Source organism: Anabrus simplex, chromosome 11 (genome assembly GCF_040414725.1).
Source record: "Anabrus simplex isolate iqAnaSimp1 chromosome 11, ASM4041472v1, whole genome shotgun sequence".
NCBI lineage: Eukaryota > Metazoa > Arthropoda > Insecta > Orthoptera > Tettigoniidae > Anabrus > Anabrus simplex.
This window is the reverse complement of record NC_090275.1, coordinates 122,895,814-123,039,992: the sequence shown is the minus strand read 5'-3', so window position 1 is coordinate 123,039,992 and position 144,179 is coordinate 122,895,814. Positions and strand designations below refer to the sequence as shown.

At 39.6% G+C, this 144,179-nt stretch overlaps 1 protein-coding gene across 2 annotated transcripts; it reads left to right on the top strand.

Moving 5' to 3' along the window:
* The first annotated feature begins 83,661 nt into the window (after positions 1-83,661).
* LOC136883518 (F-box/LRR-repeat protein fbxl-1) lies at positions 83,662-142,571 on the top strand. Of its 2 annotated transcripts, XM_068229751.1 has the most exons (5): positions 83,662-83,804; positions 83,890-84,142; positions 101,769-101,959; positions 116,574-117,412; positions 141,839-142,571. In XM_068229751.1, the coding sequence occupies exons 3-5, from the start codon at positions 101,771-101,773 to the stop codon at positions 142,143-142,145; spliced, it is 1,335 nt and encodes a 444-aa protein (XP_068085852.1). In that variant the 5' UTR covers positions 83,662-83,804; positions 83,890-84,142; positions 101,769-101,770; the 3' UTR covers positions 142,146-142,571. The 2 variants fall into 2 exon arrangements, with proteins under 2 accessions (XP_068085852.1, XP_067011983.1); XM_067155882.2 differs by having other exon boundaries at positions 83,665-84,142.
* The last annotated feature ends 1,608 nt before the right edge of the window (positions 142,572-144,179 follow it).

The following is a 144,179-nucleotide window of genomic DNA, read 5'->3' as shown; positions in this document are numbered from 1 at the left end:
TTTAGATCCGTGATACAGTTTAATGAGTTGACATGTAAACACTGTTTCACTGAATGTCTCCTAGCTAAATTCCCTTGTTCATCACCTAAACTACACATTTGAAGCTCTGGCAAAACACGACCTTGAGTCCACTCACGAGGCACCTTATGCCTGGTCTTCTTTACAACATTCGCAGCTACATTGACAAAAATGCCTTTGGTAGTGCATTTAATTCTTCTTCAGTAAAATTGTTTAGTTTCTTTTTGCATGCATAAAACTTTACGATTGCCTTTTCAACTGCGTTACACTTAGTATCAGATAGAAATTAAATGTTGTCTTTACTCTACAAATATTTCTTTCACATTGACGTCATATGTTGTTCACCTTCCGGCAAGCACCGCAACACAACCAATCAAAGAGCGTGTACACGTGTCGTAAACACTGTTTAATTGTTTATCCACTATGCTCCTTGTGAAGAGTTTTAAATGATGGACATCCTAATTCATGCATGTCGATAACTTCACTCTTGATGCTAGATACTTACGCAACCAATCCTTCTTTTCACAACCCTTAAAAAAACAAGATCTGATCTTGACAAATGAACGCTCATGATCATAGCCAGAAAGCGATAAGGTATTCCTTTTTCTTCCCACTATAGACTTAATTCTTTTTCTATCCATTGTGTCTGCTTTTTGTTTTCACCTGTTTGCAAAACAGAAAGGGAAAGTTGAGCTAATTACTAAACTGACGAGCTTTGCCGCCCACAATGCAGTGCAATCCAACACTACCGCCTCTTTGAAAAAATATTTCTTGCCGTTCACTTTGAAGCCTGGTACTGTTAACGGTCTTTTCATGATTGAATAAAGCGCACTATTCTCTATCACAGTATCTTAGAGACTAAAGAAAAATTCATACTTATACCATCTATAAAGGCTTGAGTTTACTAGAGAGTAAACTTGATAACGAACAAGTCTAATCCTGCATGTTAAAACGGAATTTCAAAATCGCCCGCGCTTATTACGTCATACATTGTCACTACACCAACGGGTACTAGGCCAGATGAGGAGGAGGCAAGGACATCTGGCCGTAAAACTGACCAAAGATGGCGACTATGTAGTTAGGCCCTCCAAAAATGGTGACAAGAAGGTCATCTGGCGGTTAAACGAGGTTAGGCCACACGTGCCCACTCTTGAGGAGAATCAAAACGGCGACGGGAAGGTTTTCCGACAGTAAAAGTGTACCATGTGCAGTTAGGATCCTCCAAAATGGCGACGGGAAGGCCATATGACCGTTAAACTAGACCCTATGTAGTCAGGCCCCTCCATGAGGTCAGTGGTGCTCTCTTATGCGAATTTCCCATTGCTCTACAACACAAGACTGCGTCGGCAAAATGCGCGAATCCCCATTGCCCTACTACACAAGATGGCTGTGGGAAGGACATCCTACCCTAAAAGTGAGGTTTAAGCCCCTCCACGAGGTTAGGCTTTCTCTATTAAGTGAATCCACATTGCCCTACTACTCAAGAAAGCGTCGCGAGACTCCACATTGCCCTACTAATCAAGATGGCGTCGGTAAGGGCATCTAGCCGTAAAAGTGAGGTTACGCCGCTGCATAAGGTTAGGCTTGATCTCTTACACGAATGCATATTTCCCTACTACTCACGATGGCGGCATCTAGCCGTAAATGTGAGGTTAGGCCCCTCAAAGATGGCGACTGTGAAGTTAGGCTAGCCCTCTATGCAAAATCCGCGTCGGGAAGGGCATCTGGCCGTAAACGTGAGATATACCCCTCCAGAATGGCGACTTTGAGGTTAGGCATGCTCTCTTATGCAAAATCCGCGAGTCGGCATTGCATTACAACTATACTAGTGCTCAATGACCTCGAGTCACAACTCGCATATGGACACTACTAGGGGTCAATGACCTCGTCGGAAAATGCTGACGTGAGCACCCATTGTTTTAGAACATACCTAGCCCTACTACTTACAAGCCGTAGTCATATATGTTTGGCAACGTCCAGTGGAGGCCAGGGCGAAAGCGCAGGAGCTATCTCTGTATGTTGATGTGTAGTGAAGTTGGTGTGATTATTTGTATTTTTCATGGAAATGTTCAAGTATATATAACAAGGTAGGTGACTGAATAACATGCGTAGAACCTATTACCAAAATACGTGAAGGCGTGCCTGAATTTGGGTTATTAATAACGCGTTTCGCATATTTGCGATGTCCAGAAAATGTTGGGTTCGTATGTGTTTGTGGCGATCATTACACTTACTGACTTGCCAGCTACAGCAAACACATTTGAATAGAACTGCACTGTTATTCTGTACAGAACTTTACATTGTCGTTTCCTACAATGCCGTCCATAGATAACAATATGTAGAAAGGCACTCGATGTATTTGTTTACTATATCCTGATTAAATTATGCTGCCATATGAAATCATAAAGAAGACGGGCAGTCTACATCGGCGTTGCCTAATGTGGCGAGGTCCAGCTGCTGCCCTCTAGGTTCTTGTGGCAGAGGATGACGTGTTTCCGCCACACCAGCCCCCACGGAGTCGAGGTAGTCACGGCTGAATGTAGTCCGGGAACCTAACTCTTCGGCCGGAGAGAGTTGTAGGTGCCAAATCGAACGATGGGGACGCTCCTTCAGGTGCCGGTGATGCTGCGGCTGTGTCATTGTGAAGAGTGTTTTCTGGGCTGATGCGATGATCCTCATTGCTATTTTGTCGACGTAAGGGTGCGTTATCAGCCAAGAGGAAAGCAGGATTTATGCGATCATTACTGACGCGGACAGGCTTGCCTCTTATCTGCACAGTCAGTGTTCTAACACTCGATGTGGGCCTGTGTGTGGCGACTGTAGCGCGCCGCGGACCGTGTCATCACGTAGGTAGACATGAGTACAAGTGTTCAAGTCCCTGAAGATGAAGGTGGGATGTCGATCATGCCGTGATGCTGGCAAAGGACGTAGTCGACTCACTTGTTGGCGGAGTCTGAATACGAAGCTTGAAGTGTCCTCAAGGCGGTTGTCTGTCGTGGCACAAAGCATTTCTCCTGGAAGTCGAATTAGTTCTCCATAGACTAGCTCTGCCGAGGAAGCACCAAGATCTTCTTTATGCGCACTTCGGATACCAAGTAAGACAATTGGTAAGGGTTGCAGCCAAGACATATCAGGATTACACATGATGGCTGCCTTGAGTTGACGGTGGAAACGTTCAACATTTCCACTGGCACAAGGATGCCAGCTGGTTGTTCGGGAGCGTGAGGTTCCGCTGAGAATTCCCAGGTTTTGGAACAACTGAGATTCAAACTGTCTCCCTTGGTCAGTCGTGATACGGTGTGGTGATCCAAAGCCAGAGATCCAGCATGCTACAAAAGCATCGGCGACGTCTTCGGCTGTAATGCGTTCCAGTGGCCAGACTTCTGGCTAGCGGGTGATTCGGTCTACTGCTGTCAGACAGTATCGGTAATTTCCATCAGGAGGGAGTGGGCCGATGTTGTCTAGATGGACGTGCTGGAAGCGAGCAGACGCTGGCCGTAAAGTTGCCAATTGGAGCGTTGTTATGGAGCGTGACCTTCGAGCGTTGACATGCCTGGCAGGCTGGTACACATATACGGCAGTCTTTTCGCATGTGGGGCCATACGAAGCGTTCTGATGCTAAACGGGAGGTCGCTCAGGTACCAGGATGACTTAGACCAAGAAAAGAGTCAAAAGCTTGTCTGCGAAAAGGTGCAGTGATAAATGGTCTGGGTCGACGCGTTGAAGTGTCTCAGAACAAAGTGATGTTGGTTCCTGGTATCCGGACTTGCTCCAACCGAAGTGCTGATTCGCGGTTCAACAGATCAAAGAGCTCTGCATCTCCTTCCTCCGATCGTGCCAAAGTGCTAAAGTCCGAGGTCCTACTGGCAATTCCGTTGATGCGAGATAGTGCATCTGCGACTACGTTGGAGGAGCATTCAATGTGTTGAATGTCCGTTGTGAACTGAGCGATGAACGATAACTGGTTCAGCTGCATGGATGGAATTTTGTCGCGACGTTGCTGGAAGGCGTAAGTCAGCGGCTTGTGGTCTGTATAAATTGTGAACTGCTGGGCTTCCAAAATGTATCTGAAGTGCTGCACTGCTTCATATACTGCAAGCAACTCTCGGTAGTTGCTTCAGAGACAGTTTCCTAGAGAAGAAGGCTAGAGGCTGCCAAACATCATCCACGTATTGTTGGAGGCTAGCTCCAATAGCGCTGTTGGATGCATCTGTGAAGAATCCCAATGGTGCTTGTGGATCGGGATGCGCTAGGAGGGCAGCTTGAGCGAGGCTTTCTTTACAGGTGGCAAAGATGTGTTCCATTTATGGTGTCTAGGGTACCTGTTGAGAGCCGCGTAAACTGGATACAGCTGCGTGGAGTGGAGCCTGGCACTGCGATGCTGAGGGAAGGAATCAGCTATAGAAATTGATCATTCCCAGGAAACGTCTGAGATCACGTGCAGTTTTCGGGAGAGGAAAATTCTGCACAGCTGTGATGCGTTCCGGCAGTGGTAGGGTCCCTGCGGCGGAGACTTCGTATCCGAGGAAGGTGACTTTCGGATATTAGTATCTCTTAGTAGCATTGATGAGGATGCTATACTCAGAGAGGTGGTGGAAGAGAACTCGCAGGTGGCGCCTGTGTTCTTCAGGACTCTTAGAGAAGACCAAGATGTCGTCGACGTACGCAAACGTGAAATCCAGACCTGATAGTACTTCGTCTATGAATCTTTGAAAGGCTTGACCAGCATTGCGTAGTCCGAAAGTCATGAAAGGAAACTCAGAGTCCGAAGGGCGTTATGATTGCGGTCTTTGGAATGTCACTTGGGTTCACGGGAATCTGGATGTAGGCTTTCAGTAGGTCGATAACGGTAAAAATAGTGCATCCGCGGAGTTGATGGCTGAAACCATGGAATTGTCAGGAATTGTCCGTGAGTTTAAGGCACGATAATCTCCGCAGGGCCGCCAGACTTCGTCCTTCTTCGGTACCAAATGGAGCGGTGACGACCAAGGACCCTCAAAGCGCCGTGGTGTACCTTCCAGAAGCATGGCATCAAACTCCTTAGCGGTCTGGAGACGATCCGGGAAGAGACGACGAGCTCGGTAGGAGACAGGTGGTCCTGGTGTAGAGCGGGTGAAATGTACCGTAGAATGGCGTACTTCTCTCAGGGCTCCAAATGGACGAGTGAGGTCAGGAAATTTCTTTAAAATTTCATGAAACGTAGTCGGTACATTGAGTGTCTTCACACTGGGCTGTAGAGAGTTAGCAGTTTGGACGTTCACTGATAAGCCTGTGATGCCGTCGACCAAGCGTTTGTTACGACAGTCTGGCAGAAGATGGTAACAGGCGAGGAAGTCTGATCCTATTATGGGAAGTGCGACGTCGGCAACAACAAATTTCCATGAAAGTTCTCTTCGGAGTCCGAGGTTCAGTTTCATGTGCAGAGTCCCGTATGTATGGATTGTGGAATTATTGGCAGCTGCGAGTTCATAACTTGTCCGATTGCGACGCCCCTTCAGGAATTTATGCGGGAAGCAACACAAATCCGACCCAGTATCGATCAAAAATTGATGTTTACTGCTCTTGTTCGTGATAAAGGGGCGGTTTCCATCTGTCGGGCAACCATTTACCGCCGTCACTGGTTGTCGTTGAAGTTTGACGGGAAACTACAAGGTTATTCTCATTTCTGTGCCTTTTCGCGGAAGCGGCGATGGTACCAGCAGACGCCTTGTGCACTGGCTGTCGGGGAAAACCTGCGGCTGTTGCTAGGACGGCTTGTCTGATCCCGGGAACGAGAGCGTACGCGGGAGGAAGTTTGCAGTGCTGCCATCTGGTGAGAGAGTTCATCTATCCTTTCGCGAGCTGGTTCACCTCACTAACTGGTGGTGTACTTACGGCGTGTACAGTAGCGGGAAATCACACGGGACGGCAACCTTATCTAGCGGCATCTCACTCTGTGTTTGTAAAATGGCCTGTACTTGTGACGGCAGGCGCTGTATCCATAACTGTCTTAAGAGGTTATCTTGTACTTGTGTGCTGCCCGCGAGAGACCTAAGGTGTCATAAGAACTAGGATGGCTTTCGGTCACCAAGCTCCTCCTCTATGAGCAGTTGACGAACGCATTGGTCTTTCGATTGGGGGAAAGACCCTGAACGAGTTCGGTACGCAGATAAGCGTATCCATTTTGCGCCGGAGGGTTGGTAATAATATCTTCAACTTCCGCGGCATAGTGACTGTCCATCTGGGAAACCATGTTCGCGTATTTTGTTACATCTTGCGTGATACCGGATACATTGAACTGCGCTTCTGCCTGAGCGAACCATAGCGCCGGCGTGTCTGGCCAGAAAACAGGTAATTTAACTCCAACACGATTTACCCCAGTACTAACCTCTGAGGGTGGTGATTGCAGCGTTTGCTCTTAAAGTTCCTGTTGTAGGAGGCAATGTTGGTCTTGTCATTGCTGTAGCTGTTGTTGCAACTGCCCTATAGTGACGGCGGTAAGTAGCGTGTGAATAGCACTGACTTTATGTAGAAAACTGTATCACACTATATTAATCACGTCGGGTCACTAAATGTGGGCATCTTTACTCTTACGGACTTGCCAGCTACAGTAAACACAACATTTGAATAGATCTGCACTTTTATTCTGTAATGAACTTTATATTGTCGTTTCCTACAATGCCGTCCGTAGATAACAATATGTAGAAAGGCACTCGATGTATTTGTTTACTATATCTTGTTTCAATTATGCTGTCATGGAAATCATAAAGAAGACGGGCAGTCTATATGCTTTCACTGGCGTTGCCTAGTGTGTCGAGGACCAGCTGCTGTCCTTTAGGTTCCTGTGGCGGAGGGATGACGTGGTCTCGCCACATGATGTAGCAACTATGACATCAGGCATCGTTGGTTGCGTTTGTGAACGGTCGGCTGTTGAGAAAGCTCTTGCATTATTGTAGTGATAAAGTTATTAAAACCTGCTGAAATTGTTTAGTTTTGTGTTTGTGTGATCCATTTAGTGCTATTTATATTTTGGCGTTTAGTGCTTGTTAGTAGAAATTGGGAGTAGTGACATTTATATGAATTTTATAACAAGTAATTCGGTATGTGTTCAGTAGATTACGTTTTCGAGGTTAAATAGGCTAGCTAGGTGTAGGGCTACTTTGTTTCGAATTTAGGTTTAGGAAATAATTTAGGTAATAATACTAACTTTAAAATTGTTTAAAAAATATATCTGTAGGTTCGTTGGAATAATACTTGCAGATTATCATAAGGAGTTGTAACTTCCACCGCAACTTTTCAATCAATCAATCAATCAATCAATCAATCAATCAATCAATCAATCAATCAATCAATCAATCAATCAATCACTACTGATCTGCATTTAGGGCAGTCGCCCAGGTGGCAGATTCCCTATATGTTGTTTTCCTAGACGTTTCTTAAATGATTGCAAAGAAATTGGAAATTTATGGAACATCTCCCTTGGTAAGTTATTCCAATCCCTAACTCCCCTTCCTATAAACGAATATTTGCCCCAATTTGTTCTCTTGAATTCCAACTTTATCTTCATATTGTGATCTTCCCTACTTTTAAAGACACCACCCAAACTTATTCGTCTACGGATGTCCTCTCACGCCATCTCTCCACTGACAGCTCAGAACATACCACTTAGTCGAACAGCTCGTCTCCTTTCTCCCAAGTCTTCCAAGCCCAAACCTTGCAACATTTTTATAACGCTACTCTTTTGTCGGAAATCGCCCAGAACAAATCGAGCTGCTCTTGTTTGGATTTGTTACAGTTCATCAATCATGTAATACTGGTGAGGGTCCTGTACACTGGAACCACACTCTAGTTGGGTTCTCACCAGAGACAAATATGCTCTCTCCTTTACATCCTTACTACAACCCCACTAAATACACTCCTAACCATTCGCAGAGATCTGTACCCTTTATTTACAATCATATTTATGCGATTACCCCAATGAAGATCTTTCCTTATATTAATACCTAAGTATTTACAATGATCCCCAAAGGGAACCTTCACCCCATCAATGCAGTAATTAAAACCGAGAGGACTTTTCCTATTTGTGAAACTCACAACCTGACTTTTATCCCCGTTTATCATGATACCATTGTCTACTGTCCATCTCACAACATTATCGAGGTCATTTTGCAGTTGCTCACAATCTTGTAACTTATTTATTACTCTGTACAGAATAACATCATCTGCGAAAAGCCTTATCTCTGATTCCACTTCTTTACACATATCATTGATATATGTATAATAAAACATAATGGCATTTCCGGTATTTCGTATAGATATCCGTTCAAACTATCACGAAGGTAATCTTTAATTAATTAAATAACACGAAACGCCTGTAAACTTCGATTTATTAAAAAGTAAAAGAGAATACATGGCAATTTCACTGGATAATTTCGGTACCCGCCTTTGCTGGCAGGACATAGTCTTCTGGTATAGGCTAGAGCAATTTTGTTACTTTCATATATATCTGTCTCTGTCTTATCCTTGGCTTTGACAATGTGAAAGTGACTGAGGTATGAGCGATGCTAGTAATGCAGTCCTTATGCAGCCAGTCCCTGCTATGAATGGTGTGAAAATGTTGCTCTTAGGGTCGGTTGGTGTATGCATTTCAGTGGGCTTGGCAGACTGATATGTAATAGCAATTCTGTCTCGGTGAGGAAAGCAACGGGAAACTACCTCACTCCTCATTTCCCTAGTACGCCTCTTCAGTGATGCCTAGGACACCTATGACAGCTGATGGCAGAGCTGTTGAGGATCCCACCAGCGGCATCGCTGACGGACTGAACATATCTACACAGTTACGGTACTTAACAGTTTTTGGATTGTTGACGATTGTTGCTACATGCACATTGTAGTTCTGTAAACAAATACAATATCAGCTGATTACTTTATTCCGATAAATTGTAGTCTAAGTTCCCTGCATACTTTGTACTTTCCACCTTCGTTTATTCATCGAGTAAAAGTTATTAATCAAATTCCTATATCCCAATAATATTGCAGTTCAAGCCCCTGGTGTAGTTTTGACAGAAATTATTGTAGACAACCTCTTACTTTTCAGCATTTAAGTACACGTCGCGCGTAGTAGGCAAAATAATAGTAACCCATTAGCGGTAAAATTCATATAACCACTGTGGCATACCAACAATCGAAGAAGTGACAATCAAACGACAGGCTGCCCAAAAACGCAACCCAGTTCTTCGATTGCTAGCACAACCACCAAAGAGATAAGAGGCGCCTCCCAGCGCGAAATCGCTCCAGCTATTGAGGGAAGACCTCGATAAAAGCACAAATACGGGATAGGGTTGCGATGGAACCTGGGCAAAACCAATGGGTCAATTGCCATAACGGAGTGTGGAAAGAGTTAAAGGATGGAGCAATTCACTATAATAACACTCACCGTCACACTTAAGGACCAAAATTTTATACTATTTAAGAAAAACAATAAGTAGGCTGGGTGTTCCAACATAAATATGTAAAACAAATTGATATCAATTAAATTTTAAAGAAAATTTAATGACAAGGCTCATTTTCAAGAGAACTACCACATCAAGTGTGGTCACCAAGCTAGAAACTCTACAACCTAAACCAATTAATAAGGTACAATAAGGTTTTCGGAAAGAAATTAACTCGAGTTGACATTTAAATTTGAACCTCATAACAAATTACTATCGACCTTGTTACCTTTGTCTTTTCCAAAGGGAGGATGTAATGAGTACTGATGTAATTTCATACCTTAGATGCACGTTCCTGAGTACGCGCACCCCTTCAATTTACCCATTTACACTTTACCAATTTGTTTTAAAACAATTAAAAGACAACAGGCCCAACTACCATAAATAATTACACGATTTGAGATACCTCAGCGAACACGGAAGCTTTTTTAAATGAAACAATCTATCCGCGTCCCCAAACAGAACGAGAATGTTGAAAGTAGCATAAGGTTAGAGAAACAATTTAAATAAGGTAAATGTCCACTTCAAAATAAATACAAGTTAACCAAGGAAAACAATCACAAGGTAACAATAATATTAAAGATATAAGCAGTCATCCCGTGACCCAGTTCACCACACAACAACCAGCAAATATTGTTACAACACTGACTCACACCGCAACAATGTGCACTAATCAGAGTCGTTATCAAGATAACAGAAGGCGGAAGCATACCACAACAATGCAATGAAATGAAGGCAGCTTCAGAATTTAAAGGAAGAAAATTTAATAATAATAATAATAATAATAATAATAATAATAACTGCAAATGAAGAAATTATGATAAAAAATGGAATAAAAATCAATTCAACACAAAGCACGCTTCAGTATTCACTTGGGTGTAAAATCTACAAACGTTACATTAATTTAAATATTCAGACGCCTTTAGTAGCCTAACTATACATACAGACTGCAAGGTTTGTAAATCCATTACCCTATTTCTTTTCTTTCCACCGGGAGAAATTTAAAATTAATAACCTCAAACACAGCAGGTAAATTTGTTACAGCTCCTATAAAGGAAAAGATCGTTTGAAACCACACTGTTCAAGTGACGTAGAAGTACATCCCTTCGATTGAAATTATTCACTCGCTTGAATATGACATAAATGGTTGGGCACGTTTAAATTCGCAGAACATTCTCATTTCAATCACAAAATTTACTTCATATACCTTCACATGGTAGGTAGGCGAAGGTATCTTCAGTCCAAAGAAAACATAATTAATGTTACATTGCGAGCAGACATATTGGATGCTTACACCCGCAAGCTTGAACGAAGTGACGCAGTACAATCTGGCCGAGATAGTTTATATGATATGTAAAGTTGGACTTACCACAATGTAAAAACTTCTCAACTTGCAACTGTGGTGGCATTATTTCCAGGTATTTCGGCATGCTTCGATGGCGAAGAGAACGGTCACATAATACTTAACTTTTAAAAGAAAAACATACATACACGGTCAAAGTTTTACCACCCACTGCTAAAGATTCAATAATTCTTGACCAAAATCACGCATTAGGGTGTTTTGAAGATACACACTGACCGCTTACTGGCCATTGTAACAGGAGGCTACAGCCAGGCTGTAGCACAATAACCAACGGTTCCAGCGGCCTACACCAGAGCGCGGTGCGAAAACAGTTGACAGTCAGTTGGCGAGCCAACCAATACAAATTTCATAACAACAAAGTTCCACCGAATATCCAATGGTGAGGAAAGAGCCCACCGTTATTTCACAATTTACTCCAATTAGGTCTTTAAATGCACAACAATTAGCTATCGCTGTGTTGAATTAAATAGCGCAAGATTAAATTATAGATTCCTTTCTCGTTTTCTTTTAAATTTCACACGAACTAATCTCAGGTGTAGCGGTAATTCCATATAGTCCCAATAATTATACCGCTATTATACCACATTTCAGCTGAGAATTGTAGTGAAGATACGGTATATTTAGATAATAATAATAATAATAATAATAATAATAATAATAATAATAATAATAATAATAATAATAATAATAATAATAATCGTATGGCCTCAGCTACCGTGTGCAGACATTTCAATTTGACGCCATCTGGCTGTCTGCTCGTCAATTTAGACGTTCCGTTTTACTCTAGGCCCCCACTAGATGGCAGACCGAGTAAACCGAAACTCTCTTGGGCGTCTATGGCTGAGATTTTAATGAATTTTGTCGGGTAAACACCAAATGTGTCACCAGAGATCTTTTACATGCCGACATCGTACGACATGGAGTGTCGAATGGACTTTTTTCCGCCCTTCAAAAATCCGACTACCTCTGCCGTATCTTGCCTGCTATATTCGTGTGTATCTTCCATGTGTATCCAGTAGAGCATAATACTAATAATAATCTGTCTAAGCATTTAGGTCTGTTGGTAATCTTTCAGTACAGTAGTTCTTGCAAATGTCAAAATTGCAATTTTCATTTCTGCTTGTGCTTAGTAGTGACATACGGTACCGGTATTGTAATGAGGATACGTCTGAAAGTAGTTTCAAATTATTGGAGTGTACTGTACAGTAGTATACGAGTAATATATTATAATTTAGGGTGCTTATTTTATTACTGTAAAATATTTGTGTAGTATAGTAGAGGTATCCGTAGAAATTCTCTTTCAAAAATTCTGTTGTTGTAATTAGGATAGGCTTAATTGCAGTTTAGAATTGTGTAATTCTTGTGTATTCCTTACGGTATTCAGCAATTAACAGCAGTTTTATCCTGTTAGGCTGTTGTATGATAAAAATAGTGTACGACTAAGTAGTATTGTAGTGTAGTCGTGTATTAATTACCTTAAAGTCGTGTGGTCTTTGAGTACTATCCCAGAAAATATTTCCACCCGTTCATTTTTTGCTCATTAGTTATTTTATTTTCCCTTTCATTTTCATTTTTCCGTAAAGAATGGGCAAGAAGTGCAAGTGTAGGAACTGTGGGTGTGGCCAGGCATTGGGGGGTATGAGGGAGGAGTTGGAAAGTTTGAGGGAGATAATTAGGATTCTCCGAGAAGACAGGAAGGAAGATAGGCCTCCCACAAACAATGTACAGGTTACAGTAGGTGTAAAAGAGGGTGGGGAATGAAAGGGGGAAATTGTAGAAGACAGGTGGTATAATGTTCTAAGGGGAAGGATTTTGCAGGCTAAGGGCTCTATTCGGGATCAGAATTCAAGACAGGTGTCTGCGAGAAATCGGTATGAGTCACTCCAGGTAGAACAACATAGGGAAGATGAGGAACAGGGAGCTGTTGCTGAGATGTGTGGAAGTAGGAGGAAGGGAAAATATAGGAAAGGGAAATGTGGATTAGATAGGAAAAGATAGATGGAACAGGGTCATGGGAAGGAGAAATGTGAGGAGGAAGTAGCTTCTGCAGCTATCATGAAAGATAGGACTGACCTAGAGGAGATGGATCAAATGAGGTGGGTAACGGTTGAGGCTCTGGTCATGAGATATTCCATCGTAAGAAATGTGGGGAAAGTGTATGGAGGAAAGGGAACCAGGGTAGAGTGTCATCCAGGAATTAGGTTGAGGCAGATATTGAGGAAAGTTAAGTAGGAGGGGAAGGAGAAAGTGGTAGTGTTTCACGTTGGTACCAACAACGTAAGGCAAGCTGGTGTAAGTACCAACGTAGTTGGAGATGCGTGGGATCTGGTAAATGCAGCACGGGTGAAGTTTAAGGAAGCGGAGATTGTTATCAGTGGAGTACTCTTTAGGAGGGATACTGACTGGAGAATGCTTGGGGATTTAAATAAGACTATGGAGTGGGTATGTGGGAAACTGGGAGTAAAATTTCTAGATCTTAATGGGTGGTAAGATATAGGGATCTGCGCTCAGATGGCCTTCACTTAAACCGCAGTGGTACGTATAAGTTAGGAAATTTGTTTGGAAGGGTAACAGGGAGGTACATGCAAGGAAATGGGGTGGCCTAGGGAGCGGTGATGAGGGAACAGGGAACTGGGAATTAAGTAAGGATGACATAAACATTTTATTGTTGAACTACAGAAGTATTTTAAAGAAAGGAATAGAATTAATTTAATAGATATATACACTAGAGTCCAAAAGTTAAGCATAATCACTAAACGAGGCCATACCGCCTAATAGGAATGTAACATGGATTGCTGAATAAACGGAAGCTGAATCACACACCATATGTCACACAACGTGTCCAAAAAATCATTGTCGGAAAGATTCCGATAACTAAGGTACACCTTTGACAACAACTTGACAATATCTTCCACAAAAAACATGCTGTTAGTAGGGTGTATGGTTACCCCTAACGGCCATACATGCTTCGCAGTGACGTGGCATGCTCTTTGTCAGATGGTCCAAGAGCTCTTGTTGCAGTTGATCCCGTTCCTCCGAAAGGGCAATTCGAAGGTCTTGGAGGGGCCTGGTAGAGGCTGACAGGATGCAATTGGCCTCCCCAACGCATCCCGGACATGTTCTATAGGATTCATATCCCCAGACCTCGCTGACTACTGCATGCGGTGAATGTTTTCCCCAGCCAGAAATTCATCTACCAGAGCAGCGCGGTGCGGTCAGGCATTGTCGTCCATTAAGAGGAAGTCTGAAAAAACCGCACCTCTTGAAAAGTCGATCATGTGGTCTCAGTATCTCCGCTCGTTAACAGTGTTCCTAAGACCATCCATGAAGACGTGAAGTTCCGTACGGACATTCAGTATAACGCCGCCCCACACCAACATACTGTTCCGTTCCAGCATGTTCCTGTGGTTGTATCGGCTACTCGGTTTTCTCCACATTAATATGCGACGGAAATCGTTCTACAAACTGAAGCGGGATTCATCTGTGAAGAGTACATGCCTCCATTCATTTTGGGTCCAGTTTCTTTGTTGACGGCTCCACAGTAAACGGGCCCGTCTCTCTGCTGGAGTGAGCGGGACGCACGCCGCCGGACGTCGGGCAAACAGCACTGCTGTTCTGAGCCTCCGATTCACAGTTCGCTGCGAAACGACAACCCCTGAGACGGCTGCAAGCTCCGCCGACAATTGTCTTGCAGGTGCACTCCGATTTCGTCGGGAGGTTAAGGCCAGATATCGGTCCTGCTGTGGGATGGTTACCCTTGGTCTACCTGATACTGGCCTACGACTAGCATCTCCTGTGCCTCGAAAACGTCTCCAAAGCCGGGAAATGACACTTTGTGGTACATTCAAGGATACGGCGACTTCGGTCTCTGTCTGGCCAGCTTCAAGGCGGCCGAGTATTCTACCCTGCAAAATGGAGTCCAAATGGCGTCGTTGTGCCATTATAATGTCACGTTCACCACGAGGCTACACTCCGCACACTATAACAGAGCAAACACGACTGAGAGAACATGGGGCACAGGCACTGGCTGTGCTTACCTTGCGGTTACGCCGCTAGTAAAAAAGGAAATACTCCTTTCCCATATAGAGCGAACACGTAAGGTTGGTAGGTTAAAATGTCGTGCGATTTGCGGTCTATTCCCTGTTGCCCTGCTTACTCGTAACTTATGCTTTTGGACACTAGTGTATTTACCAGATACTGTAATAGGAGCTGAATCATGTCTGAGAAAGGATATAATGGATGCAGAAATGTTCTCACAGAACTGGAGTGTGTATCGTAGAGATAGGATAGGAATGGTAGGACGGGGGTATTCATTCTGACGAAAGAAGAATCTGTAAGCTACGAAAAAGTTAAAGATGAGACACATGAAATTCTAGGTGTAAGGCTCATTTCTAAAGATAATAGGCAACTTGATACGCTTGGAGTGAACAGACCGATAAAGGGTAGCGCTGACACGGATTCAGAATTATTTGATAAGATAATCAGCTATGTGGGAAACGATAGGGAAAGGAATGTGATTGTAGCGGGAGATCTTAATTTACCAGATGTCAATTGGGAAGGAAATGCGAACGACAGAAAGCATGACCAGCAAATGGCGAATAAGTTAATATGGGAAGGACAGCTGATTCAGAAAATGATGGAACCAACAAGAGGGAAAGATATCCTTGATGTGGTGCTGGTAAAACCAGATGAGCTCTATAGAGAAACCGAAGTAAAATACGGTATTAGTGATCACGAAGCTGTTTTTGTCGTAGTTAAAAATAAATGTGATAGAAAGGGAAGCCTTAAAGGTAGGACTATTAGACAGTATCATATGGCTGATAAAGCAGACATGAGGCAGTTTTTATAAAGTATATATGAGCGGTGGAAAATGGTAAATAAAAATGTAAACAGACTCTGAGATGTGTTTAAAGTAATTGTTGAGGAATGTGAAAACAGGGTTGTACCTTTAAATGTGGTAATGAGTGGCAAAGACTCACCTTATTATAACAGGGAAATAAAGACTAAAAAGGAGGTTCAGATTGGAAAGAAACAGAATTAGAAATGGCTGTGGAAATAAGGAGAAATTGAAGGAACTTACTAGCAAATTGAATCTTACAAAGAGGGCAGCTAAGGATAACATGATGGCAAACATAATTGGCAGTCATACAAATTTTAGTGAAAAATGGAAGGGTGTATATAGGTATTTTAAGGCAGAAACAGGTTCCAAGGAGGACATTCCAGGAATAATTAATGAACAAGGGGAGTGCGTATGAGAGGATCTTCAATAGGCAGAAGTATTCAGTCAGTAGTAAGTAAAGATTGTTGGTTACAAGGTTAATGTCCAGATGAGGGGGAGACTAATGCTAAAGAAGTATTAAAATTTTCATATGATGACAATCACATTTACAATAAGATTCAATAGTTGAAAACTAGAAAAGCGGCCGGAATTAATAAGATTTTTGGGGATATACTAAGGACAATTGGTTGAAGGAGCTATACCAAATGAATGGAGAGAGGCTATAGCAGTCCCTGTGTATAAAGGAAAGTGTGATAGACATAAAGTTGAAAATTACAGGCCAGTAAGTTTGACATGCGTTCCATGTCAACTTTGGGAAGGCATTCTTTTTGATTAAATTAGACATGTTTGAGAAATTAATAACTGGTTCGATAAGAGGCAGTCTTGTGTGAGGGATCTGGTACACAATATGGACTTTCACTTCCTAATGTTGAACACATACTGATAAACATATTCTTCTTTATCCTATTGTTGTCACATATTATGCACATAACAATTAGTCCTATATTCTATACAAGTGTCAGAGCACCCATTGTCATGTTAAATAAAATATCTCCGGACTGTGCTTTCACTGGGGTGAGAGAGATGAGGATCCAAATGCAGAATACACCATGAAAACATGTATTGTTCTTGCTTCTTGTAAGGGGCTGTTCTTGGCTTGAATAATGAGTACGGGACTCCTTTCTTATAATTAAGAGAGGGATTCACACATTTTCAATGTCTAATAAATTCCTTGTCACTCGGTAAGAAAAGTTTCTGTTTTCCTTTTCCGATTTAGGTGACACTTGTAAATTTGATGCTAATTTTTCAAGGTTGTTGGGGTTTGGTAGTATGAGTGTACCACTCTCATGCAAAGAACAATAAGCAGCAGGAGAATGACAGTTCAATATGAAGGCAAGAATCAGTGTACTTTTGAGTAGCTCTTCTACCTTTTAGTACAAAGTTTGAATTGTTATACATGGTTAGACAAAACGTCTTTGCTTTCACTGCTTACCTCACGAAACTCTACGCGCTTGTCAAGCATTTGAAAAACAATACTTTGTACACACTAACACTACTAGCAGTGGCTCCTGTATTATTTAATAAATATTCATTTAGTTGAGACACTTGGAAATTTTACCATCAGCTAAACATTTTATTTCTTTGACTGACACCTGATAAATATAACATATACATTCGCATTCATATCCTGGTGAATTTTGAATGAATTACTTACATTTGGTACATCATCCCAATTTAATCTGTATATGCAAAGACATTAATTACAGATACTGATCTGCTATACTTAAGAAGGGATTTTAAATGATTAAAGTCAGCTATTAAGTCATCTTGAAGGTTTGATTCCTCCATCTCTGATTTCTTCTTGTTTTCCCTATTCTTAATTTCCAGTCTCCTATCTTTCAGGACCTTTCCTTTTAACAATTTTTGAAGACAAATATTTGGGCAAATTTGGGAAAATAGTTGGACATGCATTAGAAAGTACCTCATTAGATTTCCCCTTTTGAAAAACGGTCATCTGTGAAGTGTTTTATACACCCGACTGAATACTTCCCAGGTTCCCAAATATCCTGCTTAACGTAACAAATCCATTTTTGTTTAAATTCCTCATTTGAAGGAAACACAAATGAGGTAACATAACCATCCATTTTCAATCACTCAATCAATCAATCAATCAATCAATCAATCAATCAATACTGATCTGCAATTAGGGCAGTCACCCAGGTAGCAGATTCCCTATCTGTTTTTTCCTAGCCTTTTCTCAAATGATTACAAAGAAATTGGAAATGTATTCAACATCTCCCTTGGTAAGTTATTCCAATCCCTAACTCCCCTTCCTATAAATAAATATTTGCCCCAGTTTGTCCTCTTGAATTCCAACTTTATCTTCATATTGTGATCTTTTCTACTTTTAAAGACGCCACTCAAAATTATTCTTCTACTAATGTCATACCACGCCATCTCGCCGCTGACAGTTTGGAACATATCACTTAGTCGAGCAGCTCGTCTTCTTTCTGCAAATTCTTCCCAGCCCAAACTTTGCAACCTTTTTGGAACGCTACTCTTCTGTCGGAAATCACCCAGAACAAATCGAGCTGCTTTTCTTTGGATTCTTTCCAGTTCTTGAATCAGGTAATCCTGGTGAGGGTCCCATACACTGGAACCATACTCTAGTTTGGGTCTTACCAGAGACTTATATGGCCTCTCACTTACATCCTTACTACAACCCCTAAACACCCTCATAACCGTGTGCAGAGATCGGTACCCTTTATTTACAATCCCATTTATGTGATTACCCCAGTGAGGATCTTTCCTTATATTAACACCTAGATACTTACAATGATCCCCAAAAGGAACTTTCACCCCATCAACGCAGTAAATTTAAACTGAGAGGACTTTTCCTACTTATGAAACTTACAACCTGACTTTTAACCCCGTTTATCATCACACCATTGCCTGCTGTTCATCTCACAACATTGTCGAGGTCACGTTGCAGTAGCTCACAATCTTGTAACTTATTTATTACTATATACAGAATAACATCATCTGCAAAAAGCCTTACCTCTGACACCACTTCTTTACTCATATCATAGACAAAAGGGACCAATAATACTGCCTTGAGGAATTAGATGGATAGATGTTTATTTCAATAATTAATTCCAACGAGCCAAGGACTCACACAGAGGAATTGTACAATGAATAATACACTCAATTGAGGATCTGCAAACTCTGATACTCACAATAATATAATCAGGGGACTTAAACAGTAAAAGTAGAGATATGAATACAGAAAGTGTAAAAAATAAAATACTCTTCTATAGTCCCTTAATTATACTAAGATACTAAACTACTTAGTACTACAAGTGATGGACATGCAAAAGGATGATTGATAAAGTGGGGCGGGTGGTTGTTTTAAACATTACATATTTATATTTGACCTACGATGTATCTAATCCATAGATTTGCCTTTGCCTTTCCTTTGAAAGTTATTAAAGTAGGTGCAATTTTTACGTCACCCGGAAGTTTGTTGTATATTTGAATTGCTGAGAATTTACAACTGTTCTTCCCATATTTTGAAGAGTGGATGTGTTACAAGACCAAACCGTCTGCATATCTAGTTTGATACCTGTGGTTGTCTGAATTGGTTATTGAAGAAGTGTGAAATATTATGTTTCATTTTATTTTATATATTAGCTCTGTAATTATGCTGAGAGGTAGAATTTTCGTCTGAGTGTATAGGTCTTCCACTGGGGTGTATAATGGTAAGTTAAATATGTTTCTTATTGCCCTGTTTTGCATCACCATTAGTTCATCCAAGGAAGACTTTATACAATGCGACCAAATTACACATAAGTACTGCAAGCGGTTATGTACTAGTGAATAATAAATTTGTAGGAGGAGGTGTTAGGGATTAAATATTTAAGTCTTTTTAGTAACCCAGCAATTGGAGCGATTTTCTTAGTTATGTATTCAACATGAACATTCCAGGTCAGGTTCTCAACAATAATTAATCCAAGATATTTCACTTTGTTTACTTTTGTATTTCTGTATCATTTATGAGTAATTTGTCACTACTTCAGTGAAGGATTTTCTGTTTTGAAATGATTATGTATTTAGTTTCCTGCAGATTCATAGTCAATTTTTTATACTGGTATCAGTGTAAGAGAGTGAGTATGCCATGCTGCACGTTTTCTGAAACTGTGTCCTTACTTTTGCCCGTATGGAATATATTGGTGTCATCAGCGTAGCCATTTAGATTACATGAATAAATACCATTTATATAAATGAGAAATAAAACAGGACCTAGTATGGAAACTTGTGGGACACCATGGGTTAGGGTACATAATTATTACAGGGTCAGATCAAACTTTGCCTACTCTAATTCTCTGAGATCTACTTTCTAGAAATATAGCAACCCATTCAGTCACTCTTTTGTCTAGTCCAATTGCACTCATTTTTGCCAGTAGTCCCTATGATCTATTGGAATTAATAATTTTATCTTCTGTATTGAGTGTCATTTAAAATTTGACATGATGAGAAAAATAGTTCGTAGTGTGTGTAGTATTTTTCATATCTGGTAGTGTTTTTGATTATTCAATTGTTTTATTCGGAGATTGTGTCGCCAACCTTCTCACATCGAAACCGTGCTAAATTTATATTTATTCTGTGACTAAAACTGTGCTTTTTTTGTTTTTTGCTTGTGCTGAGTAATGGCGCGATGTGTTGTTGAGTGTAGAGTTGAGTTGAGACAGAATGTTTTAATAAATTTTTTCTAATCAATTATATTATTGAGAGTTGTGCCCGAATTTATTTCTGATAGGTTATGGGCCCAGAGCGTCAGTAAGTCGTGAGTAAAAATGGCATCAGTTGCGGATACACCGAAGATTGAGAGACTTGGGCCGAAAAACTATGTGGTATGGTGCAAGCGAGTGAAGGCTTTCCTAATAAGAAAGAAATGCTGGACTGCCATCGATCCTGGTTATGATGATGATGAAAATTTAACCGCAGACGAAGAGGACCTAAATTCCACTGCACTTAGTTACTTGACGGAGTTAGTAGAGGACTGTTACTTGAATGATGTAACCAGACATGAACGAGCAAAGCATGCCTGGAACAGACTTAAAGCAATCCATTTCAAGATTTCTCCTTTTCAATTTGTGAGTACCATGGACGAACTGGCAAGCTGCATCAAGAAACATGATGAACCTGTTTTGGAATATCTGAATCGAGTTGAGTAATTAGTGGAAAAACTGAGAAATCATGGATCCAACATCAATGATCAAGACTTGGCGGCCTACATGCTGAGAGGTTTGAAGCAGGAAAATTACAAACACATTGCCCATGTGATGGAGTTAAATGAAGAAAAACTATCGTCAGAAAATGCGAAGAGTAAATTGCTGCTGGAAGAAGATAGACTAGAGAGAGAGAAGGATGAACGTGAGAAGAAAAATCAAGAATTGAGAAGCTATGTTATGAAGAACAAAGGAAAATTCCATGGTTTTGAGAAGAAACACAATTTTTCTGGTGAAAAATTCAGCTCTTCTGATAGATCCTGTCACTGTTGTGGTCAACTTGGGCATTTTGCAAGAGAGTGTCCAAAAGTAAGAGAAGCCAAGTCAAGAGGAAATGTGATTTGTTACTCTTGCGGCAAGGAGGAACATCCTTCGTTTAAGTGTAGAAACTCTGAAGCTAGTACAAGTGACAATAGGGGCTCAGACGGGAATGCCCATAACAACAATAAGCCACAGAGAGAATTCAAGAATAAAGTTGCCACTTATGAAGAGAAGAAAGAACCAGAGACAGAAGAAAAGAAGATTGGAAATAGCACTGTGAAAGTGAAATATGCTGTGCGTTTGATGAGAGGACCTGAGGACAAAGAATGTAAACAGGACGAAAAGTCAAGTGATGCAAACACTTGGATTGTGGACAATGGTTGCAACCATCACATTACACCTCACCGTGAGTTGTTGAACAACTTTACAAGAAATGTGTCAGATTCAGTGCAGGTGGGAAAGAAAAGTGTCGTATGTGATGTGAAAGGCAGTGGGTCCATAGTACTGAAAATAAGTGATCAGTGTGGTGGATGGACTTTGAAACTAACCAAAGTGCTGTGGGTTCCCGATACATCTGATAATATTTTGTCAGTGAGGCAACTTGAAAAAACTAATGTGCGTTTTGAGATAGACAATGGAAAGCTGACTGCTTATGACAAAGTGAATGGAGATGAAGAATTGTTCAGTGCCTATGCAAGAGAAGAAGATGACATGTATATCATCAAATGTGATTGGTATGAACTAGAGAAATCTGACTGTCAAGATAGTGATGGTGAACAGGAATCTGCTTGCAAGATGGTAACAAGAGAAATATGGCATGGCCGTTTTGAGCATGCTGAAAATTTGCCTGACAGTGATTTGATTAGCAAACAGAAAGGTAGTGAGAAGTGTGAAGTGTGCATGAAAGGCAAAGCTAAAAGGGCTCCTTTCCCAGATAGACTAGTAAAATCACCAGCTCCCTTAGAACTTGTTTACTCTGATGTTTGTTATGTAAAGCCTGAAACCTTGGGAGGGGGGAAATATTTCCTAACCTTGACAGATGACTATTCCAGATACAGTGAAGTGAGTGTGTTAAAGCACAAAAGTGAGGCTTCTGAAAAAATAATTACATTCAAGAAAAGAGCTGAGAATATTCAAGATAAAAAACTGAAAAGTGTTCAAACAGATGGGGGAGGAGAATATTGTAATAATGACTTGAAACAGTTCTTTGTTGACAATGGTATTGTTCACAGGCTGTCTTTACCAGGCGAACACCAGCAAATGGGAGTGGCAGAGAGGCTGAATCAACAGCTTCTGACTTTAGTTCGGTGCATGTTATTAAATGCAGGCATGCCTTTGAATTTTTGGGGTGAGGCGATATATACTGCCTGTTACATTAAGAATAGGTGTAAAGCATCTGCTATTGAAAACAGTGTGCCTATGAGTTGTGGTTTAACAAAAAATTGTCTGATGAGGAAATTTGTAGAATGAGAGTATTTGGATATCGTGCCTGGGCATATGAGGATCATAACAAAGCTGAGAAATTAGAGTCTAGAGCAAAGGAATGTGTCTTTTTGGGCTATCCTGACAATAGAAGAGGTTATAGGCTGTGGGACTTGGAAAACAAGTGTGTTGTTTTGTCCAGAAATGTAGTATTTGAGGAAAGAGTGTTTCCCATGAAAACTAAGGAAGGATCTGCTATTGTGTTACCTGTTAAGTCATGTGAGAAACCATTGGTTGTAGATTTAAGTTTGTTTGACTCTGATAATGAATCTGACTTGGTACGCAGAACTGATGAGCAAGTAATAGATGAGCCAGAGATACGTCCTGAAATCAGTGTGAATAACATCAATACTGAAGTGCAGGGAGAACCCATAATTCCTGAACTACGTAGGTCACAGAGAATCAGAAACAGACAAGAGTGTGTGGATTGCATGGGATGTAATTTGCATGTTGTGTCTGCTGTAACTGACAGTTTACCAAAGAGTGCCAAGGAAGCTTTGACTGGTCCTGAATGTGAAAAATGGAAATCAGCAATGGAGAAGGAACTAAGTAATTTTGAGAAAAATAAGTGTTGGGAATTGGTAGAGAGACCAAAGGGAAAGAATATTATTGGGACAAAATGGGTGTTCAGAATCAAAGAAGGACTTGACTGTAATAAGAACATTTACAGGGCTAGGCTTGTAGCTTTAGGTTATAAGCAGGTAGAAGGTGTTGATTATAATGATACTTACAGTCCTGTTTTGAGGCGTCAGACTGTCAGAATCTTGATTGCTCTTACGGTTGTCAAAAGTTGGAATATTGAACATTATGATCTAGATGCGGCATTTCTAAAGAGTAACACTAAAGAGGAAGTGTTTGTGAAGCAACCAAGTGGTTTTGAAAGAAAACCCAACTGTGTCTACAAGTTAAAGAAAAGCATGTATGGTTTACACCAAACTACAAAGGACTGGAACATTTGTTTTGATGGTGTTTTGAAGTCAGTCGGTCTTAAAAGATCTGTTTGTGAACCATGTGTGTACTTTGGTAAAAAATATGCTAGTTGGAGTGTATGTTGATGATATGATAGCTGTTGGTATTGTTGAAGTTTTGGAGTGGTTTAAGTCAGAGTTGTGTCGCTATCTAGACTTCAAGGATCTGGGGCAAATTAAGAGTTTTTTATCAATGTCTATGACTGTAACCAAAGATGCGGTGTATGTTGATCAGTGCAAATACATTGATAATCTGATACACGAGTATAACCTAGAAAATGCCAAAGGATGTGTTGCTCCGTTGGATGTAGGAGACAAGAGGATTTCAGGAGAGGCTGATAGTTGTAATCAGACTTTGTATCAAAAGGCTGTAGGCAATCTACTTTATATAGCCAACAATACAAGACCGGACATATCGTTTGCGGTCTTCAAGTTGAGCCAGTACTCTCAAAACCCTAGCGTAAAAGATTGGCAAAGAATAAAGAAGGTGTTTAGATATCTGAAGAAAACAAGAGGTGTGAAATTATGCTACAGAGCTAGTGATGATTCAATGAGTGTTTATTGTGATGCTGATTATGCTAACTCTGAGGACAGGAAATCTATTTCTGGATATGTGTGCAAATTTGCTGGTTGTCCAGTTATATGGTCTAGTAAGAAACAACAGATTGTTGCTACTTCAACTGTGGATTCTGAGTTTGTATCAATGGTGATGTGCACAAAGGAAATGTTGTGGTTGCATAATTTTTTTCAATGAATTTGATGATTGTAATTACGTTAAAGTGCCAATTCTAATTCTTTGTGATAATCAAGGTGCTATACATGTGAGCTCAACTCATGTTGTGTCTGAAAAAACTAAACATATGGATGTTCGCTATTTATTTGTAAAGGACATTGTGGCCAAGGGATTGGTTAAGTTTGTGTATGTACCATCAGATGAAAACGTGGCAGACATTTTCACAAAGGCATTCTCAGGGGAGGGAACTTCTAAATTTAGGAACTTGTTAGGACTTGTTGATTAGTGTCCACATGTTTATCTATGTATGTTGCTTATTTTTTCTATTTGTGTTTGTGGTCAAATTTTTATGACGAGGGGAGGTATTGGAATTAATAATTTTATCTTCTGTATTGAGTGTCATTTAAAATTTGACATGATGAGAAAAATAGTTCGTAGTGTGTGTAGTATTTTTCATATCTGGTAGTGTTTTTGATTATTCAATTGTTTTATTCGGAGATTGTGTCGCCAACCTTCTCACATCGAAACCGTGCTAAATTTATATTTACTCTGTGACTAAAACTGTGCTTTTTTTGTTTTTTGCTTGTGCTGAGTAATGGCGCGATGTGTTGTTGAGTGTAGAGTTGAGTTGAGGCAGAATGTTTTAATAAATTTTTTCTAATCAATTATATTATTGAGAGTTATGCCCGAATTTATTTCTGATATGATCCACCCTATCAAATGCTTTGGACAGGTGAATCCAGGATATCTGCTATATCTTGCTGGAATCCTACAAGTTGAGCTTTAGTGGAATAACCTTTCCTAAACCTGAACTGCCTTCTATGGAACCAGTTATTTATTTTGAAAACATGTCTAATATAATCAGAAAGAATGCCTTCCCAAACTTTACATGCAACGCATGTCAAAGTGACTGGCCTGTAATTTTCAGCTTCATGTCTATCACCCTTTCCTTTACACACAGGGGCTACTATAGCGACTCTCCAGTCGTTTGGTATAGCTCCTTCATGCAAACAATAATCTATATAAGTACATGTAAGTACATATCTCAACCCATTGTCTTTAGTATATCCCGAGGAATCTTATCAATTCCATCTGTCCTTATCTGTGCCGTGACACCAGCTTTAAAAATCAGTTAACTTGATTAAAATGCTACGGCAATGTTTTTATAAATTAGTATAATTAATCCAAATATGTAAATATGTAATATGTAAATGTCAAAAGTGTCATTAAAGGAATTTGCAAGACGGGCCACAATCAATTGCCTTTTATTGGACTAGATGATGACCACATTCAATTTCTTCGTCATTTCTGTGAGTAGGTAAGCAATTGGGGTGATTTAAATTTGGTTCATGGTCACTTAACAACTGACACTTCAAAAGGTTTGGTACAAACCACAACTATACTGTAAAAATTACCCAATTTTCATTTGAAACTGTGAAACTAAATTATTTGTTGTTAGGGAAGATTCAGAGTGATAATCTGGAAAGAAGGTTTGGTCAGTAGTGACAGCTTAGTGGTTGTAATCTCAATGTTACTGCACTTCAAGGTCTAGAAAGCGAGGAGAAAATTAGAATGAAGTGCGTTCTGGGCTTGCACTCATCTAGGTATGGAAAAGTGCAGTTTGATTATAGCCAGTTAGAAATATCTGATTCCATCAATACAGATGATATTAGGCTTAATATGGCAGTGATAAATGAGTTTGACACACTTTTATCATGTGACATTTTTATGAGCATTTTGAGATGTCAGGGTTAATGTACATTTCTGGGTATGCAGTAAGGATAAGTTGTGACACTTGTTTAGGTTTCCATCACAAAAATGAAACAGATGATCCCTATTTTGAAGAACTTCAGAGCGCGACCCACATTTTAACTGGCTTAAAATATAATAAGCTTAGGAAAATGCATATGCATATTGTGTGGCTGGTTCAATCAATCAATCAATCAATCAATCAATACTGATCTGCATTTAGGGCAGTCGCCCAGGTGGCAGTTTCCCTATCTGTTGCTTTCCTAGTATTTTCCTAAATTATTTCAGAGATTTTGGAAATTTATTGAACGTCTCCCTTGGAAAGTTATTCCAATCCCTAACTCCTCTTCCTATAAATGAATATTTGCCCCATTTTGTCCTCTTGAATTCCAACTTTATCTTCATACTGTGATCTTTCCTACTTTTATAAAGCAACTCAAACTTATTCGTCTACTAATGTCATTCCACGCCATCTCCCCGCTGACAGCTCTGAACATACCACTTAGTCGAGCAGCTCTTCTTCTTTCTCTCAATTCTTCCCAACCCAAACTTTGCACCATTTTTGTAACGCTACTCTTTGGTCGGAAATCACCCAGAATAAATCGAGCTGCTTTTCTTTGGATTTTTTTTCCAGTTCTTGAATCAGGTAATCCTGGTGAGGGTCCCATACACTGGAACCATACTCTAGTTGGGATCTTACCAGCAGTGGCGTATCCTGGAATCTCCACTGAGGCATGCAACTAGTAACCATGCAGTTAACACAATGTATTAAGTAAATTTCAATTCTATTCACCCTAATTACATGTAGGTGAACACGAGCCAAACAGTTTTACTGTAAGTTTCTGGATTGAACGTGCGTACACAATTCTTGTTTTCTGTTTTAAATTTACGAGGGTCCGCCTCTGTGGTGTAGTGGTTAGTGTGATTATCTGCCACCCCCGGAGGCCCGGGTTCGATTCCCGACTCCGCCACGAAATTTGAAAAGTGGTACGAGGGCTGGAACGGGGTCCACTCAGCCTCTGGAGGTCAACTGAGTAGAGGGGGGTTCGAATCCCTCCTCAGCCATCTTGGAAGTGGTTTTCCGTGGTTTTCCACTCCTCCTCCAGGCAAATGCCGGAATGGTACATAACTTAAGGCCACAGCCGCTTCCTTCCCTCTTCCTTGTCTATCCCTTCCAATCTTCCCATCCCCCGCAAGGCCCCTGTTCAGCATAGCAAATGAGGCAGCCTGGGCGAGGTACTGGTCATCCTCCCCAGTTGTATCCCCCGACCCAGAGTCTGAAGTTCCAGTACACTGCCCTTGTCACTAGTTAGCCACAACTCAAGCACTGGAGGTAAGTCACCCCAGTGGCATTGGTCAGTTTCGTCACGTTGGGTTCTCGCTGGGGTAATCTGTGGGTCCCGTTCGCTGTAAAGATGATGACTTTCTCCAAGTTGCTAACAGATGGCAGAGGGTAGCACGGGTTTGGGGTGACAAATTCTAACCAAGTTTCAATTGCAGCGACATCGTTCGGAGGGTTTCAGAACTACGTCTACCACTGAATGCAATTTTAAGATTGAATGCCTTACATCCTTAACTCCTCCATTCGCTGTCTCTTTCTTCCTAGAGTGGTGTAGACGGCGAGACTACACCAGCACCACACGTAGTCAAGCAGCGGAACCAGTACAGTTGCGCGGACCTTTTGAACTTCTGAGAGATGAAATCGTTAATATTTGACTTGAAACAACCTAAAATCGTACATCAAGCAGTTCTTTGTGTTATCATAACGCATGGAATGAATGCCTTGCATTCAAGGAGAATACGCCCCTGCTTACCAGAGACTTATATGCCCTCTCCTTTACATCCTTACTACAACCCACAAACACCCTCATAACTATATGCAGAAATCTGTACCCTTTATTTACAATCCCATTTATGTGATTACCCCAATGAAGATCTTTCCTTATATTAACACCTAGATACTTACAATGATCCCCAAAAAGAACTTTCACCCCATCAACGCAGTAATTAAAACTGAGAGGTCTTTTCTTATTTGTGAATCTCAAAACCTGACTTTTAACCCAGTTTATCAACTTACCATTGCCTGCTGTCCATTTTACAACATTTTCGAGGTCACGTTGCAGTTGTTCACAATCTTGTAACTTATTTATCACTCTGTAGAGAATAACATCACCCGCAAAAAGCCTTACCTCCGATTCCACTCCTTTACTCATATCATTTCTATATATAAGAAAACATAAAGGTCCGATAATACTGCCTTGAGGAATTCCCCTCTTAATTATTACAGGGTCCGATAAAGCTTCACCTACTCTAATTCTCTGAGATCTATTTTCTAGAAATATTGCAACCCATTCAGTCACTCTTTTGTCTAGTCCAATTGCACTCATTTTTGCCAGCATTCTCCCATGATCCACCCTATCAAATGCTTTAGACAGGTCAATCGCGATACAGTCCATTTGACCTCCAGAATCCAAGATATCTGCTATATCTTGCTGGAATCCTACAAGTTGAGCTTCAGTGGAATAACCTTTCCTAAAAGTGAACTGCCTTCTATCGAACCAGTTATTAATTTCACAAACACGTCTAATATAATAAGAAAGAATGCTTTCCCAAAGCTTACATACAATGCATGTCAAACTTACTGGCCTGTAATTTTCAGCTTTATGTCTATCACCCATATCTTTATACACAGGGGCTACAATAGCAACTCTCCATTCATCTGGTATAGCTCCTCCGACCAAACAATAATCAAATAAGTATTTCAGATATGGTACTATATCCCAACCCATTGTCTTTAGTATCCCCAGAAATCTGATAAATTCCAGCCGATTTTCTAGTTTTCAACTTTTGTATCTTATTTAAAATGGCATTGTTATCATATGTAAATTTGATTACTTCTTTGGCCTTAGTCTCCTCCTCTATCTCGACATTATCCTTGTAACCAACAATCTTTACATACTGCTGACTGAATACTTCTGCCTTTTGAAGATCCTCACATACACACTCCCCTTGTTCATTAATTATTCCTGGAATGTCCTTCTTGGAACCTGTTTCTGATACCTAAACATACCCTTCCATTTTTCACTAAAATTTGTATGACTGCCAATTATGCTTGCCATCATCTTATCCTTAGCTGCCTTATTTGCTAGATTCAATTTTCTAGTAAGTTCCTTCAGTTTCTCCTTACTTTCACAGCCATTTCTAACTCTACTTCTTTCCAGTCTGCACCTCCTTCTTAGTCTCTTTATTTCTCTATTATAATAAGGTGGGTCTTTACCATTCCTTACCACCCTTAAAGGTACAAACCTGTTTTCGCATTCCTCAACAATTTCTTTAAACCCATCCCAGAGTCTGTTTACATTTTTATTTACGGTTTTCCACCGATCACAGTTACTTTTTAGAACTGCCTCATGCCTGCTTTATCAGCCATATGGTACTGCCTAATAGTCCTACTTTTAAGACCTTCCTTTCTATCACATTTATTTTTAACTACCACAAAACAGCTTCATGATCACTAATACCATCTATTACTTCAGTTTCCCTATAGAGCTCATCTGGTTTTATCAGCACCACATCCAGGATATTTTTCCCTCTGGTTGGTTCCATCACTTTCTGAATCAGCTGTCCTTCCCATATTAACTTATTTGCCATTTGTTGGTCATGCTTCCTGTCGTTCGCATTTCCCTCCCAATTGACATCTGGCAAATTCAGATCTCCCGCTGCAATCACATTTCTTTCCATGCCGTTTCCCAGATAGCTGACTAACCTATCAAATAATTCCGAATCCGCGTCAGTGCTACCCTTTCCCGATCTGTACACTCCAAATATATCAAGTTGCCTATTATCTTTAGAAATGAGTCTTACACCTAGAATTTCATGTGTCTCATCTTTAACTTTTTCGTAGCTTACAAATTCTTCTTTCACCAGAATGAACACTCCCCCTCCCACCCTTCCTATCCTATCTCTACGATACACACTCCAGTGCCGTGAGAAAATTTCTGGATCCATTATATCATTTCTCAGCCATGATTCAACTCCTATTACAATATCTGGTAAATATATATCTATTAAATTACTTAATTCTATTCCTTTCTTTACAATACTTCTAAAGTTCAACACTAACAATTTTATGTCATCCCTACTTGATTTCCAGTTCCCTGTTCCCTTATCACCGCTCCCTAGGCCATCCGGTTTCCCTGAATGTACCTCCCTATTACCCTTCCAAACAAATTTCCAAACTTATACCTACCACTGCGGTTTAAATGAAGGCCATCTGAGCGCAGATCCCTATCTTCTACCCGCCCATTAGGATCTAGAAATTTCACTCCCAGTTTCCCACATACCCACTCCATAGTCTCATTTAAATCCCCAATCACCCTCCAGTCAGTATCCCTTCTACACAGTATTCCACTAATTCCACTAACCTAATATGGAATGCCGTAATGCGTTTTCAAGCAACGCTAAAGCTAAAACAGTAAAGCATAAATGAATGATCAATTCCGTTCACAGCAGTCCATTTCACATCTTGATTATATGTCTCATTTCAGTCTTTAAATAATAACCTGTTAAATAATTCTTCAATCATGTATCTAGAATTGCTTTAGAAACTTTGAAGTTAATATTTTAGTAACACTTTCTTTCTAGACGTAATTTATTTATCCATTTTTCATATATATATTTCCATTGATATTTGAATTTAGCGCGAATTTCCAGGTCACGCCGCTATGAGCGCCACTTGCGAATTGTATCCCATTTTAACAAGTCTAAATCCGGAAGTGCCGTGTATTGTCTCTACCGTATTTGCAGATAAGTATTAGGTACAGCGTTGCCAAGCGTACCTTTTTGCTTTAACTGTAGGTGTCTCCCTAAGTTGGCACCTTGTGCACCGCGCTGTTACATCGTCCGCAAGGTGGAAACAAACGAGAAACGACAGTCAGTTCGCTTTGAACAGTGGTGGTGTGCGGTTCTACTTCCCTAATTGTGTCGTGTGCGACTAGTGCAGTATTCCATAGTGGAAGCATTACGGTATATGTATGGCTCTCTTCGATAGTGGGGGTGGCGGTACTAACCGTTCACCGGACATGGACATTTCTAGTAATATTGATCATGAAGAAACAGTGCGGTCAACCAATAATAGTGACATCACACCAGCTCTCGGTGGTGAAAACACTTCATCCAATATACAATCTGACAAGATTGTTATAACTAATCCGATTTGCTACTATTCAGGGTACCGCGGTCCGTACGTAATCTATGTTGAGTCAGCTGATGATAAAAACACTGGAAAACATGGCGCTTGGTAGGCTCTTCTACGATAGTAAAATTGTAGGCATAATATCTATCAAACCGAAAGGTGCAAAGCGCTTTCAAATTCTATTTGACTCAGCTGACAATGCCAACATTTTTCTCAAACACCCCATTTTGACTTCTCATAAACTTAAAACTTTCATTCCTGAATCCAGCTTGTATCGCATTGGATTAATTCGGGGAGTCGATAAGAAATTAACTGAGGAGGACATTATCAAGCACATTGAATCCCCGGTTCCTATAGTTAAAGCCCAACGGCTCAACCGACGTGTATCAGTTGATGCGCAAGCTAACTTTGTTCCTACGGGAACGATAAAATTAACCAGCAAATGCCAAACTTTACCTGAATTTGTTAATATTTTATCATGTAATACTAGAGGTTCAGGCATTCATTTTTCGCCCTATTATCTGCGGGATGTGTCAACGATATGGGCATACAGCCAAAAACTGCAGAACAAAATACCCGAGATGCGGTAACTGCTCTGAGACTCATGAAACTCACACATGTTCTGATTTAATGCGTAAATGCCTACATTGTGGGCTGAATCACAGTGTAGGATCCGATAGATGTGAAGTTCATCAGCAACAAATCGCAATCAAGCGCATGATGTGTGTGGACAATATTTCCTTCCAGGAAGTACAAGTAAAACTCCATCCGAGAGGATTTTCTCCCCTTAACGTCCCACATCTATTTCCACAGCTTAGTACAAGCAATTCGACGTCTCCACGTGAGACTCCTCGTACACGGAAATTCACTGAAGTGATTCAAAGACCAATTCGACCAGCTCCCTTGCCAGGCTTTGAAAGAGCAGGCTATCACGCGAAATTACGCAATCCTATCTTGGAGCATGCTCCACGGGTATCTATTTCACAGTCTCAACAGCCAAAGGTGCAAGTGGAACTGTCAACTAGCACAGCTTCCCCTATATAAGGTCCTCAGACTTCATCTGATCGCCCTATACTCCCGCGATTAACAAAGAATGTTCATGCAGAAATACTGCAAGACTTCAAGCGATTATCAGACGTTCTGGGTGAACAACCTCAATGGGCTCATTTATTAAAAATCCTCTCTAACAAGGTTAGTCAGTTTTCGTAGAGGAGGATGCGCATACGTCAATGGAACAGTAGGAGTATTACTCCAAAAAAGCATGAATTCATACTTCTCATCCAAGAATATCACACCCATATTATTATATTACAAGAGTCATGGTTAAAACCTGACTCCACCTTTTCCGTCCAGGGTTATAATATTGAATGACTCGATGATTGTGGATACGGTGGGGTACTCACTCTAATTGCATCGCAAATACCATATACTAACGTCTTACTACCTTACACGATTCCTAACACATACTCCTTGGCTGTTAGAGTGCAACATTTCCTTATCGTGAACCTCTACTGCCCACCTTCCATACAAGGCAACGCCTGTCAATGGCATCACTATTTTTCACAGTTTTCAGCCCAAGACAGTTAATAATAGCATGTGTTCTCAACGAACATCACACTGGCTGGGATGTGTCGATACCACAACAAAAGGACGTCATATTCTTAATGCAGTCTTAAATAACCAATTGTTTCTTTTAAGTGATGGCTCCCCTACGCGGTTATCTCCTCCCGGGCACCCTAATAGTGGAGAAGATCTATCAATTTGTTCCGAAAATATCGTCCATAAATCAATGTGGTACACGTACAAAGACACTCATCTAAGTGAACACCTTTCTATACTTATTGACATTATAACACAACTTCATCCGCAGAACATAGTTTTAAAACTTCAGCGTAGTACACGGAATCTGCAAGATTTTGATTTTGGCCTCTTTCTTGATTATATTTTAAATCGCATTAGATTCGCATCACAAACATCTTCTGCCTATACTTCCTTATATCAGCATATTCAAAACTACCTAGATATACATCAGCCTTTTCATTATCGCAAATATAGCAATACTACTAGACGACTTAACATTCACTGGTGGAATAAGCAATGCGCCGCTATGGTGAAACGAAGACGCAGCCTGCTCAGAAGTTTAAATCAAATTTTCACACCTGCCAATTATTTGCAATATAAAAAGTACACTGCCCACCTGAGAAAAGTATTCAACGAAAGACGATGAGAATCTTGGAAATGTTTTATTAACTCCATCAATAGAAACACCTGTATTAAGGATATTTGGGCTGCAATAAAAAAATAACTCATAAGGGGTGCAATAATCTCGGCCATCCATACTTCGAAAGCATCTCCCAATTTTATGACACATTAACTCCGGATTTTGTTGTTCAAGAATTTCAGCAGTATACTACAGTGCCTCTTCCAGATAAATTTCTCACACTCTCCCAACCTATATCTTACCCAGAATTTTTTAACATATTCCAAAAGAAACCTACTTCTGCTCCTCGACGGGACGACATTACCTATAAAATGCTCTCCCATCTTCCTTACCACGCACATGCAATAATCATAGCGTACTAAACTCAGATGTTCCTCCTTCTGCATTTACGCTTGTGCCCATACCGAAAACAAAACTTTCGACTACCAATCTCATCGAATATAGAGGAATCTGTTTAGGGTCATGTTTAAGGAAGGTCTTCCTCAGTATTCTGTTGGAAAGGCTTTTGTGGTGTCTCGCTTATCACAATTTGCTACCCGTCTAGCAATATGCCTTTATAAAAGGGAGAAGAACAGCGGATCCCATTAATATAATTTTAACGGACTTGCTGCTAGCAAAACAACGCAAACATGGAACAATTGCTGCTTTCCTTGATATCAAAGCTGCCTATGACAACGTGCCCATACACATGTTACTGTCGAAACTTCATAAGTTACACCTCCCTACGAATTTTATTAAAATGCTCCAATATCTTTTATATTTTCGACGAATGGAAATCACATGCCAAACCTCTACTTCTAATGTATGATACGCGTCTATTGGGTTGCCTCAGGGCGACATTTTAAGTGGCCTATTATTTGCTCTATACTTAAAGGATTTAGAAGGTATCGTAAAACGCGATGCAAGAATATTACTTTATGCGGATGATGTAGTCATTTATTCTTCTCATGAAAGTCTGGAAGTCTGCAGAACTAATATCAATCGAGCATTAACTACTGCTAAAGCATGGTTATAAACGAGCATGGTTTGGAACTTTCCTCTACTAAAAATGTGGCTATGGTTTTCACACATAAAAACAAGTATAGTACAGACTCTTTCAGAATTGCAAATATTACAATTCCGATAGTCCGGGTGCACAAATATCTTGGTATATATTTAGATAATAAACTGTCCTGGAAAACCCATTTTGAACACCTTTCGAAAAAGACTCAAAAATTTAACAATATATTGAAATTAACCATTCGACGAAACTGGGGTGCTGATCCCGTAACGGCTTTATTACTTTATCGGCATACAATACGCTCGAATTGGACATTTGGAGGACGTAGAAAATGCTTTGTTACGCGTACTCCCGCAATATGAACATGTAATTGTCATGGGCGACTTTAACACAGACACCGGAAACAACAATGCCGAATGTCGGCAGCTTTTAAACATGACTACATCTTGCGATATGAGCATTTTGCAAACACTCCCTACTCACCACACCGCCACGTCACACACGACAATCGACTTAATGATTGTCAAGAATACAGACAAAGTACTACAACACGGACAGACATCTGTACCAGGAATTTCAGCTATGACCTAATATATATATCCTACTCCTTAAAGACCCGAAAGACAAAACCAAGGACTATTACATTCAGAGATCTCTCTAAAATTGACTACAGTATGCTCACTGAAGACGCACTAGATGTTCCATGGCACCATATACTAACAGTTGACGACATTGACGTTAAAGTAAACATATTTAACGAATATCTGACAGCGCTCTATGATCGACACGCCCCGCCGAAAACAGTACGGGTAACGCGAGCCCCAGCACCGTGGCTAAACTTAGAGCTAAAGGAGTTAATGGCAAGACGAGATGCCGCACATAGAAAGTTTAAGCGACAACCGACACAAGACAATTTTGACGCATTTAAACGGCTACGAAATAAAACATCGCAGTCAGTACGCAACGCTAGAATTAGACATGCACATACCCTGCTAAATAAAAATACTAGACCTGCTATGGCTTGGAAAGAACTAAGACACGTGGGAATAGGTAAACAAAGAGACGACCATCCTATTGACGTATCCCTCGACTCCCTCAATACATATTTTACCACTCCCGGACATACCATTGACAGAGAAAGGAAACATAGAACACTATACAGCAATTACAACTCCCCTGCACCTGACAGAGAAAAATTCTACTTTTCACATGTGACACCCTCGCAAGTTAAACAAGCCATATTTAGAATAAAATCGAAGTCCAAAGGGATAGACAACATAGAAATAGAACTTATTAAGACAATAATTGACATAATTTTACCTACTATAACTCACATATTTAACCACTCACTAATGACTGGCACGTATCCCTCCTTATGGAAATCTGCCGTTGTCGTCCCGCTCGCTAAAAAATCACCGCCTGAAGACGTAACTGACTATAGACCTGTGAGCATATTATCGGTCCTTTCAAAAGCCCTAGAATTCATTGTACACCAACAAGTCTCCAACTACTTGCAAATACACGATATTCTTGACGAACACCAGTCTGGTTTTCGACGTAACCACAGCACTACTACTGCACTACTTAAGGTTACAGACGACATTCGCAATGCGATGGACAAAAGACAAGTTACCATACTAGCTCTTCTTGATTTCTCTAAAGCTTTCGACCCTGTTGGCATAGACATACTACTTTCCAAACTATTTAAACTCCAGTTCTCGACAAACAGTCTTCAGTGGATGAATTCATACCTCCGTGGTCGTCTGCAGTGTGTAAGAAACAACAACAATGAATATTCATCCTGGCGATCCGTAGAGGTTGGTGTTCCACAGGGGTCTGTCCTAGGACCGCTTCTATTTTCTGTCTATATAAATGATATTACGTCGTCGGTAAACAGCTGCAGACACCACATGTACGCTGACGATATACAATTATACTTGCACTGTGAACCGGAAAGACTAACCGACGAAATTAAAAATTTCAATAGACACAAGAAATCTGTAACTGGACTGACATGCATGGACTTAGATTAAATAACGTAAAATCTCAAGCTCACATCCTCGGCTTTGTTCAAAAACTATAAGCAAATTCACTTTACCAAAACTTTACCTACAAAATTCACCCATTAATTTCAGTGAATCTGTCAAAGATCTCGGCGTTATGATAGACGAACATCTTTCTTGGAAGCAGCAGGTTACCAGCATCTCCAGGAAAGTATTTGCGACACTCAACTCACTTAGAAGATTCCGCAACATATTTTCTCGAATATTAAAAGAACGCCTTATTTGCACTCTGGTATTGCCTCACTTCGACCACTATGACGCCGTGTACAACGACCTGACTACTACTCTTAACGACAAACTACAACGCGCGCAAAACGCCTGTGTTCGCTATATATGTGACCTACGTTACTTTGACCATGTTACACCTGCCTACGATGAACTCGGTTGGCTAAAACTCAAACAGCGCCGTAATCTTCATGCTTTATGCCTTCTTCGTCGAATACTCTCCTCATGCTCACCTCCCTACTTGTACAGTCAATTTCACCACCTCTCATCCAATCACAGTTTTGGAACACGGTCAAAATCTGATACACTCTTATCTATTCCACCTCACCGCACCACACGATACACAAACTCATTTGTTATTTCTTCGGCACGACAATGGAATGCACTGCCCGTCTCTGTCAGAGGAGCTTCGCCTGCTAGTTTTAGGCAACTTTGTCACCGCTACCTACTAAGTAATGCTATGGAAATATTGTAGATTTTGCCTCCCTCAAACTAGAGACTTTATATAATCCCACTGTTATTACCAAGGATAATAGAAATTAGCTAATCATGTCATAATTGTGTAAATAATCATCATCATCATCATCATCATTATCTTCATCATTCTCCTATTTTTTTCCTTTTTTAATCATAATATTGTATTGTTTAGTAGTTGCAAGATGTTTCAATTGTAAGTGTACTTATTTCAATTTTGCACATGTAAAAACTGTCTTTTCTGGTTAGATGGAAGAGAGGGCCTAATGGCCTTAATCTTGCCAGACAAAATAAATCTATTGTATTGTATTGTATTGTAATTTAGATTATGGATCCTTTCATTTTGATTGCTTCCTCCACTCTTATTCACAAGCTCAACGTAATTTAACATCGAGCACTCCGATTATGTATAGGCGCTTTACCCTCTTCCCCAACTAATGCGTTACTTGTTGAAACATGTGACATGCCTCTCCACTATCGCCGTTTGCATTTAGCCTCTAAATGTTTATTTCCCCTACCCAAACTACAATTACTGGAGAAATATCGGCAACGTTCTCAACAGCAATCACGAACTCTTGCTTTGTTAGACGCATTCAACTTGACGCGACAATATCATACTAGCATTCAACAAAATATTTCGCTTCCATACAATACAATGCCATACAATATTATGCACTACAAATCTAATATTGTAGTGTCTCAGCACATTTCCTTTAAAACAGCACCATGCAACTTTCTGAAATACCTAAACTAACACTTAAAATGGCGATAAATGAACTCAATCCTACTCTCATAATATATACAGACATATCCAAACAAAATGTAGGCACGGGGGCCGCATATTCATTCATTCATTCATTCATTCATTCATTCATTCATTTCAATTAATTCTAACGAGCGTGCAGGCTCATACATAGGAATTGTACAGGACATTACATACTGGCGGGCACTTACACATCAAAATATAGTTTGTGAATATAAGATAATTAGTAAATGGTTGAACATATAAACACATACAATATATAAAATATGTACATCATCAATATGAGGATTACAGAGAATTATTTCTGAATGTATTTACATGTACGTAACATGAAAGTTGCAAAGGTACAAGAATGGATTATGGAATATTTTCATTTACATAAGAGTTGCTGAAGTACAAGAATAGATTTCAGATTATTTACAATTACATAACACAAAAGTTGCAGACGTACAGGAATTGATTACATTCCGCAGTTACGCGTCTGTGAGCAATACATACGTCCAAACTATGCCTCAATATTTACTGCTGAGGCTTTCGCTATACGACAAGCTTTGCTATACCTAAAAAATAACCACAGTAGTATAATAAGCGGGTTCGGGCGCCTCCTCCCGCGGGAAATTTGAATTCTGGCGGGAAATTTGAATTTTGGCGCGAGATTTGAATTTGTAAACAAAGCCACGTGCTTTTTGACAGCTGACATCGACAACAACGCATCGCTAACCTCACTGCTGCCATCTTGACGGGCCTAAACCTCAGTAGTGCCAACTTAACCTAACTAGCGCGAGGTAAACAAAGCCACATGTTTTTTGACAGCCACGTGCTTTTTGACAGCTGTCATCGACAACAACGCATCGCTAACCTCAGTACCGCCATCTTGATGGGCCTAAACCTCAGTTGTACCAACTTAACCTAACCAGCGCGAGGTAAACAAAGCCACGTGTTTTTTGACAGCCACGTGCTTTTTGACAGACAACAACGCATCGCTAACCTCAGTACTGCCATCTTGACGGGCCTAAACCTCAGTAGTACCAACTTAACCTAACTAGCGTGTGGTAAACAAAGCCACGTGCTTTTTTGACAGCTGTCATCCGCCATCTTTAAACTACAGAGCACTGTGCTGCCTTCTTTATCGTAGTAGATGTAAAATTCGTCACCTGTCATCGGCAGTGCTGCCATCTTGGCGGGCCTAAACCTTAGTGCTACCAACTTAACCTCACTAGCTCGAGATAAACAAATCCACGTGCAGCTGTCATCCGCCATCTTTAATCTATAGATCACAGTGCTGCCCTATTTAGCTACTTACCTTTGAAATGTGGTGGCGGATAATTTGAAAAATGCTTTTTGACAGCAGCCATCTTGCATCGCAAACCTCAGGGCTGCCCTCTTTAGCTAGATACCTGTGGTGGCAGACAATTCCACGTGACAGCAGCCATCTTTGAGCACAGTGCTGCCCCTCTTTCTGGTGGCGGGAAATTCCACGTGCTCTTGTTTGGAAACAAATTCACGTGCTATTTTCTGACAGCTGTCATCCGCCATCTTGCATCACAAACCTCAGTGCTACACTCTTTAGCTAGATACCTTTGAAATGTGGTGGCGGCAAATTCTACATGCTCTTGTTTGGAAACAAACCTATGTGCTTTTCTGACAGCTATCATCCGCCATCTTTAATCCAGAGAGAACCGTGCTGCCCTCTTTAGCTACTTACCTTTGAAATGTGGTGGCGGCAAATTCCACGTCCCCTTGTTTAGAAACAAACCCATGTGCTTACTTGACAGCTATCATCCGCCATCTTTAATCCAGAGAGAACAGTGCTGCACTCTTTAGTTGAAATGTGGTGGCGGCAAATTCCACGTGCTCTTGTTTGGAAACAAACCTATGCGCTTTTTTGACAGCTATCATCCGCCATCTTTAATCCAGAGAGCACCGTGCTGCCCTCTTTAGCTACTAACCTATGAAATGTGGTGGCGGCAAATTCTACGTGCTCTTGCCTGGAAACAAATTCTACTCGCTCTTCAGCTGTCATCCACCATCTTTAATCCAGAGAGAACAGTGCTGCACTCTTTAGTTGAAATGTGGTGGCGGCAAATTCCACGTGCCCTTGTTTGGAAACAAACCCATGTGCTTTTCTGACAGCTGTCATCCACCATCTTTAATCCAGAGAGAACAGTGCTGCACTCTTTAGTTGAAATGTGGCGGTGGCAAATTCCACGTGCTCTTGTCTGGAAACAAACCTATGCGCTTTTCTGACAGCTGTCATCCGCCATCTTTAATCCAGAGAGAACAGTGCCGCACTCTTTAGTTGAAATGTGAAGACGGCAAATTCCACGAGCTCTTGTTTGGAAACAAATTCTACTCGCTCTTCAGCTGTCATCCGCCATCTTTAATCGAGAGAGCACCGTGCTGCCATCTTTGTGGTAGCGGATAATTTGAAAAATTCTTTTCGACAAGCAGCCATCTTTAATCCAGAGAGAACAGTGCTGCCCTATTTAGCTACTTACCTTTGAGGCGGTTAATTTGAAAAATTCTATTTAACAAGCTGCCATCTTTAATGAAAAGAGCATCGTGGTGCTATCTTGCGAGTAAATTTTACGTCACAGCTGTCATCCACCATCTTGCATTAATAACCTTAGTGCTGCCCTCTTTAGCTACTTACCTTTGAAAAAAATCTATTTGACAAGCTGTCACCCGCCATCTTGCATCGCAAACCTCAGTGCTGCACTCTATGTGGTGGCGGATAATTTGAAAAATTCTTTTCGACAAGCAGCCATCTTTAATCCAGAGAGAACAGTGCTGCCCTCTTTAGCTACTTACCTTTGAGGCGGTTAATTTGCAAAATTCTATTTAACAAGCTGCCATCTTTAATGAAAAGAGCATCGTGGTGCTATCTTGCGAGTAAATTTTACGTCACAGCTGTCATCCACCATCTTGTATTGCTAACCTTAGTGCTGCCCTCTTTAGCTACTTACCTTTGAAAAAAAATCTATTTGACAAGCTGTCACCCGCCATCTTGCATCGCAAACCTCAGTGCTGTACTCTATGTGGTGGCGGATAATTTGAAAAATCTTTTTGACAAGCAGCCATCTTTAATCAACAGAGCACCGTGCTGCCATCTTCAGCTACGGCCATCTTAGATCGCTTACCTCGCTGCTGCACTCTTTAGTTGAAATGTGGAGGCGGTAAATTCGAACAAGTTTAATCACGCATCGGGAAAGCTAGAGTAAGCACGTGCTGCAGTGATGACGTCATCATGCATGTTTAGACTTGTCCGTTTTCTTAAGAGTAAGTCGGTGTAAAGGAATGTGGTAGCGGCAAATTCGAACAAGTTTAAACATGCATCGGGAAAGCTAGAGTAAGCAGTGGCGAAAATCAATGTAGCAAGAGCTAAAAATATTTTTTCCCCTGAAACAATCTCTGGTTTGAAAAGTATGGAGGTAGTAGTATAAAACAGGGATTCGGCCGCCTCCTCCCTCGGGAAATTTGAATTCTGGCGGGAAATTTGAATTTTGCCGCGAAATTTGAATTTTGGCGCGAGATTTGAATTTGTAAACAAAGCCACGTGCTTTTTGACAGCTGTCATCGACAACAACGCATCGCTAACCTCACTGCTGCCATCTTGACAGGCCTAAACCTCAGTAGTGCCAACTTAACCTAACTAGCGCGAGGTAAACAAAGCCACGTGTTTTTGACAGCCACGTGCCTTTTGACATGGCAACAACACATCGCTAACCTCAGTACTGCCATCATGACGGGCCTAAACCTCAGTAGTACCAACTTAACCTAACTAGCGTGAGATAAACAAAGCCACGTGTTTTTTGACAGCCACGTGCTTTTTGACAGACAACACCGCATCGCTAACCTCAGTACTGCCATCTTGATGGGCCTAAACCTTAGTGGTACCAACTTAACCTAACTAGCGCGTGGTAAACAAAGCCACGTGCTTTTTTGACAGTTGTCATCCGCCATCTTTAAACTACAGAGCACTGTGCTGCCCTCTTTATCGTAGTAGATGTAAAATTCGTCACCTGTCATCGGCAGTGCTGCCATCTTGGCGGGCCTAAACCTTAGTGCTACCAACTTAACCTCACTAGCGTGAGATAAACAAATCTACGTGCAGCTGTCATCCGCCATCTTTAATCCATAGAGCACCGTGCTGCCCTCTTTAGCTACTTACCTTTGAAATGTGGTACGTCACAGCTGTCATCCGCCATCTTGCAAAGCAAACCTCAGTGCTGCACTCTTTAGTTTGAAATGTGGTGGCGGCAAATTCCACGTGCTCTTGTTTCGAAACAAAGCCACGTGCAGCTGTCATCCGCCATCTTTAATCCAGAGAGCACCGTGCTGCCCTCTTTAGCTACTTACCTTTGAAATGTGGTACGTCACAGCTGTCATCCGCCATCTTGCATCGCAAACATCAGTGCTGCACTCCTTAGCTAGATATCTTTGAAATGTAGTGGCGGCAAATTCCACGTGCTCTTGTTTGGAAACAAAGCCACGTGCAGCTGTCAACCACCATCTTTAATCCAGAGAGCACCGTGCTGCCCTCTATGTGGTGCTGGTAAATTCTGCACGCTTTACAAACCCATGTGCTTTTCTGACAGCTGTCAACCGCCAGAGAGCACAGTGCCGCCCTCTTTGTGCGGGTGACAAATTCCACGTGCTTTTTGACAGCTGTCATCCGCCATCTTGCATCACAAACCTCAGTGCTGTACTCTTTAGCTGGATACCTTTGAAATGTGGTGGCGGCAAATTCCAGGTGCTCTTGTTTAGTAAACAAAGCCACGTGCTTTTTTGACAGCTGTCGTCCGCCATCTTTAATCAATAGAGCACTGTGCTGCGGGTAATTTCGTCAGCTGTCATTCGCCATCTTTAATCCACAGAGCACCGTGCTGCTCTCTGTAGTAGCGGGTAATTTGAAAAGTTCTGTTAGCTGTCATCCGCCATCTTTAATCAAGAGAGCACCGTGTTGCCATCTTTAGCTAGATACCTTTGAACTGTGGTGGCGGCAAATTCCACGTGCTCTTGTTTAGTAAACAAACTCACGCGCTTTTTGTCAGCTGTCATCCGCCATCTTACATCGCAAACCTCAGTGCTACACTCTTTAGTTGAAAAATGGTGGCGGATAATTTAAAAAGAAAAATTCTACAGCAGCCATCTCTCGAAGCTAATTGCACAAGATGGTGGCTATACATGACTCCTTAAAGGTGCTTATGCGAGATGATCGCTATACATAGTTTCTTATGAAACGCCCTTGGGATGCTTGCGCAATATGGCGGTAATACAAGGCTCCTTATGAGACACCCTAGGGATGCTTGCGCAAGATGGTGGTTGCTCTTATGAGGCGGCTTAAGGATCCTTGCACAAGATGGCTAGAGACGCCCCCCACCCCTAAGGATGCTTGCGCAAGATGGCGGACGCAAGATGGCGGACGCAAGATGGCGGTTACACATAGCTCCTTATGAGACAGCCAGTACTCGATACAACATGTGATCAGAACATTGATTGATGTGTTCAGAACACAAAATAAGTGATGAAGACTAGAATCGAACACTGTACTCGATGTCGTTAACTTCAACATGTGATTAAAACATTGGTTGGTGTGTTCAGAACACTACATAAGTAGAATCGAACGCTGTACAACATGTTAGGGGATACCTTTGTTCTAAGAAGATCAGATTGAAACATAACAAGACTAGAATTGAACACTGCATTCGATGTCGTTAACCTTAACATGTGAACAGAACATTGATTGATGTGTTCAGATCACTAAACAAGTAGAACCGAACACTGTACAACATGTTAGGGGATACCTTTGTTCTAAGAAAATTACATTGAAACATAACAAGACTAGAATCGAACACTGCACTCGATGTCGTTAACCTTAACATGTGATCAGAACATTGATTGATGTGTTCAGATCACCAAACAAGTAGAACCGAACACTGTACATCATGTTAGGGGATACCTTTGTTCTAAGAAGATCAGATTGAAACATAACAAGACTAGAATTGAACACAGCACTCGATGTCGTTAAGCTTAAAATGTGATCAGAACATTGATTGATGTGTTCAGATCACTAAACAAGTAGAACCGAACACTGTACAATATGTTAGGGGATACCTTTGTTCTAAGAAGATCAGATTGAAACATAACAAGACTAGAATTGAACACTGCACTCGATGCAACATGTGATCAGAACATTGATTGATGTGTTCAGATCACTAAACAAGTAGAACCGAACACTGTACAACATGTTAGGGGATACCTTTGTTCTAAGAAAATTAGATTGAAACATAACAAGACTAGAATCGAACACTGCACTCGATGTCGTTAACCTTAACATGTGATCCAATACAACATGTTAGGGGATAACTTTGTTCTAAGAAAATTAGATTGAAGCATAGCAAGACTAGAATCGAACACTGTAAGAACATTGTTTGATGTGTTCAGAGCAAAAGTACAACTTCAATGATTTACCTAGTGTAAAACACACACTGTGCACATATCGCATAGCTATCTCGCCTATCACTTGCCTAGTATGAAAATCAAAAACACACTGTGCACATATCGCATAGCTAACTCGGCAACACTTCAAATGATTTGCTTAGTACGAAAATAAAAAAATCTATACCGCGTAGCTAACTCGTTCATCGCACTGCTAAGACGCTTAGTAATTGCAAATACACTGATATATGTCATACGAAAATCAAGAAAGCACACTGCGTAGCCAACTCGCTCGCGTCACTCGCTTAGTAATTGCAACACGACTAGAACACTGATACACACACGGATAAGAATGTTGCGAGATACTACATACTTACATGTTGTTTTTTTTAAATATTGTCGGTGAAAGATCATAAATTATATGTACACATGTTGTCTCCTCCAAGTTGTAAGACGAAATAGACGCAGTACTGCGAGTTTCCGCTCTAGCTGGCGAACGGAAGTAGCATGATATCTCAGCAAAAAAAAAATACGCGTGAGCTTGCATACATGCAAGTCAGACACAATGATTGATACCGCGATTCAAATCCTGGCAACTTATGCCGTCGGGAAGGGCATCCGGCGATCATCTAGCTGTAAATCCCCGATTCTCATGTTAGAAAGAGCAACTGGTTGTAAAACATTCTTAATCCCAGTTCTTTGACGTCAGGAAGGGCAACCGGTCGAAAACAATAGTGTATGATGTAAGAGGCTAGATACTGCTAGTTTTGCGTCAGGAAGGGCAACTAGTCTTTAAACAAATTCTTCTGATTTAAAATCTTAGTTTTGCGTCAGGAAGGGCATCCGGCTGTAAAACAGTAGTTCATGATACAGCGATTTAAAATCTAAGAAGTGCATCTAGCTGTAAATCCCTGATTCTCGTGTTAGAAGTTATAAAACAGATTCTTAATCAGAGTTCTTTGACGTCAGGAAGGGCAACCGGTCGAAAACAATTGTGTATGATGTAAGAGTCTAGATACTGCCAGATTTGCGTCAGGAAGGGCAACTAGTCTTAAGACAAATTCTTGCGATTTAAAATCTTAGTTTTGCGTCAGGAAGGGCATCCGGCTGTAAAACAATAGTTCGTGATACAGCGATTTAAAATCTAAGAAGTGCATCTAGCTGTAAAACCTCGATTCTCGTGTTAAAAAGAGCATCTAGTTGTAAAAGAGATTCTTAATCCAAGTTCTTTTACGTCAGGAAGGGCAACCGGTCGAAAACAATTGTGTATGATGTAAGAGGCTAGATACTGCCAGTTTTGCGTCAGGAAGGGCAACTAGTCTTAAGACAAATTCTTGCGATTTAAAATCTTAGTTTTGCGTCAGGAAGGGCATCCGGTTGTAAAACAATAGTTCACGATACAGCGATTTAAAATCTAAGAAGTGCATCTAGCTGTAAAACCCCGATTCTCGTGTTAAAAAAAAGCATCTAGTTGTAAAACATTCTTAATCCTAGTTCTTTGACGTCAGGAAGGGCAACCGGTCGAAAACAATAGTGTATGATGTAAGAGGTTAGATAGTGCTAGTTCTGCGTCAGGAAGGGCAACTAGTCTCAAAACAAATTCTTGCGATTTAAAATCTTAGTTTTGAGTCAGGAAGGGCATCCGGCTGTAAAACAATAGTTCACGATACAGCGATTTAAAATCTAAGAAGTGCATCTAGCTGTAAATCCCCGATTCTCGTGTTACAAGTTGTAAAAGAGATTCTTAAACCAAGTTCTTTGACGTCAGGAGGGGCAACCGGTCGAAAACAATAGTGTATGAAGTAAGAGGCTAGATACTGCCAGTTTTGCGGCAGGAAGGGCAACTAGTCTTAAAACAAATTCTTGCGATTTAAAATCTTAGTTTTGCGTCAGGAAAGGCATAGTATATGATGTAAGAGGCTAGATACTGCCAGTTTTGCGTCAGGAAGGGCAACTAGTCTTAAAACAAATTCTTGCTTTTTAAAATCTTAGTTTTGCGTCAGGAAGGGCATCCGGTTATAAAACAATAATTCACGATACAGCGATTTAAAATCTAAGAAGTGCATCTAGCTGTAAAACCCCGATTCTCGTGTTAAAAAAAGCATCTAGTTGTAAAACATTCTTAATCCTAGTTCTTTGACGTCAGGAAGGGCAACCGGTCGAAAACAATAGTGTATGATGTAAGAGGTTAGATAGTGCTAATTCTGCGTCAGGAAGGGCAACTAGTCTCAAAACAAATTCTTGCGATTTAAAATCTTAGTTTTGAGTCAGGAAGGGCACCCGGCTGTAAAACAATAGTTCACGATACAGCGATTTAAAATCTAAGAAGTGCATCTAGCTGTAAATCCCCGATTCTCGTGTTACAAGTTGTAAAAGAGATTCTTAATCCAAGTTCTTTGACGTCAGGAAGGGCAACCGGTCGAAAACAATAGTGTATGAAGTAAGAGGCTAGATACTGCCAGTTTTGCGTCAGGAAGGGCAACTAGTCTTAAAACAAATTCTTGCGATTTAAAATCTTAGTTTTGCGTCAGGAAGGGCATAGTGTATGATGTATGAGGCTAGATACTGCCAGTTTTGCGTCAGGAAGGGCAACTAGTCTTAAAACAAATTCTTGCGATTTAAAATCTTAGTTTTGCGTAAGGAAGGGCATCCGGTTGTAAAACAATAGTTCACGATACAGCGATTAAAATCAAAGAAGTGCATCTAGCTGTAAATCCCCGATTCTCGTGTTAGAAGTTGTAGAAGAGATTCTTGATCCAAGTTCTTTGACGTCAGGAAAGGCAACCGGTCGAAAACAATAGCGTATGATGTAAGAGGCTAGATACTGCCAGTTTTGCATCAGGAAGGCAACTAGTCTTAAAACAAATTCTTGCGATTTAAAATCTTAGTTTTGCGTCAGGAAGGGCATCCGGTTGTAAAACAATAGTTCACGATACAGCGATTTAAAATCTAAGAAGTGCATCTAGCTGTAAAACCCCGATTCTCGTGTAAAAAAAAGCATCTAGTTGTAAAACATTCTTAATCCTAGTTCTTTGACGTCAGGAAGGGCAACCGGTCGAAAACAATAGTGTATGATGTAAGAGGTTAGATAGTGCTAGTTCTGCGTCAGGAAGGGCAACTAGTCTCAAAACAAATTCTTGCGATTTAAAATCTTAGTTTTGAGTCAGGAAGGGCATCCGGCTGTAAAACAATAGTTCACGATACAGCGATTTAAAATCTAAGAAGTGCATCTAGCTGTAAATCCCCGATTCTCGTGTTACAAGTTGTAAAAGAGATTCTTAAACCAAGTTCTTTGACGTCAGGAGGGGCAACCGGTCGAAAACAATAGTGTATGAAGTAAGAGGCTAGATACTGCCAGTTTTGCGTCAGGAAGGGCAACTAGTCTTAAAACAAATTCTTGCGATTTAAAATCTTAGTTTTGCGTCAGGAAGGGCATAGTGTATGATGTAAGAGGCTAGATACTGCCAGTTTTGCGTCAGGAAGGGCAACTAGTCTTAAAACAAATTCTTGCTTTTTAAAATCTTAGTTTTGCGTCAGGAAGGGCATCCGGTTATAAAACAATAGTTCACGATACAGCGATTTAAAATCTAAGAAGTGCATCTAGCTGTAAAACCCCGATTCTCGTGTTAAAAAAAAAGCATCTAGTTGTAAAACATTCTTAATCCTAGTTCTTTGACGTCAGAAAGGGCAACCGGTCGAAAACAATAGTGTATGATGTAAGAGGTTAGATAGTGCTAGTTCTGCGTCAGGAAGGGCAACTAGTCTCAAAACAAATTCTTGCGATTTAATATCTTAGTTTTGAGTCAGGAAGGGCATCCGGCTGTAAAACAATAGTTCACAATACAGCGATTTAAAATCTAAGAAGTGCATCTAGCTGTAAATCCCCGATTCTCGTGTTACAAGTTGTAAAAGAGATTCTTAATCCAAGTTATTTGACGTCAGGAAGGGCAACCCGTCGAAAACAATAGTGTATGAAGTAAGAGGCTAGATACTGCCAGTTTTGCGTCAGGAAGGGCAACTAGTCTCAAAACAAATTCTTGCGATTTAAAATCTTAGTTTTGCGTCAGGAAGGGCATAGTGTATGATGTATGAGGCTAGATACTGCCAGTTTTGCGTCAGGAAGTGCAACTAGTCTTAAAACAAATTCTTGCGATTTAAAATCTTAGTTTTGCGTAAGGAAGGGCATCCCGTTGTAAAACAATAGTTCACGATACAGCGATTTAAAATCTAAGAAGTGCATCTAGCTGTAAAACCTCGATTCTCGTGTTAAAAAGTGAATCTAGTTGTAAAAGAGATTCTTAATCCAAGTTCCTTGACGTCAGGAAGGGCAACCGGTCGAAAACAATAGTGTATGATGTAAGAGGCTAGATACTGCCGGTTTTGCGTCAGGAAGGGCAACTAGTCTTAAGACAAATTCTTGCGATTTAAAATCTTAGTTTTGCGTCAGGAAGGGCATCCGGCTGTAAAACAATAGTTCGTGATACAGCGATTTAAAATCTAAGAAGTGCATCTAGCTGTAAAACCTCGATTCTCGTGTTAAAAAGAGCATCTAGTTGTAAAAGAGATTCTTAATCCAAGTTCTTTTACGTCAGGAAGGGCAACCGGTCGAAAACAATTGTGTATGATGTAAGAGGCTAGATACTGCCAGTTTTGCGTCAGGAAGGGCAACTAGTCTTAAGACAAATTCTTGCGATTTAAAATCTTAGTTTTGCGTCAGGAAGGGCATCCGGCTGTAAAACAATAGTTCGTGATACAGCGATTTAAAATCTAAGAAGTGCATCTAGCTGTAAAACCTCGATTCTCGTGTTAAAAAGAGCATCTAGTTGTAAAAGAGATTCTTAATCCAAGTTCTTTTACGTCAGGAAGGGCAACCGGTCGAAAACAATTGTGTATGATGTAACAGGCTAGATACTGCCAGTTTTGCGTCAGGAAGGGCAACTAGTCTTAAGACAAATTCTTGCGATTTAAAATCTTAGTTTTGCGTCAGGAAGGGCATCCGGCTGTAAAACAATAGTTCGTGATACAGCGATTTAAAATCTAAGAAGTGCATCTAGCTGTAAAACCCCGATTCTCGTGTTAAAAAAAAGCATCTAGTTGTAAAACATTCTTAATCCTAGTTCTTTGACGTCAGGAAGGGCAACCGGTCGAAAACAATAGTGTATGATGTAAGAGGTTAGATAGTGCTAGTTCTGCGTCAGGAAGGGCAACTAGTCTCAAAACAAATTCTTGCGATTTAAAATCTTAGTTTTGAGTCAGGAAGGGCATCCGGCTGTAAAACAATAGTTCACGATACAGCGATTTAAAATCTAAGAAGTGCATCTAGCTGTAAATCCCCGATTCTCGTGTTACAAGTTGTAAAGGAGATTCTTAAACCAAGTTCTTTGACGTCAGGAGGGGCAACCGGTCGAAAACAATAGTGTATGAAGTAAGAGGCTAGATACTGCCAGTTTTGCGGCAGGAAGGGCAACTAGTCTTAAAACAAATTCTTGCGATTTAAAATCTTAGTTTTGCGTCAGGAAAGGCATAGTATATGATGTAAGAGGCTAGATACTGCCAGTTTTGCGTCAGGAAGGGCAACTAGTCTTAAAACAAATTCTTGCTTTTTAAAATCTTAGTTTTGCGTCAGGAAGGGCATCCGGTTATAAAACAATAATTCACGATACAGCGATTTAAAATCTAAGAAGTGCATCTAGCTGTAAAACCCCGATTCTCGTGTTAAAAAAAGCATCTAGTTGTAAAACATTCTTAATCCTAGTTCTTTGACGTCAGGAAGGGCAACCGGTCGAAAACAATAGTGTATGATGTAAGAGGTTAGATAGTGCTAATTCTGCGTCAGGAAGGGCAACTAGTCTTAAAACAAATTCTTGCGATTTAAAATCTTAGTTTTGCGTAAGGAAGGGCATCCGGTTGTAAAACAATAGTTCACGATACAGCGATTTAAAATCAAAAAAGTGCATCTAGCTGTAAATCCCCGATTCTCGTGTTAGAAGTTGTAGAAGAGATTCTTGATCCAAGTTCTTTGACGTCAGGAAAGGCAACCGGTCGAAAACAATAGCGTATGATGTAAGAGGCTAGATACTGCCAGTTTTGCATCAGGAAGGCAACTAGTCTTAAAACAAATTCTTGCGATTTAAAATCTTAGTTTTGCGTCAGGAAGGGCATCCGGTTGTAAAACAATAGTTCACGATACAGCGATTTAAAATCTAAGAAGTGCATCTAGCTGTAAAACCCCGATTCTCGTGTTAAAAAAAAGCATTTAGTTGTAAAACATTCTTAATCCTAGTTCTTTGACGTCAGGAAGGGCAACCGGTCGAAAACAATAGTGTATGATGTAAGAGGTTAGATAGTGCTAGTTCTGCGTCAGGAAGGGCAACTAGTCTCAAAACAAATTCTTGCGATTTAAAATCTTAGTTTTGAGTCAGGAAGGGCATCCGGCTGTAAAACAATAGTTCACGATACAGCGATTTAAAATCTAAGAAGTGCATCTAGCTGTAAATCCCCGATTCTCGTGTTACAAGTTGTAAAAGAGATTCTTAATCCAAGTTATTTGACGTCAGGAAGGGCAACCCGTCGAAAACAATAGTGTATGAAGTAAGAGGCTAGATACTGCCAGTTTTGCGTCAGGAAGGGCAACTAGTCTTAAAACAAATTCTTGCGATTTAAAATCTTAGTTTTGCGTCAGGAAGGGCATAGTGTATGATGTATGAGGCTAGATACTGCCAGTTTTGCGTCAGGAAGTGCAACTAGTCTTAAAACAAATTCTTGCGATTTAAAATCTTAGTTTTGCGTAAGGAAGGGCATCCCGTTGTAAAACAATAGTTCACGATACAGCGATTTAAAATCTAAGAAGTGCATCTAGCTGTAAAACCTCGATTCTCGTGTTAAAAAGTGCATCTAGTTGTAAAAGAGATTCTTAATCCAAGTTCTTTGACGTCAGGAAGGGCAACCGGTCGAAAACAATAGTGTATGATGTAAGAGGCTAGATACTGCCGGTTTTGCGTCAGGAAGGGCAACTAGTCTTAAGACAAATTCTTGCGATTTAAAATCTTAGTTTTGCGTCAGGAAGGGCATCCGGCTGTAAAACAATAGTTCGTGATACAGCGATTTAAAATCTAAGAAGTGCATCTAGCTGTAAAACCTCGATTCTCGTGTTAAAAAGAGCATCTAGTTGTAAAAGAGATTCTTAATCCAAGTTCTTTTACGTCAGGAAGTGCAACCGGTCGAAAACAATTGTGTATGATGTAAGAGGCTAGATACTGCCAGTTTTGCGTCAGGAAGGGCAACTAGTCTTAAGACAAATTCTTGCGATTTAAAATCTTAGTTTTGCGTCAGGAAGGGCATCCGGCTGTAAAACAATAGTTCGTGATACAGCGATTTAAAATCTAAGAAGTGCATCTAGCTGTAAAACCTCGATTCTCGTGTTAAAAAGAGCATCTAGTTGTAAAAGAGATTCTTAATCCAAGTTCTTTTACGTCAGGAAGGGCAACCGGTCGAAAACAATTGTGTATGATGTAAGAGGCTAGATACTGCCAGTTTTGCGTCAGGAAGGGCAACTAGTCTTAAGACAAATTCTTGCGATTTAAAATCTTAGTTTTGCGTCAGGAAGGGCATCCGGCTGTAAAACAATAGTTCGTGATACAGCGATTTAAAATCTAAGAAGTGCATCTAGCTGTAAAACCCCGATTCTCGTGTTAAAAAAAAGCATCTAGTTGTAAAACATTCTTAATCCTAGTTCTTTGACGTCAGGAAGGGCAACCGGTCAAAAACAATAGTGTATGATGTAAGAGGTTAGATAGTGCTAGTTCTGCGTCAGGAAGGGCAACTAGTCTCAAAACAAATTCTTGCGATTTAAAATCTTAGTTTTGAGTCAGGAAGGGCATCCGGCTGTAAAACAATAGTTCACGATACAGCGATTTAAAATCTAAGAAGTGCATCTAGCTGTAAATCCCCGATTCTCGTGTTACAAGTTGTAAAAGAGATTCTTAAACCAAGTTCTTTGACGTCAGGAGGGGCAACCGGTCGAAAACAATAGTGTATGAAGTAAGAGGCTAGATACTGCCAGTTTTGCGGCAGGAAGGGCAACTAGTCTTAAAACAAATTCTTGCGATTTAAAATCTTAGTTTTGCGTCAGGAAAGGCATAGTATATGATGTAAGAGGCTAGATACTGCCAGTTTTGCGTCAGGAAGGGCAACTAGTCTTAAAACAAATTCTTGCTTTTTAAAATCTTAGTTTTGCGTCAGGAAGGGCATCCGGTTATAAAACAATAATTCACGATACAGCGATTTAAAATCTAAGAAGTGCATCTAGCTGTAAAACCCCGATTCTCGTGTTAAAAAAAGCATCTAGTTGTAAAACATTCTTAATCCTAGTTCTTTGACGTCAGGAAGGGCAACCGGTCGAAAACAATAGTGTATGATGTAAGAGGTTAGATAGTGCTAATTCTGCGTCAGGAAGGGCAACTAGTCTTAAAACAAATTCTTGCGATTTAAAATCTTAGTTTTGCGTAAGGAAGGGCATCCGGTTGTAAAACAATAGTTCACGATACAGCGATTTAAAATCAAAGAAGTGCATCTATCTGTAAATCCCCGATTCTCGTGTTAGAAGTTGTAGAAGGGATTCTTGATCCAAGTTCTTTGACGTCAGGAAAGGCAACCGGTCGAAAACAATAGCGTATGATGTAAGAGGCTAGATACTGCCAGTTTTGCATCAGGAAGGCAACTAGTCTTAAAACAAATTCTTGCGATTTAAAATCTTAGTTTTGCGTCAGGAAGGGCATCCGGTTGTAAAACAATAGTTCACGATACAGCGATTTAAAATCTAAGAAGTGCATCTAGCTGTAAAACCCCGATTCTCGTGTTAAAAAAAAGCATCTAGTTGTAAAACATTCTTAATCCTAGTTCTTTGACGTCAGGAAGGGCAACCGGTCGAAAACAATAGTGTATGATGTAAGAGGTTAGATAGTGCTAGTTCTGCGTCAGGAAGGGCAACTAGTCTCAAAACAAATTCTTGCGATTTAAAATCTTAGTTTTGAGTCAGGAAGGGCATCCGGCTGTAAAACAATAGTTCACGATACAGCGATTTAAAATCTAAGAAGTGCATCTAGCTGTAAATCCCCGATTCTCGTGTTACAAGTTGTAAAAGAGATTCTTAAACCAAGTTCTTTGACGTCAGGAGGGGCAACCGGTCGAAAACAATAGTGTATGAAGTAAGAGGCTAGATACTGCCAGTTTTGCGTCAGGAAGGGCAACTAGTCTTAAAACAAATTCTTGCGATTTGAAATCTTAGTTTTGCGTCAGGAAGGGCATAGTGTATGATGTAAGAGGCTAGATACTGCCAGTTTTGCGTCAGGAAGGGCAACTAGTCTTAAAACAAATTCTTGCTTTTTAAAATCTTAGTTTTGCGTCAGGAAGGGCATCCGGTTATAAAACAATAGTTCACGATACAGCGATTTAAAATCTAAGAAGTGCATCTAGCTGTAAAACCCCGATTCTCGTGTTAAAAAAAAGCATCTAGTTGTAAAACATTCTTAATCCTAGTTCTTTGACGTCAGAAAGGGCAACCGGTCGAAAACTATAGTGTATGATGTAAGAGGTTAGATAGTGCTAGTTCTGCGTCAGGAAGGGCAACTAGTCTCAAAACAAATTCTTGCGATTGAAAATCTTAGTTTTGAGTCAGTAAGGGCATCCGGCTGTAAAACAATAGTTCACGATACAGCGATTTAAAATCTAAGAAGTGCATCTAGCTGTTAATCCCCGATTCTCGTGTTACAAGTTGTAAAAGAGATTCTTAATCCAAGTTATTTGACGTCAGGAAGGGCAACCGGTCGAAAACAATAGTGTATGAAGTAAGAGGCTAGATACTGCCAGTTTTGCGTCAGGAAGGGCAACTAGTCTTAAAACAAATTCTTGCGATTTAAAATCTTAGTTTTGCGTAAGGAAGGGCATCCCGTTGTAAAACAATAGTTCACGATACAGCGATTTAAAATCTAAGAAGTGCATCTAGCTGTAAAACCTCGATTCTCGTGTTAAAAAGTGCATCTAGTTGTAAAAGAGATTCTTAATCCAAGTTCTTTGACGTCAGGAAGGGCAACCGGTCGAAAACAATAGTGTATGATGTAAGAGGCTAGATACTGCCGGTTTTGCGTCAGGAAGGGCAACTAGTCTTAAAACAAATTCTTGCGATTTAAAATCTTAGTTTTGCGTCAGGAAGGGCATCCGGTTATAAAACAATAGTTCACGATACAGCGATTTAAAATCTAAGAAGTCCATCTAGCTGGAAATCCCCGATTCTCGTGTTAGAAGTTGTAAAAGAGATTCTTAATCCAAGTTCTTTGACGTCAGGAAGGGCAACCGGTCGAAAACAATAGCGTATGATGTAAGAGGCTAGATACTGCCAGTTTTGCATCAGGAAGGCAACTAGTCTTAAAACAAATTCTTGCGATTTAAAATCTTAATTTTGCGTCAGGAAAGGCATCTGGCTGTAAAACAATAGTTCACGATACAGCGATTTAAAATCAAAGAAGTGCATCTAGCTGTAAATCCCCGATTCTCGCGTTAGAAGTTGTAGAAGAGATTCTTGATCCAAGTTCTTTGACGTCAGGAAAGGCAACCGGTCGAAAACAATAGCGTATGATGTAAGAGGCTAGATACTGCCAGTTTTGCATCAGGAAGGCAACTAGTCTTAAAACAAATTCTTGCTTTTTAAAATCTTAGTTTTGCGTCAGCAAGGGCATCCGGTTGTAAAACAATAGTTCACGATACAACGATTTAAAATCTAAGAAGTGCATCTAGCTGTAAAACCTCGATTCTCGTGTTAAAAAGTGCATCTAGTTGTAAAAGAGATTCTTAATCCAAGTTCTTTGACGTCAGGAAGGGCAACCGGTCGAAAACAATAGTGTATGATGTAAGAGGCTAGATACTGCCAGTTTTGCGTCAGGAAGGGCAACTAGTCTTAAAACAAATTCTTGCGATTTAAAATCTTAGTTTTGCGTCAGGAAGGGCATAGTGTATGATGTAAGAGGTCAGATACTGCCAGTTTTGCGTCAGGAAGGGCAACTAGTCTTAAAACAAATTCTTGCGATTTAAAATCTTAGTTTTGCGTAAGGAAGGGCATCCGGTTGTAAAACAATACTTCACGATACAGCGATTTAAAATCTAAGAAGTCCATCTAGCTGGAAATCCCCGATTCTCGTGTTAGAAGTTGTAAAAGAGATTCTTAATCCAAGTTCTTTGACGTCAGGAAGGGCAACCGGTCGAAAACAATAGCGTATGATGTAAGAGGCTAGATACTGCCAGTTTTGCATCAGGAAGGCAACTAGTCCTAAAACAAATTCTTGCGATTTAAAATCTTAATTTTGCGTCAGGAAAGGCATCTGGCTGTAAAACAATAGTTCACGATACAGCGATTTAAAATCTAAGAAGTGCATCTAGCTGTAAAACCCGATTCTCGTGTTAGAAGTTGTAAAAGAGATTCTTAATCCAAGTTCTTTGACGTCAGGAAGGGCAACCGGTCGAAAACAATAGCGTACGATGTAAGAGGCTAGATACTGCCAGTTTTGCATCAGGAAGGGCAACTAGTCTTAAAACAAATTCTTGCGATTTAAAATCTTAGTTTTGCGTCAGGAAGGGTATCCGGCTGTAAAACAATAGTTCGTGATACAGCGATTTAAAATCTAAGAAGTGCATCTAGCTGTAAAACCCCGATTCTCGTGTTGAAAAGAGCATCTAGTTGTAAAAGAGATTCTTAATCCAAGTTCTTTGACGTCAGGAAGGGCAACCGGTCGAAAACAATAACGTATGATGTAAGAGGCTAGATACTGCTTTTTAAAATCCTAGAATGCCATCCTGTTGTGAAACGGATTCTTGTGATTTAAAATATCGCGTCAGGAAGGGCAACCGTTCGTAAAACAAATTCTTGCGATTTAAACTCCTGCGTCAGGAGGAGGCACTCGGCTTTAAAACATATTTTTAATCCCGACCCTGCTACGTTAGGAACCACATCCAGCTGTAAAAACAGGAGCTTCAAACATTTACAGTTTTAAGCTTTAGGAACGGGTTATGGGTTACATTTTTTGTTCTACTGCATAGAACACTATCTTTGAAGTTGTATCGGCGCAGTCATTCAGAGCGAAGTATGGAATGCATGTGTTGGCTGAAATTGTACTCTCGGCTTCCGGCTGTAGTAACCTTGAACGAAGACACTGCATGCTGATGAGCGACTTGTAAGTCACGTAGCCCGTGTAAGCTCCTAACATAAATTATCATGATTGTACGGAGAGGTTAAAACACACAGTGCTAGCATATAGCCCCCCTCCTATCGAAAGAGCCTGCACGGCGCCGGCATGTAGGCTACTCCTGTTGAAGGAGCCCGTACAAGGTTTAACACCCCTCTATCAACAGCCCTTACTTAATACTAGCTTTTTTTGCACACCCTCGAAACTGCCTAAGAATGTAATATACTACCGTAGGGAGAGGGTAAAACTCGGTGCCAGCACATAGCCTACTCCTACCGAAGAAGCCTGCACACAGCTTAACGCCTCCATCCGACAAATGAATCACCCTCAACACTCTTGTCCTCACAATCAGTTTCGGGGAAGCCTGCACAAGGTTTAACGTCCCCATCAACAGCCCTTACTTAATGCTGGCTCTTTGCACGCCCTCGAAACTACCTGAGAATGTAATATGCAACAGTAGGATCACCCCCATCCGACAAATGAATCACCCTCAACACGGGCTTTACAGCTAGATGCACTTCTTAGATTTTAAATCGCTGTATCACGAACTATTGTTGTACAGCTGGATGCCCTTCCTGACGCAAAACTAAGATTTTAAATCGCAATAATTTGTTTTAAGACTAGTTGCCCTTCCTGACGCAAAACTGGCAGTATCTAGCCTCTTACATCATACACTATTGTTTTCGACCGGTTGCCCTTCCTGACGTCAAAGAACTTGGATTAAGAATCTCTTTTACAACTTCTAACACGAGAATCGGTGATTTACAGCTAGATGCACTTCTTAGATTTTAAATCGCTGTACCACGAACTATTGTTTTACAGCCGGGTGCCCTTCCTGACGCAAAACAAAGATTTTAAATCGCAAGAATTTGTTTTAAGACTAGTTGCCCTTTCTGACGCAAAACTAGCACTATCTAACCTCTTACATCATACACTATTGTTTTGGACCGGTTGCCCTTCCTGACGTCAAAGAACTAGGATAAAGGATGTTTTACAACTAGATGCTTTTTTAACACGAGAATCGAGGTTCTACAGCTAGATGCACTTCTTAGATTTTAAATCGCTGTATCGTGAACTATTGTTTTACAACCGGATGCCCTTCCTGACGCAAAACTAAGATTTTAAATCGCAATAATTTGTTTTAAGACTAGTTGCCCTTCCTGACGCAAAACTAGCAGTATCTAACCTCTTACATTATACACTATTGTTTACGACCGGATGCCCTTATTGACGTCAAAGAACTCGGATTAAGAATCTGTTTTACAACTTCTAACACGAGAATCGGGGTTTTACAGCTAGATGCTCTTCTTAGATTTTATATCACTGTACCACGAACTATTGTTTTACAGCCGGATGCCCTTCCTGACGCAAAACTAAGATTTTAAATCGCAAGAATTTGTTTTAAGACTAGTTGCCCTTCCTGACGCAAAACTGGCAGTATCTAGCCTCTTACATCATACACTATTGTTTTCAACCGGTTGCCCTTCCTGACGTCAAAGAACTGGGATTAAGAATGTTTTACAACAAGTTGCTCTTTCTAACATGAGAATCGGGGATTTACATCTAGATGCTCGCCGGATGCTCTTCCCGACGGCATAACTTGCCAGGATTTGAATCGCGGTATCCATCATTGTGTCTGACTTGCATGTATGCAAGCTCACGCGTTTTTTTTTTTTTTTTTTTTTTTTTTTTTTTTTTTTTTTTTTTTTTTTTTTTTTTTTTTTTTTTGCTGAGATATCATGCTACTTCCGTTCGCCAGCTAGAGCGGAAACTCGCAGTACTGCGTCTATTTCGTCTTACAACTTGGAGGAGACAACATGTGTACGTATAATTTATGATCTTTCACCCCCTATATTTTTTTAAATATAACATGTAAGTATGTAGTATCTCGCAACATTCTTATCCGTGTGTGTATCAGTGTTCTAGGCGTGTTGCAATTACTAAGCGAGTGACCCGAGCGAGTTGGCTACGCAGGGTGCTTTCTTGATTTTCGTATGACATATATCAGTGTATTTGCAATTACTAAGCGTCTTAGCAGTGCGATGAACGAGTTAGCTACGCGGTATAGATTGTTTTATTCTCGTACTAAGCAAATCATTTGAAGTGTTGCCGAGTTAGCTATGCGATATGTGCACAGTGTGTTTTTGTTTTTCTTACTAGGCAAGTGATAGGCGAGATAGCTATGCGATATGTGCACAGTGTGTGTTTTACACTAGGTAAATCATTGAAGTTGTACTTTTGCTCTGAACACATCAAACAATGTTCTTACAGTGTTCGATTCTAGTCTTGCTATGCTTCAATCTAATTTTCTTAGAACAGAGTTATCCCCTAACATGTAGTATTATATCACATGTTAAGGTTAACGACATCGAGTGCAGTGTTCGATTCTAGTCTTGTTATGTTTCAATCTAATTTTCTTAGAACAAAGGTATCCCCTAACATGTTGTACAGTGTTCGGTTCTACTTGTTTAGTGATCTGAACACATCAATCAATGTTCTGATCACATGTTGCATCGAGTGCAGTGTTCAATTCTAGTCTTCTTATGTTTCAATCTGATCTTCTTAGAACAAAGGTATCCCCTAACATGTTGTACAGTAAGATGTACAATATTATAGGTTAGGATCCACCTTTCAATACTCCGTAATAAGATGGTAAAAAGTAGTTACAACCTGTTTAATGGGACCGGTTTCAACACATTTTAAGTGTCATCATCAGCCAATTTGCGAAGATTTTAAAACAACTAGCACATTGAATACAGGCAAAAAATTAACATTGTATCATAACGTAGCAATTCAGTAAATGTTCAAAACACAATAATCACAGTCAAGAGAGTAAACAGAACATCACTATCTTGCGCCGAAAACAAATATAGCTGAAGTACATAAGCAGGTCAAATATTCACTTATGTAAAGTCGTTGCTAGGCAGGTCTTGTAGGCATTTGTTTCTCCGGCCGAAGAGCAAAAGGTGACGTGAATGAAGTCCTAGGAAAACAGTGTAGGATTTAATTTCGTCAAATTTCAAAGTGGATATATAGGTTTTTTAAAATAATTTAAAACGTTAAAAAAGAATAAAGCCAAATAAAAAATATATTTAAAAAATAGGAAGAAATAATGAAAGAAATACGAGGTTCAACTCGAAACAACTTGCCGTAGTAATTGATAAAGAAATGATAAATAGAGAAAGGGGGGACGTTAATTAGAGGGTGGTGATGGTGGTGGTGGTGGTGGTGGTGGTGGTTATTGTTATTAGAGGAAATACAATTGGGCAACAATCCTTAATATAATACTAATTCGAAGAAAAAAGAAAAAGAACCGACACTTCGAAAAATGAAGATATCGGTTAAAGGAAGACAAGGGCCACGAAGGGCGTGAAAATGAAAGACTCCCTAGCCCTCGCAAACCTAATAGCATCGGGGTCGGAAAAGAACAAGAATTGACCAAGGGAGGTCGGACAGGATAGATGAAAGTGAGGACCCTGGCACAAGTAAGTGGAAGCAATGCCAGGACTCAGCTAAGGGCCCCGTGGTCGCCAACCCACGCTCTGAAGTTCAGAGCCCCTGGGGAATGGAGGATGGGAAGGAAAGAAAAAATGGAAGGGATCCGATACTTCGAAAAATGAAGATATCAGCCAAAGGAAGACAAGGGCCACGAAGGGCGTGAAAATGAAAGACTCCCTAGCCCTCGGAAAACTAATAGCGTCGGGGTCGGAAAGGAACAAGAGTTGACCAAGGGAGGTCGGACAGGATAGATGAAAGTGAGGAGCCTGGCACAAGTAAGTGGAAGCAATGCCAGGACTCAGCTAAGGGCCCCCGTGGTCGTCAACCTACGTTCCGAAGTTGAGAGCCCCTGGGGGATAGAGGGTGGGAAGGAAAGAAAAATGGAAGGGATCCGATACTTCGAAAAATGAAGATATAAGCCAAAAGAAGACAAGGGCCAACGAAGGGCGTGAAAATGAAAGACTCACTAGCCCTTCGGAAACCTAAAAGCGTCGGGGTCGGAAAGGAACAAGAGTTGACCAAGGGAGGTCGGACAGGATAGATGAAAGTGAGGAGCCTGGCACAAGTAAGTGGAAGCAATGCCAGGACTCAGCTAAGGACCCCCGTGGTCGCCAACCCACGTTCCGAAGTTCAGAACCTCTGGGGGATGGAGGGTGGGAAGGAAAGAAAAATGGAAGGGATCCGATACTTCGAAAAATGAAGATATCAGCCAAAAGAAGACAAGGGCCACGAAGGGCGTGAAAATGAAAGACTCCCTAGCCCTCGGAAACCTAAAAGCGTCGGGGTTGGAAAGGAACAAGAGTTGACCAAGGGAGGTCGGACAGGATAGATGAAAGTGAAGAGCCTGGCACAAGTAAGTGGAAGCAATGCCAGGACTCGCCTAAGGGCCCCGTGGTCGCCAACCCACGCTCCGAAGTTCAGAGCCCCTTGGGTGAGAAGGGGGAGAACTGAGGAGGATCAAGGGGGGTGTTGCGGAAGGGGAAAGTGGCATGAGAGGGTATTGTGTAAACTGTGAAAGATTGATTCCTTATTTGTTGACTTCAGGTTATTTAAAAAGGAGATGAGAAAATCGAAAAGGGGATTGGGTTTCTCAGAAATATCATTCAGATTAAGATTTGGATTGAAAAACTGGTCTATCCTGTCCGACCTCCCTTGGTCAATTCTTGTTCTTTTCCGACCCCGATGCTATTAGGTTTGCGAGGGCTAGGGAGTCTTTCATTTTCACGCCCTTCGTGGCCCTTGTCTTCCTTTAACCGATATCTTCATTTTTCGAAGTGTCGGTTCTTTTTCTTTTTTCTTCGAATTAGTATTATATTAAGGATTGTTGCCCAATTGTATTTCCTCTAATAACAATAACCACCACCACCACCACCACCACCACCATCACCACCCTCTAATTAACGTCCCCCCCTTTCTCTATTTATCATTTCTTTATCAATTACTACGGCAAGTTGTTTCGAGTTGAACCTCGTATTTCTTTCATTATTTCTTCCTATTTTTTAAATATATTTTTTATTTGGCTTTATTCTTTTTTAACGTTTTAAATTATTTTAAAAAACCTATATATCCACTTTGAAATTTGACGAAATTAAATCCTACACTGTTTTCCTAGGACTTCATTCACGTCACCTTTTGCTCTTCGGCCGGAGAAACAAATGCCTACAAGACCTGCCTAGCAACGACTTTACATAAGTGAATATTTGACCTGCTTATGTACTTCAGCTATATTTGTTTTCGGCGCAAGATAGTGATGTTCTGTTTACTCTCTTGACTGTGATTATTGTGTTTTGAACATTTACTGAATTGCTACGTTATGATACAATGTTAATTTTTTGCCTGTATTCAATGTGCTAGTTGTTTTAAAATCTTCGCAAATTGGCTGATGATGACACTTAAAATGTGTTGAAACCGGTCCCATTAAACAGGTTGTAACTACTTTTTACCATCTTATTACGGAGTATTGAAAGGTGGATCCTAACCTATAATATTGTACATCTTATTTCTCTATTCAATACGGAACAATAATGAAGTTTTTAACTTTAAATGTTGTACAGTGTTCGGTTCTACTTGTTTAGTGATCTGAACACATCAATCAATGTTCTGATCACATGTTAAGGTTAACGACATCGAGTGCTGTGTTCAATTCTAGTCTTGTTATGTTTCAATCTGATCTTCTTAGAACAAAGGTATCCCCTAACATGTTGTACAGTGTTCGGTTCTACTTGTTTAGTGATCTGAACACATCAATCAATGTTCTGTTCACATGTTAAGGTTAACGACATCGAGTGCAGTGTTCGATTCTAGTCTTGTTATGTTTCAATCTAATTTTCTTAGAACAAAGTTATCCCCTAACATGTTGTACAGTGTTCGGTTCTACTTGTTTAGTGATCTGAACACATCAATCAATGTTCTGTTCACATGTTAAGGTTAACGACATCGAGTGCAGTGTTCAATTCTAGTCTTGTTATGTTTCAATCTGATCTTCTTAGAACAAAGGTATCCCCTAACATGTTGTACAGCGTTCGATTCTACTTATGTAGTGTTCTGAACACACCAACCAATGTTTTAATCACATGTTGAAGTTAACGACATCGAGTACAGTGTTCGATTCTAGTCTTCATCACTTATTTTGTGTTCTGAGCACATCAATCAATGTTCTGATCACATGTTGTATCGAGTACTGGCTGTCTCATAAGGAGCTATGTATAACCGCCATCTTGCGTCCGCCATCTTGCGCAAGCATCCTTAGGGGTGGGGGGCGTCTCTAGCCATCTTGTGCAAGGATCCTTAAGCCGCCTCATAAGAGCAACCACCATCTTGCGCAAGCATCCCTAGGGTGTCTCATAAGGAGCCTTGTATTACCGCCATATTGCGCAAGCATCCCAAGGGCGTTTCATAAGAAACTATGTATAGCGATCATCTCGCATAAGCACCTTTAAGGAGTCATGTATAGCCACCATCTTGTGCAATTAGCTTCGAGAGATGGCTGCTGTAGAATTTTTCTTTTTAAATTATCCGCCACCATTTTTCAACTAAAGAGTGTAGCACTGAGGTTTGCGATGTAAGATGGCGGATGACAGCTGACAAAAAGCGCGTGAGTTTGTTTACTAAACAAGAGCACGTGGAATTTGCCGCCACCACAGTTCAAAGGTATCTAGCTAAAGATGGCAACACGGTGCTCTCTTGATTAAAGATGGCGGATGACAGCTAACAGAACTTTTCAAATTACCCGCTACTACAGAGAGCAGCACGGTGCTCTGTGGATTAAAGATGGCGGATGACAGCTGACGAAATTACCCGCAGCACAGTGCTCTATTGATTAAAGATGGCGGACGACAGCTGTCAAAAAAGCACGTGGCTTTATTTACTAAACAAGAGCACGTGGAATTTGCCGCCACCACATTTCAAAGGTATCTAGCTAAAGAGTACAGCACTGAGGTTTGTGATGCAAGATGGCGGATGACAGCTGTCAAAAAGCACGTGGAATTTGTCACCGGCACAAAGAGGGCAGCACGTTGCTCTCTGGCGGTTGACAGCTGTCAGAAAAGCACATGGGTTTGTAAAGCGTGTAGAATTTACCACCACCACATAGAGGGCAGCACGGTGCTCTCTAGATTAAAGATGGCGGATGATAGCTGCACGTGGCTTTGTTTCCAAACAGGAGCATAAAGAATTTTTCAAATTGCCGCCACTACATTTCAAAGGTATCTAGCTAAAGAGTGCAGCACTGAGGTTTGCGATGCAAGATGGCGGATGACAGCTGTGACGTACCACATTTCAAAGGTAAGTAGCTAAAGAGGGCAGCACGGTGCTCTCTGGATTAAAGATGGTGGTTGACAGCTGCACGTGGCTTTGTTTCCAAACAAGAGCACGTGGAATTTGCCGCCACTATATTTCAAAGGTATCTAGCTAGAGAGTGCAGCACTGATGTTTGCGATGCAAGATGGCGGATGACAGCTGTGACGTACCACATTTCAAAGGTAAGTAGCTAAAGAGGGCAGCACGGTGCTCTCTGGATTAAAGATGGCGGATGACAGCTGCACGTGGCTTTGTTTCGAAACAAGAGCACGTGGAATTTGCCGCCACCACATTTCAAACTAAAGAGTGCAGCACTGAGGTTTGCTTTGCAAGATGGCGGATGACAGCTGTGACGTACCACATTTCAAAGGTAAGTAGCTAAAGAGGGCAGCACGGTGCTCTATGGATTAAAGATGGCGGATGACAGCTGCACGTAGATTTGTTTATCTCACGCTAGTGAGGTTAAGTTGGTAGCACTAAGGTTTAGGCCCGCCAAGATGGCAGCACTGCCGATGACAGGTGACGAATTTTACATCTACTACGATAAAGAGGGCAGCACAGTGCTCTGTAGTTTAAAGATGGCGGATGACAGCTGTCAAAAAAGCACGTGGCTTTGTTTACCACGCGCTAGTTAGGTTAAGTTGGTACCACTAAGGTTTAGGCCCATCAAGATGGCAGTACTGAGGTTAGCGATGCGGTGTTGTCTGTCAAAAAGCACGTGGCTGTCAAAAAACACGTGGCTTTGTTTATCTCACGCTAGTTAGGTTAAGTTGGTACTACTGTGGTTTAGGCCCGTCAAGATGGCAGTACTGAGGTTAGCGATGCGTTGTTGTCTGTCAAAAAGCACGTGGCTGTCAAAAACACGTGGCTTTGTTTACCTCGCGCTAATTAGGTTAAGTTGGTACTACTGAGGTTTAGGCCCGTCAAGATGGCAGCAGTGAGGTTAGCGATGCGTTGTTGTCGATGACAGCTGTCAAAAAGCACGTGGCTTTGTTTACAAATTCAAATCTCGCGCCAAAATTCAAATTTCGCGGCAAAATTAAAATTTCCCGTCAGAATTTAAATTTCCCGCGGGAGGAGGTGGCCGAATCCCTGTATTATACTACTACCTCCATACTTTTCAAACCAGAGATTGTTTCAGGGGGAAAAAATATTTTTAGCTCTTGCTACATTCATTTTCGCCAAATTTGTTGGGCAAATTATTTTCCTCGTTGGTTTCCTAATTTAATATTTCTGAGTTTGAAGATGCCTCTCAAATGATCGCCGGTCACGGTAGTATTGTTTACAAAAAAGTCCGGTGACAAATTTTGGGATCGCCCGATTCTTATGACGTAACTCGGATCAAAACTTGGGAACAGAGGCTTACTTCGATCAGCTTGAAGCCGTATCTCATGCGTAATACTTCCTCTGTATAATGTTTAGAACATTCACTGGAAACTTGTGAAACGAAGTTCCACTACCTTTAATTTCTCGTGAATAAACCATGACTGGAACTGCGAATGCTTAACATCAGACGAATACATAATACATTCACAACCAACTCAGATAATGAACACGTTTAAAGGCGCAAACCTGGTAGACAGGAGGCAAGAAAGCGATCCTTTCCGCATTGAACTTCAGTGTATCCACTTCCATAGCGTTTTACGGGCCTTGCATTATAACGTAGGCAACGGTCAATACAATGCAGGTCTTAAAGAAACTTAAATAAAAGGTAGACGTAGGCAACGGCCGCGAGGAAACAAACGACAGTCGCTACGCGTGAGTGGCCCCCGGGCTGGACCGTTGCCTACGAGATACACAAGGCCTGGAAAAACAGCACTCTAAACTTGACCTCGAGATACTTCCGACAAGCGCCGCTAGAGTTCTCTTTACTATTCTGTCTCGCCCGCTCATTGCAACACGTTGGTTTGCGAAAAACTATAAAATTTAATTAAAACTAGTAATTTCAGAGGACACCAAACAGATATAAGATAAAAAATAGACTAAGAGCAATTGTATGACTTATTTTCTAGAACGTAGGCCTTTGTCTCGCACTATGTTAAGACGAAATAAGTAATTCTCGAAAACTTCGTGATCAATTAAGACAAATACATATCAGCAGCATTAATGTTAAAATGATCACAAGGAACGATTCATTTAATCTCATAGAATATTATCTATAATGTATGACGTGCCGATACATAAGATTAGCTTACCTGAGATGCAGGAAGTTATCACAATTTCAGCACTTTGCGGTTCAGGGGTTTCCTTCTGAAATTCTTGACCGCATCATCTTGATCGAAAATTTCCTTCGCCTGATTGTCCAGAATTGGTTTTAGAAACTTTGTCAGTATTAATTTACCTAGTCTTTCCTGATCACAACAACTAGTACAGTTAAAGCGTTGCAAGAACTTTGGCACAACATAGACAATTAGTTTCTTTACGAGATTTGTTTTTCCCAAGTAACATAAAGCAGAACATGTGAACTTTAAAATGTTTCTTAGGAAATACACGAACTTTCTTGATGGATACCGTAGGGCACCCCGATCTTGCATTCTTATTAAGTGTGCTAGAGGACTATCACTGGTGGCTGATGATAGTCCTTGTAGGCAGGTTTCACAGTGTGTCTGCTCCTCAACCACTCTCACTCTCAAGATATATCATTATCTGAATCAGAAATTCTACTAAATTTTGATGGTACGTCATTTCTGGGAGGTGGATCCTTCCTGCGCTTGTTACTTTTCTGTTTATGAACAGGGTACACACTAAAAACAGAAGGAACTTTGTTGGGAAGAATTCGCTTGATTGATGTGATTACACTAAAATCTGACGTATTAAAATGCAAGCTACACACTCGAGAAGAATTGTTAGGCACCCAAAGAGATCCTACTTTATCACCTTGCCTGGAAATAGCTTGCCTCCACTTCTCTCTTAAACCGCGCTCCAAAGGGAAATTATGAAACGTCACATCTTCTTGTTTTTTAGCAGTATCGGAAGTACAAAGAGGTACACAACAGTTCACCATCTTCTCAACCTCACATACACACACCGACAGGAAAAATACTGACAGTAAATTGCACAAAATCAACACAACATCACTATTAGTACGCACATCACAATGTTAAAAGTCCGCCAAGAACAGAACGGAAACCTGACATCTAGCGGCCAAGCCGTGAACACGGTCGGGCCGCTTTTACAGCGGCAAATTGCTTCCTATTTCCCGGCCTTGTGTATCTCGTAGGCAACGGCTGGACTAATGATGGTAGGCTATAGCACATATTCTCTTTGGGCTAGAGGTGTGACGGTCCAGAAATAATGTGTCACTGCTCCAACTGCTCCAGTGACACGTTGCCGGTCCAACCACAGATGGAGCTGAGGTGCATGGCTCAGCGGTGACACGCTACCGGTCCAGTGACAACCGGTACAAGCACAAATGGAGCTGAGGAATATAGCATTGTAGGCTTACGTAGTCAGCGGACGATTTGCTCTGTTCTTCGATTATGTCATGATCACGCCTGTCTTATCTGATTAGATAATGGCACACTGGTGGTAGGTTGAAACTATAGAAAATATTTTTTATCTTCAATGAATAAATTCATACATAATAATGTTATTTGTTTTACGTCCCAATAAGTACTTTTACGGTTTTCGGAGACGCCGAGGTGCCGGAATTTTGTTCTACAGGAGTTCTTTAACTTGCCAGTAAATCTACTAATAATAATGTTATTTGCCTTACGTCCCACTAACTACTATTACGATTTTCGGAGACACCGCGATGCCGAAATTTAGTCCCGCATGAGTTCCTTTACGTGCCTCTAAATCTACCGATACGAGGCTGACGTATTTGAGCACCTTCAAATACCACCCGACTGCCAAGCTACTTCGCCCGGCACAATTTTATTTCAAGAAGTAAATTACAAGTAGACTTTGTGGAAAAAGTAACGATACCGGTATTTTTTAAATGTAATCGTTACAAGTAATCCGATTACTTTTACCCAGTTACTTCCCAACTAGGAAAATGATAACATTTTGCGTGTAATTCTTCCCTAAGATTCTGACATGTGAATGACCTGTAATGTTGTTTAGAAATCGCCGATGATCATTTTGAAATATCTGACGTTTTAAAAAGTATTCAGTGTTGTGAATTTAAAATGTTCATTGATCATATTCGCCAGATTAAATGATTAGTTATAGTATTAAAAGTGCCGTTTAACTATATTTTAACTAAGTTAATAAAAACAGTCATTAATAATAATCGCAATAATATATTATTATTATTATTATTATTGTTATTATTATTATTAGAAACGTTTTAATGCTGAAGTAGATTACTGTGGATTTCTTTCGTTCACACGAAATATTGAACACCATACCGGTCCTGTTCTTGTCACAACCTCCCGAACGGTACGGGACGACGACGGCTGTGTCACTGAACCGTTTGCGAATAGCAGTAACAACACTTCCCGGTACAGCAAAAGAAATCTGTGAGTCGCAACGCAAGACCGTCACAGTTTGGTCACAGTAGCAGACAGCAGTGGACCGGTAGCAGCAAACTGCGAGTCGCAGCGCAAGACTGTCACAGTCTGGTCACAGTCTGGTCACAGTAGCAGACAGCAGTGGACCGGTAGCAGCAAGCTGCGAGTCGCAGCGCAAGACTGTCACAGTAGCAGTGGACCGGTAGCAGCAAACTGCGAGTCGCATCGCAACACTGTCACAGTAGCAGTGGACCGGTAGAGAAGAGGATCCTGGAGCAGGTTGTCACTGCTCCATTTGGAGAATAGGTGACGCGTACCGTTACGCCAGTCAGGGTTGCCACCGCTAGTACTTTAGTACTAGATCTAGTACTTCATGGGCATTTTTAGTACGTTAGTTCATTTCATGGAAATCTAGTACCTTTTACGGAGGTAGTATAGACGCTCTTCTACTGCAGTAGAACAAGAAAGAAATTGATAAGAAGTTTCAGTTTTCATGTTGAATTCTGTGAACAAGTTTTTAAGAAGGTAGATTTTAGTGATCTTATTTTATGAAATCGTTCCATGTCGAACGAGACAATTGCAAAAGAGATGGCAGTTTCATCAGTATAATTCCATTAGCTATATATCTCCCTAATGTAATTACAGAAAGTGCTTATGAAGTTAGATTAGATGGTCGATAGCAAAGTCCACAGAAACTTAAAAGCTTTTCAGTCTGCCGAACATACATGCTCAATATAAATATTACACTATAACATACCTGCAAAAAAAATACACTATTAAACAACAGGCCCTATTTATATTGAACGTGTGTGTTCGACAGACTGAACGGCTTTTAAGTTACGTTTAACTGAGTCGACACTGGAAAGTGTGGCTTCCTTCTTAACAAACAAGTCCACAGAATCGCTGAAAGAGAAGTAAGAATTTATGGAATTTTGGAACTCTTTAATCGAACTGAAAAATCCTGTAGGCGACTACATCTTTTCAAATTTGACGAATTTTGTGAAGGCATTGCTCTGTTTAATAGATTCTCCTGCTGAAACAGAACAGGTTTTTCCTTGCTTTTTCTGTTAATAAGGCCGGATTGAGAAACAAACTACTATTCTGTAGCGGGTGTGAATGGGCTCCTTCTAAAGCACTCTTGTCTGCACAAAATGTTCACATTTCAAAACAGTTTATTATTTTGGCAATATTTTCCAAGGATTAAGAGAAGACCAAATTGTGAAATCGTTGCCTACGCTATAAATAATACAAGGCCTTGAAATGCACTCGTGGAAACGGGTTGCTTCCTAGTTCACCATTAAGTCGCTGGGATCGCGTTCTTGCCCCCTTGCATTCGCATGGCCGTATATGTCAATAAGTAAATTATATCCTAAATAAAAATAAGTGAATGTTTTTGCGAGTATTGACAGTACTTTATTTATAGAGCGGTGCTACATTGGCTTGGATATGTCATTGAAGTTTTAAAACTTTCCTTTTGAGGGGCTTCTTATCAAGTTTCAAACATTCTCTCTTCTACTTGAGTGGCTCAAAGCAATGTTGTCTAACAGAGGTCTCAGAAATTTTCATAGTAGAAAAAGAGGTGGTTTGTCGCCTTTACACTTTCCACACTTAATTTCACTGTTGAATATGTCTTTCGAAAAAATAAACGTAGGGGAGAGTCCTACAGTACCGGCCACCTTAACTTTTTCCCTTATAAAAAATAAAATGCTCTACGGTATGAGATTTTCCTACAATAATCTTGTACTTTACTAAATGCTTTTTCAATGTAAGGGTGTGATTTCCCTAAAATCTTACCGAAAGTTAATAATATTTGAAAATACAACAAAGCTTAATTTCCATGGACTACAAAAACCTTCTTCCAGTACCGGCCAGTTAGTATTTTCTAAGATATATATGTCTAATACATTACTAATATCAAACAAACACAGAAAGAACTCGACAACACATAATTATTGGAATTGGCATCCACTAAATTCAAGTTTGGTTTATTTTTTGCAATAATTACAAATAAAATACAAAATATTTCCGTGGTCTACACATCCAACATGCGCCCAGTCTTTGCATTTGGTACATTGCACCCATTCTTCATCCAATGACTCACGACAAATAATGCATGATGTGTCTTCTTCCATTTCCTTAGTATTTACATAATAATCACAATAAAACTGCTTTCCTGCAGTTTTGTTTTCTTTGTTGAATTGGTGAGGTACTTTTGAATGCTCGGCCAAATCGAATGCTAATTGTACATTTTTTCCTGCCCAGGGACATGAAGATTTTCTAGATCCTTCATATAAGTAACCAACTGATTTTACATATCGTAATAAAAGGACTTTTTAATCTTCCCATCTGAGGAGTTAGATCCACAGTCACACCCACTCTAAGTGCTCTCAGACGATCTCCTAACGTACTTCTTGGCGCATAAAAAGCCTCAGCAGTTTGCCTTGCAGTCATTTTGTTATAAATAATTTAGTTCAGTGCCATCTTCATCCCGTCCTCGATCCACTTTTATTTTATTTTACCCCCTTTCTCTGCCATTTCACTCTGGAAAGTGATAAGAAGTGGATATAATTTTATTTATTTAAAAGTCCTATTGGCCGGTACTGGAAGACATATGGTTGGCCGGTACTGTACGACATTCACGTGAAGGAACTTCTTCAGCTGGATATTGTTTAAGAGACGATGTCGTGAAACTCTTACCAGCTATAGCGTCCTCAAGGAATGTATATAATATAAAAGTAAAAACAAAATCAACAGCTTACTTGGAAATGGACTACCTGGGGCTTGAAAATAACTTTTCGCGCGCGATCGTAAGCCGGCCAATGTACAACACTCACAACTCACACAAGACTTAACGCTAAACGAAACCCCCAAAGTATGACACGCGGGAATGTAGCTGCCACATGTAAGTTACTGCCATATAACACCTAAAACGAGAAACAGCAATGGCCGGTACTGCCAGCCGGCCGGTACTGTAGGACTCTCCCCTACACCTTTTAGTAACTCTCTTCGGGGCAAGTACTGCGTAGCGGAGGTGACAAATTCCGTCGTTCACTGCAGAAGTGCCACAGACGATGATTTTCGGTATCTGAGGGCTCCTCTATCTTGAAAACGAATAAGACACAATGTTGGAGTTTGAGTAGCTGGAGAAGAGATATGTTCTAAACAGCCTTCACGGTCTGTTTTTTCTTTTGCCACACGAACCATAATGTCACTTTATTCCGCTTAGGGTCTTAAGTAGCTGAAAAAGAGCTCATTGTCATAGCTCGTTAGGTTCCTCGTCAATGCATAATGCAAATGTATACTTATGAGTTATTTTACGCTGGCCACAGTGGATTGGGTAGTCGAGATCTATGCCTGATATATTTCTCTCATGAATCTTTTGAAGTTTCTTAATATATGACAGGAAATCATTTATTAACCAACTGAGGAGTTCATCTTCAGTACTAAAAGGTGTTTTTTTGTTAGTGGCTTTACGTCGCACCGACACAGATAGGTATTATGGCGACGATGGGATAGGAAAGGCCCAGGAGTTGGAAGGAAGCGACCGTGGGAAACCACGGTAAAACATCTTCAGGGCTGCCGACAGTGGGATTCGAACCCACTATCTCCCGGATCCAAGCTCACAGCCGCGCGCCCCTAACCGTACGACCAACTCGCCCGATTAAATGATGCTCGTTTGTTCTCATTCCCATGTGAGGTGTTGCAGACGTCATGCGCTTCGAACAACTTCATAAAATTCTTCATAAAGCAAATGGCTTATTTTAAACTGCATTTAATTTTCTCGGGATAAACCACCTCCATACTTTTCAAACCAGAGACTGTTTCGGGGGAAAATAGAATTCTTTTAGTTCTTGCTAGGCCTACATTAATTTTCGCCAAATTATTTTCCTCGTTGGTTTCCTAATTTAATATTTCTGAGTTTGAAGATGCCTCTCAAATGATCGCCAGTCACGGTAGCATTGTTTACAAAAAAGTCCAGCGACAAATTTTTGGATCGCCCGATTCTTATGAAGTAACTCGGATCAAAACTTAGGAATAGAGGCCTACTTCGGTGAGCTTGGATTCGTATCTCATGCGCAATACTTTCTCTGTATAATGTTTCAAACATTGAACACTCACTGGAAACTTGTGAAACGAAATTCCACCACCTTTAATTTCTCGTGAATAAACCATGACTGGAACTGCGAATGCTTAACATCAGACAAATACATAATACATTCACAACCAACTCAGTTAATGAACACGTTTAAAGGCACGAATCTTGTAGACAGGGGGAAAGAAAGCGATCCTAGCGGCCCGGCATTGAACTTCAGTGTAACCACTTCCATAGCGTTTTACGGGCTCTATTTCAAGGCCTTGTATTATAACGTAGGCAACGTGTGAAATGCATGTTAATATACTCTAAAAGACAGCCAACTTTTGGGTAGTGTATGAAGACAAAATATGTGTATGTAAAAGTTGAATAGAAATGCTTGAGAATATTCATAGTGTTCACATTCTAAACATAAATAAATGACTCTTATCTCCTAGTCAGCTTGGAACTGGAAGTGTTAGGATCAAAGAGGATAGAATAGAATAGAGATGAAACTTAATGATAAATTTCGATACCAAGCCACTCGCCGCTAGTAGTTTCAGTCTCTCATCAGAGATAGCGCCACAGTGCGCATTTTGTGCACTATCCTACGGCTATTATCAACAGATAGCATGCAGCTCTCTCTGTATGAATGATGTACTGATGATGGCTTCCTCCCGGGTAAAATATACCGGAGGTAAACTAGTCCCCCATTCGGATCTCCGGGTGGGGACTACACGAGAGGGAGCGATCATCAGGAAGATGGATACTGACATTCTGCGAGTCGGAGCGTGGAATGTTAGAAGCTTGAATCGTTGTGGTAGGTTAGAGATCTGAAAAGGGAGATGGATAGGCTAAAGTTAGATGTAGTTGGTATAAGTGAAGTACGTTGGCAAGAAGAACAAGATTTTTGGTCAGGCGACTACCGAATTATCAACACAAAATCAAACAGGGGAAATGCAGGAGTTGGTTCAATAATGAATAAGAAAATAGGGCATCGGGTAAGCTAGTACTACCAGCATAGTGAAAGAATTATTGTCGTCAAGATAGACACCAAACCCATGCCCCCACAATAGTGCAGGTCTATATGCCTACTAGTTCAGCGGATGATGAAGAAATCGAACGAATATATGAGGAGATAGAAGATTTAATACAATATGTAAAAGGTGACGAGAATCTAATTGTGATGGGAGACTGGAATGCAGTGGTAGGCCAAGGAAGAGAAGGTAGTACAGTAGAAGAATTTGGATAGGGACAAAGGAACCAAAGAGGAAGTCGGCTGGTTGAATTCTGCACTGATCATAATATAGTCCTTGCCAATACTTGGTTCAAACACCACAAACGACGGCTGTATACGTGGACGAGACCTGGAGGCACTGGAAGGTATCAAAAAGACTTCATTATGATAAGGCAGAGATTCAGAAACCAGGTGTTGGATTGCAAAACTTTACCAGGAGCTGACGTGGACTCTGACCACAACTTGTTGGTCATGAAATGCCATCTGAAGTTGAAAAAATTGAAGAAAGATAAGAATGCAAAAAGATGGGATCTAGACAAGTTGAAAGAAAAGAGCACGAGGGATTGTTTCAAGGAACATGTTGCACAAAGACTAAATGAAAAGACTGAAGGAAACACTATAGAGGAAGAGTGGAAAGTCATGAAAAATGAAGTCAGTAGGGCTGCTGAAGAAATGTTAGGAAGGAAGAAAAGATCAACTAAGAATCAGTGGATAACTCAGGAGATACTAGACCTGATTGATGAACGACGAAAATACAAGAATGCTAGAAATGAAGAGGGCAGAAAGGAATACAGGCGATTAAAGAATCAAGTGGATAGAAAGTGCAAGGTAGCTAAGGAAGAATGGCTAAAGGAGAAGTGCAAGGATGTCGAAGGTTGAATGGTCCTGGGAAGGTAGATGCTGCATACAGGAAAATCAAGGAAACCTTTGGAGAAAGGAAATCTAGGTGTATGAATATTAAGAGCTCGGATGGAAAGCCACTTCTAGGGAAAGAAGACAAAGCAGAAAGATGGCAGGAGCATATCCAACAGCTGTATCAAGGTAAAGATGTAGATAATTTGGTCCTGGAACATGAAGAGGCTATTGATGCTGATGAAATGGGAGACCCAATTTTGAGGTCAGAGTTTGACAGAGCTGTGAGTGACCTAAATAGGAACAAGGCACCTGGAATTGATGACATTCCCTCTGAATTACTGATTGCCTTAGGAGAAACCAGCATGGCAAGGTTATTTCATTTAGTGTGCAAGATGTATGAGACAGAAGAAGTCCCATCCGATTTTCGGCAGAATGTTGTTATACCTATTCCCAAGAAAGCCGGCGCTGGCAGGTGTGAAAACTACCGCACCATTAGTGCCTTCGTATTATTTACAGAAGAATGGAAAAAGAAGTTGAAGCTGAGTTGGGAGAAGATCAATTTGGCTTCAGAAGAAATGTAGGAACACGTGAAGCAATCCTGACTTTACGTCTGATCTTAGAGGATCGAATCAAGGACAAGGCCACGTACATGGCATTCGTAGATCTAGAAAAGGCATTCGATAATGCTGATTGGACTTCTGAAGGTGATAGGGATCAGATACCGAGAACGAAGAATTATCTACAATCTGTATAAAAATCAATCTGCAGTGATAAGAATCGAGGGCTTTCATAAAGAAGCAGCAATCCAGAGAGAAGTGAGGCAATGCTGCAGTTTGTCCCCTCTCCTTTTCAATGTTTACATAGAACAGGCAGTAAAGGAAATCAAAGAGAAATTTGGAAAGGGAATCACAGTCCAAGGAGAGGAAATCAAAACCTTGAGATTTGCCGATGATATTGTGATTTTTTCTGAGACTGCAGAAGATCTCGAGAAGTTGCTGAATGGTATGGATGACGTCTTGGGTAAGGAGTACAATATGAAAATAAATAAGTCCAAAACAAAAGTAATGGAGTGCAGTCGAAGGAAGGCAGGTGATGCAGGAAATATTAGATTAGGAAATGAAGTCTTAAAGGAAGTAGATGAATATTGTTACTTGGGTAGTAAAATAACTAACGATGGCAGAAGTAAGGAGGACATAAAATACAGACTAGCACAAGCAAGGAAGAGCTTTCTTAAGAAAAGAAATTTGCTCACTTCAAACATTGATATCGGAATTAGAAAGATGTTTTTGAAGACTTTCGTGTGGAGCGTGGCAATGTATTGAAGTGAAACATGGACGATAACTAGCTCAGAAAGAAAGAGAATAGAAGCTTTTGAAATGTGGTGTTACAGAAGAATGCTGAAGGTGAGATGGATAGATCGATCACAAATGAAGAGATACTGAATCGAATTGCTGAGAGGAGATCGATTTGGCTAAATTTGACGAGAAGAAGAGATAGAATGATAGGACACATCTGAAGACACCCAGGACTTGTTCAGTTGGTTTTTGAAGGAATTGTAGGTGGTAAGAACGGTAGGGGTAGACCAAGATATGAATATGACAAGCAGATTAGAGCAGATGTAGGATGCAATAGTTACGTAGAAATGAAAAGGTTAGCACAGGATAGGTTGGCATGGAGGGCTGCATCAAACCAGTCTATGGACTGATGACTCAAACAACAACAACAGCGCAGAGAAGCGACATCCGGCGCAGTGACGCACATCCGGGTATGCTTACAGCTCCTCCCCCCTCCTTTCCCCTGCCCCTCACCCTAACCCTTCCATCTCCTGCCCCTCGCCCCCCCATTTCCAGCGATAATAATGCAGTTCTACTACTTCCATGCCCAATACATTGTAATTCATATACTTTTATTTCCAAGTACTTACTATGTTGTAAATAATGATCTGATACCCCTAGTTCGTATGGCATACCATGTTACTGAGAACATAACCACACACCTCAAAGCAGCTTTAACTTCAAATGGATGATTGACACATTAACACAAAGCTGATATTATAACAAATAAGAAATCCCTTCGAAAGCAAGACAGCAGAGCACACCATATGTGAGAGAATGGGGTATCACATCAATATCCAAGTACCACATGAAAATAAAAATAACAGAATTAAATGCACTGAGACAGGAAAAATATAGTGCTACATTAATAGAACCATTCAGCTTTCAGCCCCTGATGTGTACTCAAACAGGAAGTACAGGATTTCAGGAGGACTGACGAAGATATATTTCAAATAAACAAGCACAAGGAACAAAGATTTACATCACAAGCACATGAGCACTTGGAATTCAATTCAAACAACACAAATACTGTAGCATCATGGGAACTATCGATTAAAATCTATATAAGTTCGAACAAGGTTAATCGATTGGGTAGTCGAATTCGATGCAATCCAGCAATATTATTTCCACAATGCTTGACGTTAAATGACGAATTAATTTGTTAGAAGGGCCCACTGATTGAGGTTAGACTTGAAATACTTTAAATACTTCACTTCGAGACAAACTGCCTTTAATTATTAACATCGCTCATATCATGCTTACTTGCGTGCCATCTACAGAACGTGTATATAACTATTTACACGTTATGAATGACCTCCAGCCCCATCTAAAAAAAGAGACTGAAACTACCTGAAACTACAGATTGGAACCATAAGCGCTATTAGACTTTCACCTCCCTGGTTAGGATGGTGGGTGGGCGAGTTCGCGCTGGTTCCCCAAGGATCATGTAAGAGAAATAGATCCGTCACTCCTATATAATAAAGTTCACTGAGAAAACACGTCATGGAAGCTATAGTGGCGCCTGTATCTCCGCCAACATAAGGAAATAAATACCACGATAATACCTCGTAATAAACTTGATAATGACAGTTGTTACTTTGTTAAAATTTTAATTGTGATAGAGATAATGATTGCATTTCGGTAGGAAAGTTGTATCTAAAGCTTCTCTCGTGTCTTTTTTTGGAAAAGTAAATTGCAATTATCGTATTTGTTTGTTGGCCATACTGTTATAACGCTAGCTTGTATCGTTGTTTCACCGTTCGCATTTTAATGTAAATTTACATCTATTAAATAATAAATGCAACATTGATTACTGAAAATATTAATGCAATTCATATAAAACCCCAAAACGCCCATACGTGCCTAAATCATGATCTAACATAACCTCATTCTTTCGCCCGTTCGTTGAACCCTTCCCACGACTTTTATGTATGGGAACAAAGACTTTAATATTACTTATCTAGACTTACAGAGCCCGCTGGTGCTATGCGAAAAATTGAATTTCTTCGCGCATCGCCATGTTGCAGGCGTTCAGTTTTGAATGCATGGTTAACACGTGGTGATGTTTACAGTTTCTTGTGTGTTTTTCATGGTGATTCCTATCGGTTAGCGGATCTGTGGTTGTGTTATGTGATAAAGTGATAATTTATAGTATTGGCAACTATTTTAGTTATAAGTGTGAGCTTACATTGATCGGCGATATTAAAGGAGAGTACCGGTAGGCCTAAGTTAAGCCGTAAGTGGGGAGTGGAGAACTATTCACGATAGTGAACTCATGTGCAGCTTTCAATTGCACAGTCGGTATTAGAAAGAAACTGGTATTACTTTTCACAAGTGAGTAGAAATTGAAATGTTATAAAATTACCATAGTCGAGAATGGGACACAGACTGGTGGATTCAGGGATGTATAGACGTGTCATTCTCAATATTTAGGCTTCTTTTTTCTTGGCGTTTTTCATTTCATTAGGGACAGTTCTTAAGAACTATTCAGCTATTGTGAAAAAGCGCACATTTTGTTCTTACAGACTGTGTACCCGTATTAAAATTTCGATAAACACGAGCCTAGAATCCGAAAAATAAAGCTTTGTAAACCCATATATTTTTAGGTCAAATTATGTCTTCAGATTATTAAAAATTATCAAAAAATGATGTATTGATACCATTATCCATGTTTCCACATCTCCTTTATAATAAAGGAATTGTTAAATATGCTGTTCTAGAGAAGTTTAACTAGGCTGATTCCTACTTTGCACTAGAAAACACTACTAGATCTACCTGTTTAACCGTTATATTCATATATGCTTAATATTCAAGCTCCTTTATCTTCTTCCGTATGTGAATCATAATGGTCCTGTAATAGAAAAGTTAGAACACATTTTCAATTTTAATTTATGCTCAGAAAATCTCCTTTCAGTTCGAGTTGATAAAATCAGTAGGCCTAATATTGGTATTCAAGATGAGTATAGTATGAGAGGGAATTTTGCATCCTAAATGATATATTTTTCCTCTCTTAAATTTAACCAACTGGTAAAAATATATTTAATTCAGAGAAACTTAAACTAAGCTAGGTATTCTTTCATTGTTAGATACATTTAGAATTATGAAGTAGAGTAGCACTAGTGTAATGAGTTTTTCAGGAAGAATATTTTCAAAATGTGTAATAATTTAGTGAAATGTGAATGATTGCTGGCTCCACCACTCTGTTCTGAAATATATCACATGTGGTTCCATTTATGAAGCAGAAGAATATTTTGTGATAAATCAATGGGAGAATGTTCTGTCATTGTACCAGGAATGGTTGAGAAAAATAGGAGGAGATAGAAATATATCCATTTCTTTGATTTCGAATACATGGCTAATATTTTTAGACATATTGCTTACAGTTTTCCATTGAATAAGCCTGGACTTCTGTCGAAATGGCTTGTTGCTGTTAAAAGAGACAAATTTATTCCAACTTACTCCAATTCACTTCACAGAAACAAGTTTTTGGCAATCTGAAGGGAACAAAATTCTGAAGGATGATGCAGTGCCAACACTGTTTGAATTTCCAAATCATCTAGAAAAGGTACTTGTAGGTCAAGTAATTTGGATTAGATATTGTATTACTTCATTTTATTTAAATTTTTTGATCAATGATAGGGCTTTGCTTACGGTAGACCCAGTAGGCCTATATATTTTTATTTTTTCAGACTCCCCGTAGGATTTTTAAAAGGAAGTTACATTTTGGAGGGACAAATCAACAGAATAACACCATAGATCCCAGTCCATGTAGGAGTTCAGTCAGTGCTGTTACACAGTGCATTTCATCTGAGCACAATTATTTTAGTGCAGAAAGCCCCACAAAACATAAAAAAATCTCAGTATATCTCAGTAGCTTTTAGACAGCTATTTTCCAAACCATGTAGAAATCATAATTGAAGGTATACTCATCCTGATATATTATTTCATATCCTGGAAATAATAAAAAGGAAAAGTTTCATTCAGATGGGAATTAGTAAAGTAAGTAAAGTTACTTGTGGTGAACACTGGGCATAGATTTATTTATTTTTACAGATGTCTGCAGTCATGTTCCTTTTCAACAATCTGTTCATAGTACTGAATAATACCTGCTGTCATTACTCACCAGAAAGAAAAGATCTGCCATGTAACTTTCATAGAAAACATTCTATTTCACAGGTTTTCTTTTTGCCGATATTACAGGTTCTTGCTTTTTATACAACTGTTTGTAAATACTGTAAATATTGAAAGAATTGATGGATTATTGATGTTCTCCAGTCTCCTAAGTCACAGGTAAAAGATTGTTTTTCTCCTCATGATCTGTAAATAATACTGAAGTTGTAAACTGCTGTGATTTGAAAATGTCTTGATATTTTCATGATACCTTAATTGCCGAGTCTAGGATTTAATTACATGTGTCTATTCCGAATATGCCAACAAATCAGTTAAAAACATGGTCGTTATAGTAGGCCTAATGTGAGGTACATATTATTTCTTGAAGAATATTCATTTAATGTACTGGTATACAATGGTTTTTTTTTTGTTTTTGGAGAGGTTCTCTAAATTGAAGACATGTGTATATCTACGTAGGTATATATTTACTATCATTACTATTGTATTTTGAAGTCCTCTTATCCAGTTTTCTAAATGTTGTTTTATTACGTCTGTTATTTATAGGCCAGCTACCCAAATGATTTGTGGAGATTTGTTCAATAACAATGCAAATGTGTTTAGTTTGTATGCATAAGTATCACTTCCGTGTTATTACCGTCTTGATTCTTGTATATTTATTGCGTGTATTCACGTTAGTCGGTGTAGGCTGTGCCATTTATTGTTAATGAATTAGGACCTGGGAATAGCTAAGTTTCCCTGATGCTTGGAATGCAACATTTCCGTACGGATGTTCTGTTTTCTAAAGCGGCACCTTTTTTAACATTTTATTTTGGATGTATCTAATGAACGTCTTTTCTTACCGTGTTATCCTGTATTCATGCGTAATTGAAGTTAATGCATGAATTCCATACTACGATCTCCTCGGCGAATCGTGGAGTGCCCGCAACATGGCGATAGGCGCATGGACAGCTCTTCCCCAGTCACACGCTACTGCGCAGCCAACGGTGTAGGGCCTTGTATGGGAATGGAAAACAGGACAAGGAAAGGAAGAGGTAAAACACAGCATAATGCACGCAGTTTATATTTTGAATTTATTTATTCCAAACAGCAGGTAAGAAGCACAATCACACGCACGTTTACTCGCAACGGCTAGGTAGTTCGATGTGAAGTACGATCATGACCATAATATTATTTCTTCACACTAAGAACGCGTACAATTATAATTTCACTCCATACTCTCAAAAAACTGGATCAAAAATCTCGTTCAATGTTAAAGAATCTCAACAACTTTTCGTCTAACAAGCACTATTACTTACCGTACGACCAAGTTCCTTTCGCGCGCAACGATAACGGTGTTGTGTTTTGAATTTGCTGTACCGTGCAACTGAATATGTAATGCCAACTACTGCCTTCTAAATTAACCCTCTAAAAGAGAATTTTAGTTTTCACTAGTTGGTGGAGATTGAGTGGCCCATCTCGGAACTGCATCGGACGCTCCCTATGAAGTGTCACCCCCCTGAGTTCCCGGTGGCGAGTGGACGTGTGACTATCGGCATGCCGTATTACTCAGTGTAGTGTGCGAGTAGGTTCGGAGTTGGTAACGTATTTCGCCTTGCTTAGCTTCCTTGGGAGCGGTACGGGAGTTTGTGAGTATTATATGTATTCAAGTCGAGTGGGGGACAGAGTATGGAGGAGGAGTCTGTTGAAGTTGATAGTCGTGAGTACTCTATGGATAATACACTTGTGTTAAATGACCCAACCCCATCTGATAGTAACCGTGCTCCCTCTACTAAGGTTGATGTGTATTCTATTAAACCTGAAAAGCAGACATACGATGATACACATACGGGCCCCTATCTAGTATTTGTGGAGGCCATTAATGAAAGTAAGAAATTGGGCAGCATACATCCCATGGCTTTGGGAAAAAAAATTATGGCCGTAAATTTGAGGGTGTTACTCAAATTGCTAGGCGAGGTCGCCAGAGGATTCAAATTGAGTTTCAGACAAGAACAAAAGCTAATCACTTTCTCATCAACCCCATCTTAAAGGAAAAACATCTTAAAGCGTTTATTCCTTCCGCGCCACTATATAAGATAGGCGTTATTCGAGGGGTTGATAAAGATTTGTCAGTAGATGAAATTTGTAAGGTTGCTGAATCGACCGCCCCTGTCGTAGGAGCTCAGAGAATGAAACGACGCTCCGTTCAGGATGAAGGGGCAATTATATTCCAACTGGCACCATTAAACTCACGTTTCGCAGCCAGACTCTACCTGCCTTCGTTTCCATTTATCGAGTTCGTACCCAGGTTGACCCATTTGTCTTTCAACCGACGATCTGTCGGCGATGTCAAAGATATGGCCATACCAGAAAAAACTGTAGGGCTCAAATCCCTCGATGTGCCAATTGCGCACACGATCATGAAACTACAGAATGTAAGAATCCTACCAGACTTTGTCTCAATTGTTCCGCGGAGCATTCAGTAGGATCTCTTCAGTGCCCAGAACATAAACGACAACAGGACATGAAAAAAAAGCAGGCTTTGGAAGTTTCTCCTTTATCCTCAGAGTCCTTTTTTACCCCAGTAGCCAATAGATTCAACCCCCTTTTGACCCTACAACAATTTCCTTCACTCCAGAAATCTGCGCCGGTTCTGCAGAATCAGCAGCCCAGAAAACGTAAATTTACGGCGGTTGTCTCATCATCCACCCCGAGTCCAGATAGGTCGCCATGTTATGATGTCCAGGGATATCGCGAACTCCTCAAAATACCTCCCACGGCTACACCTGCAATATCTACCAGAGCCTCTGTATCCGGGACGAACATTTCGGTTCCTTCCAAGCAAGTTGTGTCGCCTCAGACCGCAAAGCCAGAAAAATCCCGGGCTTCGAACCCGGTTTCGAAATTAATTCCAGTTATTTCAGACAAACTAGGTGCGTATGCTAAGGCAGCTGAGCACGATGCCACATGGTCAAAAAGGCTCCTTACTCTGCAGGAGGACGTTATGGCTCTTTTACACAACTTAGAATCTTATGTTTCTTCACAGAATAGGTCTCCCAGGAATGCAAGTAGTAATGTAACCAAATAACACGAACTCCCTCCGATAATTGCTTTCTATATACCTCATATCCTATTCATTCACAATTTCGCGGTACCCAATAGCCTACATTGACGTGTTAGATACTCGATATCTAGCCCGTAGTTGCCTTATTCATTTCTTTTCTGTCAACCACCCAGTCCAGTAGTTCAGATAAGTTACCTTTATTTCTTCCCTAGGTGTTGACCCGGTCTGTTTGTGATTGGTAGAAAGTCGCCAAGTAACAGTCGCTTTGGCGTGAAGATTAGTCCCCTTTTGTCCTTGTGTTTTTCCTGTGTAGTCGTTTTGTCATTTCATTCCTTAATTTCCCCCTTTTTTGCACTTTATACTTTATGTGTCCGCCTCCTCCATACTTGTTTATAGGTTACGTGGCTGGGTGTACCGCTCTCAAGCGAAGCCCATTCAATTATCAAGACAAGACAAGACAAGGATGAAACTGCAACATTGCTGCACCCCATTATAGTTATCAAAAGCGATAACTTGTGATAATTACGATTTTCTCATTTAATAAAGATGTATATTTGATAAGTATACTTTTTTCTATACTGCCTTTATAAATAATCCTACTCCATTGTAAAACAGTGATTTTTCCGTAATCTAGTACCTTTTCACGGAAAAATTTAGTACGAAAACTTTTTTCTCAGTGGCAACCCTGACGCCAGTATAGGCTCTTGGGCAGATCTCCGTGTGAAATAAATGTCATTGTATTCGGGCCTAGTACGCCGCCTGGATCGGAGCCACTTCACCTCGGTTCCATGTTACTTTTATTATTACAAGTATTCGAGACATTATCTACGACTCTATCTTCAGTGCACCTTCTGGACAGTTTTATCTTTTCGCTACTAGTATGTTTTCTAAGAAAGTGATATTAGTCTTTTCCATTTGAGTACAGTGACTGGGTGTAACTAGCGTGCTTTCTGATTTTTCTAGAACAAGCTGGAATATTCCATGTTCGTCGACCTTTACTGAGCATAGTAAGACATGAGTAAGCTATATTTCCATTGCAATAAGCTCAACACTCCCTTAACACAGTTACGTAGTGACTGGACATAGCGCTTAACGAAGTCCAAAAACGTTCAAAGAAGGAAGAAGTTTCCGATCTGTCAAATCGTGTACGAGCGGTCACATGTTATCTCCACAGACAGTGTGTCACCATAGTTGCCGGGTACTAGGATTGAAGAAGGTAAGTTGTGCAACAGCTTTTAAAACTTTTTGATCGCAAGCAGTGTTCTTTTATGAATAATTCGATTTCTTACCATTTGAAGGGAGCAGCAATATCTGTAGCTTGGAAATAATTTGAATTTTTTTCTCTTTCGTTGCCGATAATGCTTCATGATAGGATTTCAGAGGTCCTGGGTTCTAATTCGATCGTTATCAATGTACGGTGCTGTAGTTTATACCCTGAGTATGGTGTGTCAGAGCTTCCTAAAAGTTCATGATTCCTGCGATAACATATTAACTTGTTCGTGGAGGCCTATATTAGTTAACCTCCTGTCAGGCAGGGTGTATCAAAATGAACACAGAACGTGTTCACTTACTTTAAAATGTATTTGAACATAGCAATTAAAAGAGAGAAAATGTCACTTATTGAATGACCTCACTGCTGTCAGATCATGATAGCAGTCAGTGGATTTTACCAGCCAGAACAGAAATCTTACAAATAGTAGACAACACAAGAGTGAAGAAAGATCAGAAGTTTGTCATTGTGAGATAGCAACTGGGGGATTTTACTACAGTCAGAGGAGGAACTTTAAATGTGCATCAAACCGATTGGCTTTTGGAACTTTTTGCAAGAATATTTCATCATTCTTTTCTTCACTGTACAGATAGGACACCCTCCTGATTCTGCTTCCGATTCCATCATCTCCATTTCCATGAGGTGGTCAAACTTCTGCAAGCCAATTTAGGCATATTTAATGCATGGGATATTTCTTTCATTGTTGCGAAAGGAAAACCCTTGTGCGTTGATTCAAATCGTATTGATCATAGCGAAGAATACAACTGTATTAGGCCATCGGTGCACATGTTTTGCAACATCATAAGATGCACACAACTTGTCAGCAGTTTCTACTCCACTGTTATAAAATGTGGCAATGGAAGGTTTCTGTTTATCTCCCATATCGGTATACATGTCCCTTTTGATAACAAAGTACAGCCTTTTGAAGCCAAAAAGTGAACTGTTGACATCTCGTCCTTTACTGAACTTGGACGATTGTCCCGTATATTCTTTTTAACGATCCCTACAAAGAAAGACTCTTTCTTCATAACTCTTCTATCATTTTAATGTTGCTAAACCAGCTGTCGTTACACTGTGACCTGATTGACAAATTGGTTCATGGAGTCTCGGAACAACACACAAAGTTTTGTTGCTCATTCGGAATAACGCTTCAGGTTGCAACCCTGTGTATATGTCAAATTATATGTATAAAACACCTGGAAATCCACGAGGGCATAGATCTAAATGCCTCATTTGTTTGGCTTGCCTGGTATGTACTACCGAAAACTACATCTTTCATGGATTTCTTCCAGATTTTCGTTTACTCTAACTTTTTGTCCCAAAGTATTGGTATATGAATTTCAACAGTTTTGTACAAAGAGCAGAAAATTGCAAATTGCTGTAATCTTGTCAAATTTTGTGCTTTCTTCGCGAGTCTCAGTGTTCAGTTTATAAACGTAATTGTCAAGAATCCGTATTGACTTTAAGTCAATTGTAATTGATATTACCGTAAAGACACAAATGTTTTTTAAAAACTTTTTAAAATGTTTTCCACGTTATTTTAAAGAACGTGTCCATTGTCCTTTTTAGATATAGATTATCTTTATAGCTGAAGTTGTCCTGTATAGAGGGAGGAGCATCTATCAAGTAAGTGGTGGTCTAATTATGTATTTGTTTTTGATATAGACAAAACAATAATAAATGTATTGAAAAGGTGAAAAATCTCTCAATTACAGTTGACTCTCAGGGTTATCAGACCAGAGGCACCGCATGATGAATTTGAAACTTTTCATCTTCATTACAAGTTGGAATTGTTCAATACCATCCCCATTACTTTCCTCACAGATTTTCCAGGCTTTGCCTATTACTGTTGTTAATTCCAGCTAACAGCAAGAGACCAATGAAGGCATTTAGTTCAATAATATATGTTGGTTTTGTTTCCCCTGTCATGCTCTCGATATACTGATTTGTGTACTGAACGTATCACCTATTAGACATCTCCAGGACTCCAAAGGCATTCTTGCTACTTTTGCAGCACCTGTTGCTCTAAGCAATTTTCAAATAATATTGTGTCCCCTGAAACATACTCCTGTGATGGAGGAACTTGACTCCATCTTTATCTCTACTATAACTACCATATCACTTCCCTCAGGCACTTCTTCACCTTCACTGACTCTTCCTGGAGTATTTCTACTACATCATCATTTTGTGGGTCCGGCTCCATGGCTAAATGGTTAGCGTGCTGGCCTTGATCACAGGGGTCCCGGGTTCGGTTCCCGGCAGGGTCGGGAATTTTAACCATCATTGGTTAATTTCGCTGGTACGGGCTGGGTGTGTGTGTCGTCTTCATCGTTTCATCCTCATCACGACACTCGGGTCACCTACGGACGTCAAATCAAAAGACCTGCACCTGGTGAGCCGAACATGTCCTCGGACACTCCCGGCACTAAAAGCCATCGCCATTTCATTTTTCATCATTATCTATATCTTGTCCTTCATCAAAATCCTCTTCCATTTCCTTATTCTCCTCTTCAAACAACAGTTTTCGAATTTCTTCAACATGATGTGGGCCAAGAGGATTATAAATCTTACTGCAGACTGCCATGATCAAGTAACTCTCACTTTAAATGTGAAAAGACATAGAAACTGACTCATTTGGGTGCAGTGTATCTAATTGATATTTGTATGTAAAGGAAGATAAAGACATTCTAAAGCTGTGTTGTGTTACTCACCGTATCATGTAGATAACCAAATAAATGTATTGTTGCAATGAAACTAGAATGTTAGCAGATATCTTTACAACAGAGCAGTCAGTATATTCTGCAGCTCATGACATTGAAGAGGGGTGAGAGACAGGAAGCTCTTAGCGAGAAGGAACCGTTGCTCCAGATTGTTGACAAACAGTGTACAGAGAATTTCGACCTGTATCAATGTGATCAGTTGTACCCGATGGAAGGCTCTAACTTATTACTCTGATTATTTCACGATAACCCAATGAACTTGCGCGCGCGCGCGCACACACACACATCTAAGCGGCCACGAATGGGCCACACAATGGCTGTGGAAAGTCATAGTTTGCTGGCAGAAATATATGAACATGCTCCATCGATTGGAACCTGTGAGACATGGTTTTGACAATTTAAACGTGGTGATTTCAATGTGAAAGACAGTGCACACTCTGATAGACCACAAGAGCGGTGAACTCTTGAAGCCCAGCAAAACCGTTAATGCACAAAGCTATCGCAAACAAGTGATTAATTTAAACCACGCATTGATTGAAAGACTGCCGGAATGGGCCATTAGACATGGCAAGGTGATTTCGTTATACGACAATGCGTTGTCACACACAGCAAAACCAGTGAAAGACTCCTTGAAATTGCTTGGATGGGAATCCTTCCACACCCGCCATACTACCCCGACCTAGCACAATCTATCACCTCTTCGCATCGATGGGGCACACGCTTGCAGAGCAGCACTTCAGCAATTTTGAGGAAATTGGAAAATGGCTCGACGAATGGTTTGCCGCAAAAGACAAGGAGTTTTTCTGGCATGGTACTCGTAACTTGCCTGAAAGATGGGCGAAGTGTGTAGAAGCCGATGGTCAGTATTTTGAATAAACAAAAAATGAATTTCCCTTGAAAATTACGTGTTTTCTTTACCACAAAAACTACCAAAAATGTATGCATAAAACTGGTATTTACAAGTCTCTCTTCCTTACGGCGTAGCAGGTGGTCCAGCCCGTTACTATCACCCGGGGACGGCTAATCCTTACTTTCACTTCATACAGCAGCTGTGTGTAGATCGCTGGATTTGAGCACAGGGCTATGGGCTACACACACTGACTATTCCTTGGTTTGACTCCAGGGACAGTCCAGTAATTCACACAGTCATATGCAGTGAACAACTGAACAGCTTAACTGTATTCAACAGCAGGATGATACAACAACGAATATTAACACAGGTCTAATTACCCCCACACTCAAGATAGTCACTTCCCTCGCTGACTCGGCGATCCTCAGTCCACAGAAATACACAAAAACACAGTACTCTCATGATATAGATGTTGATTCCCATAGGGAATCTAAAATATTTGTCCCGAATGAGTAAATTTATAATGCCAGTATAAATGGTCCATTATTGGACATTATAGATTTTCCAGCTAACTCATTCCTGATGGCCAAGCAAGCATCAATTTTTGGTAATAAGACAAAGAGCTTCATAGTGCATTGGCACTGCCGGTGACTCTAAGTAGCCTACGCAGTGGCCTCCACGGTATGCACTAGCCATGCGTCTTGGTAGGTGTGCTAGGTACCAACTGATGAGCCCAACCTACCACACGGGGGCGAAACGCTGGCAACCAGGAATGAGTTAGCTGGAAAATTTATAATGTCCAATAACGGACCATTTATATTGGTTTTACAGTACTCTCAGGTAGTACAGAGTCTTCCGTTCCGCACGTTGTCTGCAGTCCAGCTTGATACTCCGACATACCAACAACAGTTCCTCGTTCAGACCTCGGTGGGACACTAGCGATAACCCTCAGCCCAGCCATTGACCTCAATACACGGAATCCAACACGGATTGATTGTCCACGGCTAGCCTCCCTTTTTATAGCTCGGGTGGTTTGAACCAGAATATTCGCGAGTTGGCTAGAGGCAGAATATTGTCGTTGAATCTCCAAGAAAGTCACAGGTAAGCCAGCTGACGAGAACAATAAATGGAAATGCCAGCCATGCCCTCCAGGCTGGCTGACTCATTGGGCCTTTCCAAGAGGTTCCAAAAGGTGCTATCATAGGGCTGGCACGTATGCCAAGGTTTAAGTCACGGGAACTACTTTTACGTTTTGAAAATGTACCAACACCGAACATGTAATAAATACATTTGAAAGTACGTTACATGTTGCCCGCACGAGGGGTGTGGGTGCATCATTCTGGCCATGATCATGCTCCCTGACGACAGCGGTGCGTAATGGAAGTAACCAAAGTCAAGCAGAGTCCGTGCGATGGCTGTCGATTGTATCTTTGATCCGGTGTGTGGACTCGTATTGTACTCCAGTTTACTAATTCTAAAATTGAAATACGCCTTCCTTTCCATTATTTAATCTTGGTAACATTTATTTGCCACTTCTGTTATTTCTGTGAATTATACTAGACGTGTCGAGAAACAAGCCTCAACTTACCGTTAATTATTCCATTCCTGCTCTACTAATTAAATTGATTAATTTGGTTTTCAAGGATTGTGATCCCAAGGTTTATTTCTTATATTTTCAAGGGTCGACCCAAGTTATTTTATCTTTTCTTTTAATGTGATGATAATTTTCTTCTTTTCTTTTAATCATCGAATTGTAAGTTCGAAAGTTATTACTGTCCTTTGAGAATTGAAGTCCAGATCCATTAAAGTTGGTTTAAATTTTGTAATCTGTCTTTCCTTTATAGTTAGTATATTCTCTTGGGTTTTGATTCACATAGCCTCTGGCACCGAGTGTCCGTTTTTCATGCCTTTTCTTCTTTGGACATCGTGGTAAGTATTTCATTTCCGTTGTTTTCTTGTAAGGTCCAGTGTTGACAACTACTACCGATTGGGAAGTTTGGAGACAACAAGGTAGAGTTGGTTGTTATACTGTCGTGTTGTAACACCATTCTTTTTCCCTGCATGTTTTTATGTTTTGGCTTTTTTACTAGAAATTTCATGCATAATGCATATTTTGAAAAACCAAACCAAACCCCATGGCACTATAGCCCTTGAAGGGCCTTGGCCTACCAAGCGACCGCTGCTCAGCCCAAAGGCTTGCAGATTACGAGGTGTCGTGTGGTCAGCACGACGAATCCCCTCGGCCGTTATTCTTGGCTTTCTAGACCGGGGCCGCTACCTCACCGTCAGATAGCTCCTCAATTCTAATCACATAGGCTGAGTGGACCTCGAACCAGCCCTCAGGTCCAGGTAAAAATCCCTGACCTGGCCGGGAATCGAACCCGGGTCCTCCAGGTAAGAGGCAAGCACGCTACTCCTACACCACGGGGCCGGCTGTGCATATTTTGAAGATTTTGAATTTAATAGCGAATATTTGTATGTTTATATTGCATAATACAACTTTTCTTCTGACTTTGGCGCGTTATCTTGCATGATACTATCATTTATAAATATTGGTTTGCAGAATTTGGAACCATTTTTCCACGTTATATGTCTATTATTGAGAGACAGAGAGAAAGAGAGTGTATTCCCGGCATCCTTCATTTAAGTATTCACATGTCACTTCTTGTGACGTAGAAATATTCTTTTCTATGTTAAAGAATGTGCTGTCACATAAAAGGTGAGTCTTAAATGAAGACTATCTAAAGACATTAGTTATGTAAAATGTTTCAAAAGGAAATGAGTATGTAACCATGTTAATAATAACGTTATTTGCTTTACGTCGCACTAACTACTTTTACGGTTTTTGGAGACGCCAAGGTACCGGTATTTTGTCCTGCAGGAGTTCTTTTATGTGACAGTAAATGTACCAACACGAGGCTGACGTATTTGAGCACTTTCAAATACCACTGGACTGAGCAGAATTGAACCTGCCAAGTTGGGGTCAGAAGACCGGTGCCTCAACCGTCTGAGCCACTCAGCCTGGCTGTAAGCATGTTGAACTGAATTTTGATAGTGCTTGGAAATCTGGGCTGTAATAATGAGTAAAGCCTCTCTGAGAAAAGCATCAATAATAAGTCTTTACCACTTTACCAAGCAGTTGCTCCCATAACATTGTTTGTCTCTTTGCCAGCATTTCCCTACAGTCAAGTTATTGTCAATCCATGATTCATCCAAAAGAAAACCCCAACATTTATTTGCCCTCTTCCCTGAAATTCAATATTGTAACGAGATACATTGCACGCTAGTGAACAATGTCGCCACGCTTTTATTCTGAACTCTCTTTCACATGAAGCCTTTAAAAACAGGAAGATAAGTTAGTCGCCATACTAGGGATGATGATAGGAGACGACTTTCCTCGCAGTGTAGAATTTGGAAATTGTATCTTGAACAACATGCTCGTCGAATTCTTTGACCTAATGGAAGAAAGAAATCATACTTATTACTGATTAAATATTCTACATGAAACCTTGAGGTGTATTGGTACGAAAGTCTGTGGAGATTTATTTGGTTGAAGTGTACTGAAGAGTCGAGACACTTGCACGCATGTAAACATTCGACTTTATAACTGACTTGTTCTATTTCTCACAACACTTCACTGCTGTGAAAAACATACTAACTTGTTTTTTGGGTCCTTGCGTCAGTACATTTCAGTAAAAAAAAACTTTTCAGTACCTCTCAGGAATGTGCTACTTACTGTAATACAGACTATGCAAGTTGAGTGACTCGGTGGGAGGATTGAGGGCACTGGCCTTAAGCAGTGCTGTTTTGAGTTGCACCAAGAGTGGAACAGAGAGCTGTTGTACACAGGGAGGTCGGAAACAATGTGAACTGGGTATATCTCGCACCGTTGTCGTTTTATCAGCTGCTGATAGAATTCATAAAATTACTTATGAGTATGACAAACACTCTAATGCTTATATACTCAGCTCACATTCTTTCTGACGACCCTGTGTATTGAATGATAAAAATTTCACTTGGTCCGTATTGAACTGAGATTACAATAAAAATATATTGTGGTTCCACCTATTCAGTACAAGAAAACTTATTAATCACAATCACAATTGGGACCGGTTTCAACCTCTACTCAGGCTCATCTTCAGCCTTTCTATCAAAAGGTGCAAGGTAAAAATTCACTGGCAAATAACAAGAGTGCATAGAAAACATAAACTAAGGATTGACGTAGAAAGAAAGCTCAACAAGATTTTCGCGAATAAAAACAAACATTCCTCCCCATAATCATATCAACAAGGACTCGTCAACTGATCATAAACATATCTTGGAACTTAGAAAGAAAATTAATGATAACGACCTTATCACCACCAAATCTGATAAAGGCAACACAACTGTCATAATAGATAGATCTGAATATGTCGCAAAAACAAAAGACTTCTTTAACAATATGTTTTCAATAGTTAAAAAGGAACCCCACACAGATATTTCAACGTTTACTTAAACAAACTTTAAAAAATACTTCTTATCTCTTCACCGATCAAGAAAAAACAAAACTTTTAAACATGAGCCCAGGTCTGCCCATGACTAAAGCCAAGATTCATAAAGCCAATATTCCCATTCGCCCAATAATCAATTACAGACCCAGTCCTTTGTATAATATATCGAAGTTCATCCAAAGATTTTTAAGAAAAAACTACAAATTTTTATCTAACAGATCCATTAAAAACACCACAGGTTTAATAGAAAAACTAAAGAATTTCAACATCCAACCAAATCATTCTCTACATTCTTTTGACATCATCAATATATACCCCAGTATTCAAACTTCAAAATTATTCCCCATCATTGAAAATAACTTAAATAAATAGTCACCTAAGTAAACTAGAAATTCAGGACATCATTTCTATTTTAAAATTGGCCATTAATAATGGCCTTTTCACCTTTGACAACACTCTATATCAACAAGATGGCTCAGCAATGGGCTCACTGCCCTCAGGTGTCTTGGCAGAGATCTACCTAGACTTCTTAGAATACCCAAGAATTGATGATGATGATGATGATGATAATTTTACCAATATCCTCTTTTGGGCCAGATATGTTGCTGATACACTCGTTATTATGAACAAAGGAATTAACGGAACAAAAATGAGAGTGATGGTTTGTATTAAAGGAATTAACACCGCTGCCTCTACACTTCTACTTCTCAACAACATTGACTCGCATATTAAATTTACTATCGAATCCGAAACTAACAAAGCTATAAATTTTCTAGATTCAACTATCAACAGACATCCTTCCTCTTTATCCTACAAAATTTTTAGAAAATCAACACAAACAGTAACTAATATCCGACAAGATTCTACGCACCCACAAGCACATAAACATGCATCTTACAATAGCTTAATTTTTCGTGCCTTTAATATACCAATGTCTAAGAATGATTTAAAAAATGAATTGAACACTATCTGTGCTATTGCTAAATCTAACGGCTATAACAATTTCTTCATAGATCGAATAATTAATAAATTCAAACACCGTCCCAAGACCACCTTAACAAAAGAAAAACTTAACGCCTCGGCATTTTCCACCTTTACTTTTAACAAAGATATTTATAAAGTTACCAACATCTTCAAAAAACTTAATGTTAAAATATCTTTCAAAACCAACAACAGGAGTATTGACCTTTTACATAACTCTACCTCGGTCAACAAATCTAGTGTTTTTTCAAAATCAGGAGTTTATAGATTTAAATGCAACAACTGCGATTCCTTGTATATAGGCGAAACCAGACGTAACTTTAATATTAGATATTTAGAACATGTTAACACTTTAAAATATAACAGATTCTCTGCTGTAGGACAGCATATACATGATTCTAAACACATTTTCACTAACATGATACAAGACATACAAATAATTGAAATAATAAATAAAGCCCCTCTTCTTTCCACAACTGAAAATTGTTTCATCCATGTCAACCAATACTTCAATTTAAATGACATTTCACAAAAACCAAATATTCTTTTCGACTTTCTCATTATCATTTTAAAAAACGTTTCTTCTTTAAACCAAAATACAATTTTCCACACTTTACATAGTTCCTCTCCATGTCTTTTGCCCCAATTACCTCAACCACCTGACCCAACTTAGATCCACTCCCCTTTCCTCCTTTCTCTCATCCCCTTTTCACATCTACTATCTTCTTTTCTCCCCCCCTCGTTTTTCTTACTCATTTCTAAATCGTATTCCACACTGCATTTCATACACTCCTATATTTATACTATATTTTATCACGGCATTTTACTCCTATCCACCTCATAAATTGATTTTTACTTTCTATAAATGTCTTTATTTCTGCATTGAACTGAGAATTATTCTCAAATATGGTTCAGAACGACTTGACCTTCAGATTGACCACTTTGCCACCATATGAACTCTTTGAGCATTTATTTAATGATATCTTCAGTCGTCTTCTGTGATAATCAATTGTTTCCAATTCTGCACTTATTTCTCTTCTCACTGGGGCTTAACTTCAACTTTTCTATGTAAAAACAATAACAACCAGCTATTTGTTTCTTAATCTATAAAACATATGACTACTAGATCCAACATCAGAATAATTATTTATCTCCAAATCAAGATTTATAAGACCTTTGAATACCCTGTGCATCCTTTTTACGTGATATTGAACTTTCGTCTTGTGAAAAAGTTGGTTTTCTACGTCTGTTATTTGCTAGTGAATTTCTTACCTTTCACCTTTTGAAAAATTTAAAAGACCTTTGAATACCTAGTGCATCTTTCTTATACGATTTTGAACTTTCGTCAGTTGAAAAGTTTTGTTTTCTACGTCTGTTATTTGCCAGTGAATTTTTACCTTGCATGTTTTGAACGACAGGCTGAAGATGACCCTGAGTAGAGGTCGAAACTGGTCCCAATTGTGATTAACTTATAATGTAACCTTGCATTAATAAGTTTTCTTGTATTGAATAGGTGGAACCACAATGTATTTTTATTTTAATTGTGACCCTGTATATGTCTTCATTGCCAATTCTGGGCATCGTCCAGTCTGCCCATAGAAAGGTGATTACACTTGCAACAAAATATCATCCCTAGTGAAGAGCCACTGCCACTATTGCACCCGCCCCCTCCCTATATGGCACCGGCATGGAATCTACAGGGTCGCACACGGGTCAAGAAGTATGAAATAAATAGGCGCTGAACTAAAGTAAACTTAAAGGCGTACAGGGGAGGAGAAGCGGGGCATACATAACCAAAATGAGAACACATTCGAATTAAGATATTTAACTCACAAACCGGTTTATTGAACCTTAATGATGATGGGAAATGACGCATTAAATAACACTAATGAATTACATTAAAATTTACAAATGTTTGTTGTAGTTTGTTTGTTGAACATCTGTCCGTTATACGTGATAGAAACGAGTACTTTTATCGCGAAGCGATGTATCGTGACATATAGCGAATGGAAATTTTATCACAACACTGAGGCTATATTATCACTAACACATAAAACTAACATGCGTCCGACAACATGTCTGAGCAATCCCTATTCTAATGAAGACCTAGATTTCCCAATGAAATGACGTAAAAGAAAAGAAAATACACACATATGATACAACACCTGGGTTCGAACCGACCCTCGCTATTCTGGACATCGCCAAGCTGATGGACAGAACCACCACTGACCTTTTGTACAACCACACATGACATAAAGAACACATAAATGGTACATGATATGCAAGAAAAATACGTCAAATGGCACTTTGATCTTTCTTCTGATGCTGTAGGCCTCCAATGCCTACGTTGAGCATCGAACTGACAACCTCTTGCGATGAAAGCAGGGTCCTGTAATCCCTATCTAATTATACTCGCACAATTAACAATGATTCATTGGCAAACATTACCATTATCGGCCTGGTCGCTTGTCAATTATTACACTGCTCTGCCGTGTTAGGTAAATCACATTATTTCGCCGTTCAAAGAAACCAACTTCCCTTTAACAACCATGTCCCTCCTTCCTCCGCTTACGGGACATTCAAACAAAAAAAAAAAGGAAACACACTGGGCCAAGGCCAGACGGTGGTTCACCACCCCAAGGGTCAACACCCACATTAACAGGCGTAACATTCCCTTTCAAAAGGAAACTGTAACACTTCACTCGGACGTACTTCCACAATAAACTGCAGTCTCAAGACTCGCGCAAATCACCTTGAATTCAACACCTATTTACCCAACAGTATCACGTCATTCTCACATCGCGACTCCGGTATTATAATGGTAATCTTTGCCCGATTGTTGTTGTTGTTGTTGTTGTTGTTATTGTTATTATTATTATTATTATTATTATTATTATTATTATTATTATTCCTGCCGTCCTACATAGCTTACCCGCTAGATTACTTATACATGGTCATCGTGCGGAATCTATTCGGCAATTACAACACAATTAAGCACTCGCGCGGCAATTAACATCTGATTACTGACTGCTAATTAATCGATGGTCGGCACATGGCTACTTTATCGTCACACGGCAGTACACTCATTAATTAATTAATACTCACACGAATTGATATTTGACACACGTATTATGATCACTTACTGGTAAATTTAATCACATAATCAATTTAGTCTTATCACTCCCTATCTAAGTATTTCAAAGGGTGGAGGTCTTGTGGCTGTCAGTTCGACCGCTGAGCCTCGTAGTTACGTGCCTTACGTACTGTAGTACTTACCGTTTTACATACCATACACTTATCAAATTAATGAATACTCTAATAACTACTCTCACTGCACTCACCTAAACTAATTACTCCTTGTCTTCTGACGCAAATAAACAAACAGAATCTCCCAAGAAAGAAATAATTGAAAGAATCTCTATCCCATGCAAAGCTAGAGTATTATATTCCCTAACTTATTTACAATCAATTACTCAGACCTGTTGCCGGTTCTCTAAATTAAGAATTAATAACTACGCGCCCATTCCGGCGCTCTATTTCAACAGGACTACATCTTTAATCTCTTATAGCGTCAGTTTACAATAAATATTCCCATCCCTTCTATGCATGCCAGATATTAGAACTTTGTACTCATCTCTATCACATGATGACTCCTTCGTCAGCTCAGGAGATCCATCCTGGGCTTACTCCTCCTCCATGGGCACCACGGTGATTACATCATTTTCCATTCCATCTTGAAGTTGAAGATCCATTGTACGATGCTGGTAGAACCACTGGCACTTAATCCTGTACACACACAACGTCACTGTTTAATTCACACTCCGGTTAACAGCGTTCAATGTGAACGTCCGGTCACGATCTCATACGCGACTACGTAAGATTATTATATTATAGTAATGATAATAATATGACTTTTCACATCACGGTTTTCTAAAAAGTTAACACTGGCGTCACAGAGATCAAAACTATAAACTGTTTATGCGAATTGTATTATTTCACTTAAAATAGGAGTTAACTTTACTTGAACAAAGAACTCACAAGGGCTTAACCGAGCATAGCTTCGCCGTCGTTGAGCCACTAACCCCGAATGACGCTTGTCCCTTACTGCAGTAGTTTTTACAAGGGAGCGATACCCCTTCCACTAATTTGCGTAGCGCCTATTCCCGGCGTACTCGAGGTATGATAGTACGGTTAATCGGTGACCAGTATTTAGTTGATGCGATTGAGACATAACCACTCAATTATCCTTCGGTGAATCTCTTTAAATTAATTCAAATCTGTTCTGCTTCCCCCACCACGCGTGGTGAACTCCCTTCTTCGAGGACGTGTCGTGAGAATAAACAGATGGCCCAGTACTTTTTCATGCAGAAACCACACAGTATTCTTTCTTCTTCTGAAAGTTATCAAGATAAGGGACCTTAAACACTCTAAATAAATGTCCCAGTGACATTTATCCCTTTTAAATCGGGAGACGACTCCATAATTTGAGTTTCATTAATTTTCTAGATCGTAGGTAATTAAGTTGGCTATTCCGGATCCAAGATGGCTCCTATATTTCGTTTCGAAAAAGTTGGTTTCCCCTTATTCTGCGAGTCTTGAGGAGGGATGTCTTCTCTCGAGTGATGTCACAGGGAATCCCCATTCATAACCCCTCCCGGGTCTAAATTGGCTTGGCTTTATCTGCGGGGCCCCCGCTACACAAAGGATAATACTGCGCAATAAGTCGCAGACAAAGAAATCTCGTAGAATAATTTTAAAAAACACAATTTATCTATCTCAATGGTATGAATATTAATTAGTTTCGGTATGACCTCTATTAATGATATGAATATTAATCATTTTCAGCATTCTTTCCCTTAAATAGCATTGCGTGCGTAATTACGGAAATCAATATCAACCAAAGGTCCTTGGATCATGCCCCTGTCGGGTTCACTATCAATGGCTGAAATTGATTAAATATTGCATCAGCCCCAGAAATCAACATGGATGGATTTCATTACCAACTTACAAATTCAATATAAACTCCTTTGCTATAAACCAGTAGTGTAAGAGCCTTTGTGCCAGGATGTCCACACTAATGTACACAGCTTGGAATCAACACTTTGTGAGCAAGTCGTTAGGAAAAAGTGAGCGTTGTGCACTGTACTCATCTTGGCTAAGGTAGCATTCATTTATTACCAGTTAGAATAGAGCTTTGAGCATTCTGAGCGGTTTGCACATCCAAGGAATAGTCTCGATTCATCTATTAAATGGGCATCGAATTGAGCAGCTTCCTCTATGCTCATCGAGTAAGGTCTTTCCTTTCCTGTTCTCCTGACATGGTCTTTTCCAGTTCTTCCATTATCTTTCTAGACATTGTAACACGGGTTCTATGTTTCATTTTATTATCAGTGTAGAAAAAGAAGAATGATAAAGTAGGGTGTATATTTCATTTACTCTGCTCTCCTTATTTATGACAACAATTGTGAACTATACTGCATCATTTTTTAACCTCAAGATCTACAGCAAGAGTGCTCAAGAACCTCTACATGAACTTCTATTTTTAATTCAAGAAAAGTGTCATAAGTGTTACAGTTGTGTTGACTTCTTGCCATTTTTGTGTTACTGATGGACATGGACATATGTCGAAACCGGTCCCATAACATATTAAATATGTTGCTACATTAATTCGTGCAAGAAAATTATTGTATTGAATAGGTGAAACATCTTTTTCTTTTTAGCATTGTAATTATTAGCTGAATACGGATCAGTGATGAAGTTTTTAACTTTAAATAACACAGGAGTAGCTGTTCATATTTCTGTCTACGTGAATTCTCAAGGTGGAATTTGTGAATGAAGGGCAGTTCAAACCTCCCCTTATTGCAGTCATCTGCTCTGTCAATATTTATGACATACGGCATTTGTGGCTGAAATGGGCGAGCTGGTTTCTTTTCCTTGCATTGTGGATAAGATTGGCCATGTCTGGGTGATTTGGGTTTCATAAAAATTCTTTGTCTCCATGTTTTGTCATAGCAACTTGAATGGTTACTTATGAAAATCACCAAACATTAACGAAACTACCTCATGGAGACACGTGAACCATGTGGCATGTTGCCTTTCACTGCTTCTATCATAACTGTAACGTCTCCTCGCAAAAGGTTGGCCATGTGCATGGAGTAATATTTCCTATTTTGTATTTCCCGTATCATGGATGTCGAGCGTGATCAGCTGATTTTCCAGCATGACGTATACAATCTTTTTGACACGGTACTTCACAACAAGATGTTTTACCACTTGCGGTGCCAATTCTAATTTTCATTTCTTGCTCAGATAGGCCTGACACAGCCGTACACAGTCGCCTCATATAACATGTACATACCTGCCAACTTTCACGATTTAGGCAGGAGATTTCCGATTTTCGACAGTTTTTCCTGCCTCCTGATTTCTCCCAATTTTAGCTTATTTTCTGGTGAACTTCAAATATTTCTTTTCAGATCCCACCATTTCAGCTTTGTACACCAGTGGCCAGAAGTCCTTCGCTCATTGGCTGCTTTCAAATGAAGTATCGACGTTTATTAATATGAGAAATGCGCACGAATGTGTGATGTTTATTGAAACCTGTATATCACGACACGTACATCGATTGTAAATCTTTCGTTCTCGCATGCTATGTTTGTGTTCATTCACATCGGTCTAGTCAATTTTAGGGACTAGTCGCTAGATTTAGAATATTTTTTAGTAATTTAGTGACAGAATTTCAAAGATAGCGAGCGACTAGTGAATTTTCTAGAGATTTTAGGAGCCAATTGGAGACAATTCTGGCTAATTTTAATTTATTACTTGATAAAAATAGCATTGTGCTTTGCATAATCACGCAGGCACTTGATGCAGTATATTAATCTATGTATTTTCTAAGTAATGGCATCTAAGAGCTTGACTGATCCACACGTGTGGAGCATGAGTTTTCGGAAGGCTTATCAGAGACTGATCATCTCACTCACATACTTCCTGTGAGGGAATAGAGATGTAGCCTTGCACAGCAACAGTTGGGTTGAGACAATAAAGTGTTATAATATATACCTTAGTACTCCTGTATTGCACAAGACATGTAGAATAAGCAGTTTTGACCAATTTAATTTCTCCTGATTTTTGGTTTTGTGAAGTTGGCAGGTATGCATTTAGGAGAGAGACAAATGCTAGCGACCCAGAAATGTATTTATTTTAAAATTTCAGAAATCGTGCACCACTTTCTATACATCCCTTGTGAAGAGTCACATTATTGAATCACTCCCAGAATTCAACACAGGAAGATTTTGAAGAATAAACACTTCTATTGGTTTAACACTGTGGGGACATACTCTCTTCAAGAGGCTGTGCATCCCTGATATGGAAGACCAGAGTTTTGTCACTATCCAGGATGTGTGCAGACCAATAATTAACATTCACACTTCAGTCAACAGTTTGTGAGAGAAGTTATATCACTGATATTTGGAATGTGACTGTTTTGGTGGTGTTTCTCTCCTGGATAATAAAAGCTTTGGTGATTTTCTAATTTTGATTCTTTTTCCCATATCCATATGGTCCAATGACTTCTTCCTTTCCTTGTCTCTCGTTTCTGACCTGTGCATTCAGATCTCCCACAATAACCACTTCCACACCTGAAATTTCTCTTTCTCCAAGAATCCTTCAATATCTTCGTCCCTGTTTCCCGCCTGTGGTGCATACACTTGTATGATGCCCATCAAGTTATTATTCATCTTTAGTCTTTGTTACTAACACATTCTACCACTTAACATAATCCTCCAATTGCTTTGAAATAATTAGTCCCACTCCGTTCATTGCCTCCTAGCCACTACTTCAGTGTAATGTGTATCCTTTCCTCGACTTCTTCCTCTTGTACCTTTCCATTTCACTTCACTCAGCCTCTTCATCATCCACCTTCTCCTTCTCCATGAAATCTACTACTGCCTCCGCATTTCCTGTCAGGGTCATAAGATTTATTATTGCTATCTTAATGTTGGTTACTGGTCACCCATTTCTCACAGTTCCCCCAGTACCCTGAGAAATGCACGTCGCTTTAAGCAGGGGACGCCCTAACCTTTTTCGTGGTTGATTTCTTAGTACCATACCATATATAGGCTATTATTACGATAGGGTCGCCACTCCCAAAGGCATTTTATACCTACTGCCAGGTGTTATGCTAGATCGCTCCACTGGAGTACAGACGCCCTCTGTAGTCGCTCCTCAGGAGTACAGACGCTACAAGTTTCCCTCTTCTGTACCGAAGTCCACCTTCTCCACCAGTGATGCCGTTAAGGTCTTCACCCATATTTGTGACCCCTGGAGAGAGGGTGTCCCAGTTTTTTAAAGCCCCCAGGAACTGGGTGCCTCAGATCAGATCAATTTTTCTCTCTATTACTTGAAGATGGTTGCCTAGTTGTACTTCCTTGAGAAAAACAGTAACCACCACCGCCGCCACCACCACCACTACCACCACGAGTTTTAAGATTCTAGAAAGTGCAGAGTATCCACAGTTGATATTTTTGTTGCAGTGATGGCTGCCATCCAGTCGATCGACAGTCTGCCTGACGAGCTGATGGTGGAGATCTTCACCTACATTCCCATGGAAGAACTGGTGACATCAGTTCAAAATGTGTCCCGGCGGTGGAATAGCTTGGCTCTAGATGGCAGGCTGTGGAAGGATTATACATTTGCTCCTCCTGCCAACTATGGAACAGAACAGGTGAGTTTTATTGTTATCGTGGCAAGCAGTCACTTAGATCTGTAGGTAGCTTCCGGGTTCCTATTCGGACTCCGCCATTTTTTTTTTTTTTTTTAAACTGTATGTCCCTACTTGCTATTTATATTTTGCTAACTTTCTAATGAAACAGTGATGTACACACTTTTTGTCAGTCTTACCAACGTGGAACAGCTGCAGGTTCATCATCCTGGGGTATGGTTGCTGCTGTGTGTGTGTATTGTCATTGGCTCCTGGGATCAGATTCATTTTCATCACTATTACTTGAAGATGAATTATTTTTACTTTGCACACTCTTACCACCCTCAGTCCATACCTGCTCCAGAATGCTGTCCTGTTTGGTTGCAAATGACAAGAAACCTCGCTTGCTTGGTAACCGTAGAAATGTTTCTGTAAGGAAAATGTGTGCGCGGACGGTGTGTCCTCACCTTTCAGTCATTGGACAGAACCTCTCGGCAAAATATATCTTGGAGTCAGAAACTGGTATGAGGATGCTTGAATATCATAACAGGGTGTCCACTGATACTGGAAATGCTGGAATTTTGACCCATATACTGGAAATATATATATATATAATGGAACAAGTATTATCATTCTTTATAATCTACTCTGAAAAAGTCCAGATAATAAGAACAATTGTTTAGGTTGGCATTATAACTTTGATTTTATTTAAAAGTAATACTTACGAAGTACAGTAGTAAGAGTACAGTTACCAGAATAATAACCTGTAATTTTCTCTAAAACCCCAGCGTCATCGCCCAACATCTCTCTTAGTGTTGTAGACAGTCACTAACTTCCTCTTTTCTACTAATACTGTTTTCAGTTTCCGTTCTCTTTTCCTTCATTCTTCGTTTTGCCATACTTCAAGTAGCCTATATTATGCATATACTATAATTCATTCATTGTTATTTAACCCTTTGACCGCCAGCCTCATGCATGTGTCCATGTCCTAAACCGCCGAGGCTTATTGAGCACTTCTTGCTTCGCAGTAAATTATTCGTTATAACTTCTGTTAAATTTATGTAAATTGGATGGGCATTTTTTGTTTTGAAGGTAATGCTTAGCGCATTTTTTGATGTAAATTAATGCACCTTTATTTTATAAATGTTCATTTTATGAAGTGATAATTCAAATAAATATTTCCTTTCTTTGAAAAAGTAGTATTTCATGATCAAACAAACGTTAAGAAAAAAATATTTCTACTATCAAAAGCTGCATTATTTTAGAGAGGTAGTGTTTCCTATGCTACATACAAGAAAATAGAGCCTTATGTACAATATTACAGTTACAGTATTAATATTATTATTATTATTATTATTATTATTATTATTATTATTATTATTATTATTATTACGTTAACGTGAAATTTCTAATCTTACATTATAAGCAAATGCTGCAGTTCCTGGTTCGTTTTAAGTAAAAAAAATGGTTACTAATGTCAATTTCACACAGACTTAACGCTCAAAAATTCACTTTTTGCCGTAAAAATATGATACAAGAAACTAATTACTAATATTTGCAAGTGTTTCTGACGTGTTCTAGCAAATGTGCTTAGGGATGCACAAAGGGTGTACACCCTTCTTACACTGTTTACAAGTGTATCTGGTCTTTCTTCCATTTACCACCTTGACTAGTACTAATCTTTCTGAATATGGAGCAGTTGCGTTTTTTTTTTCTTTTTTTTTTTCCGGTAAAATAGTAAGGGGTTCGTTACCCGCCTGCGGGAGCTGAATTGCCGCTTAGCCACCAAGCCACTCTGCAGCAAGTTCATCAATTAAACTTGTTGTATATAGTCTTATTTAATCCGACACTAATCCAAAACATGTATTATACATTATTGAAACAAATAAGTAACTTGGAAAGTATTTTTTCCGGAACGTCCGATCAATTGGACGTTGGAGTTTTTAGACTGAATCCCGAACATCCAATCGATTGGACGTTGGCGGTTAAAGGGTTTATTTATTTATTTACTTACTACAGAGCTCGATAGCTGCGACCAGTATCCAGGAGGTAGTGAGTTTGAACCGCACTGTCGGCAGTCCTGAAGATGGTTTTCCATGTTTTCCCATTTTCACACCAGGCCTTAATTAAGGCCACGGCTACTTCCTGTCCCGTCGTCGCCATTAGACCTATCTCTGTCGGTGCGACGTAAAGCAACTTATAAAAAACTTACTTACATTGATGTTGCACTTATTTTTCAGAGATAATGAGTAAAATAAGAGTAAAAACTTCTTTCGAAGATGACTGCTTAGACAGAACAATAAATTAAGATTGAAACTGGCTTCAGAGAGTGGAAAGTGGTAACTATAAACGGTATTGCTCTTTGTGTAGGACTAGTTTTGATATTAGCAACATGGAAGTGTCCTCAATTCGATCTCATGGCAAAGGCAGAAGGCACATCGAAAAAGTAAATGATTAACTTATCCACAAAGATGCACACAAGATGTTGTCAGTTGGTACAACTTTAATTATTCACATGTTTACAAATTAAACACACACTCAACCTTAATCACTGTTGGCACAAACAAAACACTCACATCACAAACCTCCATTTTAAAAAACTGCCTGACACTTCAGTATGGCGACTGCATCCACTGCATGTCACGAGTTCACAAGTATAATCTTGCTACACTCTACTGAACAGTAATTCTCTTACCAATCACTCTGTCACCATCAAGATCGTCTCCTTATGTATATATCCTGGCCAGGCTTCCAGAAAGATACGTTACAAAAAATATCTTATTGAAAATTCTAGAGTGCCTATTACCATTCTGAAAGTTACAGTGTGTTTCACAATTATGGATTACATAATATATATAGGTAAGAATGAATTATATACAGTTTCTTACATTAATTGAACTGATATAAATGTCTATGTACAGCACGTTTCATTTCATAACCTCACACACAATACGATCATTTGACTACCGGTACGTAAATAATAATAACACTAAATGGATGTACATCACTTCATAGCCATACATACAAATAATAATAATACTAATAATTGTGAAAGGAATCTTCGGATCAAAGTACAGAAATAGAATCCATCAAAAGAGATTCAACGAGGAAGTCTACAGCAAAATAGAGAAAATTACAGACACAATCAGAAAAAGACGGGCATGATTTTACAGTCATCTGAAAAAAATGGATGGAAGAAAGTTAACTAAAGAAATCTTTCACTTTTTTTTAATCAAACCCCAAAACCACAATTCCCTGGTTTAGAAATACCAAAGAAGACCTGCAAATGCTACATATCTCAGCTGAAGATGCCCTTAACAGAGATTGCTTCCGCAAGAAAATATTGACGAACGGGCTAAACCGAGACGAGCAACCGAAGAGAAGACACGGTGCCCCTTGGACAGAGGAGCGTTCAACCGCACCATATAATTTTATGGTACGTTTGCTTTTTCTGAAGTCTTTACGTTCCTAGCAAACTCTTGTATCTATGAACTGTTACTCTTTCCCATCATGTGTTGTTACCACTATGTAATCTTTCCTTATTCTGGTAGATGGCATCTCATACGTTAACATAGGTCAAAGCATTTCTTTTCTGCCCCATCTTGTTGGGTTATCTTTCTGGTGTGTGGTGTGGGGAGTTTTGACTTGAGAAGATGGAAGGATTGGATTTCCAAGTCGCCTTTGTGGCATATAAAATATATTTTAACAGATTCAAGATGTCTTTTCCCGTATCTCGGCGTACAGTAAAATGAAAATGTTAAAAGGTCCACCTTTTCAATACCATGAATGTTTATTGATGTAAATATATATCACATAATGTCTAGAGAAGGTTGGTACTAATTTCGACGCTCATTGCATGTCATCGTCAGCCAACAAGTCAATTGAGCAAAATGCAGCTTATCGAATAGCAATATATAACACATGATAGCACCTACAAGACAAATGTTAAACTATGACTAGTTGAAATATAAAACACATGACAGCAAATACAAGGATTAATGTTGAAAGCTAAATTGTTAAAAGTTAAAACAATGAAATCAACACAGAGAATGTTATTTGCGTATGTAATTAATCTTATGCTTATGTAATTAATCTTCTCTTGGTTTTATTATTGCTTCGTTCTGTGCTCACCATGGTTGGGTTAGAAAGGTTTCCCTCATTACACGTGTTTCTAATTTATTTATGTGTTAACTTTACTTTTACACGTTTCTTTCGGTATTTTCATTTACCAATCCTCTGTTTGTTTTGAGAACAGAAGGTGACACGGATTCGTGTGTGTGTGCGTGCGTGCGTGTGTGTGTGAGAGAGAGATTGCTGTGTGCCGGCCGAGACCTTTTACTTGTGTTGCTTCATTAACATACCGCTTGAGCTCATGTTGTATTATTTTATCGCGTGTTCTGTATATTTCATGTCCACCAAAATAGGTGCGGTATGAATACAAACTTACAACGCGATTGGCCTGTTTCTTTTTGTGTTGGAGACACTCCGTCTCTTTAAGATGGACCACTTTCTGGTTCATATTGTCTGAGCTCGTGAGCGGTCATTTATTTTATTATGTGCTGTGCGTTGACATTCTTATACGTCCCTTTATTTGGCGACCTAACCCCTTGGTCTCTGTGTGAGCGTGGGTGGTTCTTACGTTTGAGTCCGTGATACCTTTTGTGTCTAATTTACTTATTTATTGTTTGTTTCACATTGCCGTCATTGGCTTTCTTTACCTATTTTCAACTTTAATTTGTTTTACTCTTTGCTGGTTGCCTTTCCATATTTTTTAGTTGTTTGGCGTGAAACCATGGTAACTTCTTTTCTCTTTGCATTTATTTTTATGAGCTCGGTGCACCCTTCCCTCTTCTCCCATTTTAAGCTCTTTTACTTAATGATATTGTATTCTCGGGGGACGTGATTTTTTATTGTTGAGAGTTTTATGTCTTACCTGGGGAATTGAAAGGGAGAATGTAATGATTAGGTGCTGTTACTCCCTAAACTTATGACTGTTTAGACCCGATGTGCTACAAAGAAATGTTTTGAACCCACCTGAATTCATATTCTTCAATTAATATAGATGCCAAGTCCTTATACCAAACTTTTCGTCACGTCTTTTATGAAGGTAAGCGTGTGTGAAGGTGCTATAATCAATGAGTCAGGTGTATTTTGATTATGGGCCACATATTATTAATATTACCTATTTGATTTTTGGTCCCCTTGTTTTACCTATGCAACTTTTTTTTTCCCCTCTCCATAATAAATTTAAGTTTTTGCCCTTATTACTGTTATCTTTTTATTTCTTTGCGTCTCTTATATGTTTGTTATCTGTAAGAGGCCCGGGTCCAGTTTCTGGCAGTTTTTTGCTAGTTTTGACCAAATCCACCGCACTGGGTCTTCGTCGTGTTCCTAGTGTCAGTCCAGCGTAAGCAGGTCCACTCACAAAGAATGAGGGAAATTTGGGCTCTAAAGAAGGCCAAGTTCAGTGTCAAATTCAACAAGACTTAGCATGGTCCTTGATGGCCCCAGCAAATTATATATAATAATAATAATAGTAATCGGCAACCCTGAAAATGGTTTTCTGTGGTTTCCCATTTTCACACCAGGCAAATGCTGGGGCTGTACCTTAATTAAGGCCACGGCCGCTTCCTTCCCACTCCTAGCCCTTTCCTGTCCCATCGTCGCCATAAGACCTATCTGTGTCGGTGCGACGTAAAGCAACTGGCAAAAAAAATTAATAATAATAATAATAATCGTGAAATAATAATGATAATAACAATCATGATTGTAAAATGATAATAATAATATTATTATTCGAGCTCGATATTTGCATTAGTTACCCATGGGTGAGAAAATATTGTTTTCAAGTTATATCTGTTTATCACACTTGCGTCAGCTTAAAGTTCCATACGATACCTGCCAAGGAAGCAACTACAGACTGTTACTGTGAATGCTGCTCCATCAACTACAAATTATGTTCCAGTGAAAGCTGAACTTAGTGAAGTGCTAACTTCTAATATTAATGACAGGCATACTTGTGGTGTGCCTAGAAGCACTCTTGACAATTTTACCATCAAGGGTGAAGCTATTACTGCAGAAATATTGTGGGCTATTACTCAAGTTGTGACCTATTCTTCTGCTAGAAGTTTTGGTATTTGTAGTGATCTTTTTAAAATCATGTTTCCTGACAGCGAAATTGCAAAGAAGTTCAAAGTTGCACAAGGATAAACTTCGATACCTAGTTACATATGGACTGGATCCATACTTCCAAAAATAATTGACAAATTTGGTTAAAGATTGTCCTTGCTTTTGTATTTTTGAAAATGAAAATCCATAGCCTGTTTCCAGTTATTCGACTGGGTCAGGAATGGAATGAATGAAGCCCCATCTAGCAGCCAGGATAGAATTGTGCCGGCTGCTGAAGCCTGTCGCACTCCTCTAGGGCATTTATTAATGAATGACAGATGAAATTAAATGATAGTGGAGAGTGTTGCTGGAATGAAAGATGACAGAGAAAACCGGAGTACTCAGAGAAAAGCCTCCGCTTTGTCCAGCACAAATCTCACATGGAGTGACTGGGATTTGAACCATGGAACCCAGCGGTGAGAGGTCGATGCGCTGCCACCTGAGCCACGGAGGCTACCTGTATTTCTTTTCATGAATGTTTTAAATTCTTTCGCTCGTAAGCGTCAAATGGATATGGCTGGTAGATTTTGGGATGGAAACTTAGAATACCAACTATATTGGTATTATAAATTTACTAATTTGGAACAAATATTTCATTTTACCTATGGGAGTCAATATCTTTATCATGGAAGCTTAGTTCAAACAAGATATCTTATATCCGCATTTTTAGGACATACTACTGCTGAGGACCTGATGACATTTTTGCAAAACTTGAAAGAAACTGATTTGGATGCGAAAAAGATGCCACAAATATCAATGGATGGGGTGAATGTAAACCTGAGTTTTTGAAAGATCTAAAGAAAAACTTAGGTGATTCACCTTCAGATCCGAAGCTGTTGGATTTTGGTACCTGCTCCTTACATACTATTCATGGTGCATATAAAACGGCACACAACTCTGAATGGAACATTCACAGATTTTTGCGCTCTCTATATTACTTCTTCAAGGACTTGCCAAGCAGTTGTGCGGATTACAAACGCATAACAGGATCTTTCCTCTGAAGTTCTGCTTTATCAGATGGATCGAAAACTCAAAAGTTATTGAAAGAGCTGTGGAAATGCTGCCACATATTAAGAAGTATGTTGATCCTTTTGAGGAAAAACCTCCTGTATCAGAAAACTTTATAAAAAGTTTTGTGAGAAAGGATCTGGTCCCACCCAGCACAGTTGGGATTCATGCATTCTGTTTCCCTTGAACTGGAACAATATATCTCTAAGTATCAGAGTACCGGTAATGATCATCATTTTTCTTTTATGTTCTCTGATCTGAGTAATGTGCTTGAATGCCTGTTGGAAGAAGTATAAAGAACCAGGTTTTAGAGTCAGCAAATACTACTAAGAAACTTCTCGATTGATTTGAAGAAAACAGAAAACCTCAAGCCCTTGCATGCTGTTGACATTGGATTTGCAGCCTCAGCAGCTTTAAAAGGTAAGGGAATGAAAGATGTAAAAGTTCTTCAGTTCTATGGAGACTGCAGAAAATTTCTTCTTGATAATTTGTATGAAGATTTTTGTCAAAAGCCCTCTTCCTTTCAAGTTTGTTAGAGGTGCCAGCTGTTTCAATCCTGCAATTATGACCAAATTGTCTATTGGGACCTGCAGGGCAACTGCTGCATTAGTTCTTGTTGAGACAAAACAATTAGCTCCTATGAAAGCTGATATTGCAAAATGAGACTACTTAGATTTTTCATCAATATCTCAAGAAGTTTGATCCCAAATCGATCGATTGGACGATTTTCTTAGCACCGCCTATTTTCAACACAGTGTTTCAAAAGATCAATGTTTCAACTGATCCACTTCACACAAAAGTGCTTGTTTCGTGTCATGACAACGCTACTGTAGAAAAAGTTTTTTTTAGTAAATAAAGAATGCCAAACTAACGTCAGCAACTACAGAGGTATCTCTCTTCTTCCTATAGCATACAAAATTCTATCCAAAGCATTGCAGCGGAGGCTTGAAACACATCTAGATAAACAAATTGGTGAATACCAGGCAGGGTTCAGGAAAGGGCGTTCATGTGCTGAGCAGATTTATATTCTAAAATCACTTATAAAAATAAGATCAATGAGAAATCAGAAGAGGACGATCATAACCTTCGTTGATTTCAAAAAGGCATATGATTCCATAGATCGTGGAGTGCTCATGAACGTTCTGCAGGAGTTTGGAGTGGATGAGAAATCTCTGGCCATAATTCGGCAATCTCTTTACAAACACTTTTTCTCAAGTCAAATTTATGGGCGAACTCTCAAATCCATTTGAGATAAAAACGGGTTTGAGGCAAGGAGACAGCCTTTCTCCACTACTCTTTAATTGCATTTTAGAAAAAGTTATTAGGGAATGGAGGCTGAGAATGACTGAAAATGGAATGAAGAATGGGGTAAAGATAGGTTGTGAAAAAAATGCGATGATGTTGGATTGCCTCGCCTTCGCAGACGATGTCGTTCTTATTACAGACAACCGTCAAACAGCCAAGAAACAAGTCGAAGAACTACAAAATATTGCAGTCAAAACAGGGTTAAGAATCTCTTTCGAGAAAACAGCATTCATGGATTCTATAAAAAAAGGCGACACGGACAGACTTGTTACATTGTATGGGGATATCCAGCGTGTGCAAAAATTTAAATACCTAGGAGAAATACTCACCCCCAATGGAGATGAAAAGGAGGGATTAAAGGAGAGGGTGAGAAGGATGGAGCTGGCATTCAGACTATGTCATGACACCTATAAGTCCAAGTCTCTCTCAATTCAGGCCAAGTTAAAACATTACTGCACAGTGGTTAGAACAGAGTGCCTTTATGGAGCAGAAACCTTGATGAGGATGGCTGACCCAGTCCTTGAAAAAAGAGAAAGAAGATTCTTGCGAAAAATCTTAGCCCCAAGAAAGTCGACGAGTGACCCAAACACATTCCGGTTAAGATCGAATTTGGAGCTCTACAAGACAGTAGAAAGAATCACGACTGTGGTGAGAAAAAGGAGACTGACATTTTATGACCATATCAAAAGAATGAACCCTGAGAGATTGACCAACAGGATACTTCTTCTGCAGGAAAGGTGGAAAAAACAACCGGGATGGCTTACACAGGTGCACAATAGGTATCAAGGAGGAGGATATAAAAGAAAGGACATCATTTAGGAAGAAGGTTGCGGGATTGAGGGATGCGTCTGAAGAGCAATATGCGAAGCCACGGAACATCTCGGTGGAAGAACGAGCAAGAAGAAATCAAAGACTCAAGAATCTTTGGCGAGAGTGTAAAGAGAAGGGTATCAGTCTGCGTGACAGAAGGAAGATTGTGTAAACGTGGCCCACAGGTAGCCGTATCGATTAATAATAATAATAATAATAATAATAATAATAATAATAATAATAATGCCTAGTAGAGAATCTTCATGAAAATAGCTTGATTGCACAGCATCTGGTGTATGATACAGTATTAGCTGTCAGTGTTTCGAAAGATAAATCGCAGCCAAAAGAAAATTAGCGGCAGAAGAAATAAAACATATAGAATTGAAGAAACAATGTATTATGCAGAGTGCTAAGGAAGAGACAGAAGAACTGGAGAAAGAGGTGAAAAGACTGAAAAATTTGTAGTCGTAAGTGTGTATCTTTCAAGTACAGTATAAGCTACAGTCGTTGTGAATTGATAATTACATACATATGATGATAATTCACAAATTTGTTATAAAATGTATAAACTATATAGCATAGCACACAACTTTTTGCGCATTACATATATTATGAAGCATAAAAACTACTGTATATAGGGTAACATATTTTATGATTTTTTTTCTGTGATGCTTATAAAAGTAAATGATTTAATATATATATATATGTCTTTCTTGTGACTTATTATCTAGAACAAGTTTTTATTTAGAATAAGGCTGGTACAGAATCTATTCAAGAACGGTTTACTTCCACAGTGTGTGTTATGTGATACTCTTCATTTGGTGGTGTTTATTGGATAGTGTAAACGAAGTGTTAGATAAGTTTTCAAGTATATTTTGTGTGTGCGTGCATGCGTGCACGTGTGTGTGTGTGTGTGTGTGTGTGTGTGTGTGTGTGTGTGTGAAAGAGAGAGAGAGAGAGAGAGAAATACAGCATTGTTAATTGAAAATGAACCGTTATAGTTGTTGTTTGAGTCATCAGTCCATAGACTGGTTTGATGCAGCGCTCCATGCCACCCTATCCTGTGCTAACCTTTTCATTTCTACATAACTATTACATCCTACATCTGCTCTAATCTGCTTGTCATATTCATATCTTGGTCTACCCCTACCGTTTTTACTACCGACACTTCCTTCAAAAAACAACTGAACAAGTCCTGGGTGTCTCAAGATGTGTCCTATCATTCTATCTCTTCTTCTTGTCAAATTTAGCCAAATCGATCTCCTCTCAGCAATTCGATTCAGTATCTCTTCATTCGTGATTCGATCTATCCATCTCACTTTCTATCTCTTCAATCTTCTAAGATCAGACATAAAGTCAGGATTGCTTCACGTGTTCCTACATTTCTTCTGAAGCCAAATTGATCTTCTCCCAACTCAGCTTCAACTTGTTTTTCCATTCTCCTGTAAATAATTCATGTTAAAATTTTGTGGGCATGAGATACTAAACTAATGGTGCAGTAGATTTCACACCTGTCAGCACCGGCTTTCTCGGGAATAGGTATAACATTCTGTCGAAAATCGGATGGGACTTCTCCTGTCTCATACATCTTACACACTAAATGGAATAACCTTACCATGTTGGTTTCTCCTACGGCAGTCAGTAATTCAGAGGGAATGTCATCAATTCCAGGTGCCTTGTTCCTATTTAGGTCGCTCACAGCTCTGTCAAACTCTGACCTCAAAATTGGGTCTCCCATTTCATCAGCATCAACAGCCTCTTCTTGTTCCAGAACCAAATTATTTACATCTTTACCTTTTGATACAAATGCTGGATATGTTCTTGCCATCTTTCTGCTTTGTCTTCTTTCCCTAGAAGTGGTTTTCCATACGAGCTCTTAATATTCGTACACCTAGATTTCCTTTCTCCAAAGGTTTCCTTGATTTTCCTGTATGCAGCATCTACCTTTCCCAGGACCATACAACCTTCGACATCCTTGCACTTCTTCAGCCATTCTTCCTTAGCTACCTTGCACTTTCTGTCCACGTGATTCTTTAATCGCCTGTATTCTTTTCTGCCTTCTTCATTTCTAGCATTCTTGTATTTTCTTCGTTCATCAATCAGGTCTACTATCTCCTGAGTTATCCACTGATTCTTAGTTGATCTTTTCTTCCTTCCTAACATTTCTTCAGCAGCCCTACTGACTTCATTTTACACGACTGTCCACTCTTCCTGTATTGTGTTTCCTTCAGCCTTTTCATTTAGCCCTTGTGCAACATGTTCCTTGAAACAATCTCTCACACTCTTTTCTTTCAAATTATCTAGATCCCATCTTTTTGCATTCTTTCCTTTCTTCAATTTCTTCAACTTCAGATGGCATTTCATGACCAAGTTGTGGTCAGAGTCAACGTCGGCTCCTGGGAAAGTTTTGCAATCCAACACCTGGTTTCTGAATCTCTGCCTAATAATAATGAAGTATATTTGATACCTTCCAGTGTCTCCAGGTCTCATCCACATATACAGTCGTCGTTTGTGGTGTTCGAACCAAGTATTGGCAAGTGCAGAATTCAACCAGCCTACTTCCTCTTTCGTTCCTTTGTCCCAATCCGAATTCTCCTACTGTATTACCTTCTCTTCCTTGGCCTACCACTGCATTCCAATCTCCCATCCTAATTAGATTCTAGTCACCTTTTACATATTGTATTAAATCTTCTATCTCTTCATATATTCTTTCGATTTCCCTATCATCCGCTGAACTAGTAGGCATATAGACCTGCACTATTATGGTGGTCATTGGTTTGGTGTCTATCTTGACGACGATAACTCTTTTACTATGCTGGTTGTAGTAGCTTAATCGCTGCCCTATTTTCTTAGTCATTATTAAACCAACTCCTGCATTTCCCCTGTTTGATTTTGTGTTGAAAATTTGGTAGTCGCCTGACCAAAAATCCTGTTCTTCCTGCCAACGTTCTTCACTTATACCAACTAAACATCTAACTTTAGTCTATCCATCTCCCTTTTCAGATTCTCTAACCTACCACAACGCTTCAAACTTCTAACATTCCATGCTCCGACTTGCAGAACGTCAGTGTAGTCCCCACCCGGAGATCAGAATGGGGGACTAGTTTACCTCCGGAATATTTTACCTGGGAGGAAGCCATCATCAGTACATCATTCATACAGAGAGCTGCATGTCCTTGGGAGTTAGTTACGGCTGTAGTTTCCCGTTGCTTTCAGCCGTGTAGCAGTATCAACACAGCTAAGCCATGCTGAGTATTATTACAAGGCCATATCATCTAGACTGCCACCCTTGCAACTTCCGAAAGGGTGCTACCCCCTTTTGATAAACCATTCCTTAGTCTGGTCTCTCAACAGATACCCATCCGATATGGTTGCAGCTGCGGCTCGGCTATCTGCTTCATTGGAACATGCAAGCCTCCCCACCGCGGCAAGGTCACATGGTTTGCAGGGGAGGAGTTGTATAGTATGAAGCTATAAATATGATTTTTTTCATTTATATAAAAGTGGTAATTTGTCAGCTTTTTGTCTTGTAATTGTTTTAATTGTCTTGCAAACAATTTTGTATTCATTGGGATGGTAATTTCTTTCCAAAGCAAGAGTTGTGTACATTTTCTAATTAAAGAGATTTAAAAGCATTGGGTGGAGTGGAGGGTTGTGAGGGGAGTAGGAAGACCCTGTAAAAAATGTTAAAAAATTGTTTGTATTGAAAAAATCAAGGCTAACTGAATTTACTAACAAAAAATTGGCAAAAAATTACAAACCTGAAATCAAGGGTGTAATTATTCCTAATGAACTTAAACAAATTCATAACATTAGGTACTGGAATGTTGCTGATAGTAATACTGAATATACTGGAAATTTGAAAATGCAACTCAGTAGATACCCTGTATAACTGAGAAGAGAAGTCCAGGCTAATGCAAGGAGATTGCTAGCTGTTTGTTCCTTGTACCTTGCACTGTATAGCTCCAGTCCTCCTTCACATCTGACATCTGTTCTTGATCTTGAACTCTCTTAGCATAAAGGTATTCTTCACCCACCTTTCCATCACTTCAGTCCTCCGTCTTTCAGCTGTCTTGGCTAGCTTTGACTTCTCATTGTGTTTAAATAACACTAGTATGTTTTTATTGTTGCTCTAAAGCCCTCAACATAAGTTAACATCTCAGTGGTCAAAGGGAATTTCATCACACACTTGGCTACCCACCGATTGACAACAATGTTTCCTTTAGACTAGTACGCTCACCTCAACACATTCAATAACAAAGACCCACACCTATCACAGTATTTTCCCACAAATACTACATCAAAGAAGATGGCCTAATGACGTCTACACAAACTTCAATATAGCCTACGGGGCCAGCATTCCAACTGATATTATCTTAAAAGGAACCAGGCCATATGAAAATTCTTCAAAATTTGTAAGCATATAAATGAAAATCAACATGTATTAACTTCAAGAACCAACGACCATTACCAATGCTCAACTTTCCTCAAGTTTTTAACAACACACCATTTGACAATTAAATGGAATGCGCTTTCTGATTTTTATCTTTAGTGTAACATCTTTTAATATCAAGAACCAACCATCTATGTTGTAATCTTCAAATAATTGTCATGTTTCTAGACTCAAATATTAACACAAATATTGTTAAGTAATAGTATACCACATTTTATATTGTAATAGTTGTTCATTTTACAACACATAGTTTGTAACAGTATTCATAAGTCATTCCCAATCAGGTACCTGATCTATTCCTAAGGTAAAAAATGGCTGATGATGCCTACTATTGATAGGCGAAACATGTACCATCCAATGTATTAATTTTATGTTAACATTTTGATAAGGACAAAGTCCTAACTTTTAAGATTGTATTGTATTGAATAGGTGGGAGAACAATAAAAACATACTAGTGTTATATATACAATTACTTTCAATACGGACCCAAAAATGAATTTTATCACATATAATAAAGTCTCATTGTGTGTCGTCGAGCAGCCGCCTGTTGCTTGTTATCTTGGCATCGAAATGAACATATCTGTCCACCAGCTCAGAGCCTGCTTGATTAACCTTTGTCTTGTCAGCATTGACACTCCCCACTCGCTCTTGACCTGCTCCACGATGACCACCATCTCCCTGGTGCTCAATGCATACCTGAAATGACTTGAGTCTTTCTCCCTACTCAAATGTTTCCTTTCCAATCTTCCACACACAACATCAATACTTGTTTGGAAATTCTTGAAATGTTAACATTTCAGTTTTCAAACAATCAGCATTTTCTTTGCGTAGTGGTGAAGGTATTGTAAGATAGATTTCTTTGGCAGGCTAATGAGGCATGTTATTCTGTTTCAGATTGTAAAATTGCTGTCCAAGATGCCACGCCTCAAGTCCTTCTCCTTCAGCGAGATGCACGACTTTCATCCCATCATCCTTGCTCTGTGCAGACACTGCCCAGAGGTGATGAAGGTAACGTGCAACACACCCAATGCTGACCTTGAAGACATCGAACTCTTTAGCAAGGGCCTCCCCTCCCTGGAGTACCTCAATGTACACCCAACGACGCTGTACCACATGATGTCGCAAGTTCGTCCTAACTCTTTCTCCAAGCTCAGTCGGCTTAAATGTTCCTGGTCAACAGAGTATTACGGAATGTATTTAGCGGAGCACACAGATGTTGTGAACATCAATTTTAAATCCTTACAGCACCTCGAGGTTATGACCGTTTATAATTCTTCTTTAATGGAGAAGCTGATTGAGGATAACGCTGGGAGTCTCCAGCAGCTCTCTGTTAGCGGTGTTTATGACAAACTGCTTTCCATCATTCTGAAGTGTGAAAAACTTGCTGAATTAAAACTGAATTTCCTGTCAAGAGTCTGTGACGGTTTTAAAAGCTCTCTCCCTCAGATAGGCAAGATGAAGAATCTGAAAACGTTGTCACTGAGACTCTTTGTGGACTCCAGTAAAGATGTGTTGTGTAACTTGTTTGCTGATGGCAACCTCCGTGGGCTGGTAGAACTCGACTTAAGCCACTGCATGAACTTCAGTCCACGAGTGGCAGCCAGCATAGCTCATTGCTGTCCGGAACTGCGTGTGCTTCGACTGCAGGCTTGCGTCAATCTGGACGATTCTTGTATGGAGCAACTAGCAAAATGTCGGGATCTTCGAATGCTGAATGTTTCAGGCTGCGCCAGGTTTGTATGAACTATACCTATGTTGAATAATAGCTGACTTTCTTCCATGATGTTCTGTATGCTGTGTGGAAGAAAAACTGTGGGGAAAATTTAAATCTTGTTAAGAATTTGCTCTGCTTCCACAGAAAAAATAGAGATAGTTGCACTAGCATTGCATCCGAGTAATAGTAATACAGTAGAACCTCGATAATTCGAAATCGGTTAATTCAAAATCCCGCCTAATTCGAAGACTCTCGTTCCCGGAAACATGAGATACAGTTTTGCATGTTATTTGAATTGTTTAATTCGAAATGCGGATAATTCGTAATTCGAAATACAATGTCGGCCCCATTACCGAAATTCAGACTTTTAATTCGAAACTGCCTTTACATTTTAAAACAATAGTATGTTAGAGTAATTTCAACTCGAAATTTATCCGCTCCGCGTCATGATAGAACGCGCTTTCCGGAACGTGGAGGGGTAACCTTCCGCACTTACACTCACTTCGGTGGGTCTACAGTGCGCTTCATGATTGCTAAGTTGAATGAAATCGGAATTCAACCTTTTAAGGAACGCCGTAATATCACGCAACAGGCAATGTGCGGGAAAAAAGAATCCGCGAACACTGGCGATACCAACAGTTGACGAAAAAACGTGGCTCATATAATAAATTCGTAGGCACCGAACAATATTGTCATTGCCGGTGAAACTGCATTGCTTTATTTTAATGCGAGCCCAAACGGTCTTATGGTTTTAAAGAAGAAATTGCCAGCCGGGAAATCGTACAAGTGTGAGGTATGGGGGTCATAGTAGTGCGTTGCAATGCACATGGAAGCGAGATACTTTATCCCCTCGTCATAGGAAAGTTCGATAAGCCACAATGTTTTAAGAGCGTCGGGCACTTTCCATGCCAGTACAAAGCATCTATAATAAAAATGCAAACAGTGCAGAAATCCAAAAAATAATGCATTTGCACAGGGGAACTGGCATAATTTATCCTCGTCTTTGAATTGTGCGATATTTTTTCTTTCGTTGCGTGAGGTTATGTTTGTCAGTGATTTATCCAAGTGCATTATTTGAACATTGTAAATGCACCTTGTTGGATACATTCCGGAAATAGTTTTTTCCATGGCATTTGGAAGGTTTAAACTGTGAATCGAGGTGATTGCATGTATTAATGGATCTTACAATACTTTGTGACGCGGCAAGTGTTTACATTTCTGAAGTACGAGAAAAGTGCCATGGCGGGAAATCGTACAAGGATAGTGTCATAGGAAAGTTCGATTTTAAGGGCATCGGTTACTTTCTGTGTAAATACAAGGCATCTAAATGCATACAGTATAGTAATCCAATTAATAAAGCACTTGCACATGGGAGACAGCATAGATTTCTCCTCGTCTTCAAATCGTGCTTTTTTTTCCTTTCTTTCGTTGCGTAAGGTTATGTTTAGCAATCAGATATCAGAGTGCATTATTTGAATACTGTAAATGCACCTTCTTGGATACATTTTGGAAATAGTTCTTTTTTCATGGCATTTGAAAGGTATAAACTGTGAATCAAGGTTAACTGCATGCAGTAACGGGCGTTAGAATATTTTGTAACGCGGCAAGGGTTGGTACTTCTGAATTCCGAATTGGCGGTTAATTCGAAATCACGTAATTCGAAGTCCGATTTTTGAGTCCCAACGACTTCGAATTAACGAGGTTTTACTGTATATCACAATGCCATTCAGATTTGACTAATAGGATAAAATATATATAAATGGAAAGCAATTTGGAGTGGTGTATCTATCTATATATTAAAGAACATGTCCTGACTGGCTGGCTGACTGACTGATTCATCATCGCCGAGCCAAAACTACTGGACATAATGAAATGAAATTTTGATTACACATTTATATTACAGTGTAGTGGCTCGCTAAGGGAGGATTTTTGGACATTCCGTCGCTAAGGGGGCAAAAAGGGGGGGTGAATTTTTAAAATGAGTGTATCTAAATCTCAAAACCTTAAAAGTTTACAGATTTAAAAATTGGTATTTAGAATCTCCTTTAAAAATAAACATTTTTAGGAAAATCCCACTAGGAAGATAGAAAAAGAGTGGAAAAGGGGTTGAATGCCTTTAATGAGGATACTTTTATCTCAGAAACTGAAGATATTACAGACCTGAAAATTGGTAATTGGAATCTCCTTTAAAAATAAAGAGACATATTTTTTTGTTTTTGGAAAACTTAATTAATGGGGGTTAAGAGGCTGCCGGAGTCAGTTCTAAATCCACATTTTATTTCAAAATATCGCCACTAGTCTCGTTGCTGTCGACAGCTAACTCCACTGATAGTTACATCGCGGGTGCATAGATGTCAGTAAGAAAGGCCAAGGCCGAGCAAGCGATAGTCTGTCGCCTGGAAGTTGTGATACAGTACTTGCACGGAGCTTCAGTGTTGACATTATTGAGCCTGGGTTAGTGCTGAGCAAAACAGTCAAAATAAGGTATTGTTTCCGACAAAAATGAATGAAATGGCGTATGGCTTTTAGTGCCGGGAGTGTCCGAAGACAAGTTTGGCTCGCCAGATGCAGGTCTTTTGATTTGACGCACGTAGGTGACATGCGCGTCGTGATGAGGATGAAATGATGATGGAGACGACGCATACACCCAGCCCTCATGCCAGAGAAATTAACCAATTATGGTTAAAATTCCCGATCCTGCCGAGAATCGAACCCGGGACCCCTGTGACCAAAGGCCAGCACGCCGGACACTGTTTCCGATGTTGAAGTGAAGTAGTGCATCAACCCCGTCCCCGCCTCACGTCTTTCCCTGTACCGGCCAGTCAGTGATACATAATATAATTCTATCCAGTGAAAATACAAACTGATATAACAGAAGTTAATTCATTTACGCATTTTTTAGTCACACAGTGATACTTTGGAAATACGATAAAGATTGTAACGCGGCCAAGAACAGAATTTTCCAACAACCCTGAGTAAAAAAAGAGCCTTACAAATTTATAACAGTTTTTTCCCCTTGGAAACAAACAGTTCTGAAATATATAAACAACTAGCTGATGTACCCGTGCTTCGCTACGGGATTCTCAGAAAGACTGGCTTGGTGGTTTTCCTAACTGAATTAAACATGGGTCATTACAAAAACGTCAGTAGGAATGTAGCGATTGAAAGCAATGTACCCCTGCTTCGCTACGGGCTTCTAAGGAAGACTGGCTTGGTGGTTTTCCTAACTGAATTCAACATGCGTCATTACAAAAACGTCAGTAGGAATGTAGCGATTGAAAGCAATGTTATCATATAAAATACTCGATGAAATGAAAAACTGCTCACTTTCAACGAACAGTACTACGGTGACGATCTAAGAGTCCAAAGTTCCAGAGCTGGAATAACCAGGTCGCAGTCTGCCGTGAACACCCCTCTGTCATTATTCCGTTAAATATGCACACTACTCATTCCAACCAGTGCCTCAGAGTAGGGATTGAATAGCTCGAATGCTATGATGAACCAATGTATTACGTACCAGTAATATTAGAAAATGTATAAACCAGAGGAATGGCATGCTAAAGAAGAAAGTTATCTAACTCCCCAGCTACTTCCCGCCAATATACAGGCAGGCTGTTACACTCGGTACGACCAGGCGAGTTGGCCGAGTGGTTAGAGGCGCGCAGCTGTGAGCTTCTATCCGGGAGTTAGTGGATTCGAACCCCACTGCCGGCATCCCTGAAGATGGTATTCCGTGGTTTCCTAATTCACACCAGTCACACCAGACTGTACCTTAATTAAAGCCTAGGCCGCTTCCTTCACACCCCTATTCCTTTCCTATCCCATCGTCGCCATAGACCTACCTGTGTCGGTGCGACGTAAATCAAATTTTAAAAACCTCGGTACGCTGCAGTAATCCTATCTATCGGGGATGAGTGGAAACAGAAGACAAAAAGCACATCACAACAAACAATGGTCAATGTAATGTTATTGTTGATAAAGTTTATGAGCTTTCTATATTGCATGCCTTCACATTACTTTTCTTTTGACTCTGTGATATTAGGGCGTCTAACAAAATTATTTATATTGTAGATTGTAGTTACTTATTCTCAGACTTTACATACCTATTTTCACTAAATTCTGTTTACCCATTTTCTCGTGACTCGGCGCTGATATGACTTAGTAACAAAAAGCCAAATTCATTAAATATCTCTGTGATTATATGCGGTATGGTAACAATGTATAAGACATAAGTGATCGGAAATTTAATAACTTCTTACATAACTACTACTAAATTACGACATAACTAAAATTATGTTAGTTATGTAGTATTTATCGATACCTTCCTACCAGGTATCCCTTGAGAACCTTATTTGAGAAATAAATAAATAACTTATTTGAGAATTACATTTCAGGCCTTCCCCTAAACTACCATTTTACGCAGCGTGAATAAAATAATTTATAGCCTAGATTGTAGTGGTTCATCGCCCGACTTCACATACCTACAGATTTTTACTAAATTCTCTTCAGCCGTTTTCTCGTGATGCGTGTACATACACTCAGACGGACAGACAGACAGATATTACGGAAAAGTAAAAATGCATTTCATTGTTACTGTGGACATGACAGATACAGAAATACCATTCTTTTCAAATTCTGAGCAATGTACAGACAAAACTCTTATTTTATACAGGGTGAAGCGTAATTCGCGCACTTGGGAGTCGCAGCGCGACTCCTCACATGCTAGCAATAAAAAAATGTCTCTTGCAAAATTTCGTCTTGCGAGTATATCCGGTAGAAAACGGACGTTGAAGAGCAGCAATCTGGCAACACTGTAACCATATGTCGGGTAACTACCGCTGTCAGCATGTTCTCGTCGTGCCGTACAGTTGGTGCAGTGGGTAGAGTTTTTGGTTGGCATGCAGGAGGTCGATGGTTCGATCCTGGGTTGAGGAGCATTTTTTATTTGCTAATTTCCATGTGACATTACCTACTGTAATACAGTAAGACACCGTTTCTGAGGTCACATGTATCCTACATTTACAACATTTTGTAACGCTGAAACAACAAATACCTGGTTAGACTAATAAGAAATAGACAGCTGAAACAAACAGGTTACACATCTAGTAGATGAAGTGGTGCGAATAAATTCACGCCCACGACGTGGAAAGGGCGCCTTTCAAAGCTGACCAATGAAAACGATTGTTCGTCCATTTCTAGGATCGTAGTATGTAAGTGCAAATGGTTTCTAGAGGACCCGCTGCAATCGCTGTTGACGATTAAGATGCCAGATACCATACCACCTGGACTACATTTACGAAATAAAAAACACGCCTCAACCCAGGATCGACCACTCGACCTCCTGCATGCTAACCCAAAACTCTATCCACTGCACCAACTGTACAGTACGACTAACATCTGCTGACAGAGTTAGTTACCCTACATGTGGTTACAGTGTTGCCAGATTGTTACTCTTCAACGTCGTTTTTCTGCCGGATATACTCGCAAGACGAAATTTTTTTATTGCTGGCATGTGAGGAGTCGCACTGCAACGCCTGAGTGCGCGAATTATGCTTCACCCTGTATATAGATTACATGTCAGGCCTTCCCCTAAACTACCATTTCAATCAGAGTGAATAAAATTATTGATGGCCTCGATTATAGCGACTTATTCCCCGACTTTAGATACCAATTTTCGCGAAGATACGACCACTAATATAATAAATATTTGACAATTAAATTTTAGGCCTTCCCCTAAACTACCAGTTTTCTCAGCGTGAATACAATTATTTATGGCCTAGATTATATCGACTTATTACCCCGACCTTGCATACCGATTTTCATTAAGACACGGCTAATAATAACATAAATATTTGAGAATTAAATTTCTGGCCTTCCCCTAAACTACCATTTCACTCGGCGTGAATAAAATAATTTATAGCCTAGATTGTAGCGATTCATCACCCGACTTTACATTCCGATTTTCAGTAAATTCTCATCAGCCGTTTTCTCGTGATGCGTGTACAGACAGACAGACAGACAGGCAGAAATTACGGAAAAGAAAAAAATGCATTTCCTTGTTACTGTGGACATGACCGATACAGAAATATCATTCTTTTCAAATTCTGAGCAATGTACAGACAAAACTCTTATTTTATATATATAGATGTATAAAACATCCCATTGCATATTGTGTTAAAATTTGAATTCAATCAAATAACTTTTTTTCGGAGACGCAGAGGTGCCGGAATGTTGTTCCGCAAGAGTTCTTTAACGTGTCGACCTTCCAATACCACCACACTGAGCCAGGATCGAACCTGCCAAGGGGCAGAAGGCCTGCGTTCCAACCTTCTAGCCGCTGTGAGAGTCTCTTTGTCTTTACAAAGATGGATTTGGAGTCGCATCTTTTCGTATAAGTTTTAAATAATAAATTTTACAGCATCTAAATATCCATTAATTCTGTATTTCATGACTTGATTGGAGTGTAATTAGAGTAATTACTAAGCTCAAAAAAATACCACTTCATTCTCGCTCTCAGTGACGTCAGGCGCTTTAGCCAACAGCAACGCTGCTCATCGGAATGACCTATCTGACCTGTGAGTTATTTTATTTACGTTGGAAAACCCCATTTCGAAGAAATACAAGGATTGTAAAAGACTTTTTTGTATACCTACCCGTTATGAAACTTTGAAACGATGCTGGTAAAGAACGCAACAGCTGAGGGGCACTGCAACTTCCCTCTGTAGGTGGGGGTAGTAAAATAACACCCACAGTATCCCCTGCCTGTCGTAAGAGGCGACTAAAGCGTGCCCTGTGGGCTTGAACTTGGGAGTCTGGGTTGGTGACCACGGAGCCCTTAGCTGAGTCCTAGCTTTATTTCCAATTACTTGTGCCGGCCTCCTCACTTTCATATATCCTGCTTCTTCAAGTGTCATCTCTTTTTTTGCTAGTTGATTTACGTCGCACCGACACAGATAGGTCTTATGGCGACGATGGGACAGGAAAGGGCTAGGAGTGGGAAGGAAGCGGTCAAGTGCCAAAAAATGGAAAAATGAGTTAATGGCAGAATATGTTACTAAGAGGGTGTACGCACATTTGTTGCTGAAACCAGTCAATAAACATCATCCTATAATGGTCAGGCATCACGTTGAATTTCGTATTTAGTTCAGAAACAAGTTAAGTGACACCACTTGGTTGGTTTCTGCGGTAAACTGCGGGTACTTTTCCGGTTGGCGCTGCTGTTCTGAATCCAGAATAACCAGCTGTTCATCTGTTTTTGTTGTCATTGTTGTGTTTCTGGAATCGCATGTTCCTAGTTTTGTGAACAACTGATTCAAAAAGTGTTTCTTTTGTTTAGTGCAGTGTTTTTTATATTCTTAGTGATATGTCTGAAAATTCAGAAGCAGGTTCGAATCCCACTGTGGGCAGCCCTGAAGATGGTTTTCCGTGGTTTCCCATTTTCACACCAGACAAATGCTGGGGCTGAAACTTAATTGGGGCCACGGACGCTTCCTTCCAACTCCGAGGCCTTTCCTATCCCGTCGTCGCTATAAGACCTATCTGTGTCGGTGCGACGTAAAGCCACAAGAAAAAAAAAATTTCAGAAGACGAACCTGTATCTAAAAAGGAAACGAGGAGTGGTAGACAAACAAACTCGCATGCGTAATATTATTCGGAATGCAAGGGTAAAAGGTGAAGGTTACATTTCCTACTCAGACAAGGAAGTACGTGGTCTGAGCCCTACATTATTCTTTTTTACTGTTTGTTTTAGATGCCCATCAATATCAAGAAGATACGTGAACTAAATGCCTTAAAACTTTACCTGATGGAATATGAACACTTTTATGACAGCATTTTACAATGGCCTACTACAGAGACAGAATGTGCTCTGGAGTTTGTTTATGACGACTGATTACCAATGTCATGATGAGCAGGCATTGCGGATTTCATCCTTTTGTATCAGCAATACAGTCTAAACCTATTAAAATATATATTTCTTTAACAAATATGGGGTTTATGACAAAATCCCTTCAAAATTAAAGAATTATCCCATAAAAATATGTTTGCAACACTCGTTTATTTCAGAAACCAGTTCAGTGAAAAAAAATTGTTTTTTTTTTTTACAGCATAGTTAATAAGCACAAAATGTTTTTCCTTAGATAGAAATTGTTAAGAGATATAATTCTTTCAAGCTAAAATATTAAAACCCCTACCATAACATTTTGTCTGATGCTAGACAGTTTTTTCATTTTCCCAAAAATGACAGACTTGGTGCTTAACTGGTTTAAGAAATAATCGATTCAATTAAGGTACAGCCCTAGCATTTGCCTGGTGTGAAAATGGAAAACCACGGAAAACCATTTTCAGGGCTGCCGTCAGTGGGATGGTGGTGATTATTGTTTTAAGAGGAAGTACAACTAGGCAACCATCCTCTATTAACACTAATCAGAGAGAAAAATTGAAGGGATCCGACACTTCTAAAAATGAAGATATCGGTCAAAGGAAGACGAGGGCCACGAAGGCCGTGAAAATGAAAGACTCCCTAGCCCTCGCAAACCTAATAGCGTCGGGGTCAGAAGAGAACAAGAGTAGAACAAGGGAGATCGGATAGGATAGATGAACGTGAGGAGCCTGGCACAAGTAAGTGGAAGCAATGCCAGGATTCAGCTAAGGGCCCCGTGGTCGCCAGCCCACGCTCCAAAGTACAGAACGCCTGGGCCCCCTATTAGTCCCCTCTTACGACAGGCAAGGGATACCATGGGTGTTATTCTACCACCCCCACCCACAGGCAGCCGACAGTGGGGTTCGAACCTACTATCTCCCGAATACTGGATACTGGCGGCACTTAAGCGACTGCAGCTATCGAGCTTGGTTCATCTCCTTTCAGAAGATCGGCTACCATCATAGAGATTCTTGCTTTGGATGTTGCTCAGTAGTGGAACATTTGAACCAAGTTTTCAAATTATCAATCCAAGGAATGCGCCTTCTTCCTGGTCTTCTTTTGCCTTGTATCTTCCCTTGAATAACCAGCTGCAGTAGACGATATATTCTTCTGTCATCTATCCTATCCGACCACATGTGATCAACTCTTGTTCTTTTCCGACCCTGACGGTATTACGTTAGGAAGCCTATGGAGTCTTTCATTTTCACGCCCTTCATGGCCCTTGCCTTTCCTAGGCCGATACTTTCATTTTTTGAAGTGTCGGATCCCTTCCATTTTTTCTCTCTGATTAGAGTTATATAGCAGATGGTTGCCTATTTGTACTTCCTCTTAAAACAATAATCACGATGTAAAGCCCCTAGCAAATAAAACGCAAACAATAAGCACCACCATCACCACCACACTGCAACTGAAAAACTGTTGTATTCTTGTAACTGTTTCTTTCAACAATGGTTGCGTTCTATCTGTCCCAGCTGTAATGGGACAGATAGACACATGCACAGAGCCTCAAGGAGGGTTGTAATGCAGAAACAAGGGAGGTCCGCCTGCAAGCCTTGTTACAAGTGATGAAAATCATCTTTCTGTCCGTATTGAAAATTTCGCTAAGTATATAGGAAATCATTTTAAAATTTTACTTCCACCTATTCAATACAATACAAGATATTGACATTCAACTTCAAACTTCTGAAAAATGTTTTAAGTTGGATGTCAATATCTTGTATTGTATTGAATAGGTGGAAGTAAAATTTTAAAATTATTTCCTATATACTTTGCAAGCCTTGTATCGAGAGCAAGGCAAGCAGTGCAGTGGTGAGTTTCCGTGCACACTAGTAACAAACGTAGATTTCAGCCCATATCCTGAGGCGGGGGGGGGGCTCAGTTTTTGTGAAATAATTATTTTAAAATTCCTTGATTAATAAAGAAATTGATAATTTACAGATATAACGCATTTGAAATAAACATGCTAATGGTTGTGCTAATGTTGCCCATTGTATTTTCATAAACATGGTTACTGTTCTTTTGAATTCCGTTACTAAGACTTTCAATTTCAAACAGCCCCATTTTAAGTTTTTTTGCTTTACGTCGCACCGACACAGATAGGTCTTATGGCGACGATGGGACAGGGAAGGGCTAGGAGTGGGAAGGAAGTGGCCGTTGCCTTAATTAAGGTACAGCCCCGGCATTTGCCTGGTGTGAAAATGGGAAACCACGGAAAAACATCTTCAGGGCTGCCGACAGTGGGGTTCGCACCTACTATCTCCCGAATACTGGATACTGGCTGCACTTCAGCGACTGCAGCTATTGAGCTCGGTTTTTATGTATCTAGAACCGCCACTGCCCATATTGTAATAGGCTACAACTGAAAGAGGAACAACATATATTTATAGCAATTTATTCTTATTCTACTAAACCATAAAATAGTTTCATAAATGTATACACACAGAGATAATACAGAAACATTAGTAGCAACTACTATTCAGTATGCAGATTCTCAACCGTTACTGCATCTCTTTCTGTAACGTTACGCCATTTAGCCATTCTTTTAGTGAGATATGTTGTAGCTTATTCGAACTGACAATTCACCTCCGACCTACAATTACCAATGAAAATAAGTTAATTGTCTTAATTTGAATAGTAAGCATCATTGCATCACTAATATAACAAAGACAATTCAATGAAGTCGGATAACACGTACTCAGATAAGGCAGCTGTTATAAGTTCATTTGCAATTTCATGGTGTTCTTCACCAACGTATTTGTGTTTTAAAGAATAATGTCAATGAAAATTTTTTTGCTAGTGGTTTTACGTCGCACCGACACAGATAGGTCTTATGGCGATGATGGGATAGGAAAGGCCTAGGAGTTGGAAGGAAGCGGCCGCGGCCTTAATTAAGGTACAGCCCCAGCATTTGCCTGGTGTGAAAATGGGAAACAACGTAAAACCATCTTCAGGGCTGCCGGCAGTGGGATTCAAACCCACTATCTCCCAGGTGCAAGCTCGCAGCCATGCGCCTCTAACCGCACGGCCAACGCGCCCAGTGTTAAAATTTTTAATGAAGTTTAATGTCTTATTACACATTAAGCATTTTGCCATTCCACTGCACTCGGCAAAAAGATATGGCATAATAAAACACGACAAAATATAACGTGCTATTGAAAGGTCATACCACAACTAGCGAGTAACAAAGTATTGTCAGCGTGTCCACTGCCGCTTGTTATGAAGCAAGGGTGAGCAAGCGACTGATAGCAGCTGAAGATCTCACTCACCACATCCCTGCATGGGTAACAGCTAATCTGTCATCGTCCCTCTTCAAGGACAAGACTTTGTGACGCTGCGGCATCTGACGGAAACTGGCTGAACTACCAGCACTAGAATTCGGCCAACACTCCTAAGTCAATAAGCAGAGCTTTATTAAAATCACGATTAAATATATAAAGAATCCCTAATTTTGAAGTATGTTAAAGTAGCCCCTTAGAGAAAAAAATAAACTTCCCTACGGTATAGTTTGCTTCTAATTTGAACACCATCTTGACTTAAAATAAGTTTAGGAAAACCGCGGTTCAGAGCTCAATTTCATATGGAGATTCTTTGTTTTAACTACCATTTTATAACTATATTTGCATTTCTTTTTGAAATGCTTTTACACTAATGAAAAGTGTATCACAGACTACCGTGCGCTATAAAAACAAAATAATTTTACCTTGTTCCGTTTCCTTATAAAAACTCTTACAATCTTTTGACCCATGTTACAACTACTACTGAGCTGGTGGCCGGCCGTTCCAGCTCCGGCCGCCTCTTAAACAGGAGTGACAAATGGGGTGAATTTTTTGAAAGACTATATCTACAGTATATCTCAGAAACGTAAAATGTTATAGACTTAAAAATTGGTATTTGGAATCTGTATATTAAAAAATGTATGAAAACTAAACTCAACCATTCTATCTGGTCGATTTCCTTCATTCTTTTTTTTTAACTGAAAGGTATTCATGCACAGATTTGTCATCGGGTACTATAAATCACTTAACTTCCGCCTTCCTCAGATTATTTGATTTTTTCGATTTTTTTTGTCTTTTAAGCAATCATATCTTTAGTTCTAATTGAGGCACGGAGTTCGTTTTGGCCTAAGAACACCCAGTGGATCAAGATCTTTCATTTCAGCTCTTAACTATTCAAATTTGTTGATTCTGAGGAAAGTTATGAGTGCACATTCAGTTTGACTTCTCATTTCAACATTTTTTCTCATTGAAGCAATCATATCTTTCGTTTTAATTGAGGTACGCAGTTCGTTTTGGTCTAAAAACACTCAGTGGATCAAGCGCTTTATTTTTAAGTAATAACTACTTAAATTGGTTGATTCTGAGGAAAGTTATGAGTACATTTGTCTCCAAAGATCTTTGAGGACTTTTTAACAGTTCGGCGCATAGTGTTGTTCCAAGAAAGGTTTAATTCAATTTCTTTGTGTAATGTATTTTTAAGTGTTTTGTTGGCACAATATTACATTCTATTACCACAGCAGATCATGTGCTTTATTTCATTAACTCGAAACTTTGCAAATACATCCGTGAGGATAGTAACGAACAACACCATAGACCTACTTCATACATTGCGGGCGGAGCCAGTGGGAAACTGCTAGTCTCCTGTAAAGGTAAAGAAACATAGGCGATTTGTTTTTGGAAACTCCACTTAAGGGGAACTAAAATGGGGGGGGGGGGGGGCATTTTAAAATGAGCATGTCTACAGTATATCTCAAAAACTTAACATGTTGCAGAAGTGAAAATTTGTTTTTTTTTATCTCTCTTAAAATAAAGAAACATATATTTTTTGATTTTTGGAAAAACCACTTTGGTGGCGGGTAAAAATGACTGAAAATGGGGTTGAATTCTTTTTATTAGGATACTGATATCTCAAAAACTGAAGATGTTACAGATGTGAAATTTGGTATTTGCAATCTCCTTTAAAAATAAAGAAATACATATTTTTTGTTTTTGGAAATCCACTTAAAGGGGGGAAAATTGAAAAATTATTTGAATTATTTGTATGAAGATACTATTATCCACGAACCTGCTACGCAGGCGTAGCAGGGGGAGAGGTGATACTCCCAGGTGGCGGATAGGGTGTCCTAACCGACTTGCCGGCGGACTTGAGGGAAATAAAATACTTCTCGCGGACCAAACACACTACCGCCTGTGGGTGGGGGATGCACATGTAGAATACACCCGCAGTATCCCCTGCCTGTCATAAGAGGCGACTAAAAGGGGCGACCAAGGGCTGACTGAATTAGAACCATGAAACTAATTTTGAATCGTACCATCACGCGGGGAACACCATAGGTTGCCTGTACTTGCGAGTAGTACCACTAAATTCGGTACGAAATAGGTTTGTGATTAGTAGCAGTTAAAGCCTGGCCTGGTGGATTCCAGTACCCGTGCATCGTACCCATGTGTGCAACACCGCAGGTCTGGGCGTAGCCTGTGAGTTGTACCACTATATGAGCAGCACCGTGGGTCTGCGTTACCTGTGATTAGTACCCACTATATGAGGAACACCACGGGAGTACCGGCGCCCGTGTTTAGTACACCTAGGTGGGGAACCTTCTCGGTTTGCGTTGACTCTGAGTTGGGCCATTGTGTGAGACACACCATAGGTCTGCGTTACTTGTACGTATTGCAATACTTGTGAGTAGTACCATCCTTTGTGGAACACCGTGAGTCTTCGCTACTTCTGATTAATACACCAACATGACACATACCATGGTTCTATTTTACTCGCGACATGTACCATTCTGTGGGGCCTTAGACGTGGATTTTGCACCCCCTTTAGACACCAAGCATCATTGTGGTTCCTTGGTCGGTAATAATGTTATTTTCGATCTGTATTGAGTCCGATCCACTGGTTTTTGTTTGTTTGTTTGTTTGTTTTGTGTTTTGTTGAGTTCCTGTCCATCCATTCATTCTTCATGCCATATTTTATTTTTATTTTGGTCAGTGGATGCCTTTGCAATTTTTGTTCTTTCATTTCGTACCATTAGGGGCCGATGACCTTCGATGTTAGACCCCTTAAAACAACAAGCATCATCATCTGATCCACTGTATTTTTTTTTTTTTTTTTTTTTTTTCTTTTTTTTTTTTTTTTTTCTCTGTTGGGTTCATGTCCATCCATTCATTCTTCATGACAACATTATTATTTTTTTTGGTCAGTGGATGAATTTGACATTTTTGTTCTTTCATTTCGTACCATTAGGGGCCGATGACCTCGATGTTAGGCCCCTTTAAACAACAAGCATCATCATCATCATCACGATACTATTATCTCAAAAACGAAAGATGTTGCCGATGTGAAAATTGGTATTCGGAATCTGCTTTAAAAGTAAAGAAATAAGTATTATTTTGATTTAGGAAAATCCAGTGAAGGGGGGGTTGAAGGATTTGAAAAAATAATTGAATTAATTGTATGAGTATATACCTACATCTAATAAAAACTAAAGTTCTTACAGACATGAAAATTGGTATTTGGATCTCCTTTAAAAACAAAGAAAAACGCATTTTTGGGCGGAAATCGTCTTGGGGGTGGGGGTGGAAAAGGAGTTGAATTCCTTTTACATACCTGCCATCCCTTCCGATTTACCCGGAAACTTTCCGGTTTTTAACTAGTCTTCCAATTTTCCGATTTATTTTTACTTCTTCCTATTTTTGACCAATATAATCTCTAGAACGGCCAGTATCCCCTAGGATAAAGGATAAATTCTTTTGTGCTTGTGTAATTTACGAAACCTCATTTTCAATTCTAATGTTTTTCTTCTCAATTCTTTCTTTATACAGCTGAAGAGACCACTAAGTGGTTGAAACATGTCCTGTAAGTGTTAATTTATATTCAATTTTGCCTGGGGCAATAATAAAGTATCGATTAGGTGGTTATTTATACTAACTTCTTGATTATACTCATCGATACGGTCATGAAATGGACAACTTGTAATACGAATGCTAACCAAGCAGGAAACAGTACGAACATCTATCTTAATCTGAAGATGAAACTTGCTAAATTAAGCACAGATATAATTTTCCTTAAAGAATGTCTAAATAATAATCTAATTCCTAAATTCTTAAAAGGGACACAAAGAAACAACATACGCTCAGTCTTCCAAATTTCTACACAAAGAACAGTTAACCGCATATGGCTTAAACGACAAATTAAATTTATGTATAGGAAGAAATCCTTCCTCAACCGAGAACTTTACCTAGCGCATCTTTCTGCTTCACTTAACTTAGTTCCGCTAGAATGGGATTCCGTACAAAAATACGGCAGAGATAAAGTTGAAAATCTAATAAACAAGAAACGTACAACTTTGAATAAGAAGTTAGAAAACCTAAAAACAATGCCCCAACAAATCTAAATAAGCATCAAACTAAATCTTCTTTTAATTGTGAAAATTTCCCACCCCCTGTCATGAACATGTCGAACACGACATTTACAGAACAAGAATTACAATTATTAAGCAAAGGGCCTAATCACAATTGGCATAGTTTCGATAACAGACAAGTATTAATACAAACTTTAGCAGAAACAGAGACGGCCATACAAACCCTTCCAGTCGACATTCAGAATGACGTACGGTACGAAGCAAAGAAAAAATTCCCTCCGTAATTAAAGGATTACTGACCAATTCCACAAACGCCAAGATCGAGAAGGACCGGGCGAGTTGGCCGTGCGCGTAGCGGCGCGCGGCTGTGAGCTTGCATCCGGTAGATAGTAGGTTCGAATCCCACTATCGGCAGCCCTGAAGATGGTTTTCCGTGGTTTCCCATTTTCACACCAGGCAAATGCTGGGGCTGTACCTTAATTAAGGCCACGGCTGCTTCCTTCCAACTCCTAGGCCTTTCCTATCCCATCGTCGCCATAAGACCTATCTGTGTCGGTGCGACGTAAAGCCCCTAGCAAAAAGATCGAGAAGGATCTTCAGCGTAAAATTAGACAAAGTGACGTAGTTACAACGAAAGCTGATAAAGGTGGGACAGTGGTAATATTAAATGAAACTGAATACATCAATAAAACAAACTTTTTTCACTAACAACAAATTTAAGGTAATTGAGGAAGACCCCACCCTAAAAATTCAAAAGAGTTTGAAAGGGATACTGAAGCAAAGCTCCTTCCTTTTTAACGACCAAGAAATTCAAAAACTCATTAATATGAATCCAGGACTTCCTAAAGCAAGAGCTATGCCTAAATTACATAAAATGGATGCACCTATGAGTCCTATAATTAATTTTCGGAGAAGCCCCACATACAAAATATCCCAGTTTATTCATAAGTTCTTGACCCAAAACTACGTATTTTATACCAAATCTTCTATAAAAAACTCCAAAGAGTTCTGCATGGCTATTAAAGATTTCAAGTTAACTTCATCTCATGTAACAAGTTCCTTCGACATCAAGGACATGTACACGAACATCCTTATTAAAAAATTAAAAACACCTTTGAGATTATAAAGACGAATCTATTAGTTCACAAACGTATCAGTATACCCGAAATAGAAAACTTCATAACTATCTTGGAATTCGTTTTGAACCACAATTTCTTTTCTTTTCTTTTAATTATAAAATATATCAGCAAGATAGACTACCAGTGGGAGTGCCGGCTTCTGGAATTTTAGCTAACATATACCTCGACTATTTGGAAGACACTCAGATAGTAGGCCACATTAAAGGACTTGATCCCTGGCTTCGATATGTTGATGATACCTATGCCAAAATTAATAAGGAAATCAATGACAGTCACAGTATTCTACGTACTTTGAATAATTTAGACCCAAACATAAAATTTACAACTGAAGAAGAAGAGAAAGGCATACTCAATTTTCTAGATATTCAAACAATTCGGAAAGAGAACCATTTCCAATTTAAAATATACAGGAAACCCACTTTTACACCGACCACAATCAAAAGTGATTCTTTACATCCCATCTCACAAAAGAAATCTGCTTATTGTAGTTTCATCAACAGAGCCTTTGAAATTCCGCTAACAGAAACGGACAGAAAGAAGGAACTATCTTTCATTCGTCAACAAGCTCTACATAACAGTTTCAGTTTGAAATTCATCAATAAAATCATTACTAAATGCAAATACCAACAACAAATTAAACTTAAACAGCATTCAGAAAAAGAAAAAGGATATGTCAAATTCACCTTTAATAACTCGAAGATTTACGAAATCACCAACTTATTCAAGAAACACAATACCAAAGTAGCCTTCTCAACCAACAACAACATGAAACATAGGTTCTTTAGTCACAATAAAGCTAATAAACTTAAAGATGATGAATTCCAGGAATCTGGTATTTATAAGCTAACTTGTACTCGGTGTAAAAAACTTACGTGGGACAATCTGGAAGGAACTTCTTAATTAGATATCAAGAACACGTCAATGCTGAAAAATACAAAAGATTCTCTGCCATGGGATCCCACCTCAAATTCACCAATATCAGACAGGACCTTCAAATTATCTGTATGATAAATAAAGGAAATCTAATGAACAACCTGGAAAACATCCACATCGTTCTTGATAAATTAGAAAACTGTGAAGAGAATCTTAACGAAAACAATGAGCAAAAAAACATCTTATACGAGAATATTAGTAAATACTTGGAATGGGTAGACATGAAACAGACAAGACGAACAAGAGATATAATCAAACACGACATCGCAGAAGCACAGCCCAATCTTCCTCCTCCCTCACATGATATTTTAGATGACGACAAAACTCTACTACCCTTCTCTCCAGAGCTTTGCATGAACTGTCAGACTGTGTCACATCGTTACTTCACCAGGTCGCGCTCAAAGACAGACCCTCTAGACAGCGCAGAATAAACATCTTTTCCAAACAAGAACGAGAGGCAAGATGTCCTGATCTGATGACCTCCATTTTTTTAACAAAGGAGTCTCCAAAGAACTTTTATTATTTGTGCTTATTGTCCTAATGTTTTTTCTTCTCAAGTGTTTCTTTATACAGCTGAAGAGGACCACTAAGTGGTCGAAATATGTCCTGTAAGTGTTAATTTATATTCAATTAACCTGCCTCTGTGGATCAGCGGTAGAGTGTTGGCCTCGGATCCCAAGATAGCGGGTTCAAACCCGGCAGAGGTAGTCAGATTTTTGAAGGGCGGAAAAAAAGTCCATTCGACACTCCATGTCGTACGATGTCGGCATGTAAAAGATCTCTGGTGACACATTTGGTGTTTACCCAACCAAATTCATTAAATCTCAGCCATAGACGCCCAAGAGAGTTTCGGTTTACTCGGTCTGCCATCTAGTGGGGGGCCTAGAGTAAAACGGAACGTCAAAATTGATGAGCAGACAAGCCAGATGGCGTCAAATTGAAATGTCTGCACACGGTAGCTGAGGGCATACGATTATTATTATTATTATTATTATTATTATTATTATTATTATTATTATTATTATAATATTCAATTTTGCCTGAGGCAATAATAAAGTATCGATTTGGTGGTTATTTATACTAACTTCTTGATTATACTCATCGGTACGGTCATGAAATGGACAACTTGTAATAATACTGCATCATACGAACTCACAGTGATCAGTTATGCCGAAACATACGGGAATAGGGCAGCAAGTATCCAGTGTCCAAATGAAACGTGCGTTACTGCGGTAACAGAAGTGCACTTCAAGCAGTCGACAAGTCTCGCAGAGCATTTCGCGGACCAAAAAGCGGCAAGTTTCCGTAAGTAGAAGAGGATCTGCTTAAATACATCCTTTTGCTCCTACTTATGCCATTTCTCACGAAATGCTGTGTTTTAAAGAATGAGAAATAGCCGCTACACATGGAATCAGTGTCTCGGATTTGTAGGTTAGCCAAGGCTTGATTAATTTTATGAAGAGAAATGGACTTTCTCTTCGACGAAGAACAAAATTATGCCAAAAATAGACGAATGATTTCAACCATTTTCATCGCTTTGTGATTGAGAAGCGTAAAATGAAGGAATCAGTTTCTATATGCCACAAACTCGAACAATCTATAAGAAAGGAACATACAATGTTACCGTACGTGCTACCGGAAGCAAACAACAACGATGTACCCCAATGCTTGCTGTAACAGCTGATGGCAGAAAGCTTGCCACTTACATTGTACTAAAACGAAAAAGAATGTCTAAAGCAAAATTTCCGCGAGTGATCCACGTTCGTATTCAAGAAAAAGGGTGGATGGACACGTCACTCATACAAGTTTGGATACGATGCCCGGCCCTTCTCGTGTTGGACAGTTGTCTTTTCTTTGCCGGTATGTCATTGTTATGACAGTACACGAATTACTTTTATTAGTTCATGTTTATTTCACTTCAGGTCGTATTGTCAGCTCGTAATGGGAAGAATATTTTCCAATGTTGGTACTTCAAACCCACGTGTCTAACCAAATACAGTAGAGACAATATGCAACACTGAGCGAGATATCGAGGGACAGCTATTGCAGCTCACTCTAGCATATAGACCTGAACAGTATTGATTCTCTCATAAGAGCACATGTATTTTTGTGTGAAGTTTTTGGTGTTATTTATGCGTTTTCAGTGAGTTGACATAATTAAATAGTAGTGTGTGTCATTCCTTGATATCTCCTCTCAACATGCAACTGTTTGGGTGCAGTAATTACGAAGTAGAGAAAAATGTGCGGTCGTTCTTCAGGTTCCCTCGTTACAAGAACATGTAAGTAATATTGTGTTTGCAGATATATTCTTCCACTGACAGAGATTTTTATAGTACTTCATAATCTTCTGACCTGCTCGACCCATATTTTAACTGGCATAAAATGTACTACGCATATTTTATTGTATAGTGCAGCAGTTAACCTTCAATACCGATGTGTTGTAGGTGTGATCTGTGGGGTTTGAAATGTTACAGAAGTGATTTGGATAAGGTGTACAAGAAGGGACGTTACGCTTATATAAGAATTATAAAATCTGTTCAGATCATTTCCAGGCCAGCGACTTTAAAAATCCTCGACTATACAGCCAATGGTATGTTACTTTTTTAAATATTCCTCAAAGCATCACTATAGACAACATTTTCATACTTTTCTTTCTTTTATCCCTCTTCTCAGATTAAAGCTGGAATTTTATAGATTTTCTTTCTGTTAGTAGGCTTCATGTTAAGAGGAAAATTGTCCAGCTTTTAAATGTTAATTCATTGCATCATGTGTGTAAGGAATGTGCCAATATTTTTATTGACAAGTGTCTTAATGTGATCATACAATGTTTTTTAAATGAGAAAAAAGACAAATCCAACCGTGAATGTTCAGACAGGAATGCTAAAGCTAAAAAAGTAATGCATAAATGAAAGATCAAGCCATTTCACAGCAGCCCATTTCATATCTTGTTTATGTGTCTAATTTCAGTCTTATAATAATAACCTTTTAAATAATTCTTCATTCATTTATCCAGAATTGCTTTAGCAACTTCGAAGTTAATATCTCAATACCACTTTCTTTCTAGACGTAATTTATTTATCCATTTCCATATATACATTTCCATTGATATTTGAATTTAGCGCGATTTGTTCAGGTCAAGTCACTTGGAGCGCCACCGTCGAATTGTCTCCCATTTTATCAAGGCGAAATCCGTAAGTGTCGCGCATTATCTCTACTGTATTTGGTCTAACTTACCTGATGTACCCTATTTGACTTTTCAGAAAATATCTAACGCCGGAATTTTACACCAAATGACGACAACCGCAAATGAGTTGAACCAGTTGTGTTTGTATTATATTTGATGTATCTTTTAAATGTAAATGAACTGTAAATAATTTATAAATATCTGAATTCTTTGTATAATTTACGCATGCAAAGTTTTTGCCTGTATTTTTTTGTCAAAAATACGTGTTCGTTACGCGAGAAAATACGGTATTATGCATTTTGTTATGGTGTCGGTGTGACATAAATATTATTATTCCTATGTAAATGTCAAAAATGAGAATGATTAGGTACATTATCTTGTGACAATTTTCATGTTTTCTTAGTTTAAGATTTTAAATGTAATGGTCAATTCACATTGTAACTGTAGATATGTATGCCTTTTATCCTGACCTTTTTTCGCCTAGACAATGGTGGAATATGTGTGATGGAATCCAAGAATTAAAAATTCTTCCTATTTTTCGGTTTCTAAAAGTTTGCAGGTATGCTTTTATGAGGACATATATCTCAAAAACTGAAGATGTTACAGTCGTGATAATTGGTATTTAGAATATCCTTCACTAATAAAGAAAAAAGTATCTTTTCCGGAAAATTCACTTAATGGGAGGGGGGGGGGGTGTGAAAGGAAGTGGGAAAAGGTTAATTCTTTTTATGGGGTAACTTATATCTAAAAACTGAAGGTAACAGATGTGACCATTGGTATTTGGAATCTCCTTTAATCACAAAGAAACATGCCTTCTTTCTTTTGGGGTGGGAATCAGCTTAACGGCGGTGGGGTGATAAAGGAGTTGAGACCAACTGATTTTACTCTTCATAATGTAGGCTACTTGATTCTGTTCATAAACTGATAATTTTCAATCCTTCCTGGGTTTGTTTTCAAGAGCCATCTTTTCCTTTGGAGAACTTAAAAGTTAGGTTACAGTAGATTCTCCTGGCATATATAAATAAAAATTTAAACACATTTGAAATAAACGATAGGAACGATTTGACCCTGCAGTTGTTCACCTCTATAATAAGGTCAATAATGCATGGATGTATATCATTCGTATCGCCAGAAATCCCGCGCACTTGCCTACACGCGACAGTGGAGCTTATCACATTGTCAGCAATGGAACAGTTTTTCAATCCTAACTTCAATCTAAATGAAATGTATAATCCAGGATGTAAAAGTGGGGACAATTTGTCCTTGGTTTTACTCAGACTGTGAGCAATTTTAGTGACGGTGCCAAACACAGTTTTTATATTGTGTTTGCGGAGGACCTTGGCAAATCGATCAGTGATGTTGTAAATGTAGGGCAAGTAAGCATTTCCTTTCACTTCTTCCTTATGTGAGCTTTGCTTGGTAGTTTCTGTGGGATGCAGGGCTCTATGAATCTGCACATCGCTGTAACCATTACAGTGGTGCGTTATGTGGTAATTTGGGTGTGTCCATGTCCACCTGGATATTTGATGGCTCTCAAATTCGTATCGCCCTCTTGGTGGGTGGCTCTAAGTAGCCTACACAGTGGCCTCCACGGTATGCACTAGCTAGCATCTTGGTAGGTGTGCTAGTTACCAACTCATTCTGGACAAATATTTCAGATTCCCTGTGGGAATCAACATCTATATCCTCTTGGTGGGTGTCGTGAGAAGGACCCAATCTGATCTATGCAAGCACAAGGCTGGATAAAAGAGGAAGTCCTGGCCATACTTGTATTCTCCATGAAGAAATTTTATGGATTTCAAAACTTCACTCTATTTCCAGAAACTTGACAAATAAAACAATCTTTGACAGTCTTCACAACTTTAAAGTATTCCTCTAGCCAACCAATAGTTGTGTTAAATACGGTTGGACCCACACAAGTTACAATTAGATTCATCCATGATCGAAGCTATGAACATTTTAAACATAGATTATCATTGCATTAGTTGATTGTATTTTATCGCAGGTTTTTTATGTATCACTGTTTTTGCGTATCTCTTTTTTCTTTGTGTTATTTTAGCTGATGATGACCCCTACCCTAGGTCGAAACATGTCATACACTTAAATTCTTTTAGAACTTAATCTTTAATATTTAAAGTCAATACGGAACCGAAATGAAGGTCATTACTTGTAATAGTAATGCTAACCAGAGTTCTGAAGTGAACATCGTAAAGCAGGTAACTTAGTTTCCAATTGGAGGGTTTCTTGTTGACTTTTCTTGCTTCTTAAACATTTTAATTAAGATCTTTGTAGGAGATGGATGAAATGGGAGCATTGTTATGAAACCGTTCAGTTTGCCATCTTACGAACTACGTTCTTAAATGTATTATTCCAACACGACACTATTCCCCTCATGTGGTGTTATCCAAAAATAGAAATAGAAAATATTGACTATTTACACTCTCAATTGTACCACAGTTGGCAGTACGTAATAATATCGCAAGTTATGAAAAGAAATTACCACATAATGCCAACATGCGAGATGAAAGCAGGCTGTATGTTTGGTGACGCAACTGTTACAAAATTACTACCTGCAGTAGTAATAGGGGATCAAAGTTAAGGGGCAAAGCTTATAAGTGTGACAGGAAATCGATAAAGTTGAGGCCTAGGTTTTTCCCTTTAATGCCTAGCGGAAGACTTCTCACAACGGGTCGGATCCACTGATTCATAATCATTGTTCATAGTCATCTTTTTGAATTCTAGCCAGTGGATTGATTTTGGATTTATTTTTAACTTTTATTCTTGCAAGTTGGATCTGCTGATTATTATTTTAAATTAATTTATCATCATCAAGTTTTGAATTTTGCTCAGTGGATGAATACTAGAATTTTAAATTTTCATTGGATTTCGTCTCATTTCGTACCGTTAGGGGCTGATGACCTAGATGTTATGCCCCTTCAGACACAAAGCATCATCATTGTTTTTATCACCACCACGACTTCTCACAAATTCTCTCCGATTTTTTTCTGAATTATTTTAACAATTTGTAAAATTTACCAGTCGGCGTAGAATGGAGAACTTAGGGTGCGGCTCTTAACTTCCAAATGGTTCAGCGTTGTTAGGCTCCTCACGAAGCCCTTTCCTTTTTGATGATGTAACATACAATACCAGTACTCAAAATTCGGTTAACATCCAACGTGGAAAAGATAAGCCAAAAGGTGAGACGGAGATAGTTTCCTGCCGATTTAACCCTTTTCCAACATTTTGATCATGTTGGCGATTTTTCTGAAAAGACAGTCAATCCTATGTCCTCTGTCCCATTAAAAATGATCATGCCTCATCGTTCCATTTGTGGATTTTAAAATATTTTATTGCTACTGCTCACTTGCTATACGTTTTAAGTATATGCGTATTTTTGTTTGGTGTTTTGTTAAGAAGAAAGCCACACTTTCTAGTGTCTACTTAGTTAATGTGACTTAAAAACTTTTCAGTCTGTTTAACAAACAAGATCCTATCAGATCACTTTAAATCATGTGCATGTATGTACAATATTGTGTACATTGCATGAACTAGTCAGTGAACGTCAATAATTGGTGATGAACTGCTGTCACTTTAGTAAATTACAGAAATTTTCCTGTACTTCTTTCAACTGCTGTTGTCTTGTTCTGCTGAAGGTAATGGTTTTTAAGTTACATTATTTGAAGTTTCTGACAGAAAAATCCAGGTTTATTTTAGCTATGTGCAAGAAACATCGGAACTGTTGTGTGTATCAGGAAACAGACACACAGCCTATTCATTCTCATCCATTTTTCACATAATTAACAATATTTCCGTTGTAGGTGTACTTCATCAAATTATTATTACTATTACTACTGTATTTTGTTGCGTGTATCACGCACGCTAATTTTTATGTAATGCTCTTACGATTGCAGATTGACAGAAAAGGGTTTGGCTCACATAGCGAGCTGCAGGCAGCTGCACACGCTAGACCTTGCGTGGCTCGGTGGAATCAGCGGTCTAATGCTGGAGAGTCTGGCTGGCTCCGTCGGTCTTCGGAAATTGACCCTGGACCACAACGAGATGTCGGAGTCCGACCTGATTAACGCCGTCCGCAAGATGCCGTCCCTGGTGCACCTCAGGGTGTACCGCTGTCCAGAGCTGGATCCTGTTAAACTGCAGGAGTCTTTGCCCTCTGTCAGAGTCAACAGCAGCAAGCCTCCTCGTCTTGCAGCCTGGTAGTTATTTTGTTGCATGGACTCGATGTAATTCTGTGCGTGATGGGTCATTTACTCTTTCCTCTGCTGTGTTGGCAATCGGTCAGCAAGTGCCTAATATTGAATCAGATCTCAGGTCACCATAGTTTCTCTGTATTTGAGGCAATTTTGCATTAATATTGCCTTTTAATTTTTATATTTCCTTTTTGCTAGGATGTTTTCGATGTACCGAACGTGGTCCAGTATTGAGCACTGTGGTGCACTGGACACATTCACTAGGGTTGTAAATGTTTGATATTGCAATTTTCTTAATGCCGAAGTCTAAAAGTGATTTGGGATTCTGATGTTGAAGTTTGTAAAATTTGTTGATTTAACCAACACAGTCAGTTCTGTGTAATATCCCATCGCTGTATGTATATTCTTGCACTTCGTGACAAATACAAATTCACATCAAAACATTGTTTTTACTAAATTTGTAATGAGTAGAACAAACAAACCAGTGTAACCTGTTTTTGAAGGTATGAACCAAGTCTCTAGTGATCTCATTTGTAACTGGTATCCAGCGGTTACACGATACACAGTTAAAAAGGGAGGAAAATAAATCAAATTAATCGGTACCTTAAAACCTTAACATGCCGTAAACATCAGATGAACTGCGACAAATACACACAAACTAACTACAATAAATGAATGTGGAACAGGCTGGGAAACCTACCAAGGCCATAGAGATACGAAAGTTGTGGGTTCCCAGAAAAATCTACTGTGATCCCTGGATTCAAGATATTATTTCCAAAATGAACATTACAAAGTAAGTTTCAAACAAAATACATCTATCCAAACAATCCAGTTACATAATTTACGAATACAAGCTTAGCTTTGCTATTAGACCCAGAGGTTAACTAAATATATCTACAATACAATATTGAGAGTAAGAGCAAACACAAGGTACAAATACAGTATTTAAAGGAAGTCAACCTGTTTACTGAGACATCTGAGAAACATAATTGAAATAGGGGGAAATTAGAAATATTTAAACTTGGCGCAGAGGCCAGTTCAACTTGCTCCCACACCAAAAACACTTCTGATGCGGGGCAGCGGAAAAACTAGCGTGCATCAAGTGACACGGAGTTACTAGAGGCAAACCCCGAGGGAAATTTAAATTAATCTACAAATTACATGTTTAGCAGAATAAGGAAAAGGGAATGCCTCAAAAGCAAACAGGGAGGCCCAGCTGAAAAGCTAAGGCATCTGAAGTAATTGGGTGGCGAGTCTGGGCGTGCAGGGCAAACTCGTATGTGAAAATGCAAGCGAACCTTAAATATGATTTAAGGTGGAACTGAGGTCAACGATGCTTACATCAAGGTAGCCCATCCTGGGAGCGAGGAGTCGCCGACGTGCGTCATATCGCAGAACTGACGAGACAACCTAAGGCCACGAAATCCTGCCTCGCTCACTTAAGAAGGGAAGTCTGCCCTTGGAGTGATTACAGAGTGACCAATCAGAGCACAGGAGCTTGCCTATCACCACCCAGATCTGCCAGTCATGACCCTTTACCCAGTCGCGATGTTTTGACTATGTTTCAGAACATCTACAGACACTAATCGCAAACTTTCCATCTTCCAAAATTATTAAGGACATATTTCTAGAATCGACAATCGAAAAAAAAAAAAATCCGCGTCACAACCTTTCTGGACTGTTCCAGCTATTACCAAACAATAATTTACAATCTAGTAGTTACTTAAGTAGGTAAGGGAATACAAATAAAATATACTACAATAATCTTTTACACCATACAGGTTAGGTAACTAAATGGAATATGAATAAAATATTCTGTCACAACATTCCACATCACCCAGTAAATATTCCTTAAAAATGGACTCCGCATAGGTCTCATCATTCATGGAACTCTTCAACAGGACTGATTGCACTTCTGAAGCATTGACCTTCTAACAATTTCTTCAGTGTGTTAGATGATTCACTACTACCCAGTCATATTTCTCAATTTTTGGGCAAACAATATAGACCTGACTTTCACTTGGATCACTCAAACTCTTAGGAA

What these genes read in the sequence shown, in the direction of transcription:
- LOC136883518 (XM_068229751.1), top strand. Translation starts at nt 101,771, where the DNA reads ATGGCTGCCATCCAGTCGATCGACAGTCTGCCTGACGAGCTGATGGTG. An exon ending in CCAACTATGGAACAGAACAG is followed by an intron (nt 101,960 to 116,573) that starts GTGAGTTTTATT and finishes ATTCTGTTTCAG; the next exon opens with ATTGTAAAATTGCTGTCCAA. An exon ending in AATGTTTCAGGCTGCGCCAG is followed by an intron (nt 117,413 to 141,838) that starts GTTTGTATGAAC and finishes TTACGATTGCAG; the next exon opens with ATTGACAGAAAAGGGTTTGG.